The sequence below is a fragment of the Lissotriton helveticus genome, assembly GCF_964261635.1.
Source record: "Lissotriton helveticus chromosome 1_1 unlocalized genomic scaffold, aLisHel1.1 SUPER_1_unloc_4, whole genome shotgun sequence".
Classification (NCBI taxonomy): Eukaryota; Metazoa; Chordata; class Amphibia; order Caudata; family Salamandridae; genus Lissotriton; species Lissotriton helveticus.
The window spans coordinates 160,059-304,237 of record NW_027611681.1 but is presented as its reverse complement, the minus strand read 5'-3'; positions in this window follow the sequence as shown (position 1 = coordinate 304,237).

Below are 144,179 nucleotides of genomic sequence, written 5' to 3'. Positions count from 1 at the left end.
GCCAGTAGCCAGCTGTCAGATCAAATGTGCTCAGAAACTTGGCAGAAGCCAATCTGTCAATGAGCTCATCTGCTCTTGGAATGGGGTGAGCATCTGTCCTAGTGACAGCATTGAGACCCCTGTAATCCACGCAAAACCTCATTTCTCTCTTACCATCTTGGGTATGAGGTTTTGGCACCAGGACTACTGGGCTGGCCCATGGGCTCTCTGATGGCTCAATCACTCCAAGCTCCAACATCTTTTGCACCTCAGCCTTGATGCAATCCCTGACATGATCAGGTTGCCTGTAGATCTTATTCTTGACAGGCAGACTGTCACCAGTGTCCACAACATGGGTACACCAGTCAGTTTGGCTGGGTGTGAGTGAAAACATTTGCCTGTGAGCCTGCAAAACTTGTCTGCAGTCCCTCTGTTGCTGGTCAGTGAGGCTGCCTGCCAAGGCTACTCCATCAACTGAACCATCATCAGGGTTCTGGGAAAGCAGGTCTGGGAGAGGGTCACTCTCTTCCTCCTGTTCCCCATCTGTGGCCATGAGCAAGCTCATGTCCTCCCTGTCTACAAATGCTTTCAAGCGATTCACATGGATTACCCTGTGAGGGCTCCTGGGTGTTCCAAAGTCTACCAAGTAGGTGACTTCCCCTTTCTTCTCAATAATAGGATAGGGTCCACTCCATTTGTCTTGGAGTGCTGCTGGAGCCACTGGCTCCAGTACCCATACCTTCTGTCCTGGTTGGAACTCTACCAGCACAGCCTTTTGGTCATGCCAAGCTTTCTGCAATTCTTGGCTGGCCTCCAGGTTTTTGGATGCTCTTTCCATGTACTCAGCCATCCTGGAGCGGAGACCAAGTACATAGTCCACTATGTCTAGTTTGGGCTTTTTGAGAGGTAACTCCCATCCTTCCTTCACCAAACACAATGGACCTCTCACAGGGTGGCCAAACAAAAGTTCAAAAGGGCTGTAGCCAACCCCCTTCTGTGGGACCTCTCTGTAAGCAAAGAGCAGGCAGGGTAAAAGAATGTCCCATTTCCGCCTGAGCTTCTCTGGTAATCCTTTTATCATGCCTTTAAGGGTCTTGTTAAATCTCTCCACAAGCCCATTGCATTGTGGATGATATGGGGTGGTAAACTTATAGTTTACTCCACATTCCTTCCACATTGCTTTTAGATAGCTGGACATAAAATTTGTCCCTCTATCTGATAGTACCTCCTTAGGAAAGCCCACTCTTGAGAAAACTGCAATGAGGGCTTTTGCCACCACAGGTGCTGTGGTGGTCCTTAGGGGAATAGCCTCTGGGTACCTGGTGGCATGATCCACTACCACCAGTATGAATCTGTTCCCAGATGCTGTTTGGGGGTCCATTGGACCCACAATATCAATTCCAACTCTCTCAAAGGGGACCCCCACCACAGGTAGTGGTATTAGGGGGGCCTTTGTTGTGCCACCTGACTTACCACTGGCTTGGCAAGTGACACAGGAGCGACAAAACTCCTTGACATCCTCTGACATGTGAGGCCAGTGAAAGTGTGGAACAAGCCTGTCCCACGTCTTGTTCTGGCCTAAGTGTCCTGCAAGGGGAATATCATGGGCCAAGGTAAGGAGGAATCCCCTAAACTGCAGAGGTATCACCAACCTCCTGGTCATGCCAGGCTTGGGGGCTCTAGCCTCTGAGTAAAGGAGTCCCTCATCCCAATACACAGTATGGGTACCTTGGGCATCCCCAGCAGCCTCAGCAGCAGCCTGCTGTCTGAGGGGTTCAAGGGAAGGGCAATCTAATTGAGCCTGCCTCAGGTCTGCCCTTGAGGGTCCCCCTGTCCCCAGAAACTCAACCTGGTCAGGTTCAAGCTCCTCAGAGACAGTCTCCTCTTGGACTGCAGAATCAGTTTCCTCTGAAACTTGATCCTCAACCTGGGGCAAGGTGGAAGGCGAGGCCTTTCCTCTCTTGCTCCTTCTCTTGGGTTGTGGCTGGTCTATTGTCTCAAGATCCACCACTGGTTCAGGAAGGCACTTCTTAGCCTGAGCCCTTGTCATGGCAAGGACATGCTCTGAAATCCCTAGCATTTCTGCATGAGTCCTGTACTCCACTTCTGACCATGCTGAGCTTTCAAGGTCATTGCCTAACAGACAGTCTACTGGTAGGTCTGCACTCACCACAACTTTCTTTAGGCCATCAACCCCTCCCCAGGAGAAGTTCACAACTGCCACACTATGGGAGGTAGTGGAGTTGCTTGCATTGGTTACTAGGTAGCTCTCTCCTAGTACAATCTGCCCAGGGTCCACAAAGCCAGGGGTCACCATGGTGACACTAGCACATGTGTCCCTGTAAGCTTGAGCCAGTTTCTCATTTATTAAGGGAGTCTGCCTGTATTTGCCCAGGTTAGTGGGGCTTACTGCAGTGGGCAACTCAATGTCCACATCATACAGGAGAACTGCCTGTGTAGGGACTCTGACTAGGCCAGATCCTACTTCAATACCCAGGGTCAACCCAGCTACACCCTTGGATTGTGTTCCACCACTGCTTACTGTACTTGGGGTTGCAGTTGCTTTAGGAGCTGTAGTGGTGGGAACTGGATTTGCCTTGGTGCACTCACTGCCCCAGTGTGAAACTGATTTGCAGGTATTGCACCAAGGTGTCTTTGGACCTTTGTTCTTCTTCTTCTTGTTACCGGTTTGGGAACCACCCTCCTTACTATTAGTTTGGGGGCCTGAAGACTTCTGGTCTTTTTCTTTATCTTTCTGATTCTGATTACCACCCTTCTGGTCTGTTTTCTTCTGATCACCACCTTGGTTCTGGGGTTTCTGCTTAATCCTTGTTCTGACCCATTTGTCTGCCTTCTTTCCCAATTCTTGGGGAGAGGTCAGATCAGAGTCAATAAGGTATTGATGCAACAGCTGGTTTGTACAGTTATTAAGGATCTGTTCTCTCATCATAAGATTGTACAATCCTGTATAGTCTGAAACTTTACTTCCCTGCAACCAACCCTCCAAAGCCTTAGTGGCACACTCCACAAAATCAGTCCAGTCTTGAGTCTGTGCTTTCTGGGTGTCTCTGAACAACAACCTGTATTGCTCAGTGGTTAGGCCATACCCTTCAATGAGAGCACTCTTCAAAACAGAGTAGTTTTTGGCATCCTCAGGTCTAACTGTGAGGAGCCTGTCCCTCCCTTTCTCAGAAAAGGAGTACCACAAAATTGCAGCCCACTGATTCTCAGGAACCTGCTGTACCATGCAGGCTCTCTCAAGAGCAGTCATCCATTTGTGGATGTCATCCCCTTCTTTAAAGGGGGGCACAATTTTGGTCAGGTTTCTATTATCATAGGCCCTGTCTTTTTCTCTTGGAAAATTGCTGCCACCAGTGACATCTAAGCCACTTAATTTCTGCTCTCTTGCCAAGGCAAGTCTAGCTTGAGCCAAGGCTACCTCCTCCCTCTCTATCTGGGGTTTGACAGCCCTCATTCTGGCCCTATGCTCTAACTTTTGAGAAGCATTCATGCCTCTCTGTGATTCTCTGGAGGCACTAGAAAGATGAGAGTCCCCTGAGGGAGATCTCACTCTTCTGTTGCCTGGGGGAATCATATGTTGGGTTCTGGGGAGGTGCTGGCCCTCTCCATTCCCCAGTAGGTCCAAGTTGGCCTGGCTAAGCCTACCAACTGGAACCTGGCTACCCTGATCCTGTACTCCTAAGTCCTCAACATCTGAGTCCTCATCCAAGTCATCATCATCCTCCTCTTCAAGGGGATCAACTGCAGGGGGGTTCCCTCCAGTTCCTGTATCTAGGGAAGCTGCTTTTGCCTTCTCTAAGTCATCCTGTTCTAGGATTTCTACCAGGATTAGGCAGGTGGGGCTTCTGCCCCTTTTTAACCCTCTTGCTTTGCACAAGGCAATCAAGTCTCTGCGGGTTAGTTTGTCATATCCAAAAGTTGCCTGGGTAGGGTCAACTGTCACAGGACTAGACCCTGAGGCCTTTCCTGTGTCAGACATGGTTACTAGTGAGGTGTAAGTGGTGCACTTACCTACACTAAGTGTTTTCCTACTGGACCTTGCTAGTGAGTTGTAGTCAGGGGTGTGCTACTCCCTTCAACCTACAACTACTAAGTTCAGTAGAACTTAATATGCTAAGCTTTTGATTTTATATGTACCTAGAGGTACTTGATGTGATCTTTCAATTTGATATAAAGATTGCAATGGTAAAACAACAGCAAGCTCAAATCCCACCGCTGCCACCAATGTGAGAAGTTGGCCTGGTAGGGGATGTTTCCAAATCTGGAACCACCTACTACCTGACCAAACAATCCCCTTATGGTGTCTGGTTGTAAGTCAACCTTATTAGACAAGCTATCCTAGGGGTAGCATGGACTAAGCAGCCTAAAGGCTTAACTTAAGAGGTCGTGTTAAGCGAGCTGTTTTACCACATACAATCCTGTAATACCAAATGAAAGGACACCACACAAGTATATATTATAAAAATATATGTGTTTATTACTAAAAACAATCCCCAGTATTCTTTATGAATAAAGGGGCACAAGCGTTAAATCAAAAATCACTGTTTAAACATACAAGTTGCACAATTATGGATGAGGGCGGGTGGCCACTCAAACCATATACTAAACAAGTGGTATAAGAAAGGCCACTCGAGCAGTGGTTAGGCCTAGGGCCTAGGGAATCGCTGGGAGCAGTCAGGACAAGCAATGCTGAAGTCGGGAATGGCCCTCGGGATTCGGGAGATGTGCGGAAAGCGCACGCATGCACCAATGTTAACCAATGGTGCGTAAAAGTCAAAGAGTTAAAGTTTAAGGACACTTCCGCTGAACCTAGAGGAACAAAACTTAACACACAGACCCTAGAGGTGTGCACCAGTGTGGGAACACCGGCGGAGCAAAGTTACCTCACCCACAGGAAGTGGGTGCACAGGGTCGAAGTGGCGTCGGGTTTTGACACGCAGGCTCTTGGTGCTTGAAGCTGAAAGGGCTGCAGGCAGGGTGAAGACGAAGTGTCCGGTGGAGTCCAAGGGTGGACTCAAGTTGTAGGGTACCTGAAAGCAGAGGGGACAGAGTCTGGGTCACTCAGCAGTGACCAGGGTGGAACCAGGACGGAACCAGGCAATGTCGGGCGCAATCAGGTGGTCGTCGAGGAGCTTCTCTCCGCTGTCACGTGGGCTATGGGGCATCTGCGACGTCCAGGAGCAGGTCACGATCTGTCCCACGCAGGCTCTCACCGTCGGTGCAGTCGGCTTCAAGTTTGGAGCAAACAAGCCTTGGTAAGAGCAATCCACGCAGGATCGGAAGATTGCTTCTCACTCGGACCAAAAAGGTCAGAGTCGGGGCTCCTTTTCAGGGGAGCTGGGGTGGATCTGGAGCAACCAGAATCACAAGTCTTTTTAGGTAGTTCATCGGCACAGGGACCACAAGCCAGCTGGCAAGTGACCGGGCCAACGCGTTGAGCCAAATCGTGCCAAAGGGCCCCACGCAGCACTCGTCGAGTGTGGAGGGCTGAACTTCGGCTCAGGAGTAGCTCAGGGTGGGGGCTTCTCAAACCCCGGTGTACAGCTTCGAGGGTCACTCATGGGCTGCACGGTCAGCGTCTCGTGGTCACTTCAAGATGGCGTGCCCCACGCTTCCGGTCGCCTCCACGGGTCTCAGCTTTGCAGGGACTGTGGATCGGGCTGTTAGAAGCTGGGCAGGCTTGATCTCGTCGATCTCAGTCGCTCGAGTTCCGGCGGGAACTGCAACTGAGTAGACGTCGAGGGCTGGATGGTGCCTGCTGCTGCAGGGTGGTCACTCCTTGACCACAAGGGAGATTCTTCGGGCTTCCACGTTGAGATGGAGGGCGAAGGGTCCAGAATATCGTTTCAAATGTTTCTTCCAGGAAATCTGATGTGCATTGGCACTGCTCCCACTCTTATTCGAATCTGGTGGGCGTGATTACCTGCTAGGTCCCCTCCTATGGGTGGGACCCAGGAAGTGGGTGGATACACCCCCTTCCTTTGATCCAGGCCGCCCTGGCACGAGGGCTGGAGTGCCCCAGAACCGGTTTGGCCGGATTATGCAAGGGGCAGCCTTGTGCGCCCCAGGCAGTGTCTGGTTTCTTTCAAACCTCCCTGCTACAATACACTATCTCCTGTCTGGAGGGCGGTGACACCCTCCTGTGACAGGAAACCCTTTGTCCAGGACCCCCTTGACTGAGTTTCGGTCAGCTCCAGGGGTCCAGACATTTGTCTGTGGCAGAGGCATCCATTTTGTGGATCTTAAGGCCTTTGGAGAAATCAACCGCATTAAAGTGAAGTAACATGTCTTACCCCTCTAGAGGGGTGGAATGCCATCCCCGTCGCCAGAACTGGCGAGGGGATGGTATTCCAAAGCGTATGACACCTTACACGACATGTTTTGATAAAGCCAAACCAAAGTTGCTAAATAACCGCGAGGATTATAAGGCACTTAATAGTATATGGTATGGCATTATCCTGAAGCAGCTTAGGGATTTGTTCCCGACGGCTGCAGACAGGCTCAGCTCATGCTAGAGCTCCATCTCACATAAAAACCATGCACCCAGCCTCCAGGATTGGTGAGGCCTGTCTATAGGAGTGGCTCACAGGTTTACATGTGTCCAGATATAGGTTTAGACATAGGTATACTATATCTAAGCAAGGGGTGTGTACACCACCTTACCCCGGCTGAGTGATCAGCCAGTTGTGTCAATTTAAGAACCAGCCAGGGGTGGCAAAAGATATGCTGCAGCCCCTGGTAGGCCTTAGTGGCTCCTGTGCCCTGTGCACCTATAGTGCATTCTACAGGGGCTGACAAGGAGTCCATTTCCAATTGGTATGTGCCTATAGCACATGTGTCATTAATTTAGTGAGAGAACAGCAGGCTGGGGGTCTGATCAGCAGGCCCACAGCCTCAGTAGTCGAAAACCAGTGAAGCAAAAAGCAAAAATTTGGGGTGACCATAGGATAGCAGACCCTACTCTCCTACAAGGGGGATCAACTGCAGGGGGGTTCCCTCCAGTTCCTGTATCTAGGGAAGCTGCTTTTGCCTTCTCTAAGCCATCCTGTTCTAGGATTTCTACCAGGATTAGGCAGGTGGGGCTTCTGCCCCTTTTTAACCCTCTTGCTTTGCACAAGGCAATCAAGTCTCTGCGGGTTAGTTTGTCATATCCAAAAGTTGCCTGGGTAGGGTCAACTGTCACAGGACTAGACCCTGAGGCCTTTCCTGTGTCAGACATGGTTACTAGTGAGGTGTAAGTGGTGCACTTACCTACACTAAGTGTTTTCCTACTGGACTGTAGGAAGGTGGCTACCTGACTATGGTTACCCCAGATTTTTTGCCTGTGTTTAGCTGGTTTTTTGACTTAGTTGACCTGGTTCCCTGCTAATCAGGGCCCCAGGCCATCTGCTCTCTCTGTAAAATGGATTCCATGTACCCTAGGTACATACCAATTGGAAATGGACTCCTTGTCAGCCCCTGTAGAATGCACTATAGGTGCACAGGGCACAGGAGCCACTAAGGCCTACCAGGGGCTGCAGCATATCTTTTGCCACCCCTGGCTGGTTCTTAAATTGACACAACTGGCTGATCACTCAGCTGGGGTAAGGTGGTGTACACACCCCTTGCTTAGATATAGTATACCTATGTCTAAACCTATATCTGGACACATGTAAACCTGTGAGCCACTCCTATAGAAAGGCCTCATCAATCCTGGAGGCAGGGTGCGTGGTTTTATGTGAGATGGAGCTCTAGCATGAGCTGAGCCTGTCTGCAGCCGTCGGGAACAAACCCCTAAGCTGTTTCAGGATAATGCCATACCATATACTATTAAGTGCCTTATAATCCTCGCGGTTATTTAGCAACTTTGGTTTGGCTTTATCAAAACATGTCGTGTAAGGTGTCATACGCTTTGGAATACCATCCCCTCGCCAGTTCTGGCGACGGGGATGGCATTCCACCCCTCTAGAGGGGTAAGACATGTTACTTCACTTTAATGCGGTTGATTTCTCCAAAGGCCTTAAGATCCACAAAATGGATGCCTCTGCCACAGACAAATGTCTGGACCCCTGGAGCTGACCGAAACTCAGTCAAGGGGGTCCTGGACAAAGGGTTTCTGTCACAGGAGGGTGTCACCGCCCTCCAGACAGGAGATAGTGTATTGTAGCAGGGAGGTTTGAAAGAAACCAGACACTGCCTGGGGCGCACAAGGCTGCCCCTTGCATAATCCGGCCAAACCGGTTCTGGGGCACTCCAGCCCTCGTGCCAGGGCGGCCTGGATCAAAGGAAGGGGGTGTATCCACCCACTTCCTGGGTCCCACCCATAGGAGGGGACCTAGCAGGTAATCACGCCCACCAGATTCGAATAAGAGTGGGAGCAGTGCCAATGCACATCAGATTTCCTGGAAGAAACATTTGAAATGATATTCTGGACCCTTCGCCCTCCATCTCAACGTGGAAGCCCGAAGAATCTCCCTTGTGGTCAAGGAGTGACCACCCTGCAGCAGCAGGCACCATCCAGCCCTCGACGTCTACTTAGTTGCAGTTCCCGCCGGAACTCGAGCGACTGAGATCGACGAGATCAAGCCTGCCCAGCTTCTAACAGCCCGATCCACAGTCCCTGCAAAGCTGAGACCCGTGGAGGCGACCGGAAGCGTGGGGCACGCCATCTTGAAGTGACCACGAGACGCTGACCGTGCAGCCCACGAGTGACCCTCGAAGCTGTACACCGGGGTTTGAGAAGCCCCCACCCTGACCTACTCCTGAGCCGAAGTTCAGCCCTCCACACTCGACGAGTGCTGCGTGGGGCCCTTTGGCACGATTTGGCTCAACGCGTTGGCCCGGTCACTTGCCAGCTGGCTTGTGGTCCCTGTGCCGACGAACTACCTAAAAAGACTTGTGATTCTGGTTGCTCCAGATCCACACCAGCTCCCCTAAAAAGGAGCCCCGACTCTGACCTTCCTGGTCCGAGTGAGAAGCAATCTTCTGATCCTGCGTGGATTGCTCTTACCAAGGCTTGTTTGCTCCAAACTTGAAGCCGACTGCACCGACGGTGAGAGCCTGCGTGGGACATATCGTGACCTGCTCCTGGACGTTGCAGATGCCCCAGAGCCCACGTGACAGCGGAGAGAAGCTCCTCAACGACCACCTGATTGCGCCCAACATTGCCTGGTTCCGTCCTGGTTCCACCCTGGTCACTGATGAGTGACCCAGACTCTGTCCCCTCTGCTTTCAGGTACCCTACAACTTGAGTCCACCCTTGGACTCCACCGGACACTTCGTCTTCACCCTGCCTGCAGCCCTTTCAGCTTCAAGCACCAAGAGCCTGCGTGTCAAAACCCGACGCCACTTTGACCCTGTGCACCCACTTCCTGTGGGTGAGGTAACTTTGCTCCGCCGGTGTTCCCACACTGGTGCACACCTCTAGGGTCTGTGTGTTAAGTTTTGTTCCTCTAGGTTCAGCGGAAGTGTCCTTAAACTTTAACTCTTTGACTTTTACGCACCATTGGTTAACATTGGTGCATGCGTGCGCTTTCCGCACATCTCCCGAATCCCGAGGGCCATTCCCGACTTCAGCATTGCTTGTCCTGACTGCTCCCAGCGATTCCCTAGGCCCTAGGCCTAACCACTGCTCGAGTGGCCTCTCTTATACCACTTGTTTAGTATATGGTTTGAGTGGCCACCCGCCCTCATCCATAATTGTGCAACTTGTATGTTTAAACAGTGCTTTTTGATTTAACGCTTGTGCCCCTTTATTCATAAAGAATACTGGGGATTGTTTTTAGTAATAAACACATATATTTTTATAATATATACTTGTGTGGTGTCCTTTCATTTGGTATTACAGGATTGGATGTGGTAAAACAGCTCGCTTAACACGACCTCTTAAGTTAAGCCTTTAGGCTGCTTAGTCCATGCTACCCCTAGGATAGCTTGTCTAATAAGGTTGACTTACAACCAGACACCATAAGGGGATTGTTTGGTCAGGTAGCAGGTGGTTCCAGAATTGGAAACATCCCCTACCAGGCCAACTTCTCACATGGACCTTGCTAGTGAGTTGTAGTCAGGGGTGTGCTACTCCCTTCAACCTACAACTACTAAGTTCAGTAGAACTTAATATGCTAAGCTTTTGATTTTATATGTACCTAGAGGTACTTGATGTGATCTTTCAATTTGATATAAAGATTGCAATGGTAAAACAACAGCAAGCTCAAATCCGCACCGCTGCTCACCAATGTGAGAAGTTGGCCTGGTAGGGGATGTTTCCAATTCTGGAACCACCTACTACCTGACCAAACAATCCCTTATGGTGTCTGGTTGTAAGTCAACCTTATTAGACAAGCTATCCTAGGGGTAGCATGGACTAAGCAGCCTAAAGGCTTAACTTAAGAGGTCGTGTTAAGCGAGCTGTTTTACCACATACAATCCTGTAATATCAAATGAAAGGACACCACACAAGTATATATTATAAAAATATATGTGTTTATTACTAAAAACAATCCCCAGTATTCTTTATGAATAAAGGGGCACAAGCGTTAAATCAAAAAGCACTGTTTAAACATACAAGTTGCACAATTATGGATGAGGGCGGGTGGCCACTCAAACCATATACTAAACAAGTGGTATAAGAGAGGCCACTCGAACAGTGGTTAGGCCTAGGGCCTAGGGAATCGCTGGGAGCAGTCAGGACAAGCAATGCTGAAGTCGGGAATGGCCCTCGGGATTCGGGAGATGTGCGGAAAGCGCACGCATGCACCAATGTTAACCAATGGTGCGTAAAAGTCACAGAGTTAAAGTTTAAGGACACTTCCGCTGAACCTAGAGGAACAAAACTTAACACACAGACCCTAGAGGTGTGCACCAGTGTGGGAACACCGGCGGACCAAAGTTACCTCACCCACAGGAAGTGGGTGCACAGGGTCGAAGAGGCGTCGGGTTTTGACACGCAGGTTCTTGGCGCTTGAAGCTGAAGACGCTGCAGGCGATGTGAAGGAGAAGTGTCCGGTGGATCCAAGGGTGGATCTGAAGTGGTGAAGACCTGAAAGCAGAGGGGACAGTGTTCAAAGTCACTGGCCAGTGACCACCGTGGAACCAGATTGGAACCAGGCAAAGTCGGGTGCAAACAGGTGATGAGGTGTTGCTTCTCTCTGCAGCCACGTGGACACGAAGAGGTCAAGGACGTCCAGGAGTCGATCACGAGCTGTCCCTCAAAGGCTCTAGCTGATGGCGGTGTCGGCAACTCGATTGAAGCAAACAAGCCTTGGCTAATGCAAGCCACGGGGAAAGTGAAAAAGGCTTATTACTCGTACCAGCAAGGTCAGAGCGGGTACTCCTTTCTACAGGAGCGAGGGCAGGTCTGGAGCAACCAGACCCACAGTAAAAATTGTAGGTTTCGTCGCCAAGATGGCCGCTGACCACGTGACAAGCGGCCGGGATGGCAAGTCGAGTGGCACAAAGCAAAAGGGCCCCACGCAGATCGTGGAGATGCTGGAGGGCTGATCCTTGGTGCAAATGCTGTTCGATTGTGGGGCTTCTTAAACCCCAAAGCACAGAGTCAAGGATGTCTCGGGTGCTGCACAGTCAGCGTCTCGGGGGTCTTTCAAGATGTCCGCTCCCACGTCTCTCGGTGCCTCCACGGGTCCCTTCTTTGCAGGGACTGTGGATCGGGCTGGGAGAAGTCTGGGAAGCTGGGTCTTGTCAGGCTCTGCACTCGGGCTCCGGCGGGAGGCGGCGGCAAAGCAGACGTCGAGGTGCTGGGTGGTGCCTGTGTTCACAGGGTGGCCCCTCCTAGGCCACAAGGGAGATTCTCTTCAGTCTTCTATCATCAGAATGTCGAAGTCCAGTCGTCTTCTTAGTTTAAAGGTGATTTCAGGATGATATGATGTGCATTGGCACTGCTACCACTCTTATTCGAATCTGGTGGGCGTGATTACCTGCTAGGTCCCCTCCTATGGGTGGGACCCAGGAAGTGGGTGGATACACCCCCTTCCTTTGATCCAGGCCGCCCTGGCACGAGGGCTGGAGTGCCCCAGAACCGGTTTGGCCGGATTATGCAAGGGGCAGCCTTGTGCGCCCCAGGCAGTGTCTGGTTTCTTTCAAACCTCCCTGCTACAATACACTATCTCCTGTCTGGAGGGCGGTGACACCCTCCTGTGACAGGAAACCCTTTGTCCAGGACCCCCTTGACTGAGTTTCGGTCAGCTCCAGGGGTCCAGACATTTGTCTGTGGCAGAGGCATCCATTTTGTGGATCTTAAGGCCTTTGGAGAAATCAACCGCATTAAAGTGAAGTAACATGTCTTACCCCTCTAGAGGGGTGGAATGCCATCCCCGTCGCCAGAACTGGCGAGGGGATGGTATTCCAAAGCGTATGACACCTTACACGACATGTTTTGATAAAGCCAAACCAAAGTTGCTAAATAACCAGGAGGATTATAAGGCACTTAATAGTATATGGTATGGCATTATCCTGAAACAGCTTAGGGATTTGTTCCCGACGGCTGCAGACAGGCTCAGCTCATGCTAGAGCTCCATCTCACATAAAACCATGCACCCAGCCTCCAGGATTGGTGAGGCCTGACTATAGGAGTGGCTCACAGGTTTACATGTGTCCAGATATAGGTTTAGACATAGGTATACTATATCTAAGCAAGGGGTGTGTACACCACCTTACCCCAGCTGAGTGATCAGCCAGTTGTGTCAATTTAAGAACCAGCCAGGGGTGGCAAAAGATATGCTGCAGCCCCTGGTAGGCCTTAGTGGCCCCTATGCCCTGTGCACCTATAGTGCATTCTACAGGGGCTGACAAGGAGTCCATTTCCAATTGGTATGTACCTAGGGTACATGGAATCCATTTTACAGAGAGAGCAGATGGCCTGGGGCCCTGATTAGCAGGGAACCAGGTCAACTAAGTCAAAAAAACAGCTAAACACAGGCAAAAAATCTGGGGTAACCATAGTCAGGTAGCCACCTTCCTACACCCAAGTACAGTAAGCAGTGGTGGAACACAGTCCAAGGGTGTAGCTGGGTTGACCCTGGGTATTGAAGTAGGATCTGGCCTAGTCAGAATCCCTACACAGGCAGTTCTCCTGTATGATGTGGACATTGAGTTGCCCACTGCAGTAAGCCCCAGTAACCTGGGCAAATACAGACAGACTCCCTTAATTAATGAGAAACTGGCTCAAGCTTACAGGGACACATGTGCCAGTGTCACAATGGTGACACCTGACTTTGTGGACCCTGGACAGATTGTACTAGGTGAGAGCTACCTAGTAACCAATGCAAGCAACTCCACTACTTCCCATAGTGTGGCAGTTGTGAACTTCTCCTGGGGAGGGGTTGATGGCCTAAAGAAGGTTGTGGTGAGTGCAGACCTACCAGTAGACTGTCTGTTAGGAAATGACCTTGAAAGCTCAGCATGGTCAGAAGTGGAGTACAGGACTCATGCAGAAATGCTAGGGTTTTCAGAGCATGTCCTTGCCATGACAAGGGCTCAGGCTAAGAAGTGCCTTCCTGAACCAGTGGTGGATCTTGAAACAATAGACCAGCCACAACCCAAGAGAAGGAGCAAGAGAGGAAAGGCTCAGCCTTCCACCTTGCCCCAGGTTGAGGATCAGGTTTCAGAGGAAACTGATTCTGCAGTCCAAGAGGAGACTGTCTCTGAGGAGCTTGAACCTGACCAGGTTGAGTTTCTGGGGACAGGGGGACCCTCAAGGGCAGACCTGAGGCAGGCTCAATTAGATTGCCCTTCCCTTGAACCCCTCAGACAGCAGGCTGCTGCTGAGGCTGCTGGGGATGCCCAAGGTACCCATACTGTGTATTGGGATGATGGACTCCTTTACTCAGAGGCTAGAGCCCCCAAGCCTGGCATGACCAGGAGGTTGGTTATACCTCTGCAGTTTAGGGGGTTCCTCCTTACCTTGGCCCATGATATTCCCCTTGCAGGACACTTAGGCCAGAACAAGACGTGGGACAGGCTTGTTTCACACTTTCACTGGCCTCACATGTCAGAGGATGTCAAGGAGTTTTGTCGCTCCTGTGTCACTTGCCAAGCCAGTGGTAAGTCAGGTGGCACAACAAAGGCCCCCCTAATACCACTACCTGTGGTGGGAGTTCCCTTTGAAAGAGTTGGAATTGATATTGTGGGTCCAATGGACCCCCAAACAGCATCTGGGAACAGATTCATACTGGTGGTAGTGGATCATGCCACCAGGTATCCAGAGGCTATTCCCCTAAGGACCACCACAGCCCCTGTGGTGGCAAAGGCCCTCATTGCAGTTTTCTCAAGAGTGGGCTTTCCTAAGGAGGTACTATCAGATAGAGGCACGAATTTTATGTCTAGCTATCTGAAAGCAATGTGGAAGGAATGTGGAGTAAACTATAAGTTTACCACCCCATATCATCCACAATGCAATGGGCTTGTGGAGAGATTTAACAAGACCCTAAAAGGCATGATAAAAGGATTACCAGAGAAGCTCAGGCGGAAATGGGACATTCTTTTACCCTGCCTGCTCTTTGCTTACAGAGAGGTCCCACAGAAGGGGGTTGGCTACAGCCCTTTTGAACTTGTTGAACCTGTTTACAGACATGACAATAAGGCTTTTTCTCTGTTGAAGAAGTGTCTTGGGACCCACCCCCATTCTTGGAGTTTTGGGGCCCTGTGGAAGTCTTTTCTTTATTTTTATCCCCACCCTTATCTTGAGGCTTGGTAGACTCCTTCTTCTGGTTACTGTCCTGATTCTTATGCCTAATCCTGGTTCTGACCCACTTGTCTGCCTTCTTTCCCAATTCTTGGGGAGAGGTCAGATCAGAGTCCACCAGGTGCTGGTGTAAGAGCTGGTTCTGACAATTACTTAGGATCTGCTCCCTCATAATCAAATTATACAATCCTGTAAAGTCATGTTCTTTGCTGCCATGTAGCCAACCCTCCAGAGCCTTAGTTGCACAATCAACAAAATCAGTCCAGTCCTGAGTCTGTGTCTTCTGGGTGTCTCTGAACTTCAACCTGTACTGTTCAGTGGTTAAGCCAAACCCATCTATTAGGACACTCTTCAGGACTGTGAGAAGTTGGCCTGATAGGTGATGTTTCCAATTCTGGAACCACCGGTTATCAGACCAAACAATCCCTTATGGTGTCTGGTTGCAAGTCAACCTTATTAGACAAGCTATCCTAGGGGTAGCATGGACTAAGCAGCCTAAAGGCTTAACTTAAGAGGTCGTGTTAAGTGAGCTGTTTTACCACATACAATCCTGTAATATCAAATGAAAGGACACCACACAAGTATATATTATAAAAATATATGTATTTATTACTAAAAACAATCCCCAGTATTCTTTATGAATAAAGGGGCACAAGCGTTAAATCAAAAGCACAGTTTAAACATACAAAGTTGACAATTATGGATGAGGGCGGGGGGCCACTCAAACCATATACTAAACAAGTGGTATAAGAGATACCAATCGAACAGTGGTTAGGCCTAGGGCCTAGGGAATCGCTGGGAGCAGTCGGGACAAGCAGTGCTGAAGTCGGGAAAAGCCCGCGGGATTCGGGTGCAGTGCGGAAAGCGCACGCATGCACCAATGTTAACCAATGGTGCGTAAAAGTTGTAGAGTTAAAGTTTAAGGACACTTCCGCTGAACCTAGAGGAACAAAACTTAAGACACAGACCCTAGAGATGTGTACCAGTGTGGGAACACTGGCGGAGCAAAGTTACCTCACCCACAGGAAGCGGGTGCACAGGGTCGAAGTTGAGTCGGGTTTCGTCACGCAGGCTCTTGGTGCTTGAAGCTGAAAGGGCTGCAGGCGGGGTGAAAGAGAAGTGTCCGGTGGAGTCCAAGGGTGGACTCGAGTCGAAAAGTACCTGAAAGCAGAGGGGACAGAGTCTGGGTCACTCAGCAGTGACCAGGGTGGAACCAGGACGGAACCAGGCAATGTTGGGCGCAATCAGGTGGTCGTCGAGGAGCTTCTCTCCGCTGTCACGTGGGCTCTGGGGCATCTGCGACGTCCAGGAGCGGGTCACGATCTGTCCCACGAGGGCTCTCACCGTCGGCGCAGTCAGCTTCAAGTTTGGAGCAAACAACACTTGGCAAGAGCAATCCACGCGGAACCGGGAGATTGCTTCTCACTCGAACCAGGAGGGTCAGAGTGGGGGCTCCTTTTCAGGGGAGCTGGTGCAGATCTGGAGCAACCAGAGTTGCAGGTCGAATTTCAAAGTTCGTCGGTACAGGGGCCACTAGCCGGCTGGCAAGTGACCGGGCCAACGTGTTGAGCCAAATGGAGCAGAAGGGCCCCACGCAGCACTCGTCGAGTGTGGAGGGCTGAACTTCGGTGCAAGAGTGGCTCAGGGTTGGGGCTTCTCAAACCCTGGTGTACAGCTTCGAGGGTCACTCGTGGGCTGCACGGTCAGCGTCTTGTGGTCAATTCAAGATGGCATGCCCCACGCTTCTGGTCGCCTCCACGGGTCTCAGCTCTGCAGGGACTGTGGATCGGGCTGTTGGAAGGCAGGCAAGCTTGATCTCGTCGATCTCTGTCGCTTGAGTTCCGGCAGCAACTGCGACAAAGCAGACGTTGATGGCTGGATGGTGCCTGTTTGCACAGGGTGGTCACTCCTTGACCACAAGGGAGATTCTTCAGTCTTCTACGTTGAGTAGGATGTCGAAGGGTCCAGAGTTTCGTTTCTTATGTTTCATCAGGAAATCTGAAGTGCATTGGCACTGCTCCCAGTCTTATACTAATTTTGGGGGCTGGATTACCTGCTAGGTCCCCTCCTATGGGTGGGACCCAGGAAGTGGGTGGATACACCCCCTTCCTTTGATCCAGGCCGCCCTGGCATGAGGGCTGGAGTGCCCCAGAACCGGTTTGGCCTGATTATACAAGGGGCAGCCTTGTGCGCCCCAGGCAGTGTCTGGTTTCTTTCAGACCTCCCTGCTACAATCCACTATCTCCTGTCTGGAGGGTGGTAACACCCCCCTGCGACAGGAAACCCTTTGTCCAGGCCCCATTTGGCTGAGTTTCGGTCAGCTTCAGGGGGTCAGACTCTTGTCTGTGGCAGAGGCATCCATTTTGTGGATCTAAGGTCCTTTTAGAAATTAACCGCATTTAAGTAAAGTAACATGTCTTACCCCTCTAGAGGGGTGGAATGCTATCCCCATCGCCAGAACTGGCGAGGGGATAGTATTCCAAATCGTATTACACCTTACACAACATGTTTTGATAAAGCCAAACCAGAGTTGCTATATAACCGCAAGGATTATAATGCACTTAAGAGTATATGGTATGGCATTATCCTGAAACAGCTTAGGGAGTTGTTCCCGACAGCTGCAGACAGGCTCAGCTCATGCTAGAGCTCCATCTCACATTAAACCACGCACTCTGCCTCCAGGATTGATGAGGCCTTCCATAGGAGTGGCTCACAGGTTTATATGTGTCCAGATATAGGTTTAGATATAGGTATACTATATCTAAGTAAGGGGTGATTACACCACCTTACCCCAGCTGAGTGATCAGCCAGTTGTGTCAATTTAAGAACCAGCCAGGGGTGGCAAAATATATGCTGCAGCCCCTGGTAGGCCTTGGTGGCCCCTATGCCCTGGGCACCTATAGTGCATTATACAGGGGCTGACAAGGAGTCCATTTCCAATTGTGGTATGTACCTAGGGTACATGGAATCCATTTTACAGAGAGAGCAGATGGCCTGGGGCCCTGATTAGCAGGGAACCAGGTCAACTAAGTCAAAAAACCAGCTAAACACAGGCAAAAAATCTGGGGTAACCATAGTCAGGTAGCCACCTTCCTACAAGGACTTTGTAATTGTTTGCATCCTCATGTCTAACAGTGAGGAGCTTATCTCTCCCTTTCTCTGAAAAGGAGTACCATAAGATTGCTGCCCACTGTTCCTCAGGAACCTGCTGTACCATGCAGGCTCTCTCAAGAGCAGTTATCCACTTGTGGATGTCATCCCCTTCCTTGTAGGGGGGCACAATCTTTGTCAGGTTTCTACTATCATAGGACCTGGGTTTCTCTTTAGGAATATTGCTGCCACCAGTGGCATCTAAGCCACACAATTTTTGCTCTCTTGCCAAGGCAAGTCTAGCTTGAGCCAAGGCTACCTCCTCCCTCTCTATTTGGAGTTTGACAGCCCTCATTCTGGACCTATGCTCTATCTTCTGAGAGGCAGTCATACCTCTCTGAGATTCTCTTGAGGCACTAGAAATATGAGAGTCCCCTGAGGGAGATCTCACTCTTCTGTTGCCTGGGAGAATGATATGGTGGGATCTGGGGAGGTGCTGGCCCTCTCCATTTCCCAGTAGGTCTAAGTTGGCCTGGTTAAGCCTGGCAACTAGGACCTGGCTACCCCTCTGATCCTGATCTTCTGGGTCCTCTACATCTGAGTCCTCCTCCTCCTCTTCTTCCTCCTCTTCTCCTTCCTCTGGAGGGGTATCAGTTACAGGGGGGTTCACTCCATCTCCTGACTCTAAGGGAACTTCATTCGCCTTCTCTAAGTCATCCTGTTCTAGAATGGCTATCAGGATAGGACATGTGGGACTTCTGCCCCTTTTTAACCCTCTTGATATGCACAAGGCAATCAAGTCCTTTCGGGTTAATTTGTCATAGCTGGAAGTTGCCTTGGTAAGGTCAACTGTCACAGGAGCAGACCCTGAGGCTTTTCCTGTGTCAGACATGACTACTAGTGAGGTGTAAGTGGTGCACTTACCTACACTAAGTGTTTTCCTACTGTACCTTGCTAGTGAGTTGTAGTCAGGGTGTGCTAATCCCTTTAATCTACAACTACTAAGTTCAGTAGAACTTAAATATGCTAAGCTTTTGATTTATATGTACCTTGAGGTACTTGATGTGATCTTTCAATTTGATAAAAGATTGCAATGGTAAAACAACAGCAAGCTCAAATCCCACCGCTGCCACCAATGTGAGAAGTTGGCCTGATAGGTGATGTTTCCAATTCTGGAACCACCGGTTATCAGACCAAACAATCCCTTATGGTGTCTGGTTGTAAGTCAACCTTGTTAGACAAGCTATCCTAGGGGTAGCATGGACTAAGCAGCCTAAAGGCTTAACTTAAGAGGTCGTGTTAAGCGAGCTGTTTTACCACATACAATCCTGTAATATCAAATGAAAGGACACCACACAAGTATATATTATAAAAATATATGTATTTATTACTAAAAACAATCCCCAGTATTCTTTATGAATAAAGGGGCACAAGCGTTAAATCAAAAGCACAGTTTAAACATACAAAGTTGCACAATTATGGATGAGGGCGGGGGGCCACTCTAACCATATACTAAACAAGTGGTATAAGAGATACCAATCGAACAGTGGTTAGGCCTAGGGCCTAGGGAATCGCTGGGAGCAGTCGAGACAAGCAATGCTGAAGTCGGGAGAGGCCCACGGGATTCGGGAGCAGTGCGGAAAGCGCACGCGTGCACCAATGTTAACCAATGGTGCGTAAAAGTTGTAAAGTTAAAGTTTAAGGACACTTCCGCTGAACCTAGAGGAACAAAACTTAAGACACAGACCCTAGAGATGTGTACCAGTGTGGGAACACCGGCGGAGCAAAGTTACCTCACCCACAGGAAGCGGGTGCACAGGGTCGAAGTTGAGTCGGGTTTCGTCACGCAGGCTCTTGGTGCTTGGAGCTGAAAGGGCTGCAGGCGGGGTGAAAGAGAAGTGTCCGGTGGAGTCCAAGGGTGGACTCGAGTCGAAAAGTACCTGAAAGCAGAGGGGACAGAGTCTGGGTCACTCAGCAGTGACCAGGGTGGAACCAGGACGGAACCAGGCAATGTCGGGCGCAATCAGGTGGTCGTCGAGGAGCTTCTCTCCGCTGTCACGTGGGCTCTGGGGCATCTGCGACGTCCAGGAGCGGGTCACGATCTGTCCCACAAGGGCTCTCACCGTCGGCGCAGTCGGCTTCAAGTTTGGAGCAAACAACACTTGGCAAGAGCAATCCATGCAGAACCGGGAGATTGCTTCTCACTCGAACCAGGAGGGTCAGAGTGAGGGCTCCTTTTCAGGGGAGCTGGTGCAGATCTGGAGCAACCAGATTTGCAGGTCGAATTTCAAAGTTCGTTGGTACAGGGGCCACTAGCCGGCTGGCAAGTGACCGGGCCAACGCGTTGAGCCAAATGGAGCAGAAGGGCCCCACGCAGCACTCGTCGAGTGTGGAGGGCTGAACTTCAGTGCAAGAGTGGCTCAGGGTTGGGGCTTCTCAAACCCCGGTGTACAGCTTCGAGGGTCACTCACGGGCTGCACGGTCAGCGTCTCGTGGTCAATTAAAGATGGCGTGCCCCACGCTTCCGGTCGCCTCCACGGGTCTCTGCTCTGCAGGGACTGTGGATCGGGCTGTTGGAAGGCAGGCAAGCTTGATCTCGTCGATCTCTGTCGCTCGGGTTCCGGCGGGAACTGCGACAAAGCAGATGTCGATGGCTGGATGGTGCCTGTTTGCACAGGGTGGTCACTCCTTGACCACAAGGGATATTCTTCAGTCTTCTACGTTGAGTAGGATGTCGAAGGGTCCAGAGTTTCGTTTCTTATGTTTCATCAGGAAATCTAAAGTGCATTGGCACTGCTCCCAGTCTTATACTAATTTGGGGGGCTGGATTACCTGCTAGGTCCCCTCCTATGGGTGGGACCCAGGAAGTGGGTGGATACACCCCCTTCCTTTGATCCAGGCCGCCCTGGCACGAGGGCTGGAGTGCCCCAGAACTGGTTTGACCGGATTATGCAAGGGGCAGCCTTGTGCGCCCCAAGCAGTGTCTGGTTTCTTTCAAACCTCCCTGCTACAATCCACTATCTCCTGTCTGGAGGGTGGTAACACCCCCCTGCGACAGGAAACCCTTTGTCCAGGCCCCATTTGGCTGAGTTTCGGTCAGCTGCAGGGGGTCAGACTCTTGTCTGTGGCAGAGGCATCCATTTTGTGGATCTAAGGTCCTTTTAGAAATTAACCGCATTTAAGTAAAGTAACATGTCTTACCCCTCTAGAGGGGTGGAATGCTATCCCCGTCGCCAGAACACCTTACACAACATGTTTTGATAAAGCCAAACCAGAGTTGCTATATAACCGCGAGGATTATAAGGCACTTAAGAGTATATGGTATGGCATTATCCTGAAACAGCTTAGGGAGTTGTTCCCGACAGCTGCAGACAGGCTCAGCTCATGCTAGAGCTCCATCTCACATTAAACCATGCACTCTGCCTCCAGGATTGATGAGGCCTTCCATAGGAGTGGCTCACATGTTTATATGTGTCCAGATATAGGTTTAGATATAGGTATACTATATCTAAGTAAGGGGTGATTACACCACCTTACCCCAGCTGAGTGATCAGCCAGTTGTGTAAATTTAAGAACCAGCCAGGGGTGGCAAAAGATATGCTGCAGCCCCTGGTAGGCCTTGGTGGCTCCTATGCCCTGGGCACCTATAGTGCATTATACAGGGGCTGACAAGGAGTCCATTTTCAATTGTGGTATGTACCTAGGGTACATGGAATCCATTTTACAGAGAGAGCAGATGGCCTGGGGCCCTGATTAGCAGGGAACCAGGTCAACTAAGTCAAAAAACCAGCTAAACACAGGCAACAAATCTGGGGTAACCATAGTCAGGTAGCCACCTTCCTACAGTGTCTAGTGGGGAAGTACCACTTCTAGACATGGCTGTACGTGTGCTGTTATGTTATGTTATGTTGTTATGTTAAGTAGCTTTTATATAGCGTACGGCTACATCCAGCAATTTGGCCGCAACAGGGTCGTCCGCCGTGTCAAGGTGGAAGTTGAAATCACCGGCCACAACACAATGCTGTGTGGTCAGCGCCAGCTCAGAGACGGCTGTCTGCAGATCCTCCAAAAAGGAACCCACCGGGCCTGGTGGTCTATAAACCAACAACCCCTTCAAGGCCTGACCTGGGGACAGTCTGAGCGTGAAGGCGAGCGACTCGGCATTCCCAATGGAGTTCAGGGGAAGCACCGAGCAGGAGACGCTCTTTTTCACCACAACCGCCACTCCCCCTCCCCTGCCCTTAACTCTGTCCTGCCGGAAGATATTGTACGCAGGAGGAATGGCTGAGAAGACATCCGGATTGGAAGCCTCTCCCAGCCAAGTTTCGGTCAGTAGCAAGCACAGGGGATTTTCCCTGACCAGAAGATCGTAAATGTGCAGGGCGTGGCGCCCTACCGACCTCGTGTTCAGCAGCAGGCAAAGATGCTTCACGCCAGCTGTTGCCGGGTGAGGAACCGTAGCACAAATCCAGGAAGGCGTCCAACCACAGCCTGGACAGCGTCGTTTGCCCCTAAACCGCCCCGGGAAAATGGAGCGGCAAGAGCTAGAATGGCCCCGCATGTCCCGCAATGACGCAGAGGAATAGCAAATCATCTCAGCCAGAGTATTGCCGGACCGGGGTCCCCCGCCGCCCCGACGCCTCCGGGACGCTGACGGGCGCAGACGGGCAGGACTCCGGCACGACTCAGGCTAAGCGAGGGCGTCCACCTGCGCGTCACGCTGCGCGTGAGGGAGCGACTTTAAGTAGGCGCTCCAATCAAGCCTGAGCGTGCGAGTCCGCTCCAAGATGGCGGCCGCCGCTGGCTGAAGTAGCCCAAACAAAGATGGCGCCCAAAATGACCCCCAGGACCCGGACCCACCAAAGTGGTGGTGCTTAACAGGCAGAAAATGCCGTTTTTAAGGTGCAGGTAAGGGGAGAAGGGGGCGCTGGCAGCAAGCAGGCAGGCTAAAATCAGGGAAGAATGAAACAGAAAAACGAACCCAAAAGCAAAACAGGAAGTTTTAAAAAGTACTCGGCGCTAGTAGCAGCGCGAGCGCGGCGAAGTGGTAGATGGTCTAACCAGCACCACGCTAGAGCCCGCCTTAAGTAGGCGCTCCAATCACGCCTGAGCGTGCGAGTCCGCTCCAAGATGGCGGCCGCCGCTGGCTGAAGTAGCCCAAACAAATATGGCGCCCAAAATGACCCCCAGGACCCGGACCCACCAAAGTGGTGGTGCTTGGCAGGCAGAAAATGCCGTTTTTAAGGTGCAGGTAAGGGGAGAAGGGGGCGCTGGCAGCAAGCAGGCAGGCTAAAATCAGGGAAGAATGAAACAGAAAAACGAACCCAAATGCAAAACAGGAAGTTTTAAAAAGTACTCGGCGCTAGTAGCAGCGCGAGCGCGGCGAAGTGGTAGATGGTCTAACCAGCACCATGCTAGAGCCCGCCTTCAGTAGGCGCTCCAATCAAGCCTGAGCGTGCGAGTCCGCTCCAAGATGGCGGCCGCCGCTGGCTGAAGTAGCCCAAACAAAGATGGCGCCCAAAATGACCCCCAGGACCCGGACCCACCAAAGTGGTGGTGCTTGGCAGGCAGAAAATGCCGTTTTTAAGGTGCAGGTAAGGGGAGAAGGGGGCGCTGGCAGCAAGCAGGCAGGCTAAAATCAGGGAAGAATGAAACAGAAAAACGAACCCAAATGCAAAACAGGAAGTTTTAAAAAGTACTCGGCGCTAGTAGCAGCGCTAGTAGCAGCGCCAGCGCGGCGAAGTGGTAGATGGCTGTGAGGGTGCTGGTGTGTGATTGGCTGGAGTTGGCTGGGATACCAGGATCCAGGATGTCTGGATGGGTCTGCCCAGTGGTGAGTGCTCAGATCAGCATGCTGATGTGAGGGGAGGGCTGCACCTGGTTCCTGATGGGGCTGGGCTTTCCCCACACATTGCTGGCCCCACCCCCTGTGGTGCGTCTAACGACCCTAGCCCTGCCAGTGAATAGAGTGAGGTGATGAGCACATCAAGGGTGCTCCAAAACCAGCTGTGACTGTTTTCTCCCCCTACAGACAAAGGAATGTGGTGCATAAAAATGGGGCTGTGTCGCCACACAAACTGTTCTCTGCCAGGATCCTGCCTGAGGGGGCTGCTGCTGTTGCTGGGGCCAGGAAGACCGCCACTTGGATTATCTCCCTGCCTGGAGACCCAGTGAGCTGGCTCTGGGCCCAGCCTTGCCCCCTGCCTGCTTTAAGGAACTATGCTGTGCCCCTAGCGCTTGGGAGCGCTGTGCCTGCACCCCTAGCGCTGAGAGCGCTGCGAATCGTCTTTGACCGCTGGGAGCGCTTTACTTTCCCTTTTCGTGGCTGCCCACGCCACTTTTTGCCGATTTGACAGTCCCCTGGCAGGTGTCCACCCTGCCAAGGACCTTGTGCTTTACCCTGTCACGAGCGCTTTGGGAGCGCTTTATTGAGCTTAAGGCCGGTGCCCACCCGGCATTGCCCTGTGAAGTTTTCCCCGTCGCCGCCCGGCCGTACAGGAAGTCAGGCAGGCCGTGACCTCATTCCCCAGGCCGCGCTCTGATTGGCTGCCAGCCCGGGACAGGAAGGAGGGAGCCGGAAGCTACCGGGAGCCGACCCTGGGATCCGGTGCACTCACCCAGGAGAGAGAGAAGCCTTCTGTCCAGCAGCGGGGCAACCGTGGTGTGGGGAGAGCCCCGCAGCTGCCGAGGAAGAGAAGGAGCCTGGAGACCCTGGGAGCGCCCACCAGAAACCGGGTAAGTGGGGCTCGGTGTTCCCGACTAGGGAGGAGGGCGTCGGGGCACATTGCCGGCGCCCGCCCTCCCCTCCAGTACCAGGGCTTTGTTGTCAAAGAGCCTGAGAGGCCCCGGGGGGGCCTCCCTGCAGATTTGAGCCCCGGGCGGGCTCCTACGTTACTGGGGCATTTCTTCAGGGCCGCGAGAGGCTCTGGGTGGCATCATTTCCTTTCGAGTCCCCCGAAGAGGGACTCCAACGCCCAGAGCCATTTGTTCTCTTGAGTCCCGGAGGGACTCCAACGGCCGTATTTTGTGTATGAGCCTGAAAGGCTCAAGGGGGCATTTTGATTTACTGAGAGCCCACGAGGGGCTCAGGCGCCACAACTATCTTTGAGAGCCCAGAGATTCTCAGGGGCCATTTGTTTATTCAGAGCCCAGCGAGGCTCCAAAAAGGGGACAGTCATTTCTACAGAGCCTGTGACACTCAGTAACACCAGCAAGTAGCAAACACAGTAAAACATTTTGGCCTGTATCTTTCCGCCGTCTTTGTAAGCCTGTGACACTGTGAGTTTCAGGAATTCCACAAGCAGCACTATAGGTGGACTCACTACTAGTACATACATAGTCAGATAGTACTAAAAAATGCCTTTTTACTTTTTTCTCTTGTTTTGCAAAAGAAATTACTGGTACGTGAACTTGTGGTAGCCGCCATAATGGCAGCTCACTCAGCTTTAACCCAAGAAATACAGACACAGGCCATGATGATGCAGACTCGCAGTACTTTAAGCAGTACATGCAGGTGGGAATAGGAATGTCTTACTTTTCTATAGGGGTGGCACTGCCACTGGCCATACTTCATCCACTCAGCGTCTGCGCTACTACATCATACACCTCTGCTATCGACGAGGAGGATAAAGAAGATAACATCCAGGCTTACAAAGTACGTCTATGATTCTTCTTAATGTCTCAAATGTACCAAAATTTATTTTTGTTAACAACCAACTTACACCCTTTTCATTATATTTTGGAAACCGCTGTATTCTTTCTTATGTTGAATTGCATTCAACAAAACCATTTTTTACAGTCATAAATAAATATTAAGACTCGCTCGTCCTTCGTTTCACTCTTCTTTAGCTTTTCGTTCTTCACATCCCTAAACTACATCTGATCTGATATGACTTGGCTTTAAAATAAAAATTGGCCAGCTGAGTTCAAGTGAAATAGAGGGGACCATTGGTTACCAGAGAAGTACAGCCACTAATGCTATTACAAGTCAAGGTTGACTGTCTTCTCCGTGATAGCCCAAAAAGTAGTTATAAATTAGTAAATGTTCTTGACAGTACAGTGTACTTATACTAGTGTACTGTGTACTACTGTACAGTACATCATACACTCCTTTACGAGCCTACTCAAAAAAAATATAATAAGTAAGTAGTATAATAACTTACCACCATCCGCCGCCGCTGAGCCTTCCCCCCCAGCTCCTCCTGTTGGCACCGCCGCATCCAGAGTGGACCCCTCCGCACTGCTGGCCCCAGCACGGATGGTCATCTGTGCCGCATCAGATGTTGTGACGTCTAGGAAAAACATGTCATATTTTCAGATGCCATACACAACCCCCTATTTTGTCTCGTAATGGAAGGAAATGTTACATAACACATTTTGTATTACTGGGATTGAAAAAATGTTACGGTTTTGGGGAGGGTGTTAACCTTTTAGATGCTTATTCCATTAAATGCTACACTTCTTCTTTTGACAACTGATTAATGCTTGCTTAACGTGCATCATTTTTCTCATTACAGAAAGAAGATTCCATTGCCCTTCAGCCAGACGATTCACCAACTACTACTGAGTCACCACCAGCAGTACTTAAGTACTTTAAAGAAGGTGGGGGCTCACACACACTTATTCTACTAATTTCCTGTGTCTGTTAGTGTTAACTATTTTTAAGTTTGAGTCATACTAATTTCATTCATGGGAATGTTGTTTAAAGTAAACTTTAACGTCATCTTCATCCATAAGAATACTACGCTATTAAAAATAAAGAAATAATGTTTTCATTTCTCAATTGAAAATAAAAATTAAAAACTAACAAACACTGTGTGGTTTTTGTTCACGAGTGAGTGAGCGGAATGGTTTGAACTACTGCACTTGGCAGTCATGTTTCAGTAACTCAGATAGGCCAGGACTCGGAGGTAGTCTCTCTTCTTCTGTTCTTCTGGGTCGTAAAATCATTGGTCAGACATTCTAGATAGTCGGTCAGGGGAATGGGGGTTCAACTTCTGTTCGGACTGAGGTATGTCGAAAGTCGAACTGCACCTATCATCAACAATGTCCTATTTATCTTGTTCATACTTCTTTGTGTGAAGAATAGTCCCTGAAACAGTAGCGGTATGGGATGTGCTCCTCTCAAATCAAAAAGGCAACTGCTACCTTTTACTTGGTGTAAACAATGACATTTTGTTGTTGGAAATTGTCAAAGCACTTACATTAAGAAGACTGGAATAGACAGCAAGGGCAACCCAGAGGACTGCACTCAGTGCCTAGAGCTATTGCTGTATCAGAGTTTTGTTTCACACCGTTTGCCGAATGGACAAGCTTAGCTACCTACACAGACCGACTCATAATTGTAAATAGTAGTAGCACAGAGAGTGATGGTAGAGGCAGGATAAGAATGTAGAAAGTAGTCCACATTAGAAGAAGATCAAAGACTATTTTGTAAAACATAGAATTATTAGGAACCAGTTTGTAATGAATAGGAGCTGTAAAAGTTAGGGAAGTATAAGTATTAATATAACAATAGAACAACTTACTGGGGCCAGCAGAAGAGCCTGCAAGGGACTGCTCCTGTTCACCTTCTGCCACCGGAGTCTCTGTCGCCGTCGCCTTGCCCCTGGGAGGTCCTGGTGATCATGAAATAATGAAACACAACATGGATGATTGTTTTTTGGGAAATATTTGATTTCTTTGTACTCAATCTAAAATTATGTCAGGGAAACAAATTGCATCTGATCTGGTCAAGTCCCCCATTCACACCTTCATTCATACTACCGTGCTTCCCATTAGACTCACAGACATTCCGCACCCCGCTCCAGATAGGGGCGGTGCCAGAGTTCTTGGAGCGAAAGGCAAAATTCAATTTGCCTGCAAAGAGAACCCCAGGAATTGCTATTAAAAGTTGTTTACTGCAACTACACAGAACCTCATAAGGCCTTCCCACACCTTATGGAAAGCTCCGTCCCCCCCCACCTCAAAGTGCATCTCTCTGGTGGTCTGCGAGGTGCTGCCTGTTTTCTCCCACTGAACAACCAAACAACACATGGCAGAGGCCTTGAGAGGCAGAACTGCCGCGGCCATCCTGTGAGTCTGATGTTAGCTCAGTGCCCCCAAGTCCCCCATTCACACCTTCATTCATACTACCGTGCTTCCCATTAGACCCACAGACATTCCGCACCCAGCTCCAGATAGGGGCGGTGCCAAAGTTCCTGGCGCTCAAGGCAAAATTCAATTCACCTGCAAAGAGAACCCCAGGAATTGCTATTAAAAGCTGTTTACTGCAACGACAAGGAACCTCATAAGCCCTTACCACACCTTATGGAAGGCTCCGCCCCCACCTCAAAGTGCATCTCTCTGGCGGTCTGCGAGGTGCTGCCTGTTTTCTCCCACTGAACGACCAAACAACACATGGCAGAGGCCACGAGAAGCAAAACTGCCGCGGCCATCCTGTGAGTCTGATGTTAGCTCGGTGCCCCCAAGTCCCCCATTCACCCCTCTTTCACACCATTCATAGCCCAGTCCACAGACTGCACACACACTGCAGGCATCCCCGACTATGCCTCTATATATAGCAAAGAGGTGAATGATGTCATAAAGCCTGCGAGACCCAGGGGTGTGATGTAGTACATGATGTCACAAACCAACCAGGGTCAGGGGTGTGGTGTAGGAGATGACATCACAACCGATTGATGGGAAATGCTGATAACACTCAAGGCTGCCTTTGGGGACCAGTGATACATTATGTTGGTAGATATAGGTCCATCTTTCGCATAACATCACGGAAGCAGAAGATTGAGCGAAGGAAGTCAGTTACAATAATCTTATTATTAAGGTTTCCTGTTTTCTCTTTATTGCATACATGTTAACAGAATCTGTAAAATCGATGGTGAGATGGGCCTAGTGTACTGCACAGGAATGCACAGCTTGTCATTCTGTTTCTTCCTATCTGCTCTGCCCATTTCACAGGTGTGATTCAGGTATTCAAATGGCAGGGTGGCATCTAAGGGTTAGAAGACACCTTACATCAGTCTTCTGCACTGACTAGCAGAGCCTGGCAGCGGTCTTATGGCTGGGCTCTGAGTCTTCGTCTGTGTTAACCTGTCTGCTGGCCTGGCCTCCCATAGACTCCTTCTTGTGTAACTATGCACGGCTTCAAGAGCATTGCACACACACATGCATTCAATAGAAGGTAGTTCTGGATACCCTGGGGGTCAAGGTGCACAAGGAATATGTAGTCTTGGGATGTACTGTTTTCTACTCCCAAAATCAAGATACCACACAAAGCTGCTGGCTGCTTCAACCTTAAAAAAATGAATGTTTTGTGCAAGAGGCATTCCAAATGTAGAATTTGCATTCCATACATAGTTCGAACGTTCCAAATTAGAAGCGCTGTTCCAATCTACATTCTAAAGGAATTCTTTCAATTCCAAATTAGAACTCTCATTCCAAACTTAGAACATCCTTTACAAAATAGAACTGTCAATCTTAGAACTCAAATGTTATTTGAGCAAAAAGCCTGGACATTACATCATGCCTTCATTGTGACACCAAAAACACCTTCATTAACTCTATATATACCAAAGAGGTGAATGATGTCATAAAGCCTGCCAGACCCAGGGGTGTGATGTAGTACATGATGTCACAAACCTGCCAGGGTCAGGGGTGTGGTGTAGGAGATGACATCACAACCGATTGATGGGAAATGCTGATAACACTCAAGGCTGCCTTTGGGGACCAGTGATACATTATGTTGGTAGATATAGGTCCATCTTTCGCATAACATCACGGAAGCAGAAGATTGAGCGAAGGAAGTCAGTTACAATAATCGTATTATTAAGGTTTCCTGTTTTCTCTTTATTGCATACATGTTAACAGAATCTGTAAAGGCGATGGTGAGATGGGCCTAGTGTACTGCATAGGAATGCACAGCTTGTCATTCTGTTTCTTCCTATCTGCTCTGCCCATTTCACAGGTGTGATTCAGGTATTCAAATGGCAGGGTGGGATCTAAGGGTTAGAAGACACCTTACATCAGTCTTCTGCACAGACTAGCAGAGCCTGGCAGCGGTCTTATGGCTGGGCTCTGAGTCTTCGTCTGTGTTAGCCTTTCTGCTGGCCTGGCCTCCCATAGACTCCTTCTTGTGTAACTACACACGGCTTCAAGAGCATTGCACACACACATCCATTCAATAGAAGGTAGTTCTGGGTACCCTGGGGGGTCATGGTGCCCAAGGAATATGTAGTCTTGGGATGTACTGTTTCCTACTCCCAAAATTAAGATATCACACATAGCTGCTGGCTGCTTCAACCTTAAAAAAACATGTATGTTTTGTGCAAGAGGCATTCCAAATGTAGAATTTGCATTCCATACATAGTTCGAACGTTCCAAATTAGAAGCGGTGTTCCAATCTACATTCTAAAGGAATTCTTTCAATTCTAAATTAGAACTCTCATTCCAAACTTAGAACATCCTTTACAAAATAGAACTGTCAATCTTAGAACTCAAATGTTATTTGAGCAAAAAGCCTTGACATTACATCATGCCTTCATTGTGACACCAAAAACACCTTCATTACAAGTTTGTAAATTCGATTTTGCGCAGAAACTGGAGTTTCTGATCTAAGGGGTGTTGCAAAAAGAGTAACAGTACTGCACTTTGTGGGTTTCTCATGGACACATTTGGTCAGGTAAAACCTTATGAAACTTGTCCATGGAAAACAGCTCTGTGCTTGGGAAAAACCCAACAAAATCTGGGCAGAAAGGTGGACATCAGCTATAATTCTCCCGTGCTGAGAGGTAATTGCCTAGCAGTGCAATATTCTGCAACGTTGAATGTTTAAACAATACAGTATCGTCGATTGAAGTTATGACATTTCTGATGAGCTGGGCCTTCCTGCGTGCTGTCTGGGCAAGACTGGTCTAGAGCCAGGCATGAGCACCAACATCATATTTAACCTTGACAGCCTCCATGCTCAATAATGGACCCCATAATATATCTCAGATTATATAAGAAGAGTGGCTAGGGCTCATTTCCAGCCTCCAGGTACATGTCTGACTCCTATTTGTGACATTTTGAGGTGTTTGGTGTCAAATTCTTTTTTTTCCATTATAGCTTCTAGATATCAGAGTCACATCAGATTTCTAGTTCTGGACCCAAGAAGACCATAGTATACCTCAGATGACATACCAAGAGTGTCTAAGACCCATTTCTGGCCTCCAGGGGTGACTTTTTGAAGTTTTTGGGTTTAAGGGGGCAAAGTGACTTTTTCCACCCAGCCCAATGTTCTCAAAATCGGGTACGATATCAGGTGTTTCCCTTGGCTGGTAGCGGAAAAAAAACGTTATATAATATCAAAGTTATATATATCACATGAAAGCATCAGAGCTGACCTTTCTAACAAGTGTATTCGTATCTTGCGCACTCAAACAGTGTCTTTGATATCCATTCTGAGCTATTTGGAAAATTAGCAAATCTTGTCAAAAAAATGTTTTGGACGATTTTTGCTAATTTTCAGTATCAACCCACCTGACTGTTTTTGGGTCCCTGTGGCCACCAGGACCCTATATTATATCTCAGGTGATATAGCAAGAGTGTCTAGGGCTCATTTCCAGCCTCCAGGTACATGTCTGAGTCCTATTTCAGACATTTTGAGGTGTTTGGTGTCAAATTCATTTTTTCCATTATAGGCCTTAGATATCAGAGTCACATCACATTTCTAGTTCTGGACCCAAGAACACCATAGTATACCTCAGATGACATACCAAGAGTGTCTAAGACCCATTTCTGGCCTCCAGGGGTGACTTTTTGAAGTTTTTGGGTTTAAGGGGGCAAAGTCACTTTTTCCACCCGAGGTCGTGGAACTCGGAGCTGGGTAAAAGTTTAGCTTGAGTGCCCTCCCCATGGAGGTCAAAAATGTTATTGCATCAAAATCATTTAAAAACTATATAGGTGTAATTGTAGTGCCCTGAATTCTATATGGCTGCATTTGCACCGTTCTAGGTATTTACAAAATGAATTTCTAACACTTTTGAAGTCTCCATGAAGTGAAAAATGACCAAGTCCTAAAACTTCACTGGTGCATCAAAGTGGTCAAAAAAGGTCAACATTGGGTTAAAATTAACAAAACATAGTGCTGCAGTGGTCCAATAGCAGGCTAAAGACATAACGAATGACACAGAATGAACAGTTTTACTAAAAACTTTGAAAATTCGATTTTCAATTTCAGGGGGACAAGGTCATGGAAGTCATAGAACTCCGAGCTGGGTAAAAGTTCAGCTTAAGGGCCCTCCCCATGGAGGTCAAAAATGTTATTACATCAAAATCTTTTAAAAACTATATAGGTGTAATTGCAGTGTCCTGAATGCTATGTAACTGCATTTGCACTGTTCTGTGTGCCTCCAAAATGAATTTCTAACACTTTTGAAGTCTCCATGAAGTGAAAAATGACGAAGTACAAAGACATCATTGGTGCATGAAAGTGTTTAAAAACGGTCACAAATGCATAAAAATGAAAAAAACAAAGTGCTACACTGGCCCAATAGCAAGCTAAACACACAATGAATGACCCAGAATGAATATATTTACAAATTACTTGGAAAATGCTATTTTAAATTTCAGAGGGACGAGGTCACAGAAGTCATGGAACTCCGAGCGGGGTAAAAGTTCAAACTTTCCACCCCTCATGGAGGTCAACATTTTTAATCCATCAAAATCATTTAAAAACTATATAGGTGTGATTGGAGTGTCCTGATTGCTATATAGGTGCATTTGCACTGTCCTGTGTGCCTCCAAAGTGACTTTCTAACACTTTTGAAGTCTCCATGAAGCAAAAAGTGACTAAGTCCAAAGACCATTTGGAGCATCAAAGTGTTCAAAAACGGTCAAAAATGCATAAAAACGAAAAAAAAACAAGTGCTACAGTGGCCCAATAGCATGCTAAACACACAATGAATGACACAGAATGAATAGTTGTACACATTACTTTGAAAATGCAATTTTAAATTTCAGGGGGACAAGGTCACGAAAGTCATGGAACTCCGAGCGGGGTAAAAGTTCAACCTTTCCCCCCTTAAGGAGGTCAAAATTTTAATACATCAAAATCATTTAAAAACTATATAGGTGTGATTGCAGTGTCTTGGATACATCCCACATGAATTTTAAACACATTAGGAGCATCTCTGATCAAAATAACCATAAAAATCCCAAAGCTGCATCAGTGCTTCAAAGTGCTCCAAAACGGTCAAAAATGGACGAAAATGAAAAATATTCTCCATATCTGAGTTTTTATAACATTCCTTAGATAATGTATATCTTGAATTAGTTTTAAATCCTTTTATTAAAAAGTTTCTTTTCTATGCTGCACTGGTGCAACGCCTCAAGTCTGAGAAGCTGCACCAGTGCAGCCGAAGCAGCACTGGTGCAGCCGAAGCAGCACTGGTGCAACAAGAGTCAAGCCTCCCTGACCTGACCTTTGACCAATCCGAGAAAAAAAAAGGTGTTTTTTTCCCTGGGCCCCTCCCCCAAACGAAAACACATTGACCTGAAGCCTAAGTGTATTCTGAGTCATAAAAAGTTTATTAGATGAAAAAATATTGTACGGGCACTTTTTTGCACAAAAAGTCACTTTTTGGCACTTTTTTGAGAGAAATAAAATAGTTTGCAGATTTTTGTTAAATCGACCGAATAAAAAAAAAATGCTCTTGTTGGATGGCTTTGGACATAAGGCCGCATAAACAAAAGGAATTTTTCAAATATCTGTTTTTCTCACTTTTTTATTGCTGTTTGAAATTTCTGACTTGACGTTTTGCATCATTGGTGATGCATGTGTTTAACATTGAGCTTGGGAAAATTGAAAAAAAAATAGACTTTGGGGATTGTTTACTAGGGCAAGTGATACATCAAATTAAGACTCATATTAAACTGAACCTCAAGCTGAAAAAAAAACCAAAATAGCATTTACGATCACTTTTTTATAAGCGACTTTAACAATTGTTTTTTAGCTATATTAAAAAACAAGGTAACGCCGTAAATTTTAGAAAAGAGATTTTTTCAAAGTAAAACATAGGTGTGACCTGCCTTCACATTAGGCTTCATAAACAAAAGAAAAAACATCTCTATGTGTTATATTCACTTTTTAATAACACATTTTCGTTTTAGGCACAAGCAAAAAGCAGCATTGGTGATGCATGTGTTTTTCAATGGGGTTTTTTAAAGTCTACCAAAATACGGTTTACCAATACATTTTCATTATTTTCTCTTTGGTATCTCATTATGCACATGTTAATAAACAGGTTCATGCATTATTAGCTAAATAGCATAAAAACACACTGAATTATTAACAATAATCTTTGAGATTCGGGTGACCAGATGGCCGGAAATCGAAAATCGCCTCGTATGGATTCAACTTCCATTTCGTGCACTTTCTATGTGGGCCACATGCATAAGAATTGGTACAATAATGCATACGAATCTTAGCTAGAATCTGCAATTGAAATTAAGTCTTTAACTTATATGCTTCAAGAATTATAGGGCACATTCTGCTATGTATAATATCCTATCCATTTCAATGGGACGACCAGATGGCCGCAAATTGAAAATCGCGTCGTATGGAAAGAAAATTTAGCTTGAAACAACCTGGAAAGAAAGGAATGGGAAACGAAATCAGTAAGCCACTGATGAACACAAACTTTTAATTAACATAACAAGCAAGGAACAATAACGCTAGAAACAAGAACGGTAAACTGTAGAAAATGAAAGTCAACAGAACATTCCTCCCCCCCCCCCACCCCCCCCCCCACATTCTGGAACCTTCCAAAGTAGGGCAGGGTTACGGCTATGCCCAACTGGCGGCAACCCATATAAGGCGGGCCCTGCTGCCAACACTTGGTCAGGAAATCTTAACATATGGGGGAGCCGGAGGAGAGGCAGGGGCCAGCGGAGTCCAGCCGCAGTGGCCCTGGGTAGTTGCAGGTAGTCCCGCCACATGTCCACCCGGTCCGACCACCCATGGCCAGGGACCGACGGGGGGCCAACTGAGGCCGGCTGCAGCCGATAACCTAAGGAAGCCCGGTCCAGAGAAGAACGAGACACCTCTTCCTTTTCCCCTCCGTGACAGCCGCAGCAGCTCTGGGCGGCGGGATGTCCTGTCCATACCTCTGCAGAAATTTGTCCAAGTTGGGCTGGGAGGGAGAGGCGACGCGGACGAGCCTCTCCCACCTCCACGGATAGGAGGTCTCCCAGCCCCCGGCCCAACGCCGAACTCCCCCAGCCAGGCGGTGGTGCCATATTTTCGTAGCACCGAACATACCATGGTGGTGCCCCAGTACTTGCGCAGCACCGAACGTGCAACGGTGCCCATATTTTCGGAGCACCGAATATGCAATGACTGCACCGATACTTGCGCAGCACCGAACGTGCGCCGCAGGTGGCCATACCTCCGTAGCACTGGGCATGGGCCTTGTGGAGCACAGGGTGTGGAGAGACCATCGTGCATGCCCATGAAAGAGAACGGCCTAGAGTGCACCGGGAGAAGGAGACGGCGCGAACGAGTCTCCCTTGCCCCCCCCAGGCGGGGGCATCACAGCCGCACCCCAGCCGAATGTCCCGCTTCCACAACACAGAGTTCCACTCCCTATTTTGTCCTCAGAAAGGTCTCTTCCACTCTTGCAGACTCGATGAGAGGGGACTGCTGCAGGGCCTCAAAATGGCGTCTGGGTCCGCTGGAAGGCGGGTCTCGGCCGCTAGAGTAACTTTGAACAGCAATGTAACTCGGTCGCTTGCCCACCGGGACACGAGCCCCCACCTCCGACAACATCTCCACAGCCTTGAAGAGTCTGCAAAGGTACCCGGCGGAGCCCTCGGCCCCTGCAGGCTTCCGGTAAGGGACAACTGCCTTGATCGCCAACAAAATAAACATGATATTGCCACTCCTTCTGTTAGCATGAATTCTTGAACTGCCGAAAAGACTCTGGTCCAACTGCCGGTTGTAGGAAACTTTTTCCTGATGCTACTTCCGGACTGACCCGGCCCCGCCCAAAATGGCGCCGGTATCAATAGGAACTTACGAACACCTCGTGGTGTTTCTTTTTGCTAAATAAAAAAAAACTTGATGTTCTGAGACATGTATATGATCCTTTGTACACTTGACAAGAAGAAAGGAGAGCTCACTCGACGAACATGTAAAAAGGATCCCGTTAAAAATGATGATTACAAATGTACAATGTATTATATTTTTTATATATATATAGCTGATGTATAACCTCGCTTATGACGCACGCACACGGTATGCATATAGGAAATCTGATTGCAACTAGTCTGACTATGCTTCTAAATTATGAAATAAATGCCCCCGAACCCCCCCAGCCAGTTGATAGACGTTTTAGTTTGCTACAAATGAATTAATAAAACTTTCTAATGTTTTTTATTGCTGCAAAACAACACCCCCCACTGTACGCACTTTAGCCATTGCCGTGTCCGGCCAAATACGACTGCACCCTCATAAATCCACGTACTATGATTTTGCAAAAATAAAGGTTTTCGAAATTATGAACGGGTATTGCATGCTTTATTTGAAATATGGGATCGGCGGGAGAGTTCTTTTCTGTGCACCCTACCCTGCTCTCTCTTTAAGGTTATTAGAAGATGGTTGCCCAGCCCCGGAGGAAGGATCGGATCTACGACACGATACTCTGCCTTCAAGGTACGCGACTGACTCATGAACTCTCGCGTGGAGAAAAGACCTCGACTTCTGAGGATGGGTAAAACGAAACGGTATAAATAATGGAATGTAAAAGAAGGGTAAAATAAAACGATGTAAATGTTATAAAGTACGACGCTCAAAGGTATTAGGGAACAGAGCTGACCAAAGAACTGAAGAACCTTAGAACGTCACAGCATTGAAGGAGATTTAAGGATCCCGATAGTGAGATACATCTACTAACTAGATACCTCGCACTAGGTACCTCTGGTTTCCTTTTTACGTTTCCCTGCACACGACCTATAAGGACACACTGCCCCCCCCGACTCCAGAAACCATACCCCAGGGATTCTACCCCGAGGAGGAAAGACGAGTATGAGGTAAGTAAAGGACTCTCGAATCCATGTATTTGATATGCGCGAATGTTGTCCCCCTCCCTTCCCCTCTTTTCCCTCCCTCTACAGGTTACATCAGGGGCCGCAACCGAGGTATGGCGAAGATCTGAAGCCTTGCCCCGTCTGATACGCGAAGCGGACCAACGCTGCAAGGTGGCGCCTAAGCACGCCCACAAACTACTCACGTAGCAAACGAGCCCATAAATTTAGTATGATCTGATGAAAAATGATCACCCTTAACCCATGCTGCACGAATGAACCCATGTCACGTATGATTCGAAACTATGAGAGAATGTGTGTGTGTGACTGAAGCGTTGACTCAACTGGTCGAAGGACCAAGAATGCAAGAAAGTGCGACACAGTGGTACCCGTTTTCCTTTTTCTCAAAGCATGTCCCCTCTACCCTGTCTAATGCTCGTCCACCTCAAACTGCATGCTTTCAAGATTCTAACGCAGACCCGTAAATGTCCTTTGCTGTGTAATGCACTAAATAGCCTTTCTTAAATACACTGCCACTCTCCATGTCGCACGTGTACTATTTAGCCTGCTGTTGCACTCTCTCTCTCTCTCTCTCTCTCTCTCTCTCTCTCTCTCTCTCTCTCTCTCTCTCTCTCTCCTTCACACTCCCACTCTTCCGAGCGATTAGCTCCGAAATTGGCAGACTGCCACCCCTAGCGCACCACCCAATTGGCTCCAAATACCGCCAGTATTTGCACAAAACTTGTCTTTAATAAAATCACCATGAGACCGTGTCACTACCTCTCCTTTCTGCTAAATTGACGAAACCGAGAATTGGCCATAAGGGAAAGGACAGGTAAGACGACTGAGGTTCCCTAATCTGACCCGTAATGAGGGAACTACATGTCAGCGGCTCCTATTATGAGATAAAATGCCTCAGATGACGCGACCTTCCCCGTTCCGAATTGTCGCAATACCCAAACCGTAAAGGTAATCGAAACCTCCCCATCTTCCCAGGACGCACCCAGTATTGCGTTCAGTTGCCCCCGATAAGAGTTTTTAACTATCCTTCACCCCCCGATCGTAAGAGATGGGTCGACTTGCGACTAACGCAGGCCAGCTGTGGTCCCTAGAAATGATTTTTTCGATAGGCAAATTTCAGAGTTTGGAATTCGAGAAATGCCACTGAACGCTCACCAACTGAACTGTGGCCTTCTGCCGATAGTACCCTTATAACCCAAAGTAAGATGATGCCCCCCCATCACAGTTTTCTATGTCCCTAGTTATTTTCCCATGAGACCCCTGTCTTTTCTAATTTAGTAATCAGGCCGCGAGAGGCTGCATAGGAACCAGAATGATGTTTTACAAAGTTAAAGATTAGACCGAAGCGAAGAAAACCATTACAATGAACCTTGTCGAAAGCGAAAATGTTTAGTTAAAAGGCAGGATGCATTGATAAAATGAAAGATGTTTAGCCTATGTTCGTCCCTCAGCGAGATACCTATTAGTACCATGTTGATAGCTCACAACACCCTTTTGTAAATATAAACCCCTAGAGAACGGTATAGCTTTGTCAGGCTTGTATTACGAAGGTGGGTCTCCATCAGATGAACTGTCGTGACTATAGTAAACAGTTGTGAAGGAAAGTCATAGTAAATCCAGCAGGCCCACCATCGATCATTTATATGTCAGTTGTGAACCCTAATATAACGGACGTTTCTATTGTCATTTACCTGGAGCTGGGAGAGAAATAGACTTGTGTGATTACCTTCCTCTGCCCATTCTCTAAAGACTGTCTTTTCAAACTCCTTCAAGGGTACAGCTGTCGGAGGAAAGAAGGACCGGATGTGGGAGCACGTGGCCTGACTACAGACTATGGAACGTCTGCGGCATGGGCCAAGGCGAGACCGCGACAGAACGGAGCTGCAGGACGAGGCACTATTTCCGACAAAACAAGAGGAGAGGGCTGACCTGATGCCCCTGTCCAATGTTCAAATGTGTGCCGAAAGGTCCCCGCTCCCTAAACTCGGTCATAAGCCCGCCTACCTGAAATCTCTCGTTCCCCTAGTTTGTTCCCGACCTGGCCATTGCTCCACCCCCCTTTTTCTCCGACCTACCCTATGGACTATTTGTACACTCTTCTTCCACCTGAACTTTTTGACTATCGACTCCGAAAGACACAGGGCGAAAAAGACCTTTTCGACCAGAAACGCGAGGAAAAGGTCGTGCCCTGCAACACGGGACCTAGAATAGAGCTGGACCCTTAGCTCCACCGCCGGTGCTCCACAGCGCCAACAAAGGACTGAGAACTCAGTAACTTCGAACATTGACACCCTCAATCATCGTTTCTGCTACGTCTCGTTTCTCTCCCAGCCACCATTGTATTGATTATGCTCCAACCAAATATATACGGAGCCTGTATATAATAACCTGTATGCAATGTACTGACTGCTCGCTACAGAATCATTTTTTGTATTACCTTACTATGACTTTCCTGCTAACAAGTTTATCAAAGTTTATCAATAGGCCCGCCTCCTAAAACTAGAGATCTTAAATGTAGTGTTTACGACTCCTTCACCTGGGGTCCTACTGCTTTTTCTTATGCCCACCATAATAGACTTGAATAGGAAATAGATCAGCAAGATGTCTTGAATATGTTAAAGGGAGGACTGTGGAAAATTAGTACGGTTTGGTAAACATTATCTGCGCCATCTTGCCTTTTCCCCTGATGCCACACTTTTGTCGTGCGCGCCCGCCATTTTTTTAGGTGCCTCGATCAGGACCATCCCTTTTGCACGCCACTGGCCCCCAACATAGCCCTTCGCCCTCGCCAAGCCTGCACGCTGACCAACCCCCCCTCGCTCGCACATGCTTTGAGTCATAAACCCCTCTTCAGCGCAGTTCTGCCTCAAAGCCCCATCCTGTTCCCAGCGCGACCCCTCCCTTCATTCTTTTCATAGTCCCCGGCCCTTTGATACAAAAAAAACCCCTTTTCCTGTGCCCGTTTGTCTTCCTTGTTCCCAGGCCGACACCTAGCTCTGCCGATACTATTCGTTGCCCCTCCCCGTACAGTTGAAAGCTTCCCTCATCAAAGGACCCCCGAGTTGATCAGAGCCCCCACCCCACGAGATCCGATCGAACCCCCCACACTCCATGAATCGGCGGAATATCCAGCTGCGCGATAACCATCACCTGTTGTGACCGGGGTGGGGACTTCTACTGTAAATGTGTGTGGGAACGGGCCCGAAGGGGAGATTCCGGGAATGTCTTTCCGTACATCAAAGCATTGCCATGAATATGTAAACTGTAATAAAGCCACAAAAACCTGTATATAAGGGGCCAGGCCTCAGAAATAAGTTAGAGCACCTCATGACGATACCTGCTGTCTGATTTGTCGTGTTCTCCTCCGGAGAGAATAAACCTTGTTTCCTGCCTTCCAGTCTCCAGCGCCTGCCTCTTCATTGATTAATGTTTCGTGGGTTAAAGAGGCGATACCGCCGGGCAAATACCGATTGTCCCCGACCTTAGTTTCTACACTAGCACCATTGGTTTTGCAAATGCTTGCTTGATCTTGTTATTAGCTACTGTTGGTAAGAACTCCTGCAGCAAGCTAGAGCCTCGAAGGGCGGCATGAATCGAGGGATTTGTTATTTGTAGACGTGCAATGAAGTCTGTGCTGGCCAGCCTGTGGCATGTTTATGCAGACTCGAGGTGGCGCTTTTCCTATAGTCCCCACTTTGTTTCTGGAACTCAGAGTTTGTTGCTTCGGCCTGCATGGGGGGGCTCTCAGGGGGCACTGTGGATGGTAATCCCCACCCCAGGTGACCCCTAAATGTACATCATTCAAGGTGATCAGTAAAAGGCGATGTTGATGAGATGATGTCTGAAGGGTGTGATCGTAACCTTGGCTTCCCCACTTGACCACGATTGCATGAACCTGTGACACGAATGTCTCGTCCTGCACCTCTCGCTCTCTACCTGGCGAGCACCGGCAGCAGACTGAACCTCAACATCAAGAGTATCTGTTTGGGACCAGCCATGCCTAGAAGTGTCTCCCTTGCCTTATATTGTACTAGTCTCACTATTCACCATCTGGTGAAGTGAGACCACGAGAGCTGTCTCGTCTGCTACAATAATAACCTTTATGAAGTGCTACGCCGGCGTCTAGGCGCTGTTCATCGGGTGAGGTGCATGCTATGTGGAGGCCACGATCATGAAAGGCTTCTGCTGTGTCTTAAGAGGTTGGCGAGATGCTGCTTGCTTGCGCTGCAGCAGTCCACAGGTGACCGGTCACTTCGACATGTACAGTGGAGTTGTAGTCCGTGTGTGCTGTGCGGTGCATCCTGCTTTTTCCTTCCACACCGGCTGTTTTTGAGTGGAGTTGGAGTTGTAGTCCGTGTTTGCTGTGCGGTGCATCCTGCTTTTTCCTTCCACACCGGCTGTTTTTGAAAGGAGTGGGAGTTGTAGTCCATGTGTGCTGTGCGGTGCATCCTGCTTTTTCCTTTCACACTGGCTGTTTTTGAAAGGAGTGGGAGTTGTAGGCCGTGCGTGCTGTACGGTGCATCCTGCTTTTTCCTTCCCCACCGGCTGTTTTTGAGTGGAGTGGGAGTTGTAGGCCGTGTGTGCTGTGCGGTGCATCCTGCTTTTTCCTTCCCCACTGGCTGTTTTGAGTGGAGTGGGAGTTGTAGGCCGTGTGTGCTGTGCAGTGCATCCTGCTTTTTCCTTCCACACCGGCTCTTTTTGAGTGGATTGGGAGTTGTAGTCTGTGTGTATTGTACGGTGCATCCTGCTTTGTCCTTCCACACCCGCTGCTTTTCAGTGGAGTGGGAGTTGTAGTCCGTGTGTGCTGTGCAGTGCATCCTGCTTTTTCCTTCCACACCGGCTGTTTTTGAGTGGAGTGGGAGTTGTAGTCCGTGTGTGCTGTGCAGTGCATCCTGCTTTTTCCTTCCACACCGGCTGCTTTTGAGTAGAGGGGGAGTTGTAGTCCGTGTGTACTGTGCAGTGCATCCTGCTTTTTCCTTCCACACCGGCTGCTTTTGAGTGGAGTGGGAGTTGTAGTCCGTGTGTGCTGTGCGGTGCATCCTGCTTTTTCCTTCACACCGGCTGCTTTTGAGTGGAGTGGGAGTTGTAGTCCGTGTGTGCTGTGCGGTGCATCCTGCTTTTTCCTTCCACACCGGCTGTTTTTGAGTGGAGTGGGTGTTGAAGGCCTTGTAGCTACCTGCTGGTGTCCCTTCTATCCACCTGGCCCACCCCCTCCCATGCATACTGTTTGCACTACGCGCCTGCACCACTGAAATCCTTGCACTGCCCCTACCTGCCCGCCACTGCCAGGGCGTTGAGCTCTGGTGTCTGTTGAATGGCAGAAAGGCAAATTCCTCTTCTTGCCATTACATCTTCGCTGGATGGGGCTTGGAATAAAGCAGATCCTTCTCTGCACCCCTCTTCCAAGTCAGTCATCTATTAAACTTTACTCCTCCCAGAGCAGGGTCTGCTATCCACCCCTGCTAGGGGAGCTCCTGTTGCTCCGGGGTGGACCTTACAAAGCATGTTAACAAATTGCTGTATTTTGTGCATGCCTTCGGGTCCCTCACCTCTGTCCTGAGTAGACTCGGCCTTGGATGCTGTATCCTGTCCTTGCCGTTGGGTGGACAGAGTAGAGAATTTACCGTCTGTAGCCTGTCCCTGTAGAGGGTGCTTCACCGTCACGCCGGTGTGGCCCCGGTACAGCTTTACTGGCTGTCTGTAGTTAGTGTATGACATGGGTTAGTGGAGTTGTTGTTTTTTCTTTACTCCTGGGTGGAGTAAACCGGAGCAATGAAATTCTGACATTCCCATTTCACTTATAATTGGTGATCATAACTAACTCACTCTCAATAACTCACTCGCTAACTCTCTCACTCTCACTAACTAAATCTCACTCACTCTCACTAACTCAATAACTCTCTCTCACTAACTAACTCACTCGCTAACTCTCTCACTCTCACTAACTCTCTCACTAATTTCATCACTCTTACTAACTCTCTCAATCTCTCACTAACTATCTCCCACTAATTAACTCACTAAATCTATCACTCTCAATAACAAAGTAAGTAACCTTCACTCTCCTGTTATTTATACCCACCCCTTTGTGGAAAAGTAAATTTTGCCATGTTGTATGTGCCTACGTGTTCCCTATGTTATGTTATATGTGCATGATCGATATGCATGTATTCCCCTATGATCGATTAAAGACGCAATTATAGTTGTGTCCATCTCTAGTATGCCAGTTTCCAGTTTTCGTGAATACAACGAATATTGGGCCTATGTAAAGCTACGTTGCCACGTTTTACAGTGTGCACGTTAATTCATTGAATTATCCCCGTTTCTAGGCCTCAAAAGGGCCCGGACTTAGATTCAGCGCCTGTTTTCTGAACCCTCTCCAAGGAGCGATACAGCCCCCACCTGTATCCCTGACTCTTAGCTTACTTTCATGCCTCGCAGTGCCCGGCTCGGCCTGGCTCTGCCTCCCAGTCTGCCAAGAATATGTTATGTTTCTAGTTATCAGTCCAGCCCTCCTTCTCTGCATTCCTAAGCTACTGAATCGCATCAATAGTTTCCGTCATGGTCTAGCCTTTATGTCTCCATGTAAGAGAAATACTGTATTAATATTTATAGAATATTCCCCGCACACGCACTACATGTAGAATTATGCATGCACCAGTCTTAATGTCTGTTAGCCTTTACTCTGATAACTTTTGGATTCTATCAACATGTACTCTAAACACCAGATACTAGATATGCCTGGGTACATGTCGCTCTGACACTCCAGACTTTAGTCTCCTCTTCTAGCGCAGAAGTCATAGCCCCCCAGTTCTCCCTGGTAACACGTCATTGTCAGTTTGCGCGCACCACTAGGTTAGAGGTCCCAGCTGCTCAGGTAGCCCCCTCCATGTTTCCGCCCCGTTTATGACATATTCTGTTACGTTTACATCACATGTCTGTGTATACGCCCTGTACACGCCTTCTTGTTACCTCATTTTGCCCTTATCTTTCGCGACTGCTACAAACTCCGCCTACTGCTACGCCTACTGTATTGAATGCAATGTATTTTGTTTAACTATATATACTAATGTTCTGTTATTAAAAGTTATGCGCATCATTCCCAGATCCTGCCCCCGGCAGCTGTCGGGCCCTGCCATCCCATTCCCATGCAGGCTGTCCTGTTCCTGTCCTTTTATGCCTGATTAAAGCCTGTACACTCTAGCTACCTCGAATCTTGACTCTTATTTATTGAGCTATCTGTTTGTATGAGTATCCCGAAAAATAGAACCGGTAATTAATTATTTATTTACCACATAATGGCGCCCGAATAGGGACTTGCCCTTTCCCCACGCGCCGGAGAAGCCACGCAGGCCCCCTGATCCTCTGCAGCCGTGACGGAACCATACCGTGCACGTGCAGATATTTCTGCTTCAAGTATCCCTCAGGCCCACGGAGGAGACGGAGGTTGCGGTCCAGCGTCCAGACGAGGTGGTGGAGGAACGCGGCGAGTCCCGACCAGAGCCCAAGCCGAGAGTCCAAGGTCCGAGGTATCCGGAGGCCCACCTGTAACTAAAGTCCGAGGTTCGTCCGTCCGTCGTCGTAGCAGTCCAGTCCAGTCCGAGGCCTTCCGTTCTTGCTGCCCGGTGAGTACCATTGCTGGGGTAGTATCTAGACAGGGTCAATTGATTTGTCTCTGGTCCGTGGGTTTGGGTACACAGATCCAACACGAAGTGTCCACTTAGGTGGATGCGGGTCCTGACGTGTCTCTTTATGGGACCGGTAAGTTTCGTACTGTTTTAGCAGTGCATCTAGTCATTCTAGTAAGTTTCTGTTCCAGTAAGTTCTGTTTTTGAGAAATTCATGTATTCTGTTTTCAGTATTTCAGGTAATATTCTGTCCAAAATGTTATTTCATGTGTTTTCAATGTCGTGGTATGAATGATTCGTTTTTCAGTTATTATTGTGTTTATCGTGTATTGTATTGTGTCCAGACTCCAGCCTAGTTATGCCTCTGTTCTCAAAGTTACGTCAGTTAAAAACTAGAAAAGGTCTGCTCGAGGAAGCAGTTCCTGTCCCGCCTAGGGACAGTCCAGGTCATTTTATGTATCAAAAGCATGGCATAAGTGCCATATTATATCTAGATTTATGGGTGGAGTACACCAAGGAATTAGAGGAAAAGTATAGATGGCCCGTATCAGGTACGTGGGATGCCGAGTGCATCATGCGAGTAGAAGAAGCATTATGGAAAAAGAAAGCCAGACAGTCCCAGAGAGACGCCATCGAGTTATGGCGCAAAGAATCTCATAAAAGAACAGAAAAAGAAATCATAAAGTCTGAATTAAGTAGAGAATCCTCAGAAAGAGCCCAAGAAAGGGAATTAATTGAAGTAGGTGAACGAGTTAAAGCCGAACAGTCAGACAGACAGAGAAATGCCCTCATTAAGGGTATGTATCCTCTTCTTGCCGAGGGTTTGCCAAAAGCAACCCCGGAAGCACCATGTAATTTTCCGCCGCCATTAGTTCCGATTAAGCTACGTCACAAACCGACCGCAGCTGATATTTTTCTCTCGTCCTATTTGGACGACACAGTCCCAGAATATGCGAATCCTGCTCCGCCAGCTCCGGTAAATAATGTAATTCCTGTTCCTCCAGCCACCGGGGCACCTGTTACAGCACCTGTTACGGTACCCCCGGTCCAGTCCATAGTACAAGTTCCCGCTACATCGGTCACTCTGCCAGCACGAAGAGTATCAGTCGACGATTCCAGTTTAGGGGCCGCGGGAGGAGGTCCTCCGGGTACCCCGCCGCCACACAAACGTATAACGTTAGTCGAGTTACATGAACGTGCGTTACAGCGTACGCCCAAACATCAGTCCGTTGCAGATATCAGGCGAGCTCTCACCGAATGCCGTTATGATCCAGTCCCAGGCGATGATAATATGGTTATATATTCATTGCGCGCAAGACGGGTGACCGAGTATTTGGACACCCTACCGAATATGAAAGAAGATCTAGACAGAATATATCGTTTCATCCGTACAGGAGAAGATCCAGAAAGTATTGGCGAAATCATGTCTCTAAGGAAAGCTGAGACTCAGCTCATGCTATTAAAGTTTCTAATCAATTGTTTAATAAGGGAACAAGATTATCCAGACAAAGATCCAATCGAAATGAAAGTCCTGACAAAGTGGAGTGATCATATAGCCGAGGGAAGACACAAGACACTCAGTAGTATAGACAGTATGTACAAGAAAATTCGTAAGGAAATAATAAGGTTACACGAGAAACGCAAAACAGCACAAGTAAGCGAGAAAGAAGATAACTCTGATACTGAAGAAGTAGAAGACGAGAATACCGCCAGAATAGCGTATGTAGGTAAATCTAGATTTCCAGACCGACATTCACGCCTAGAACACAAGAAAGTCTTTCATCTTCCAGCACCAGAACAATATTCTCTAGAACAAGTATTTCAAGCTACCGATCACATTCTGAAATCACGAATCGGTTATAGTGAACTTAGTACCATGCATGAACAAGAACTAGCCCGATCAGCAGTCCGATGGATTACTGATTCTACCACTTTTCCAGACGAAATAGTGGCACAAATGTTTCTGAAACTGCCCCCAGCCGAGCAACGACTGGTGGGTATGTATATGATCCAGCACCTCATTACACTATATGAAGGACAACATTCTGATCCAGATCCGTTACATGATATTCTGAACGAGTTACTCCAGTATAAATGGAAAGGTTTAGGTACCGATTTAAGTAGTGTCATTCTAGAACAGCGCCACAAATATAGAACGTTTCTGAACCCGCATTTTGTTCACGTCTCACCTCCAGAAAGTAAACCATTTTACATAGATAGACAGCATCCGTTACGAGAAGTACACCCAGTTAGGACACCGGGTGGTGAAATGCAACGAGTATTTGTTTACACCCCTATCACATAGATGGAACTCTTAGAGATGAAGAAATTAATTCCCTGTCACGACAAAGATCCAGCAGGGTTCCATCGAGAATTAAAAGACATGCTCCGTATGGGAGAATACACGTATCCAGATATCATTAAAATGTTAAAGGTCCTGTTGCCCGCAGGGGTATATGAAAAACTCAAGGAAAAGGAATGGGAGGTGGGAGAGAAAAAGATTGATTGGACAGCTCTAGAAGCTGAAGATAAAATACGAGTACCAGGTACCGGTCTTGGGGACAAATGTAAAGAATTGCCCGAGTTATTGATACAAGTTTTGCCAAGGTTATTAGCCACGAAAAAGGAAGATTGGGATGCAATCTCAGCATGTAAACAGAAACAGGATGAAGATACTAGTGATTTTTATTCTAGATTTGAAAAATGTTTTATTATTAACAGTGGTTTGAAGACAGGTAGCGAGTCACACCCTCATCTTTTTATTACTAAACTAGTCGAGAATTCAAGCCCACAAGTTAAAAATCGAGTTTTGAAAGTCGAAAGTACCTGGCAAGCTAGTACCCCGTCACAAATGTTACAGATGCTCCAGTATCACCAGAATAGAATCAGGGAAGAGCAAGAACACGAAAGGAGACGTATGAAAGACACGAAAATGAAAGTACTAGTTGCACAATCTGTTCCACAAGACAGTCAGAAGAGGGGTCCGAATCAAGCCAGTCATCCTGCAGCTCCCGTTAAAGGGACATGCAATTATTGTAAACAACCAGGTCATTTTATAAACGAGTGTGCAGTTCTGAAACACAACATAGCAACTGGTAAGACTAAAGAAAGACCACGTCCGCCTAGACAAGAACAAGTTTCACAGACTTCCCAGACACCACAGAATGCACAACAGACAGTTCCAGCACCGCAGCCTATTGCTGCAACACAGCATGTTACACAGCAGATGTACCAGTATGCCCAGACAGAGTATCCAGAGTATCAACCGTATTCATGAAACAGCCTAGAGAGGGAGGTAGGCTTGCCTCTCATCGAGATACCTGTAGATCAAGAGGGTCCCTATGTACATAGTCAAGTATTGGGGAAAGACAGAAAGTTTTTGATTGATACAGGGGCAAGTAGGACTACTATCAGTCATGACGAGGTTCCAGGGGCTCCGCTCTCAGGCTCTAGAAATGTTTCCCTTGGATTTTCAGGAAAGCCTATTGTTAACGAGATTTCAAAGCCAGTTACTCTAGAAGTTGGTCCATTGTCCCGAACTACTGATTTGTTACTTACGAAGTCATGTCCAGAAAATTTGTTAGGCATTAAAACATTAAAAGAATTAGGTGCAGTTATTTGCTGCTCTCCAGAAGGAATACGATTGTTTTTAAGAGACTTTAAAGGTCATTATGTATTACGTGATTTTGATCCAAGATTGTCCAATGTTCCACAGCATTTATGGGCGCAAGGTCCAACTGATGTAGGTTTTATGCGAATCACACCCCATCGTGTGACCCTCAAGCAAGGTATAGTCTTGCCACGGATCAGACAGTACAGATTGCCACCTGAGGCTGTAGCAGCCTTATCCAAAATTATTGACAAGCTCATTGCTCAAGGAGTAGTCGTAGAAACTGACTCCAATGTATGTAATTATCCTATCATTCCAGTCATGAAACGTACTGATCCAAATGCACCTCCAGTATATCGATTAGTGATTGACCTTCGAGAACTTAATAAATGTATCATACCCCAGTATCCAGTAGTCCCAGATATTTCATCTCTATTGACAGCTATTGATTCTGAAGCTACATTTTTTACTGTTATAGACCTCAAGAATGCATTTTTCAGTGTCCCGATTCATCCAGACAGCCAGTACCTTTTCGGTTTTTGTTTAAATGGAAGGAGCTATAAATTCACACGAGCTCCTCAAGGTTTCACAGAAAGCCCTAGTATTTACAGTCAAGCACTTAAAAGACAACTAGACAATATTCACATGCCAACTGACACTGCCCTGCTCCAGTATGTAGATGATCTACTGATCACAGCCCGTTCTGAACGTGACTGCGAGCGAGCGTCACTTACAGTTCTGTATTTCCTAGCCGAGATGGGGCACAAGGTGTCCCCTTCGAAGCTTCAATTCTGTGTCCAGCAAGTGATCTACTTAGGCCACTTACTGTCCAAGTGGGGTAGGCAGTTGACACCAGACCGTATCCAGTTAATAGCGAGTCTTCCACAGCCCAAGACACAGAAGGAGGTACGTGCTTTTATTGGCCTCACTTCTTATTGCAGACAATGGATTCCTCAGTATGCATTTCTAGCAAAGCCACTGATACAGTTAACGACACAGGAGGCAGCCATATCGACTGTCCTCCCTTGGACATCTGAACATACACTTAGTTTTAATGAGTTAAAGAAAGCTTTATGCCAAGCACCTGTTCTAGCTACACCGAACTACAGTAAGCCTTTTACACTTTTTGTCACAGAACGTGATGGTACTGCATTATCTGTTCTCACACAAGATCAAGCCGGACAGTACAAGCCTTGTGCTTTTTTTTCGAGCACATTAGATCCAGTAGCCCAGACTTTGCCTGCGTGCCTCAAGTCAGTTGCATCCACAGCTCTAGCAATCAGACAAAGTGATTCCATAGTATTAGGACACTCCCTGACAGTACAAGTTCCACACTCCGTGGAAGTTCTTTTAAACCGAACACAGACTCAGCACTTGACCATTGCACGTTTAACAGGTTATGAACTGACACTGTTCCAGCCACACATAGAAATCAGACGCTGCAACGTTCTAAATCCTGCTACTCTGTTACCGTCAGTTACTTAAAATCCTGCCACACATGACTGTGTGGAAGTCATTAACACTATGACTAAGCCAAGACAAGACCTGACAGACATTGCATTACCTGATCCCGACCTGACACTTTATGTGGATGGTTCATGTATGAGAACGAGTACAGGAGAACTAGTAGCCGCGTATGCAGTGACTACTGACACTGAAGTTATTGAAACACACCGTATTGACACACTGTCTGCTCAAGCAGCAGAGCTAGTTGCTCTGACCCAAGCCTGCATACGTGCCAAGAACCTGAAAGTAAACATATATACAGATTCACGTTACGCATTCGGAGTTGTACACGACTTCGGAGTGCTCTGGCAGGAGAGAGGTTTCATGACTTCTCATGGAACCAAGATTCAGCATGGTCTCCTCATTCAAGCTCTGTTAGATGCAATACATTTACCGACAGCTATCGCTATCATGAAGTGCAAGGCACATACGAAAGTTACTGACATCATTTCCCAAGGTAATGATCTAGCAGACCGAACAGCCAAGCTTACAGCTCAGACACCAGACATTCCAGTTAACAAGACACAGACATCCACTCCAGAACAGATTACTTGTATGACAGTTAAGAACCCTACACAAGATGTCATAGACATACAGTTACATGCTACTCCTGAAGAAATCAAGAAATGGTCCGAACAAGGAGGGGTCCAGACAGATCAGGGATGGTTGACGAAGGGAAAAGCCACATGGTTTCTCCCCGACTCTATGGTTCAAGTCATTATCAATACCGCACATAGTCCAGCACACCTAGGAGAAAAAGCCATGTTAGACAGTATTCAGAACCTTTGGTTTAACAAGCACTTACGAGCTGCAGCCAAGCAGAAAGTCCGTACTTGTATGATATGTTGTCAATTCAATCCAGGTAAAAGTGTCCCGGTGGAACAAGGTGGATTCCAACCTCCTACCACCCTTTCGAAGTCCTCCAGATGGATTATATTCAGATGGAGCGATGTCGAGGTTTCAAGTATGTCCTTGTAGTTGTATGCGCTTTGTCCAGGTGGACAGAAGCATATCCAGTTCCAGATTACACAGCAGCGACCACTGCCAAGCAGTTGGTTCGTGAATTCTTCCCCCGTTATGGACTCCCTAGGGTCGTGTATTCTGATAACGGCCAGCCATTCTCATCCGAGTTAATGAAACATGTTTCCCTCTTGTTAGGGTACCAGTGGAAGTTCCATTGTGTGCGCCATCCTGAAGCAGCCGGTCTCGTAGAGAGACATAATCAGACCCTGAAAATCCGTATTGCCAAGACATGTAAAGAGAAAGGTGTAGACTGGCTAGTTGCCCTGCCAGTTGCTTTATTCTTTATGCGAATGGTCGCACACTCCAGATCAGGTCTGTCCCCTTATGAGGTCGTATTCGGCCGCCCCCCAAACATGTGGGGTACACCTAGACCCCGCAGTATTACAGATGTTTCCAGTAATATGTTGACAGATTACCTAGCTTCCTTGATGTCTGCCCTACACTCTTGTCGTTCACAGGTTGCCGCTACATTCCCAGACAATACTGAAGTGAAACCGCATGAGGTCATTCCAGGCGACCTCGTCCTTGTAAGGAATTTTGATCGTTCAAGTCCGCTGGAGCCTCGTTGGAAGGAGCCACGACTTGTCCTTCTGACCACCCGTACGGCCGTGAAGTTGGAGGGCCGCAAGGGTTGGGTCCATCTGTCCCATATCAAGAAGTTCCATGGAGTCCGGAAAAAGACATTTTTAAAGGACATTTCTAAAGACTGTCTGAAAGACTGCCTGAAACCAGACATTGATCTGAATCCTGAACTGAAAGTTCCTCTGTTAGAGAAAACTCCGCAACAGGAGTATAAGTTAAAGCTCCGGTCTAGTAAAATAAGTCAGCCAGTTTAATTGTCTAAGTCCCTCTCGGGTGAAACGGTTAGACAGGTATCTGACATGTATGAGATAGACCCCCATAGTGAGAGAGTTAGTCAAAACTCTATCCGATGTATCGTTTTTCTAAGTTTTCTATTGTTTCTAAGTTTGATGGTTACCTGCACAAGTTATGCATTGCATTTATGTTTTCCAATTTCTCATGTAAATAAGTTTTCTAATGCTACAGTAGAGCACACATTTAGTGATCTGCCTCCTCACGAGTTATCCTATCGTCTTGCTATGAGAAATAACACATTTGTAAGAATGTTGCACTATTCACACCAGACCAGCAATGCTACTAATTGTTGGGTGTGTGGTCGACTCCCCCCTTTCCAGACACCGAAGGGAGTTCTGCCACTCTTTCCTTATCCGTTTTCACATAATGGTTCGTGTGGAGCATGGTCCATGTTAACGTCATCTTCAAATGATGTGTCCCTTCTGAATAGAACATGTTTTCCAGACAAGCAAGGTCTCCCCCATAGAACAGGGTTAGATCTAGAAAATGAAGTTTACAATTTAGGTAATTATTCTTCGAATTTTATGGTCCTGAATGTTCAGTCTGATACTACTCCAGACTTACCTGCTATTTCAGTACTACCAGTCAAAGGCGAATTATGTGTCCGAAAGAATGGTTCCGCACATGTAGGACATAGTGATTGTACTACTACTGTCGAGTATAGTGACAGTGGGAAATCTATTTTCAAAGCTTCACGTCATTCTTATTTTGTTTGTGGTCAGACCGCATATGTTCGTCTGCCCCTCGATTGGGATGGAACATGTTATATTGCCTTCCTACTGCCACCAGTTTTTCTAGCCCCATCTGATTATCACAGAAACACACATCTAGTACGCGTCAGAAATAGACGGGAGATTGAGTCCCCAATTGTCGATCAAACTGAAACTGCTCTAGAACAGTATACAGATTTCAATAGAGGTTTCTTTTTCTTTATAGGACCTGTCCAGAATAGTAAGTCAATCCGTAGGTTAACCAGAACCCTTGAAGCAGTAGTGAATGAGACTACTTCTGCTCTAGGTAACTTAACCGAAGAGCAATCTGCTATGAGATTTGTCGTGCTCCAAAATCGTCTCGTTCTTGACGTCATACTGGCCGATAGAGGAGGAGCATGTAGAGTCATCGGATCTAGTTGCTGCATTTTCATTCCTAATAACGCGCCGTCTGTTTATTCAGCTATAACCAGACTTCATAAAAGTGCCCATCAGTTACACCAGAATCCAGGCTCCTGGACATGGTCCGGTTGGCTCTGGAGTATCATATCTGCCTGGGGATGGAAAGTATTGTCATTCCTAGGTATTGCAGTAATGATCATATTCAGTTGCTGCCTCTGTATACAATGTGGCCCTGCGATTTGCGGCATTTGTGCTACCTCTTGTATTCCTAGTCCTAAGTCCCGTTCCAGGACAATTCGAGACGAGCAAATGATGCTGTATGAAATGATAGATGGTATCATGAATATAGATGTTTCCTGATGGAAACGTAGGGCACAAGGAGGGAATGTGGAAAAGTAAATTTTGCCATGTTGTATGTGCCTACGTGTTCCCTATGTTATGTTATATGTGCATGATCGATATGCATGTATTCCCCTATGATCGATTAAAGACGCAATTATAGTTGTGTCCATCTCTAGTATGCCAGTTTCCAGTTTTCGTGAATACAACGAATATCGGGCCTATGTAAAGCTACGTTGCCACGTTTTACAGTGTGCACGTTAATTCATTGAATTATCCCCGTTTCTAGGCCTCAAAAGGGCCCGGACTTAGATTCAGCTCCTGTTTTCTGAACCCTCTCCAAGGAGCGATACAGCCCCCACCTGTATCCCTGACTCTTAGCTTACTTTCATGCCTCGCAGTGCCCGGCTCGGCCTGGCTCTGCCTCCCAGTCTGCCAAGAATATGTTATGTTTCTAGTTATCAGTCCAGCCCTCCTTCTCTGCATTCCTAAGCTACTGAATCGCATCAATAGTTTCCGTCATGGTCTAGCCTTTATGTCTCCATGTAAGAGAAATACTGTATTAATATTTATAGAATATTCCCCGCACACGCACTACATGTAGAATTATGCATGCACCAGTCTTAATGTCTGTTAGCCTTTACTCTGATAACTTTTGGATTCTATCAACATGTACTCTAAACACCAGATACTAGATATGCCTGGGTACATGTCGCTCTGACACTCCAGACTTTAGTCTCCTCTTCTAGCGCAGAAGTCATAGCCCCCCAGTTCTCCCTGGTAACACGTCATTGTCAGTTTGCGCGCACCACTAGGTTAGAGGTCCCAGCTGCTCAGGTAGCCCCCTCCATGTTTCCGCCCCGTTTATGACATATTCTGTTACGTTTACATCACATGTCTGTGTATACGCCCTGTACACGCCTTCTTGTTACCTCATTTTGCCCTTATCTTTCGCGACTGCTACAAACTCCGCCTACTGCTACGCCTACTGTATTGAATGCAATGTATTTTGTTTAACTATATATACTAATGTTCTGTTATTAAAAGTTATGCGCATCATTCCCAGATCCTGCCCCCGGCAGCTGTCGGGCCCTGCCATCCCATTCCCATGCAGGCTGTCCTGTTCCTGTCCTTTTATGCCTGATTAAAGCCTGTACACTCTAGCTACCTCGAATCTTGACTCTTATTTATTGAGCTATCTGTTTGTATGAGTATCCCGAAAAATAGAACCGGTAATTAATTATTTATTTACCACACCTTTAACAATAAACACCATAAAAAGGCAACGATTAGAACAGGCAGATACAAGGTGCCAGCATTCAAACATAAAAAAACACAAATCATTACTTCTAATTAATAGTTTTTTATCATCGTCATTTTGTTGTACATTATACATCATAAGTAACAAAAATGCTTCTCACACTTCTTTATTATAACATTTCAGCATACTGCAGACTTCTGCACAACACAGCTTAAAAACAAACACAAACTCAATATCTCTGCCTTAACACTTATTAGTTCCCAAAGGCAAGACCTATTGGCTATGCCAATGCTTGTTTTGTTTATTTCAGCAGGATTACTTTTTGTCACTATTAAATTAGCTTCACACATTCCCTTTATTGCTGGATTTTGAGACCCTTCACCAGGGCTCAAGTCCTAAAAAAAGAAGTGGGGGGACTCATCCGAAAAAGAGGTGCTACAGAGTATGTGACTACGGGCCAGCGATGCAGTAACACTGGCAGTAAAAACTGCTTGCAGTTTGATACCAGTGTTGATTTATATCATCTTGTTTACATACTAATAGGTTAGTTCACAAAATGCTAATTTGGAGTAGGTCCAATCCTGCCTACCTCATTAATATTTATGAGATTAGTTTCACATTGTGACGCACTCTGACTGGCCACAATCATGGGGCTGGTGGCCTGTGCAAGATTCTTCCTACTTGCTGAAATAAAGCTTGAATTCCGCGGACAGGAGATGTGCACGTGTACGGACAGGAGATGTGCACTCTGTACGCATGCACATCTCCTGTTCCCTCCCCCTGTCGGCTCCACGGAGCCAGCTTGTTCATTTTTGCAATTGTGCAACAATCTTGCTGTAGCATGGACTGAAACAAAAAAATATGTTTGCTCCATTTCATTATTACACAAAAAGCAAAACGATGCTAATGTATTTCACAAGCCAAGTGGAGTTTGCTACCACCAGCAGTAACTGTTCCAGCACGAAGTGTTCTGCACACCACAGACTTTCAGAAATGGGGGCCTAAGTTTTTAAAGGGAAGACTTCTTTACAAAACACGCACAGGTCAAACCTTCAAAGGGACAATACGATGAAGGGAATGATATTATTAATTCCAGTTTCTTGCCTTTGCTTAGACTGCATTCCAGGTCATTGTTTTTCACACACTATGCCATTCCAGACAGAGACCACACATATGCAAAGCAGTCTTGCCAAACACATGTTAGAGGCTAGAATGTTTGACAAAATAATATGTTCAATGAACCTGTCCAGAAGCGACTAAAGCAGAGAGAATATCTAAGATTTTATTTGGGGGCATTGGTGATTAAACTGGTCAGCAGATGTAACTGATCACCGGAAGTCAAGGATGTAAAAATATATTAATATATTTTTTGGGATTTTAGACATCTTGCCAACGGATATAATGGAATTCAATCCAAACTTTTGTAAAATATGTTCCTGTGTTGCATGGTCTAAGTCTTCCTCAAAAGCAAACATACAAGTTTATACTTTGCGAAGTCTAACGTCATTAAACCTGCAAGCTTTAATGACATAAGGAAAGATGGAAGCTTCCTCTTCAGGCAGAGAGACTGTGAAACACAGGGACAGTACTGCACACGTGGGATTTCGGATAAGGGGTAGGGAAAGGGTTGCATGATACTCCCTCCATCAGAACTCCTCACCTGATTGAATAAGACATTATTTGTGAACGAGTCAATTAACGCAATCAATTGTAATATTTTATAAACTTGCACTGTGTATGTATAATTTGCTTTTGAATGTCTGTGGTTGAAGTCTTAGAAATAAACAGTGTTCAAGTTTGTCACTTTATCAGCTGAGGGCACAGCTACGCAGTCCCCGTCTTTTGTGATATAGACATATTAATACAAAATAATAAGGAACGCGTAATGTTTCACACAGTCGTGTTGTGTTTTAGTCTTAGCGATCCTCGCTCAAAAGGGTATGTGGTAATCTGGATGAGAAGGCTGACTTCAAAGAAGTTGTTTTATTATTCAAAGATGCTCCTGGCAAGTACTGTTCTCGAAGATCTTAAAATTGGTCTGGCCAAAGGTTTCAGCTCACTTGACTCCACGAGAAGGCAAGTACTTGGGGTCTCATTTATAAGGCTATGCCTCACTTTTACGCCACCGATGCGTCACTTTTTGTGATGCAACAGTGGCATAAAAAATGCGCCTTGTTGAGTCATATTTACAAAGAGACGCATCTAGGTAGAATCGTCTCTTTGTAAACCCCTGCGCCACATTATACCTGCGCCAGGTATATGTATGCAAGGGTGGTGTATTGACGCAAGGAAGGGTCGTAAAAGTGACGCAGTGAAATTATGAGATTTCACTGCGTCACTTTTAGGACACCGTTGCGTCAAATTCTTGAGCCTGCCTCACAGCAGGCGTAAGACTGACTGTGAGAAGTTGGCCTGGTAGGGGATGTTTCCAATTCTGGAACCACCTACTACCTGACCAAACAATCCCCTTATGGTGTCTGGTTGTAAGTCAACCTTATTAGACAAGCTATCCTAGGGGTAGCATGGACTAAGCAGCCTAAAGGCTTAACTTAAGAGGTCGTGTTAAGCGAGCTGTTTTACCACATACAATCCTGTAATACCAAATGAAAGGACACCACACAAGTATATATTATAAAAATATATGTGTTTATTACTAAAAACAATCCCCAGTATTCTTTATGAATAAAGGGGCACAAGCGTTAAATCAAAAGCACTGTTTAAACATACAAAGTTGCACAATTATGGATGAGGGCAGGGGGCCACTCAAACCATATACTAAACAAGTGGTATAAGAGAGGCCACTCGAACAGTGGTTAGGCCTAGGGCCTAGGGAATCGCTGGGAGCAGTCAGGACAAGCAATGCTGAAGTCGGGAATGGCCCTCGGGATTCGGGAGATGTGCGGAAAGCGCACGCATGCACCAATGTTAACCAATGGTGCGTAAAAGTCAAATAGTTAAAGTTTAAGGACACTTCCGCTGAACCTAGAGGAACAAAACTTAACACACAGACCCTAGAGGTGTGCACCAGTGTGGGAACACCGGCGGAGCAAAGTTACCTCACCCACAGGAAGTGGGTGCACAGGGTCGAAGTGGCGTCGGGTTTTGACACGCAGGCTCTTGGTGCTTGAAGCTGAAAGGGCTGCAGGCAGGGTGAAGACGAAGTGTCCGGTGGAGTCCAAGGGTGGACTCAAGTTGTAGAGTACCTGAAAGCAGAGGGGACAGAGTCTGGGTCACTCAGCAGTGACCAGGGTGGAACCAGGACGGAACCAGGCAATGTCGGGCGCAATCAGGTGGTCGTCGAGGCGCTTCTCTTCGCTGTCACGTGGGCTCTGGGGCATCTGCGACGTCCAGGAGCAGGTCACGATCTGTCCCACGCAGGCTCTCACCGTCGGTGCAGTCGGCTTCCGGTTTGGAGCAAACAAGCCTTGGTAAGAGCAATCCACGCGGGATTGGAAGATGGCGTCTCACTCGGACCAGGAAGGTCAGAGTCGGGGCTCCCTTTCAGGGGAGCTGGTGTGGATCTGGAGCAACCAGAATCACGAGTCTTCTTTTGTAGTTCGTCGGCACAGGGACCACAAGCCAGCTGGCAAGTGACCGGGCCAACGCGTTGAGCCAAATCGTGCCAAAGGGCCCCACGCAGCACTCGTCGAGTGTGGAGGGCTGAACTTCGGCTCAGGAGTAGCTCAGGGTGGGGGCTTCTCAAACCCCGGTGTACAGCTTCGAGGGTCACTCGTGGGCTGCACGGTCAGCGTCTCGTGGTCACTTCAAGATGGCGTGCCCCACGCTTCCGGTCGCCTCCACGGGTCTCAGCTTTGCAGGGACTGTGGATCGGGCTGTTAGAAGCTGGGCAGGCTTGATCTCGTCGATCTCAGTCGCTCGAGTTCCGGCGGGAACTGCAACTAAGTAGACGTCGAGGGCTGGATGGTGCCTGCTGCTGCAGGGTGGTCACTCCTTGACCACAAGGGAGATTCTTCGGGCTTCCACGTTGAGATGGAGGGCGAAGGGTCCAGAATATCGTTTCAAATGTTTCTTCCAGGAAATCTGATGTGCATTGGCACTGCTCCCACTCTTATTCGAATCTGGTGGGCGTGATTACCTGCTAGGTCCCCTCCTATGGGTGGGACCCAGGAAGTGGGTGGATACACCCCCTTCCTTTGATCCAGGCCGCCCTGGCACGAGGGCTGGAGTGCCCCAGAACCGGTTTGGCCGGATTATGCAAGGGGCAGCCTTGTGCGCCCCAGGCAGTGTCTGGTTTCTTTCAAACCTCCCTGCTACAATACACTATCTCCTGTCTGGAGGGCGGTGACACCCTCCTGTGACAGGAAACCCTTTGTCCAGGACCCCCTTGACTGGGTTTCGGTCAGCTCCAGGGGTCCAGACATTTGTCTGTGGCAGAGGCATCCATTTTGTGGATCTTAAGGCCTTTGGAGAAATCAACCGCATTAAAGTGAAGTAACATGTCTTACCCCTCTAGAGGGGTGGAATGCCATCCCCGTCACCAGAACTGGCGAGGGGATGGTATTCCAAAGCGTATGACACCTTACACGACATGTTTTGATAAAGCCAAACCAGAGTTGCTAAATAACCGCGAGGATTATAAGGCACTTAATAGTATATGGTATGGCATTATCCTGAAACAGCTTAGGGATTTGTTCCCGACGGCTGCAGACAGGCTCAGCTCATGCTAGAGCTCCATCTCACATAAAAACCAAGCACCCAGCCTCCAGGATTGGTGAGGCCTGTCTATAGGAGTGGCTCACAGGTTTACATGTGTCCAGATATAGGTTTAGACATAGGTATACTATATCTAAGCAAGGGGTGTGTACACCACCTTACCCCAGCTGAGTGATCAGCCAGTTGTGTCAATTTAAGAACCAGCCAGGGGTGGCAAAAGATATGCTGCAGCCCCTGGTAGGCCTTAGTGGCTCCTGTGCCCTGTGCACCTATAGTGCATTCTACAGGGGCTGACAAGGAGTCCATTTCCAATTGGTATGTGCCTATAGCACATGTGTCATTAATTTAGTGAGAGAACAGCAGGCTGGGGGTCTGATCAGCAGGCCCACAGCCTCAGTAGTCGAAAACCAGTGAAGCAAAAAGCAAAAATTTGGGGTGACCATAGGATAGCAGACCCTACTCTCCTACACAACCCCCCCCCAAACGCAGGGACATTAAACTAACCTTGACCAGATAAGTCTTCATGTTCTAAGTGGAAGTACCTGGAGAGACCATCTGCATTACCATGGTCAGTCCCTGGGCGGTGCTCCACTGTAAAGTCCATCCCCTGTAGGGAAATGGACCACCTGAGCAGTTTGGGATTTTCACCCTTCATCTGATTAAGCCATAAGAGGGGCTTATGGTCTGTTTGCACCAGGAAGTGAGTTCCAAACAAGTAGGACCTCAACTTCTTTAATGCCCAAACCACAGCAAAGGCCTCCCTCTCAATGGCTGACCAACGTTTTTCTCTTGGGGTTAGCCTCCTGCTAATGAAAGCAATTGGCTGGTCTTGACCATCTTGATTAAGTTGTGAGAGTACAGCTCCCACCCCCAACTCAGAAGCATCTGTCTGAACAATGAACTGTTTGGAGTAGTCAGGACTCTTTAGGATAGGTGCAGAGCACATGGCCTTCTTCAGGTCTTCAAATGCCTTCTGACAGCTAACTGTCCACTGAACCTTTTTTGGCATCTTCTTGGATGTCAAGTCATTTAATGGTGTCACTATAGACCCATAGTTTTTCACAAACTTTCTGTAATACCCAGTCAGGCCCAAGAAGGCTCTGACTTGTGTCTGGGTAACTGGAGGAGCCCAGTCCTGTATGGCCTGGATTTTGCTTTCCAGTGGCTGAACCTGGCCTCCACCTACTAGGTGGCCCAGGTATACAACCTTACTCTGCCCTATCTGGCACTTTGTGGCCTTGATAGTTAGGCCTGCCTTTTGCAGGGCCTCCAAAACTTTCTTCAGGTGGATCAGGTGATCCTCCCAGGTGGAGCTAAAGACAGCAATATCATCCAGATAAGCTGCACAAAAGTCATCCAACCCAGTAAGGACTTGGTTCACCAACCTTTGAAAAGTGGCAGGTGCATTCTTCAAACCAAAGGGCATTACCACAAACTGATAATGCCCACTAGGGGTAGAGAATGCTGTTTTGGCCTTTGACTCCTCAGCTAGTCTGATTTGCCAGTAGCCAGCTGTCAGATCAAATGTGCTCAGAAACTTGGCAGAAGCCAATCTGTCAATGAGCTCATCTGCTCTTGGAATGGGGTGAGCATCTGTCCTAGTGACAGCATTGAGACCCCTGTAATCCACGCAAAACCTCATTTCTCTCTTACCATCTTGGGTATGAGGTTTTGGCACCAGGACTACTGGGCTGGCCCATGGGCTCTCTGATGGCTCAATCACTCCAAGCTCCAACATCTTTTGCACCTCAGCCTTGATGCAATCCCTGACATGATCAGGTTGCCTGTAGATCTTATTCTTGACAGGCAGACTGTCACCAGTGTCCACAACATGGGTACACCAGTCAGTTTGGCTGGGTGTGAGTGAAAACATTTGCCTGTGAGCCTGCAAAACTTGTCTGCAGTCCCTCTGTTGCTGGTCAGTGAGGCTGCCTGCCAAGGCTACTCCATCAACTGAACCATCATCAGGGTTCTGGGAAAGCAGGTCTGGGAGAGGGTCACTCTCTTCCTCCTGTTCCCCATCTGTGGCCATGAGCAAGCTCATGTCCTCCCTGTCTACAAATGCTTTCAAGCGATTCACATGGATTACCCTGTGAGGGCTCCTGGGTGTTCCAAAGTCTACCAAGTAGGTGACTTCCCCTTTCTTCTCAATAATAGGATAGGGTCCACTCCATTTGTCTTGGAGTGCTGCTGGAGCCACTGGCTCCAGTACCCATACCTTCTGTCCTGGTTGGAACTCTACCAGTACAGCCTTTTGGTCATGCCAAGCTTTCTGCAATTCTTGGCTGGCCTCCAGGTTTTTGGATGCTCTTTCCATGTACTCAGCCATCCTGGAGCGGAGACCAAGTACATAGTCCACTATGTCTAGTTTGGGCTTTTTGAGAGGTAACTCCCATCCTTCCTTCACCAAACACAATGGACCTCTCACAGGGTGGCCAAACAAAAGTTCAAAAGGGCTGTAGCCAACCCCCTTCTGTGGGACCTCTCTGTAAGCAAAGAGCAGGCAGGGTAAAAGAATGTCCCATTTCCGCCTGAGCTTCTCTGGTAATCCTTTTATCATGCCTTTAAGGGTCTTGTTAAATCTCTCCACAAGCCCATTGCATTGTGGATGATATGGGGTGGTAAACTTATAGTTTACTCCACATTCCTTCCACATTGCTTTTAGATAGCTGGACATAAAATTTGTCCCTCTATCTGATAGTACCTCCTTAGGAAAGCCCACTCTTGAGAAAACTGCAATGAGGGCTTTTGCCACCACAGGTGCTGTGGTGGTCCTTAGGGGAATAGCCTCTGGGTACCTGGTGGCATGATCCACTACCACCAGTATGAATCTGTTCCCAGATGCTGTTTGGGGGTCCATTGGACCCACAATATCAATTCCAACTCTCTCAAAGGGGACCCCCACCACAGGTAGTGGTATTAGGGGGGCCTTTGTTGTGCCACCTGACTTACCACTGGCTTGGCAAGTGACACAGGAGCGACAAAACTCCTTGACATCCTCTGACATGTGAGGCCAGTGAAAGTGTGGAACAAGCCTGTCCCACGTCTTGTTCTGGCCTAAGTGTCCTGCAAGGGGAATATCATGGGCCAAGGTAAGGAGGAATCCCCTAAACTGCAGAGGTATCACCAACCTCCTGGTCATGCCAGGCTTGGGGGCTCTAGCCTCTGAGTAAAGGAGTCCCTCATCCCAATACACAGTATGGGTACCTTGGGCATCCCCAGCAGCCTCAGCAGCAGCCTGCTGTCTGAGGGGTTCAAGGGAAGGGCAATCTAATTGAGCCTGCCTCAGGTCTGCCCTTGAGGGTCCCCCTGTCCCCAGAAACTCAACCTGGTCAGGTTCAAGCTCCTCAGAGACAGTCTCCTCTTGGACTGCAGAATCAGTTTCCTCTGAAACCTGATCCTCAACCTGGGGCAAGGTGGAAGGCGAGGCCTTTCCTCTCTTGCTCCTTCTCTTGGGTTGTGGCTGGTCTATTGTCTCAAGATCCACCACTGGTTCAGGAAGGCACTTCTTAGCCTGAGCCCTTGTCATGGCAAGGACATGCTCTGAAATCCCTAGCATTTCTGCATGAGTCCTGTACTCCACTTCTGACCATGCTGAGCTTTCAAGGTCATTGCCTAACAGACAGTCTACTGGTAGGTCTGCACTCACCACAACTTTCTTTAGGCCATCAACCCCTCCCCAGGAGAAGTTCACAACTGCCACACTATGGGAGGTAGTGGAGTTGCTTGCATTGGTTACTAGGTAGCTCTCTCCTAGTACAATCTGTCCAGGGTCCACAAAGCCAGGGGTCACCATGGTGACACTAGCACATGTGTCCCTGTAAGCTTGAGCCAGTTTCTCATTTATTAAGGGAGTCTGCCTGTATTTGCCCAGGTTAGTGGGGCTTACTGCAGTGGGCAACTCAATGTCCACATCATACAGGAGAACTGCCTGTGTAGGGACTCTGACTAGGCCAGATCCTACTTCAATACCCAGGGTCAACCCAGCTACACCCTTGGACTGTGTTCCACCACTGCTTACTGTACTTGGGGTTGCAGTTGCTTTAGGAGCTGTAGTGGTGGGAACTGGATTTGCCTTGGTGCACTCACTGCCCCAGTGTGAAACTGATTTGCAGGTATTACACCAAGGTGTCTTTGGACCTTTGTTCTTCTTCTTCTTGTTACCATTTTGGGAACCACCCTCCTTACTATTAGTTTGGGGGCCTGAAGACTTCTGGTCTTTTTCTTTATCTTTCTGATTCTGATTACCACCCTTCTGGTCTGTTTTCTTCTGGTCACCACCTTGGTTCTGGGGTTTCTGCTTAATCCTTGTTCTGACCCATTTGTCTGCCTTCTTTCCCAATTCTTGGGGAGAGGTCAGATCAGAGTCAATAAGGTATTGATGCAACAGCTGGTTTGTACAGTTATTAAGGATCTGTTCTCTCATCATAAGATTGTACAATCCTGTATAGTCTGAAACTTTACTTCCCTGTAACCAACCCTCCAAAGCCTTAGTGGCACACTCCACAAAATCAGTCCAGTCTTGAGTCTGTGCTTTCTGGGTGTCTCTGAACAACAACCTGTATTGCTCAGTGGTTAGGCCATACCCTTCAATGAGAGCACTCTTCAAAACAGAGTAGTTTTTGGCATCCTCAGGTCTAACTGTGAGGAGCCTGTCCCTCCCTTTCTCAGAAAAGGAGTACCACAAAATTGCAGCCCACTGATTCTCAGGAACCTGCTGTACCATGCAGGCTCTCTCAAGAGCAGTCATCCATTTGTGGATGTCATCCCCTTCTTTAAAGGGGGGCACAATTTTGGTCAGGTTTCTATTATCATAGGCCCTGTCTTTTTCTCTTGGAAAATTGCTGCCACCAGTGACATCTAAGCCACTTAATTTCTGCTCTCTTGCCAAGGCAAGTTTAGCTTGAGCTAAGGTAAGCTTAGCTTGACTCAGGGCTACCTCCTCTCTCTCTATCTGGAGTCTGACAGCCCTCATTCTAGCCCTATGCTCAGCTTTCTGAGAAGCACTCATGCCTCTCTCTGATTCTCTGGAGGCACTAGAAAGATGAGAGTCCCCTGAGGGAGATCTCACTCTTCTGTTGCCTGGGAGAATCACATGTTGGGTTCTGGGGAGGTGCTGGCCCTCTCCATTCCCCAGTAGGTCCAAGTTGGCCTGGCTAAGCCTACCAACTGGAACCTGGCTACCCTGATCCTGTACTTCTAAGTCCCCAACATCTGAGTCCTCATCCAAGTCATCATCATCCTCCTCTTCAGGGGGATCAACTACAGGGGGGTTCTCTCCATTTCCTGTGTCTAGGGAAGCTGTTTTAGCCTTCTCTAAGTCATCCTGTTCTAGGATTTCTACCAGGGTTAGGCAGGTGGGGCTTCTGCCCCTTTTTAACCCTCTTGCTTTGCACAAGGCAATCAAGTCTCTGCGGGTTAGTTTGTCATATCCAAAAGTTGCCTGGGTAGGGTCAACTGTCACAGGACTAGACCCTGAGGCCTTTCCTGTGTCAGACATGGTTACTAGTGAGGTGTAAGTGGTGCACTTACCTACACTAAGTGTTTTCCTACTGGACCTTGCTAGTGAGTTGTAGTCAGGGGTGTGCTACTCCCTTCAACCTACAACTACTAAGTTCAGTAGAACTTAATATGCTAAGCTTTTGATTTTATATGTACCTAGAGGTACTTGATGTGATCTTTCAATTTGATATAAAGATTGCAATGGTAAAACAACAGCAAGCTCAAATCCGCACCGCTGCTCACCAATGTGAGAAGTTGGCCTGGTAGGGGATGTTTCCAATTCTGGAACCACCTACTACCTGACCAAACAATCCCCTTATGGTGTCTGGTTGTAAGTCAACCTTATTAGACAAGCTATCCTAGGGGTAGCATGGACTAAGCAGCCTAAAGGCTTAACTTAAGAGGTCGTGTTAAGCGAGCTGTTTTACCACATACAATCCTGTAATACCAAATGAAAGGACACCACACAAGTATATATTATAAAAATATATGTGTTTATTACTAAAAACAATCCCCAGTATTCTTTATGAATAAAGGGGCACAAGCGTTAAATCAAAAGCACTGTTTAAACATACAAAGTTGCACAATTATGGATGAGGGCAGGGGGCCACTCAAACCATATACTAAACAAGTGGTATAAGAGAGGCCACTCGAACAGTGGTTAGGCCTAGGGCCTAGGGAATCGCTGGGAGCAGTCAGGACAAGCAATGCTGAAGTCGGGAATGGCCCTCGGGATTCGGGAGATGTGCGGAAAGCGCACGCATGCACCAATGTTAACCAATGGTGCGTAAAAGTCAAATAGTTAAAGTTTAAGGACACTTCCGCTGAACCTAGAGGAACAAAACTTAACACACAGACCCTAGAGGTGTGCACCAGTGTGGGAACACCGGCGGAGCAAAGTTACCTCACCCACAGGAAGTGGGTGCACAGGGTCGAAGTGGCGTCGGGTTTTGACACGCAGGCTCTTGGTGCTTGAAGCTGAAAGGGCTGCAGGCAGGGTGAAGACGAAGTGTCCGGTGGAGTCCAAGGGTGGACTCAAGTTGTAGAGTACCTGAAAGCAGAGGGGACAGAGTCTGGGTCACTCAGCAGTGACCAGGGTGGAACCAGGACGGAACCAGGCAATGTCGGGCGCAATCAGGTGGTCGTCGAGGCGCTTCTCTTCGCTGTCACGTGGGCTCTGGGGCATCTGCGACGTCCAGGAGCAGGTCACGATCTGTCCCACGCAGGCTCTCACCGTCGGTGCAGTCGGCTTCCGGTTTGGAGCAAACAAGCCTTGGTAAGAGCAATCCACGTGGGATTGGAAGATGGCGTCTCACTCGGACCAGGAAGGTCAGAGTCGGGGCTCCCTTTCAGGGGAGCTGGTGTGGATCTGGAGCAACCAGAATCACGAGTCTTCTTTTGTAGTTCGTCGGCACAGGGACCACAAGCCAGCTGGCAAGTGACCGGGCCAACGCGTTGAGCCAAATCGTGCCAAAGGGCCCCACGCAGCACTCGTCGAGTGTGGAGGGCTGAACTTCGGCTCAGGAGTAGCTCAGGGTGGGGGCTTCTCAAACCCCGGTGTACAGCTTCGAGGGTCACTCGTGGGCTGCACGGTCAGCGTCTCGTGGTCACTTCAAGATGGCGTGCCCCACGCTTCCGGTCGCCTCCACGGGTCTCAGCTTTGCAGGGACTGTGGATCGCGCTGTTAGAAGCTGGGCAGGCTTGATCTCGTCGATCTCAGTCGCTCGAGTTCCGGCGGGAACTGCAACTAAGTAGACGTCGAGGGCTGGATGGTGCCTGCTGCTGCAGGGTGGTCACTCCTTGACCACAAGGGAGATTCTTCGGGCTTCCACGTTGAGATGGAGGGCGAAGGGTCCAGAATATCGTTTCAAATGTTTCTTCCAGGAAATCTGATGTGCATTGGCACTGCTCCCACTCTTATTCGAATCTGGTGGGCGTGATTACCTGCTAGGTCCCCTCCTATGGGTGGGACCCAGGAAGTGGGTGGATACACCCCCTTCCTTTGATCCAGGCCGCCCTGGCACGAGGGCTGGAGTGCCCCAGAACCGGTTTGGCCGGATTATGCAAGGGGCAGCCTTGTGCGCCCCAGGCAGTGTCTGGTTTCTTTCAAACCTCCCTGCTACAATACACTATCTCCTGTCTGGAGGGCGGTGACACCCTCCTGTGACAGGAAACCCTTTGTCCAGGACCCCCTTGACTGGGTTTCGGTCAGCTCCAGGGGTCCAGACATTTGTCTGTGGCAGAGGCATCCATTTTGTGGATCTTAAGGCCTTTGGAGAAATCAACCGCATTAAAGTGAAGTAACATGTCTTACCCCTCTAGAGGGGTGGAATGCCATCCCCGTCGCCAGAACTGGCGAGGGGATGGTATTCCAAAGCGTATGACACCTTACACGACATGTTTTGATAAAGCCAAACCAGAGTTGCTAAATAACCGCGAGGATTATAAGGCACTTAATAGTATATGGTATGGCATTATCCTGAAACAGCTTAGGGATTTGTTCCCGACGGCTGCAGACAGGCTCAGCTCATGCTAGAGCTCCATCTCACATAAAAACCAAGCACCCAGCCTCCAGGATTGGTGAGGCCTGTCTATAGGAGTGGCTCACAGGTTTACATGTGTCCAGATATAGGTTTAGACATAGGTATACTATATCTAAGCAAGGGGTGTGTACACCACCTTACCCCAGCTGAGTGATCAGCCAGTTGTGTCAATTTAAGAACCAGCCAGGGGTGGCAAAAGATATGCTGCAGCCCCTGGTAGGCCTTAGTGGCTCCTGTGCCCTGTGCACCTATAGTGCATTCTACAGGGGCTGACAAGGAGTCCATTTCCAATTGGTATGTGCCTATAGCACATGTGTCATTAATTTAGTGAGAGAACAGCAGGCTGGGGGTCTGATCAGCAGGCCCACAGCCTCAGTAGTCGAAAACCAGTGAAGCAAAAAGCAAAAATTTGGGGTGACCATAGGATAGCAGACCCTACTCTCCTACACTGACGCAGGCCCTTTCACATGGGGTTTGCCCCATGTGAAAGGACGCATTGCTGGAGTTGCGTCACTTTTGTGACACACTCTAGCAATGCTTCACTTTTGCGCTTACAGATACGTCAGAAATACTGACGTATCTGTAACTCCTTGCGACATGATGCATCATACATTAAATATGACGCATCAGGAATGTCGCAAGGAGTGCGCACTGAAAAGTGACGCATCGCTGCTTTCACGCAGCGTTGCGTCATTTCTCATAAATGAGGCCCCTGCAATGGAACTCAGAATGTACGCAAGACAACAGCAGTATTTCATAGACCCTAAACCTTATCTGCAGATGAACGGGACCCCTCACTGAGTGGTACTGTTCATCTGCAGATAAGGTTTAGGGTCTATGCAACATCCATTGGGCTCACGGGGCTTCAGCCCCCCCCGTCGTGTCTGTCAGCCCGGGCAGAGACAGCTTCGGGGGCTGGTGACCATCTCGTTGCAGCCGCACCCGAGGACTTAACAGGTCTTTAAAAGACCATTTACTTGTAAATGAGGCTTTTGTTGTGTTTTCGCCCCTTCTTTCAGTCACTCTGTCTATGGTTGGAAGAATTAGCCCCCCCCCTGAAATGTAGCTCTAGTTGCCTGCCTGCCGCTCAGTATCAAGAATATAATTAGGGCTCCTGGTTTATGGTTTTGATATTTTTTAAAGGTAGTAAAAACGAGGTTTGACCAATCCGAGAAAAAAAAGGTGTTTTTTTCCCTGGGCCCCTCCCCCAAACGAAAACACATTGACCTGAAGCCTAAGTGTATTCTGAGTCATAAAAAGTTTATTAGATGAAAAAATATTGTACGGGCACTTTTTTGCACAAAAAGTCACTTTTTGGCACTTTTTTGAGAGAAATAAAATAGTTCGCAGATTTTTTTTAAATCGACCGAATTAAAAAAAAAATGCTCTTGTTGGATGGCTTTGGACATAAGGCCGCAGTCCAGGGATGACTTCTGGCCTCCTGGGATGACTTTTTGAAGTTTTGGGGTTTAAGGGGGCATAGTCACTTCTTCCATCCAGGCTACGTTGCTCAAAATCGGGTACGATGTCAGGTTCTTCCCTTGGCTGGAAGCTGAAAAAAAAACTTCAGATAATAGCAAAGGTAGATAGATCAAATGAAAGCATCAGATCTGAGCTTTCTAACAAGTATATTTAGGTCATGGGTACTCACGAAGTGACTGTGATATCCATTCTGAGCTATTTGTTAAATTAGCAAATCTTGTCAAAAAACACTTTTTTTGACGATTTTTGCTAATTTTCGGTATCAACCCTCATGACTGTTTTCGGGTCCCTGTAGCCACCAGGACCCCATAATATATCTCAGATGATATAACAAGAGTGGCTAGGGCTCATTTCCAGCCTCCAGGTACATGTCTGACTCCTATTTGTGACATTTCGAGGTGTTTGGGGTCAAACTCATTTTTTCCATTATAGGCCATATAGCTCAGAGTCACATCACATTGAGCTCAGAGTCACATCAAATTTTTAGTTCTGGACCTAAGGACCCCTTAGTATACCTCAGATGACATACCAGGAGTGTCTAAGACCCATTTCTGGCATCCAGGGATGACTTTTTGAAGTTTTGGGGTTTAAGGGGGCAAAGTCACTTCTTCCATCCAGCCTAAGGTGCTCAAAATCGGGTACAATGTCAGGTTTTTCCCATGGCTGGAAGCTGAAAAAAAAACTTCAGATAATAGCAAAGGTAGATAGATCAAATGAAAGCATCAGATCTGAGCTTTCTAACAAGTATATTTAGGTCCTGGGTACTCACAAAGTGACTGTGATATCCATTCTGAGCTATTTGGAAAATTAGCAAATCTTGTCAAAAAAACTTTTTTTGACGATTTTTGCTAATTTTCGGTATCAACCCTCATGACTGTTTTCAGGTCCCTGTAGCCACCAGGACCCCATAATATATCTCAGATTATATAACAAGAGTGGCTAGGGCTCATTTCCAGCCTCCAGGTACATGTCTGACTCCTATTTGTGACATTTTGAGGTGTTTGGTGTCAAATTCATTTTTTTCCATTATAGCTCCTAGATATCAGAGTCACATCAGATTTCTAGTTCTGGACCCAAGAAGACCATAGTATACCTCAGATGACATACCAAGAGTGTCTAAGACCCATTTCTGGCCTCCAGGGGTGACTTTTTGAAGTTTTTGGGTTTAAGGGGGCAAAGTGACTTTTTCCACCCAGCCCAATGTTCTCAAAATCAATCAATCAATCAATCAATCAGGTCATTTATAGAGCGCACTACTCACCCGTAGGGTCTCAAGGCGCTGGGTGGGGGGGGGGTGCCGCCACTGCTCGAACAGCCAGGTCTTGAGCTTCTTCCTGAAGGAGAGGTGGTCCTGGGTCAGGCGCAGGTTGGTCGGGAGTGAGTTCCAGGTCTTGGCGGCCAGGTAGGAGAAGGATCTTCCTCCTTCTCCTACCTGGGTACGATATCAGGTGTTTCCCTTGGTTGGTAGCGGAAAAAAAACGTTATATAATATCAAAGTTATATATATCACATGAAAGCATCAGAGCTGACCTTTCTAACAAGTGTATTCATATCTTGCGCACTCAGTGTCTCTGATATCCATTCTGAGCTATTTGGAAAATTAGCAAATCTTGTCAAAAAAATTTTTGGGACGATTTTTGCTAATTTTCAGTATCAACCCACCTGACTGTTTTTGGGTCCCTGTGGCCACCAGGACCCTATATTATATCTCAGGTGATATAGCAAGAGTGTCTAGGGCTCATTTCCAGCCTCCAGGTACATGTCTGAGTCCTATTTCAGACATTTTGAGGTGTTTGGTGTCAAATTCATTTTTTCCATTATAGGCCCTAGATATCAGAGTCACATCACATTTCTAGTTCTGGACCCAAGAACACCATAGTATACCTCAGATGACATACCAAGAGTGTCTAAGACCCGTTTCTGGCCTCCAGGGGTGACTTTTTGAAGTTTTTGGGTTTAAGGGGGCAAAGTCACTTTTTCCACCCGAGGTCGTGGAACTCGGAGCTGGGTAAAAGTTTAGCTTGAGTGCCCTCCCCATGGAGGTCAAAAATGTTATTGCATCAAAATCATTTAAAAACTATATAGGTGTAATTGTAGTGCCCTGAATGCTATATGGCTGCATTTGCACCGTTCTAGGTATTTACAAAATGAATTTCTAACACTTTTGAAGTCTCCATGAAGTGAAAAATGACTAAGTCCAAAAACTTCACTGGTGCATCAAAGTGGTCAAAAAAGGTCAACATTGGGTTAAAATTAACAAAACATAGTGCTGCAGTGGTCCAATAGCAGGCTAAAGACATAATGAATGACACAGAATGAACAGTTTTACTAAACACTTTGAAAATTCGATTTTCAATTTCAGGGGGACAAGGTCATGGAACTCCGAGCTGGGTAAAAGTTCAGCTTAAGGGCCCTCCCCATGGAGGTCAAAAATGTTATTACATCAAAATCTTTTAAAAACTATATAGGTGTAATTGCAGTCTCCTGAATGCTATGTAACTGCATTTGCACTGTTCTGTGTGCCTCCAAAATGAATTTCTAACACTTTTGAAGTCCACATGAAGTGAAAAATGACGAAGTACAAAGACATCATTGGTGCATGAAAGTGTTTAAAAACGGTCACAAATGCATAAAAATGAAAAAAACAAAGTGCTACACTGGCCCAATAGCAAGCTAAACACACAATGAATGACCCAGAATGAATATATTTACAAATTACTTGGAAAATGCTATTTTAAATTTCAGGGGGACGAGGTCACAGAAGTCATGGAACTCCGAGCGGGGTAAAAGTTCAAACTTTCCACCCCTCATGGAGGTCAAAATGTTTAATTCATCAAAATCATTTAAAAACTATATAGGTGTGATTGGAGTGTCCTGATTGCTATATAGGTGCATTTGCACTGTCCTGTGTGCCTCCAAAGTGACTTTTTAACACTTTTGAAATCTCCATGAAGCAAAAAGTGACTAAGTCCAAAGACCATTTGGAGCATCAAAGTGTTCAAAAACGGTCAAAAATGCATAAAAACGAAAAAAAAACAAGTGCTACAGTGGCCCAATAGCATGCTAAACACACAATGAATGACACAGAATGAATAGTTGTACACATTACTTTGAAAATGCAATTTTAAATTTCAGGGGGACAAGGTCACGAAAGTCATGGAACTCCGAGCGGGGTAAAAGTTCAACCTTTCCCCCCTTATGGAGGTCAAAATTTTAATACATCAAAATCATTTAAAAACTATATAGGTGTGATGGCAGTGTCTTGGATACATCCCACATGAATTTTAAACACATTAGGAGCATCTCTGATCAAAATAACCATAAAAATCCCAAAGCTGCATCAGTGCTTCAAAGTGCTCCAAAACGGTCAAAAATGGACGAAAATGAAAAATATTCTCCATATCTGAGTTTTTATAACATTCCTTAGATAATGTATATCTTGAATTAGTTTTAAATCCTTTTATTAAAAAGTTTCTTTTCTATGCTGCACTGGTGCAACGCCTCAAGTCTGAGAAGCTGCACCAGTGCAGCCGAAGCAGCACTGGTGCAGCCGAAGCAGACCTTTGACCAATCCGAGAAAAAAAGGTGTTTTTTTCCCTGGGCCCCACCCCCAAACGAAAACACATTGACCTGAAGCCTAAGTGTATTCTGAGTCATAAAAAGTTTATTAGATGAAAAAATATTGTACGGGCACTTTTTTGCACAAAAAGTCACTTTTTGGCACTTTTTTGAGAGAAATAAAATAGTTCGCAGATTTTTTTTAAATCGACCGAATAAAAAAAAAATGCTCTTGTTGGATGGCTTTGGACATAAGGCCGCATAAACAAAAGGAATTTTTCAAATATCTGTTTTTCTCACTTTTTTATTGCTGTTTGAAATTTCTGACTTCACTTTTTGCATCATTGGTGATGCATGTGTTTAACATTGAGCTTGGGAAAATTGAAAAAAAATAGACTTTGGGGATTGTTTACTAGGGCAAGTGATACATCAAATTAAGACTCATATTAAACTGAACCTCAAGCTGAAAAAAAAAACAAAATAGCATTTACGATCACTTTTTTATAAGCGACTTTAACAATTGTTTTTTTAGCTGTATTAAAAAACAAGGTAACGCCGTAAATTTTAGAAAAGAGATTTTTTCAAAGTAAAACATAGGTGTGACCTGCCTTCACATTAGGCTTCATAAACAAAAGAAAAAACATCTCTATGTGTTATATTCACTTTTTAATAACACATTTTCGTTTTAGGCACAAGCAAAAAGCAGCATTGGTGATGCATGTGTTTTTCAATGGGGTTTTTTAAAGTCTACCAAAATACGGTTTACCAATACATTTTCATTATTTTCTCTTTGGTATCTCATTATGCACATGTTAATAAACAGGTTCATGCATTATTAGCTAAATAGCATAAAAACACACTGAATTATTAACAATAATCTTTGAGATTTGGGTGACCAGATGGCCGGAAATCGAAAATCGCCTCGTATGGATTCAACTTCCATTTCGTGCACTTTCTATGTGGGCCACATGCATAAGAATTGGAACAATAATGCATACGAATCTTAGCTAGAATCTGCAATTGAAATTAAGTCTTTAACTTATATGCTTCAAGAATTATAGGGCACATTCTGCTATGTATAATATCCTATCCATTTCAATGGGACGACCAGATGGCCGCAAATTGAAAATCGCGTCGTATGGATTCATATTGCGTTGTATGTACCTTACGTGTAAGCCACATGCATTTAAAATGACACAATGTAGTAGGGTATGCTATAGAATGTGTTGCAGTTGGAAATCAAGCTCTATCTAGTATGGATCGTGACTGATGACACAATATACGTGACTCATTTTGCAAAAAATGGAGGCAAATTTTATAAAACATGCGTTTAATCACTGAATGATTCTCACCACTTCTAAGCATGGCACAGGCATGACAATGACCACAGGGCAGTGGCATGATGGTAACTGTATGCTGCACTCAGAATTATGGATCCAGATTGTATGGTTTTAGAATTATGGGCCACAACGTAAGGCATATTTTTTCACACATGTGACGTTATTGAAAAACATCATACATTCAACTTCACATTTTGTAGCCAAAAGCATAAAGTGTTCTTCAACACACATGAAAGTGAAAAATAAAAACTTTTCCTGAAGATTACACTTGATTTGTACCTTGTCCCTATAAGCCACAAATATGAGAGTTACCACTATAAAGTGTAGATGTCTTAGCTACATACTGTGATTGAAATTAGGTCAGTACCTCATATGGTTCAAGATTTATAGTGCACCACATACTATGTAATATATCCTATCCATTTCAATGGGTGACCAGATGGCCGCAAATTAAAAATCGCCTCGTATGGATTCAAATTGCTTTGTATGCACCTTGTGTGTGAGCCACATGCATATAAAATGGCACACTGTAGTAGGCTATGTTATAGAATGTGTTGCAGTTGGAAATCAAGCTCTATCTAATATGGATCTTGACTGATGACATAACATACGTGACACATTTTGCAAAAGCTGGAGGAATTTTTTAAAAAATATGTGTTTAATCGCTGAAAGATTCACACCACTTTGAAGCTTTCCACATGCATGAAAATGAACACAGGACAGTGGCATCATGTTAGCTTAATGCTGCACTTCCAATTATGGATCCAGATTGTATGGTTTTAGAAGTATGGGACAAAATGTAAGGCATACTTTTTCGTACATGCGACGGTATTGAAAAACGTCATACATTCTGTGAGAAGTTGGCCTGGTAGGGGATGTTTCCAATTCTGGAACCACCTACTACCTGACCAAACAATCCCCTTATGGTGTCTGGTTGTAAGTCAACCTTATTAGACAAGCTATCCTAGTGGTAGCATGGACTAAGCAGCCTAAAGGCTTAACTTAAGAGGTCGTGTTAAGCGAGCTGTTTTACCACATACAATCCTGTAATACCAAATGAAAGGACACCACACAAGTATATATTATAAAAATATATGTGTTTATTACTAAAAACAATCCCCAGTATTCTTTATGAATAAAGGGGCACAAGCGTTAAATCAAAAGCACTGTTTAAACATACAAAGTTGCACAATTATGGATGAGGGCAGGGGGCCACTCAAACCATATACTAAACAAGTGGTATAAGAGAGGCCACTCGAACAGTGGTTAGGCCTAGGGCCTAGGGAATCGCTGGGAGCAGTCAGGACAAGCAATGCTGAAGTCGGGAATGGCCCTCGGGATTCGGGAGATGTGCGGAAAGCGCACGCATGCACCAATGTTAACCAATGGTGCGTAAAAGTCAAATAGTTAAAGTTTAAGGACACTTCCGCTGAACCTAGAGGAACAAAACTTAACACACAGACCCTAGAGGTGTGCACCAGTGTGGGAACACCGGCGGAGCAAAGTTACCTCACCCACAGGAAGTGGGTGCACAGGGTCGAAGTGGCGTCGGGTTTTGACACGCAGGCTCTTGGTGCTTGAAGCTGAAAGGGCTGCAGGCAGGGTGAAGACGAAGTGTCCGGTGGAGTCCAAGGGTGGACTCAAGTTGTAGAGTACCTGAAAGCAGAGGGGACAGAGTCTGGGTCACTCAGCAGTGACCAGGGTGGAACCAGGACGGAACCAGGCAATGTCGGGCGCAATCAGGTGGTCGTCGAGGCGCTTCTCTTCGCTGTCACGTGGGCTCTGGGGCATCTGCGACGTCCAGGAGCAGGTCACGATCTGTCCCACGCAGGCTCTCACCGTCGGTGCAGTCGGCTTCCGGTTTGGAGCAAACAAGCCTTGGTAAGAGCAATCCACGCGGGGTTGGAAGATGGCGTCTCACTCGGACCAGGAAGGTCAGAGTCGGGGCTCCCTTTCAGGGGAGCTGGTGTGGATCTGGAGCAACCAGAATCACGAGTCTTCTTTTATAGTTCGTCGGCACAGGGACCACAAGCCAGCTGGCAAGTGACCGGGCCAACGCGTTGAGCCAAATCGTGCCAAAGGGCCCCACGCAGCACTCGTCGAGTGTGGAGGGCTGAACTTCGGCTCAGGAGTAGCTCAGGGTGGGGGCTTCTCAAACCCCGGTGTACAGCTTCGAGGGTCACTCGTGGGCTGCACGGTCAGCGTCTCGTGGTCACTTCAAGATGGCGTGCCCCACGCTTCCGGTCACCTCCACGGGTCTCAGCTTTGCATGGACTGTGGATCGGGCTGTTAGAAGCTGGGCAGGCTTGATCTCGTCGATCTCAGTCGCTCGAGTTCCGGCGGGAACTGCAACTAAGTAGACGTCGAGGGCTGGATGGTGCCTGCTGCTGCAGGGTGGTCACTCCTTGACCACAAGGGAGATTCTTCGGGCTTCCACGTTGAGATGGAGGGCGAAGGGTCCAGAATATCGTTTCAAATGTTTCTTCCAGGAAATCTGATGTGCATTGGCACTGCTCCCACTCTTATTCGAATCTGGTGGGCGTGATTACCTGCTAGGTCCCCTCCTATGGGTGGGACCCAGGAAGTGGGTGGATACACCCCCTTCCTTTGATCCAGGCCGCCCTGGCACGAGGGCTGGAGTGCCCCAGAACCGGTTTGGCCGGATTATGCAAGGGGCAGCCTTGTGCGCCCCAGGCAGTGTCTGGTTTCTTTCAAACCTCCCTGCTACAATACACTATCTCCTGTCTGGAGGGCGGTGACACCCTCCTGTGACAGGAAACCCTTTGTCCAGGACCCCCTTGACTGGGTTTCGGTCAGCTCCAGGGGTCCAGACATTTGTCTGTGGCAGAGGCATCCATTTTGTGGATCTTAAGGCCTTTGGAGAAATCAACCGCATTAAGTGAAGTAACATGTCTTACCCCTCTAGAGGGGTGGAATGCCATCCCCGTCGCCAGAACTGGCGAGGGGATGGTATTCCAAAGCGTATGACACCTTACACGACATGTTTTGATAAAGCCAAACCAGAGTTGCTAAATAACCGCGAGGATTATAAGGCACTTAATAGTATATGGTATGGCATTATCCTGAAACAGCTTAGGGATTTGTTCCCGACGGCTGCAGACAGGCTCAGCTCATGCTAGAGCTCCATCTCACATAAAAACCATGCACCCAGCCTCCAGGATTGGTGAGGCCTGTCTATAGGAGTGGCTCACAGGTTTACATGTGTCCAGATATAGGTTTAGACATAGGTATACTATATCTAAGCAAGGGGTGTGTACACCACCTTACCCCAGCTGAGTGATCAGCCAGTTGTGTCAATTTAAGAACCAGCCAGGGGTGGCAAAAGATATGCTGCAGCCCCTGGTAGGCCTTAGTGGCTCCTGTGCCCTGTGCACCTATAGTGCATTCTACAGGGGCTGACAAGGAGTCCATTTCCAATTGGTATGTGCCTATAGCACATGTGTCATTAATTTAGTGAGAGAACAGCAGGCTGGGGGTCTGATCAGCAGGCCCACAGCCTCAGTAGTCGAAAACCAGTGAAGCAAAAAGCAAAAATTTGGGGTGACCATAGGATAGCAGACCCTACTCTCCTACACAACCCCCCCCCAAACGCAGGGACATTAAACTAACCTTGACCAGATAAGTCTTCATGTTCTAAGTGGAAGTACCTGGAGAGACCATCTGCATTACCATGGTCAGTCCCTGGGCGGTGCTCCACTGTAAAGTCCATCCCCTGTAGGGAAATGGACCACCTGAGCAGTTTGGGATTTTCACCCTTCATCTGATTAAGCCATAAGAGGGGCTTATGGTCTGTTTGCACCAGGAAGTGAGTTCCAAACAAGTAGGACCTCAACTTCTTTAATGCCCAAACCACAGCAAAGGCCTCCCTCTCAATGGCTGACCAACGTTTTTCTCTTGGGGTTAGCCTCCTGCTAATGAAAGCAATTGGCTGGTCTTGACCATCTTGATTAAGTTGTGAGAGTACAGCTCCCACCCCCAACTCAGAAGCATCTGTCTGAACAATGAACTGTTTGGAGTAGTCAGGACTCTTTAGGATAGGTGCAGAGCACATGGCCTTCTTCAGGTCTTCAAATGCCTTCTGACAGCTAACTGTCCACTGAACCTTTTTTGGCATCTTCTTGGATGTCAAGTCATTTAATGGTGTCACTATAGACCCATAGTTTTTCACAAACTTTCTGTAATACCCAGTCAGGCCCAAGAAGGCTCTGACTTGTGTCTGGGTAACTGGAGGAGCCCAGTCCTGTATGGCCTGGATTTTGCTTTCCAGTGGCTGAACCTGGCCTCCACCTACTAGGTGGCCCAGGTATACAACCTTACTCTGCCCTATCTGGCACTTTGTGGCCTTGATAGTTAGGCCTGCCTTTTGCAGGGCCTCCAAAACTTTCTTCAGGTGGATCAGGTGATCCTCCCAGGTGGAGCTAAAGACAGCAATATCATCCAGATAAGCTGCACAAAAGTCATCCAACCCAGTAAGGACTTGGTTCACCAACCTCTGGAAAGTGGCAGGTGCATTCTTCAAACCAAAGGGCATTACCACAAACTGATAATGTCCACTAGGGGTAGAGAATGCTGTTTTGGCTTTTGACTCCTCAGCTAGTCTGATTTGCCAGTAGCCAGCTGTCAGATCAAATGTGCTCAGAAACTTGGCAGAAGCCAATCTGTCAATGAGCTCATCTGCTCTTGGAATGGGGTGAGCATCTGTCCTAGTGACAGCATTGAGACCCCTGTAATCCACGCAAAACCTCATTTCTCTCTTACCATCTTGGGTATGAGGTTTTGGCACCAGGACTACTGGGCTGGCCCATGGGCTCTCTGATGGCTCAATCACTCCAAGCTCCAACATCTTTTGCACCTCAGCCTTGATGCAATCCCTGACATGATCAGGTTGCCTGTAGATCTTATTCTTGACAGGCAGACTGTCACCAGTGTCCACAACATGGGTACACCAGTCAGTTTGGCTGGGTGTGAGTGAAAACATTTGCCTGTGAGCCTGCAAAACTTGTCTGCAGTCCCTCTGTTGCTGGTCAGTGAGGCTGCCTGCCAAGGCTACTCCATCAACTGAACCATCATCAGGGTTCTGGGAAAGCAGGTCTGGGAGAGGGTCACTCTCTTCCTCCTGTTCCCCATCTGTGGCCATGAGCAAGCTCATGTCCTCCCTGTCTACAAATGCTTTCAAGCGATTCACATGGATTACCCTGTGAGGGCTCCTGGGTGTTCCAAAGTCTACCAAGTAGGTGACTTCCCCTTTCTTCTCAATAATAGGATAGGGTCCACTCCATTTGTCTTGGAGTGCTGCTGGAGCCACTGGCTCCAGTACCCATACCTTCTGTCCTGGTTGGAACTCTACCAGCACAGCCTTTTGGTCATGCCAAGCTTTCTGCAATTCTTGGCTGGCCTCCAGGTTTTTGGATGCTCTTTCCATGTACTCAGCCATCCTGGAGCGGAGACCAAGTACATAGTCCACTATGTCTAGTTTGGGCTTTTTGAGAGGTAACTCCCATCCTTCCTTCACCAAACACAATGGACCTCTCACAGGGTGGCCAAACAAAAGTTCAAAAGGGCTGTAGCCAACCCCCTTCTGTGGGACCTCTCTGTAAGCAAAGAGCAGGCAGGGTAAAAGAATGTCCCATTTCCGCCTGAGCTTCTCTGGTAATCCTTTTATCATGCCTTTAAGGGTCTTGTTAAATCTCTCCACAAGCCCATTGCATTGTGGATGATATGGGGTGGTAAACTTATAGTTTACTCCACATTCCTTCCACATTGCTTTTAGATAGCTGGACATAAAATTTGTCCCTCTATCTGATAGTACCTCCTTAGGAAAGCCCACTCTTGAGAAAACTGCAATGAGGGCTTTTGCCACCACAGGTGCTGTGGTGGTCCTTAGGGGAATAGCCTCTGGGTACCTGGTGGCATGATCCACTACCACCAGTATGAATCTGTTCCCAGATGCTGTTTGGGGGTCCATTGGACCCACAATATCAATTCCAACTCTCTCAAAGGGGACCCCCACCACAGGTAGTGGTATTAGGGGGGCCTTTGTTGTGCCACCTGACTTACCACTGGCTTGGCAAGTGACACAGGAGCGACAAAACTCCTTGACATCCTCTGACATGTGAGGCCAGTGAAAGTGTGGAACAAGCCTGTCCCACGTCTTGTTCTGGCCTAAGTGTCCTGCAAGGGGAATATCATGGGCCAAGGTAAGGAGGAATCCCCTAAACTGCAGAGGTATCACCAACCTCCTGGTCATGCCAGGCTTGGGGGCTCTAGCCTCTGAGTAAAGGAGTCCCTCATCCCAATACACAGTATGGGTACCTTGGGCATCCCCAGCAGCCTCAGCAGCAGCCTGCTGTCTGAGGGGTTCAAGGGAAGGGCAATCTAATTGAGCCTGCCTCAGGTCTGCCCTTGAGGGTCCCCCTGTCCCCAGAAACTCAACCTGGTCGGGTTCAAGCTCCTCAGAGACAGTCTCCTCTTGGACTGCAGAATCAGTTTCCTCTGAAACCTGATCCTCAACCTGGGGCAAGGTGGAAGGCGAGGCCTTTCCTCTCTTGCTCCTTCTCTTGGGTTGTGGCTGGTCTATTGTCTCAAGATCCACCACTGGTTCAGGAAGGCACTTCTTAGCCTGAGCCCTTGTCATGGCAAGGACATGCTCTGAAATCCCTAGCATTTCTGCATGAGTCCTGTACTCCACTTCTGACCATGCTGAGCTTTCAAGGTCATTGCCTAACAGACAGTCTACTGGTAGGTCTGCACTCACCACAACTTTCTTTAGGCCATCAACCCCTCCCCAGGAGAAGTTCACAACTGCCACACTATGGGAGGTAGTGGAGTTGCTTGCATTGGTTACTAGGTAGCTCTCTCCTAGTACAATCTGTCCAGGGTCCACAAAGCCAGGGGTCACCATGGTGACACTAGCACATGTGTCCCTGTAAGCTTGAGCCAGTTTCTCATTTATTAAGGGAGTCTGCCTGTATTTGCCCAGGTTAGTGGGGCTTACTGCAGTGGGCAACTCAATGTCCACATCATACAGGAGAACTGCCTGTGTAGGGACTCTGACTAGGCCAGATCCTACTTCAATACCCAGGGTCAACCCAGCTACACCCTTGGACTGTGTTCCACCACTGCTTACTGTACTTGGGGTTGCAGTTGCTTTAGGAGCTGTAGTGGTGGGAACTGGATTTGCCTTGGTGCACTCACTGCCCCAGTGTGAAACTGATTTGCAGGTATTACACCAAGGTGTCTTTGGACCTTTGTTCTTCTTCTTCTTGTTACCATTTTGGGAACCACCCTCCTTACTATTAGTTTGGGGGCCTGAAGACTTCTGGTCTTTTTCTTTATCTTTCTGATTCTGATTACCACCCTTCTGGTCTGTTTTCTTCTGGTCACCACCTTGGTTCTGGGGTTTCTGCTTAATCCTTGTTCTGACCCATTTGTCTGCCTTCTTTCCCAATTCTTGGGGAGAGGTCAGATCAGAGTCAATAAGGTATTGATGCAACAGCTGGTTTGTACAGTTATTAAGGATCTGTTCTCTCATCATAAGATTGTACAATCCTGTATAGTCTGAAACTTTACTTCCCTGTAACCAACCCTCCAAAGCCTTAGTGGCACACTCCACAAAATCAGTCCAGTCTTGAGTCTGTGCTTTCTGGGTGTCTCTGAACAACAACCTGTATTGCTCAGTGGTTAGGCCATACCCTTCAATGAGAGCACTCTTCAAAACAGAGTAGTTTTTGGCATCCTCAGGTCTAACTGTGAGGAGCCTGTCCCTCCCTTTCTCAGAAAAGGAGTACCACAAAATTGCAGCCCACTGATTCTCAGGAACCTGCTGTACCATGCAGGCTCTCTCAAGAGCAGTCATCCATTTGTGGATGTCATCCCCTTCTTTAAAGGGGGGCACAATTTTGGTCAGGTTTCTATTATCATAGGCCCTGTCTTTTTCTCTTGGAAAATTGCTGCCACCAGTGACATCTAAGCCACTTAATTTCTGCTCTCTTGCCAAGGCAAGTTTAGCTTGAGCTAAGGTAAGCTTAGCTTGACTCAGGGCTACCTCCTCTCTCTCTATCTGGAGTCTGACAGCCCTCATTCTAGCCCTATGCTCAGCTTTCTGAGAAGCACTCATGCCTCTCTCTGATTCTCTGGAGGCACTAGAAAGATGAGAGTCCCCTGAGGGAGATCTCACTCTTCTGTTGCCTGGGAGAATCACATGTTGGGTTCTGGGGAGGTGCTGGCCCTCTCCATTCCCCAGTAGGTCCAAGTTGGCCTGGCTAAGCCTACCAACTGGAACCTGGCTACCCTGATCCTGTACTTGTGAGTCCCCACCATCTGAGTCCTCATCCAAGTCATCATCATCCTCCTCCTCTTCAGGGGGATCAACTACAGGGGGGTTCCCTCCAGTTCCTGTATCTAGGGAAGCTGCTTTTGCCTTCTCTAAGTCATCCTGTTCTAGGATTTCTACCAGGATTAGGCAGGTGGGGCTTCTGCCCCTTTTTAACCCTCTTGCTTTGCACAAGGCAATCAAGTCTCTGCGGGTTAGTTTGTCATATCCAAAAGTTGCCTGGGTAGGGTCAACTGTCACAGGACTAGACCCTGAGGCCTTTCCTGTGTCAGACATGGTTACTAGTGAGGTGTAAGTGGTGCACTTACCTACACTAAGTGTTTTCCTACTGGACCTTGCTAGTGAGTTGTAGTCAGGGGTGTGCTACTCCCTTCAACCTACAACTACTAAGTTCAGTAGAACTTAATATGCTAAGCTTTTGATTTTATATGTACCTAGAGGTACTTGATGTGATCTTTCAATTTGATATAAAGATTGCAATGGTAAAACAACAGCAAGCTCAAATCCGCACCGCTGCTCACCAATGTGAGAAGTTGGCCTGGTAGGGGATGTTTCCAATTCTGGAACCACCTACTACCTGACCAAACAATCCCCTTATGGTGTCTGGTTGTAAGTCAACCTTATTAGACAAGCTATCCTAGTGGTAGCATGGACTAAGCAGCCTAAAGGCTTAACTTAAGAGGTCGTGTTAAGCGAGCTGTTTTACCACATACAATCCTGTAATACCAAATGAAAGGACACCACACAAGTATATATTATAAAAATATATGTGTTTATTACTAAAAACAATCCCCAGTATTCTTTATGAATAAAGGGGCACAAGCGTTAAATCAAAAGCACTGTTTAAACATACAAAGTTGCACAATTATGGATGAGGGCAGGGGGCCACTCAAACCATATACTAAACAAGTGGTATAAGAGAGGCCACTCGAACAGTGGTTAGGCCTAGGGCCTAGGGAATCGCTGGGAGCAGTCAGGACAAGCAATGCTGAAGTCGGGAATGGCCCTCGGGATTCGGGAGATGTGCGGAAAGCGCACGCATGCACCAATGTTAACCAATGGTGCGTAAAAGTCAAATAGTTAAAGTTTAAGGACACTTCCGCTGAACCTAGAGGAACAAAACTTAACACACAGACCCTAGAGGTGTGCACCAGTGTGGGAACACCGGCGGAGCAAAGTTACCTCACCCACAGGAAGTGGGTGCACAGGGTCGAAGTGGCGTCGGGTTTTGACACGCAGGCTCTTGGTGCTTGAAGCTGAAAGGGCTGCAGGCAGGGTGAAGACGAAGTGTCCGGTGGAGTCCAAGGGTGGACTCAAGTTGTAGAGTACCTGAAAGCAGAGGGGACAGAGTCTGGGTCACTCAGCAGTGACCAGGGTGGAACCAGGACGGAACCAGGCAATGTCGGGCGCAATCAGGTGGTCGTCGAGGCGCTTCTCTTCGCTGTCACGTGGGCTCTGGGGCATCTGCGACGTCCAGGAGCAGGTCACGATCTGTCCCACGCAGGCTCTCACCGTCGGTGCAGTCGGCTTCCGGTTTGGAGCAAACAAGCCTTGGTAAGAGCAATCCACGCGGGGTTGGAAGATGGCGTCTCACTCGGACCAGGAAGGTCAGAGTCGGGGCTCCCTTTCAGGGGAGCTGGTGTGGATCTGGAGCAACCAGAATCACGAGTCTTCTTTTATAGTTCATCGGCACAGGGACCACAAGCCAGCTGGCAAGTGACCGGGCCAACGCGTTGAGCCAAATCGTGCCAAAGGGCCCCACGCAGCACTCGTCGAGTGTGGAGGGCTGAACTTCGGCTCAGGAGTAGCTCAGGGTGGGGGCTTCTCAAACCCCGGTGTACAGCTTCGAGGGTCACTCGTGGGCTGCACGGTCAGCGTCTCGTGGTCACTTCAAGATGGCGTGCCCCACGCTTCCGGTCGCCTCCACGGGTCTCAGCTTTGCATGGACTGTGGATCGGGCTGTTAGAAGCTGGGCAGGCTTGATCTCGTCGATCTCAGTCGCTCGAGTTCCGGCGGGAACTGCAACTAAGTAGACGTCGAGGGCTGGATGGTGCCTGCTGCTGCAGGGTGGTCACTCCTTGACCACAAGGGAGATTCTTCGGGCTTCCACGTTGAGATGGAGGGCGAAGGGTCCAGAATATCGTTTCAAATGTTTCTTCCAGGAAATCTGATGTGCATTGGCACTGTGTAGGAGAGTAGGGTCTGCTATCCTATGGTCACCCCAAATTTTTGCTTTTTGCTTCACTGGTTTTCGACTACTGAGGCTGTGGGCCTGCTGATCAGACCCCCAGCCTGCTGTTCTCTCACTAAATTAATGACACATGTGCTATAGGCACATACCAATTGGAAATGGACTCCTTGTCAGCCCCTGTAGAATGCACTATAGGTGCACAGGGCACAGGAGCCACTAAGGCCTACCAGGGGCTGCAGCATACCTTTTGCCACCCCTGGCTGGTTCTTAAATTGACACAACTGGCTGATCACTCAGCTGGGGTAAGGTGGTGTACACACCCCTTGCTTAGATATAGTATACCTATGTCTAAACCTATATCTGGACACATGTAAACCTGTGAGCCACTCCTATAGACAGGCCTCACCAATCCTGGAGGCTGGGTGCTTGGTTTTTATGTGAGATGGAGCTCTAGCATGAGCTGAGCCTGTCTGCAGCCGTCGGGAACAAATCCCTAAGCTGTTTCAGGATAATGCCATACCATATACTATTAAGTGCCTTATAATCCTCGCGGTTATTTAGCAACTCTGGTTTGGCTTTATCAAAACATGTCGTGTAAGGTGTCATACGCTTTGGAATACCATCCCCTCGCCAGTTCTGGCGACGGGGATGGCATTCCACCCCTCTAGAGGGGTAAGACATGTTACTTTACTTTAATGCGGTTGATTTCTCCAAAGACCTTAAGATCCCCAAAATGGATGCCTCTGCCACAGACAAATGTCTGGACCCCTGGAGCTGACCGAAACCCAGTCAAGGGGGTCCTGGACAAAGGGTTTCCTGTCACAGGAGGGTGTCACCGCCCTCCAGACAGGAGATAGTGTATTGTAGCAGGGAGGTTTGAAAGAAACCAGACACTGCCTGGGGCGCACAAGGCTGCCCCTTGCATAATCCGGCCAAACCGGTTCTGGGGCACTCCAGCCCTCGTGCCAGGGCGGCCTGGATCAAAGGAAGGGGGTGTATCCACCCACTTCCTGGGTCCCACCCATAGGAGGGGACCTAGCAGGTAATCACGCCCACCAGATTCGAATAAGAGTGGGAGCAGTGCCAATGCACAACAGATTTCCTGGAAGAAACATTTGAAACGATATTCTGGACCCTTCGCCCTCCATCTCAACGTGGAAGCCCGAAGAATCTCCCTTGTGGTCAAGGAGTGACCACCCTGCAGCAGCAGGCACCATCCAGCCCTCGACGTCTACTTAGTTGCAGTTCCCGCCGGAACTCGAGCGACTGAGATCGACGAGATCAAGCCTGCCCAGCTTCTAACAGCCCGATCCACAGTCCATGCAAAGCTGAGACCCGTGGAGGCGACCGGAAGCGTGGGGCACGCCATCTTGAAGTGACCACGAGACGCTGACCGTGCAGCCCACGAGTGACCCTCGAAGCTGTACACCGGGGTTTGAGAAGCCCCCACCCTGAGCTACTCCTGAGCCGAAGTTCAGCCCTCCACACTCGACGAGTGCTGCGTGGGGCCCTTTGGCACGATTTGGCTCAACGCGTTGGCCCGGTCACTTGCCAGCTGGCTTGTGGTCCCTGTGCCGACGAACTACAAAAGAAGACTCGTGATTCTGGTTGCTCCAGATCCACACCAGCTCCTCTGAAAGGGAGCCCTGACTCTGACCTTCCTGGTCCGAGTGAGACGCCATCTTCCAATCCCGCGTGGATTGCTCTTACCAAGGCTTGTTTGCTCCAAACCGGAACGCAGGGACATTAAACTTATGGCTTAATCAGATGAAGGGTGAAAATCCCAAACTGCTCAGGTGGTCCATTTCCCTACAGGGGATGGACTTTACAGTGGAGCACCGCCCAGGGACTGACCATGGTAATGCAGATGGTCTCTCCAGGTACTTCCACTTAGAACATGAAGACTTATCTGGTCAAGGTTAGTTTAATGTCCCTGCGTTTGGGGGGGGGTTGTGTAGGAGAGTAGGGTCTGCTATCCTATGGTCACCCCAAATTTTTGCTTTTTGCTTCACTGGTTTTCGACTACTGAGGCTGTGGGCCTGCTGATCAGACCCCCAGCCTGCTGTTCTCTCACTAAATTAATGACACATGTGCTATAGGCACATACCAATTGGAAATGGACTCCTTGTCAGCCCCTGTAGAATGCACTATAGGTGCACAGGGCACAGGAGCCACTAAGGCCTACCAGGGGCTGCAGCATACCTTTTGCCACCCCTGGCTGGTTCTTAAATTGACACAACTGGCTGATCACTCAGCTGGGGTAAGGTGGTGTACACACCCCTTGCTTAGATATAGTATACCTATGTCTAAACCTATATCTGGACACATGTAAACCTGTGAGCCACTCCTATAGACAGGCCTCACCAATCCTGGAGGCTGGGTGCTTGGTTTTTATGTGAGATGGAGCTCTAGCATGAGCTGAGCCTGTCTGCAGCCGTCGGGAACAAATCCCTAAGCTGTTTCAGGATAATGCCATACCATATACTATTAAGTGCCTTATAATCCTCGCGGTTATTTAGCAACTCTGGTTTGGCTTTATCAAAACATGTCGTGTAAGGTGTCATACGCTTTGGAATACCATCCCCTCGCCAGTTCTGGCGACGGGGATGGCATTCCACCCCTCTAGAGGGGTAAGACATGTTACTTTACTTTAATGCGGTTGATTTCTCCAAAGACCTTAAGATCCCCAAAATGGATGCCTCTGCCACAGACAAATGTCTGGACCCCTGGAGCTGACCGAAACCCAGTCAAGGGGGTCCTGGACAAAGGGTTTCCTGTCACAGGAGGGTGTCACCGCCCTCCAGACAGGAGATAGTGTATTGTAGCAGGGAGGTTTGAAAGAAACCAGACACTGCCTGGGGCGCACAAGGCTGCCCCTTGCATAATCCGGCCAAACCGGTTCTGGGGCACTCCAGCCCTCGTGCCAGGGCGGCCTGGATCAAAGGAAGGGGGTGTATCCACCCACTTCCTGGGTCCCACCCATAGGAGGGGACCTAGCAGGTAATCACGCCCACCAGATTCGAATAAGAGTGGGAGCAGTGCCAATGCACAACAGATTTCCTGGAAGAAACATTTGAAACGATATTCTGGACCCTTCGCCCTCCATCTCAACGTGGAAGCCCGAAGAATCTCCCTTGTGGTCAAGGAGTGACCACCCTGCAGCAGCAGGCACCATCCAGCCCTCGACGTCTACTTAGTTGCAGTTCCCGCCGGAACTCGAGCGACTGAGATCGACGAGATCAAGCCTGCCCAGCTTCTAACAGCCCGATCCACAGTCCATGCAAAGCTGAGACCCGTGGAGGCGACCGGAAGCGTGGGGCACGCCATCTTGAAGTGACCACGAGACGCTGACCGTGCAGCCCACGAGTGACCCTCGAAGCTGTACACCGGGGTTTGAGAAGCCCCCACCCTGAGCTACTCCTGAGCCGAAGTTCAGCCCTCCACACTCGACGAGTGCTGCGTGGGGCCCTTTGGCACGATTTGGCTCAACGCGTTGGCCCGGTCACTTGCCAGCTGGCTTGTGGTCCCTGTGCCGACGAACTACAAAAGAAGACTCGTGATTCTGGTTGCTCCAGATCCACACCAGCTCCTCTGAAAGGGAGCCCTGACTCTGACCTTCCTGGTCCGAGTGAGACGCCATCTTCCAATCCCGCGTGGATTGCTCTTACCAAGGCTTGTTTGCTCCAAACCGGAAGCCGACTGCACCGACGGTGAGAGCCTGCGTGGGACAGATCGTGACCTGCTCCTGGACGTCGCAGATGCCCCAGAGCCCACGTGACAGCGAAGAGAAGCGCCTCGACGACCACCTGATTGCGCCCGACATTGCCTGGTTCCGTCCTGGTTCCACCCTGGTCACTGCTGAGTGACCCAGACTCTGTCCCCTCTGCTTTCAGGTACTCTACAACTTGAGTCCATCCTTGGACTCCACCGGACACTTCGTCTTCACCCTGCCTGCAGCCCTTTCAGCTTCAAGCACCAAGAGCCTGCGTGTCAAAACCCGACGCCACTTCGACCCTGTGCACCCACTTCCTGTGGGTGAGGTAACTTTGCTCCGCCGGTGTTCCCACACTGGTGCACACCTCTAGGGTCTGTGTGTTAAGTTTTGTTCCTCTAGGTTCAGCGGAAGTGTCCTTAAACTTTAACTATTTGACTTTTACGCACCATTGGTTAACATTGGTGCATGCGTGCGCTTTCCGCACATCTCCCGAATCCCGAGGGCCATTCCCGACTTCAGCATTGCTTGTCCTGACTGCTCCCAGCGATTCCCTAGGCCCTAGGCCTAACCACTGTTCGAGTGGCCTCTCTTATACCACTTGTTTAGTATATGGTTTGAGTGGCCCCCTGTCCTCATCCATAATTGTGCAACTTTGTATGTTTAAACAGTGCTTTTGATTTAACGCTTGTGCCCCTTTATTCATAAAGAATACTGGGGATTGTTTTTAGTAATAAACACATATATTTTTATAATATATACTTGTGTGGTGTCCTTTCATTTGGTATTACAGGATTGTATGTGGTAAAACAGCTCGCTTAACACGACCTCTTAAGTTAAGCCTTTAGGCTGCTTAGTCCATGCTACCCCTAGGATAGCTTGTCTAATAAGGTTGACTTACAACCAGACACCATAAGGGGATTGTTTGGTCAGGTAGTAGGTGGTTCCAGAATTGGAAACATCCCCTACCAGGCCAACTTCTCACACACTGCTCCCACTCTTATTCGAATCTGGTGGGCGTGATTACCTGCTAGGTCCCCTCCTATGGGTGGGACCCAGGAAGTGGGTGGATACACCCCCTTCCTTTGATCCAGGCCGCCCTGGCACGAGGGCTGGAGTGCCCCAGAACCGGTTTGGCCGGATTATGCAAGGGGCAGCCTTGTGCGCCCCAGGCAGTGTCTGGTTTCTTTCAAACCTCCCTGCTACAATACACTATCTCCTGTCTGGAGGGCGGTGACACCCTCCTGTGACAGGAAACCCTTTGTCCAGGACCCCCTTGACTGGGTTTCGGTCAGCTCCAGGGGTCCAGACATTTGTCTGTGGCAGAGGCATCCATTTTGTGGATCTTAAGGCCTTTGGAGAAATCAACCGCATTAAGTGAAGTAACATGTCTTACCCCTCTAGAGGGGTGGAATGCCATCCCCGTCGCCAGAACTGGCGAGGGGATGGTATTCCAAAGCGTATGACACCTTACACGACATGTTTTGATAAAGCCAAACCAGAGTTGCTAAATAACCGCGAGGATTATAAGGCACTTAATAGTATATGGTATGGCATTATCCTGAAACAGCTTAGGGATTTGTTCCCGACGGCTGCAGACAGGCTCAGCTCATGCTAGAGCTCCATCTCACATAAAAACCATGCACCCAGCCTCCAGGATTGGTGAGGCCTGTCTATAGGAGTGGCTCACAGGTTTACATGTGTCCAGATATAGGTTTAGACATAGGTATACTATATCTAAGCAAGGGGTGTGTACACCACCTTACCCCAGCTGAGTGATCAGCCAGTTGTGTCAATTTAAGAACCAGCCAGGGGTGGCAAAAGATATGCTGCAGCCCCTGGTAGGCCTTAGTGGCTCCTGTGCCCTGTGCACCTATAGTGCATTCTACAGGGGCTGACAAGGAGTCCATTTCCAATTGGTATGTGCCTATAGCACATGTGTCATTAATTTAGTGAGAGAACAGCAGGCTGGGGGTCTGATCAGCAGGCCCACAGCCTCAGTAGTCGAAAACCAGTGAAGCAAAAAGCAAAAATTTGGGGTGACCATAGGATAGCAGACCCTACTCTCCTACACATTCAACCTCAAATTTTGACAATTTTACAATACGCCACACACATAATAATTCACATGGGTAAGATGCACATCACTAGGAACAAAGTGCTGTTTAAATTATGTCTCTATAATGTACAGACTATGAATTATAGCCAAAAGTATAAAGTGTTCTACAACACACATGAAAGTGAAAAATAAAAACTTACCTGAAGGTTACACTTGATTTGTACCTTGTCCCTATAAGCCACAACCATGAGAGTTACCACTATGAATTGTAAATGTCTTAGCTACATACTGCAATTGAAATTAAGTCAGTACATCATATGCTTCAAGAAATAGAGTGCACTACATCCTCTGTAGTATATCCTATCCATTTCAAAGGGTGACCAGATGGCCGCAAATTAAAAATTGCCTCGTATGGATTCAAATTGCTTTGTATGACTGTTTTCAGGTCCCTGTAGCCACCAGGACCCCATAATATATCTCAGATGATGTGAGAAGTTGGCCTGGTAGGGGATGTTTCCAATTCTGGAACCACCTACTACCTGACCAAACAATCCCCTTATGGTGTCTGGTTGTAAGTCAACCTTATTAGACAAGCTATCCTAGTGGTAGCATGGACTAAGCAGCCTAAAGGCTTAACTTAAGAGGTCGTGTTAAGCGAGCTGTTTTACCACATACAATCCTGTAATACCAAATGAAAGGACACCACACAAGTATATATTATAAAAATATATGTGTTTATTACTAAAAACAATCCCCAGTATTCTTTATGAATAAAGGGGCACAAGCGTTAAATCAAAAGCACTGTTTAAACATACAAAGTTGCACAATTATGGATGAGGGCAGGGGGCCACTCAAACCATATACTAAACAAGTGGTATAAGAAAGGCCACTCGAGCAGTGGTTAGGCCTAGGGCCTAGGGAATCGCTGGGAGCAGTCAGGACAAGCAATGCTGAAGTCGGGAATGGCCCTCGGGATTCGGGAGATGTGCGGAAAGCGCACGCATGCACCAATGTTAACCAATGGTGCGTAAAAGTCAAATAGTTAAAGTTTAAGGACACTTCCGCTGAACCTAGAGGAACAAAACTTAACACACAGACCCTAGAGGTGTGCACCAGTGTGGGAACACCGGCGGAGCAAAGTTACCTCACCCACAGGAAGTGGGTGCACAGGGTCGAAGTGGCGTCGGGTTTTGACACGCAGGCTCTTGGTGCTTGGAGCTGAAAGGGCTGCAGGCAGGGTGAAGACGAAGTGTCCGGTGGAGTCCAAGGGTGGACTCAAGTTGTAGAGTACCTGAAAGCAGAGGGGACAGAGTCTGGGTCACTCAGCAGTGACCAGGGTGGAACCAGGACGGAACCAGGCAATGTCGGGCGCAATCAGGTGGTCGTCGAGGCGCTTCTCTTCGCTGTCACGTGGGCTCTGGGGCATCTGCGACGTCCAGGAGCAGGTCACGATCTGTCCCACGCAGGCTCTCACCGTCGGTGCAGTCGGCTTCCGGTTTGGAGCAAACAAGCCTTGGTAAGAGCAATCCACGCGGGATTGGAAGATGGCGTCTTACTCGGACCAGGAAGGTCAGAGTCGGGGCTCCCTTTCAGGGGAGCTGGTGTGGATCTGGAGCAACCAGAATCACGAGTCTTCTTTTGTAGTTCGTCGGCACAGGGACCACAAGCCAGCTGGCAAGTGACCGGGCCAACGCGTTGAGCCAAATCGTGCCAAAGGGCCCCACGCAGCACTCGTCGAGTGTGGAGGGCTGAACTTCGGCTCAGGAGTAGCTCAGGGTGGGGGCTTCTCAAACCCCGGTGTACAGCTTCGAGGGTCACTCGTGGGCTGCACGGTCAGCGTCTCGTGGTCACTTCAAGATGGCGTGCCCCACGCTTCCGGTCGCCTCCACGGGTCTCAGCTTTGCAGGGACTGTGGATCGGGCTGTTAGAAGCTGGGCAGGCTTGATCTCGTCGATCTCAGTCGCTCGAGTTCCGGCGGGAACTGCAACCAAGTAGACGTCGAGGGCTGGATGGTGCCTGCTGCTGCAGGGTGGTCACTCCTTGACCACAAGGGAGATTCTTCGGGCTTCCACGTTGAGATGGAGGGCGAAGGGTCCAGAATATCGTTTCAAATGTTTCTTCCAGGAAATCTGATGTGCATTGGCACTGCTCCCACTCTTATTCGAATCTGGTGGGCGTGATTACCTGCTAGGTCCCCTCCTATGGGTGGGACCCAGGAAGTGGGTGGATACACCCCCTTCCTTTGATCCAGGCCGCCCTGGCACGAGGGCTGGAGTGCCCCAGAACCGGTTTGGCCGGATTATGCAAGGGGCAGCCTTGTGCGCCCCAGGCAGTGTCTGGTTTCTTTCAAACCTCCCTGCTACAATACACTATCTCCTGTCTGGAGGGCGGTGACACCCTCCTGTGACAGGAAACCCTTTGTCCAGGACCCCCTTGACTGGGTTTCGGTCAGCTCCAGGGGTCCAGACATTTGTCTGTGGCAGAGGCATCCATTTTGGGGATCTTAAGGCCTTTGGAGAAATCAACCGCATTAAAGTGAAGTAACATGTCTTACCCCTCTAGAGGGGTGGAATGCCATCCCCGTCGCCAGAACTGGCGAGGGGATGGTATTCCAAAGCGTATGACACCTTACACGACATGTTTTGATAAAGCCAAACCAGAGTTGCTAAATAACCGCGAGGATTATAAGGCACTTAATAGTATATGGTATGGCATTATCCTGAAACAGCTTAGGGATTTGTTCCCGACGGCTGCAGACAGGCTCAGCTCATGCTAGAGCTCCATCTCACATAAAAACCATGCACCCAGCCTCCAGGATTGGTGAGGCCTGTCTATAGGAGTGGCTCACAGGTTTACATGTGTCCAGATATAGGTTTAGACATAGGTATACTATATCTAAGCAAGGGGTGTGTACACCACCTTACCCCAGCTGAGTGATCAGCCAGTTGTGTCAATTTAAGAACCAGCCAGGGGTGGCAAAAGATATGCTGCAGCCCCTGGTAGGCCTTAGTGGCTCCTGTGCCCTGTGCACCTATAGTGCATTCTGCAGGGGCTGACAAGGAGTCCAGTTCCAATTGGTATGTGCCTATAGCACATGTGTCATTAATTTAGTGAGAGAACAGCAGGCTGGGGGTCTGATCAGCAGGCCCACAGCCTCAGTAGTCGAAAACCAGTGAAGCAAAAAGCAAAAATTTGGGGTGACCATAGGATAGCAGACCCTACTCTCCTACACAACCCCCCCCCAAACGCAGGGACATTAAACTAACCTTGACCAGATAAGTCTTCATGTTCTAAGTGGAAGTACCTGGAGAGACCATCTGCATTACCATGGTCAGTCCCTGGGCGGTGCTCCACTGTAAAGTCCATCCCCTGTAGGGAAATGGACCACCTGAGCAGTTTGGGATTTTCACCCTTCATCTGATTAAGCCATAAGAGGGGCTTATGGTCTGTTTGCACCAGGAAGTGAGTTCCAAACAAGTAGGACCTCAACTTCTTTAATGCCCAAACCACAGCAAAGGCCTCCCTCTCAATGGCTGACCAACGTTTTTCTCTTGGGGTTAGCCTCCTGCTAATGAAAGCAATTGGCTGGTCTTGACCATCTTGATTAAGTTGTGAGAGTACAGCTCCCACCCCCAACTCAGAAGCATCTGTCTGAACAATGAACTGTTTGGAGTAGTCAGGACTCTTTAGGATAGGTGCAGAGCACATGGCCTTCTTCAGGTCTTCAAATGCCTTCTGACAGCTAACTGTCCACTGAACCTTTTTTGGCATCTTCTTGGATGTCAAGTCATTTAATGGTGTCACTATAGACCCATAGTTTTTCACAAACTTTCTGTAATACCCAGTCAGGCCCAAGAAGGCTCTGACTTGTGTCTGGGTAACTGGAGGAGCCCAGTCCTGTATGGCCTGGATTTTGCTTTCCAGTGGCTGAACCTGGCCTCCACCTACTAGGTGGCCCAGGTATACAACCTTACTCTGCCCTATCTGGCACTTTGTGGCCTTGATAGTTAGGCCTGCCTTTTGCAGGGCCTCCAAAACTTTCTTCAGGTGGATCAGGTGATCCTCCCAGGTGGAGCTAAAGACAGCAATATCATCCAGATAAGCTGCACAAAAGTCATCCAACCCAGTAAGGACTTGGTTCACCAACCTTTGAAAAGTGGCAGGTGCATTCTTCAAACCAAAGGGCATTACCACAAACTGATAATGTCCACTAGGGGTAGAGAATGCTGTTTTGGCTTTTGACTCCTCAGCTAGTCTGATTTGCCAGTAGCCAGCTGTCAGATCAAATGTGCTCAGAAACTTGGCAGAAGCCAATCTGTCAATGAGCTCATCTGCTCTTGGAATGGGGTGAGCATCTGTCCTAGTGACAGCATTGAGACCCCTGTAATCCACGCAAAACCTCATTTCTCTCTTACCATCTTGGGTATGAGGTTTTGGCACCAGGACTACTGGGCTGGCCCATGGGCTCTCTGATGGCTCAATCACTCCAAGCTCCAACATCTTTTGCACCTCAGCCTTGATGCAATCCCTGACATGATCAGGTTGCCTGTAGATCTTATTCTTGACAGGCAGACTGTCACCAGTGTCCACAACATGGGTACACCAGTCAGTTTGGCTGGGTGTGAGTGAAAACATTTGCCTGTGAGCCTGCAAAACTTGTCTGCAGTCCCTCTGTTGCTGGTCAGTGAGGCTGCCTGCCAAGGCTACTCCATCAACTGAACCATCATCAGGGTTCTGGGAAAGCAGGTCTGGGAGAGGGTCACTCTCTTCCTCCTGTTCCCCATCTGTGGCCATGAGCAAGCTCATGTCCTCCCTGTCTACAAATGCTTTCAAGCGATTCACATGGATTACCCTGTGGGGGCTCCTGGGTGTTCCAAAGTCTACCAAGTAGGTGACTTCCCCTTTCTTCTCAATAATAGGATAGGGTCCACTCCATTTGTCTTGGAGTGCTGCTGGAGCCACTGGCTCCAGTACCCATACCTTCTGTCCTGGTTGGAACTCTACCAGCACAGCCTTTTGGTCATGCCAAGCTTTCTGCAATTCTTGGCTGGCCTCCAGGTTTTTGGATGCTCTTTCCATGTACTCAGCCATCCTGGAGCGGAGACCAAGTACATAGTCCACTATGTCTAGTTTGGGCTTTTTGAGAGGTAACTCCCATCCTTCCTTCACCAAACACAATGGACCTCTCACAGGGTGGCCAAACAAAAGTTCAAAAGGGCTGTAGCCAACCCCCTTCTGTGGGACCTCTCTGTAAGCAAAGAGCAGGCAGGGTAAAAGAATGTCCCATTTCCGCCTGAGCTTCTCTGGTAATCCTTTTATCATGCCTTTAAGGGTCTTGTTAAATCTCTCCACAAGCCCATTGCATTGTGGATGATATGGGGTGGTAAACTTGTAGTTTACTCCACATTCCTTCCACATTGCTTTTAGATAGCTGGACATAAAATTTGTCCCTCTATCTGATAGTACCTCCTTAGGAAAGCCCACTCTTGAGAAAACTGCAATGAGGGCTTTTGCCACCACAGGTGCTGTGGTGGTCCTTAGGGGAATAGCCTCTGGGTACCTGGTGGCATGATCCACTACCACCAGTATGAATCTGTTCCCAGATGCTGTTTGGGGGTCCATTGGACCCACAATATCAATTCCAACTCTCTCAAAGGGGACCCCCACCACAGGTAGTGGTATTAGGGGGGCCTTTGTTGTGCCACCTGACTTACCACTGGCTTGGCAAGTGACACAGGAGCGACAAAACTCCTTGACATCCTCTGACATGTGAGGCCAGTGAAAGTGTGGAACAAGCCTGTCCCACGTCTTGTTCTGGCCTAAGTGTCCTGCAAGGGGAATATCATGGGCCAAGGTAAGGAGGAATCCCCTAAACTGCAGAGGTATCACCAACCTCCTGGTCATGCCAGGCTTGGGGGCTCTAGCCTCTGAGTAAAGGAGTCCCTCATCCCAATACACAGTATGGGTACCTTGGGCATCCCCAGCAGCCTCAGCAGCAGCCTGCTGTCTGAGGGGTTCAAGGGAAGGGCAATCTAATTGAGCCTGCCTCAGGTCTGCCCTTGAGGGTCCCCCTGTCCCCAGAAACTCAACCTGGTCAGGTTCAAGCTCCTCAGAGACAGTCTCCTCTTGGACTGCAGAATCAGTTTCCTCTGAAACCTGATCCTCAACCTGGGGCAAGGTGGAAGGCGAGGCCTTTCCTCTCTTGCTCCTTCTCTTGGGTTGTGGCTGGTCTATTGTCTCAAGATCCACCACTGGTTCAGGAAGGCACTTCTTAGCCTGAGCCCTTGTCATGGCAAGGACATGCTCTGAAATCCCTAGCATTTCTGCATGAGTCCTGTACTCCACTTCTGACCATGCTGAGCTTTCAAGGTCATTGCCTAACAGACAGTCTACTGGTAGGTCTGCACTCACCACAACTTTCTTTAGGCCATCAACCCCTCCCCAGGAGAAGTTCACAACTGCCACACTATGGGAGGTAGTGGAGTTGCTTGCATTGGTTACTAGGTAGCTCTCTCCTAGTACAATCTGTCCAGGGTCCACAAAGCCAGGGGTCACCATGGTGACACTAGCACATGTGTCCCTGTAAGCTTGAGCCAGTTTCTCATTTATTAAGGGAGTCTGCCTGTATTTGCCCAGGTTAGTGGGGCTTACTGCAGTGGGCAACTCAATGTCCACATCATACAGGAGAACTGCCTGTGTAGGGACTCTGACTAGGCCAGATCCTACTTCAATACCCAGGGTCAACCCAGCTACACCCTTGGACTGTGTTCCACCACTGCTTACTGTACTTGGGGTTGCAGTTGCTTTAGGAGCTGTAGTGGTGGGAACTGGATTTGCCTTGGTGCACTCACTGCCCCAGTGTGAAACTGATTTGCAGGTATTACACCAAGGTGTCTTTGGACCTTTGTTCTTCTTCTTCTTGTTACCATTTTGGGAACCACCCTCCTTACTATTAGTTTGGGGGCCTGAAGACTTCTGGTCTTTTTCTTTATCTTTCTGATTCTGATTACCACCCTTCTGGTCTGTTTTCTTCTGGTCACCACCTTGGTTCTGGGGTTTCTGCTTAATCCTTGTTCTGACCCATTTGTCTGCCTTCTTTCCCAATTCTTGGGGAGAGGTCAGATCAGAGTCAATAAGGTATTGATGCAACAGCTGGTTTGTACAGTTATTAAGGATCTGTTCTCTCATCATAAGATTGTACAATCCTGTATAGTCTGAAACTTTACTTCCCTGTAACCAACCCTCCAAAGCCTTAGTGGCACACTCCACAAAATCAGTCCAGTCTTGAGTCTGTGCTTTCTGGGTGTCTCTGAACAACAACCTGTATTGCTCAGTGGTTAGGCCATACCCTTCAATGAGAGCACTCTTCAAAACAGAGTAGTTTTTGGCATCCTCAGGTCTAACTGTGAGGAGCCTGTCTCTCCCTTTCTCAGAAAAGGAGTACCACAAAATTGCAGCCCACTGATTCTCAGGAACCTGCTGTACCATGCAGGCTCTCTCAAGAGCAGTCATCCATTTGTGGATGTCATCCCCTTCTTTAAAGGGGGGCACAATTTTGGTCAGGTTTCTATTATCATAGGCCCTGTCTTTTTCTCTTGGAAAATTGCTGCCACCAGTGACATCTAAGCCACTTAATTTCTGCTCTCTTGCCAAGGCAAGTTTAGCTTGAGCTAAGGTAAGCTTAGCTTGACTCAGGGCTACCTCCTCTCTCTCTATCTGGAGTCTGACAGCCCTCATTCTAGCCCTATGCTCAGCTTTCTGAGAAGCACTCATGCCTCTCTCTGATTCTCTGGAGGCACTAGAAAGATGAGAGTCCCCTGAGGGAGATCTCACTCTTCTGTTGCCTGGGAGAATCATTTGTTGGGATCTGGGGAGGTGCTGGCCCTCTCCATTTCCCAGTAGGTCCAAGTTGGCCTGGCTAAGCCTACCAACTGGAACCTGGCTACCCTGATCCTGTACTTCTAAGTCCCCAGCATCTGAGTCCTCATCCAAGTCATCATCATCCTCCTCTTCAGGGGGATCAACTGCAGGGGGGTTCCCTCCAGTTCCTGTATCTAGGGAAGCTGCTTTTGCCTTCTCTAAGTCATCCTGTTCTAGGAGTTCTACCAGAATTAGGCAGGTGGGGCTTCTGCCCCTTTTTAACCCTCTTGCTTTGCACAAGACAATCAAGTCTCTGCGGGTTAGTTTGTCATATCCAGAAGTTGCCTGGGTAGGGTCAACTGTCACAGGACTAGACCCTGAGGCCTTTCCTGTGTCGGACATGGTTACTAGTGAGGTGTAAGTGGTGCACTTACCTACACTAAGTGTTTTCCTACTGGACCTTGCTAGTGAGTTGTAGTCAGGGGTGTGCTACTCCCTTCAACCTACAACTACTAAGTTCAGTAGAACTTAATATGCTAAGCTTTTGATTTTATATGTACCTAGAGGTACTTGATGTGATCTTTCAATTTGATATAAAGATTGCAATGGTAAAACAACAGCAAGCTCAAATCCGCACCGCTGCTCACCAATGTGAGAAGTTGGCCTGGTAGGGGATGTTTCCAATTCTGGAACCACCTACTACCTGACCAAACAATCCCCTTATGGTGTCTGGTTGTAAGTCAACCTTATTAGACAAGCTATCCTAGTGGTAGCATGGACTAAGCAGCCTAAAGGCTTAACTTAAGAGGTCGTGTTAAGCGAGCTGTTTTACCACATACAATCCTGTAATACCAAATGAAAGGACACCACACAAGTATATATTATAAAAATATATGTGTTTATTACTAAAAACAATCCCCAGTATTCTTTATGAATAAAGGGGCACAAGCGTTAAATCAAAAGCACTGTTTAAACATACAAAGTTGCACAATTATGGATGAGGGCAGGGGGCCACTCAAACCATATACTAAACAAGTGGTATAAGAAAGGCCACTCGAGCAGTGGTTAGGCCTAGGGCCTAGGGAATCGCTGGGAGCAGTCAGGACAAGCAATGCTGAAGTCGGGAATGGCCCTCGGGATTCGGGAGATGTGCGGAAAGCGCACGCATGCACCAATGTTAACCAATGGTGCGTAAAAGTCAAATAGTTAAAGTTTAAGGACACTTCCGCTGAACCTAGAGGAACAAAACTTAACACACAGACCCTAGAGGTGTGCACCAGTGTGGGAACACCGGCGGAGCAAAGTTACCTCACCCACAGGAAGTGGGTGCACAGGGTCGAAGTGGCGTCGGGTTTTGACACGCAGGCTCTTGGTGCTTGGAGCTGAAAGGGCTGCAGGCAGGGTGAAGACGAAGTGTCCGGTGGAGTCCAAGGGTGGACTCAAGTTGTAGAGTACCTGAAAGCAGAGGGGACAGAGTCTGGGTCACTCAGCAGTGACCAGGGTGGAACCAGGACGGAACCAGGCAATGTCGGGCGCAATCAGGTGGTCGTCGAGGCGCTTCTCTTCGCTGTCACGTGGGCTCTGGGGCATCTGCGACGTCCAGGAGCAGGTCACGATCTGTCCCACGCAGGCTCTCACCGTCGGTGCAGTCGGCTTCCGGTTTGGAGCAAACAAGCCTTGGTAAGAGCAATCCACGCGGGATTGGAAGATGGCGTCTTACTCGGACCAGGAAGGTCAGAGTCGGGGCTCCCTTTCAGGGGAGCTGGTGTGGATCTGGAGCAACCAGAATCACGAGTCTTCTTTTGTAGTTCGTCGGCACAGGGACCACAAGCCAGCTGGCAAGTGACCGGGCCAACGCGTTGAGCCAAATCGTGCCAAAGGGCCCCACGCAGCACTCGTCGAGTGTGGAGGGCTGAACTTCGGCTCAGGAGTAGCTCAGGGTGGGGGCTTCTCAAACCCCGGTGTACAGCTTCGAGGGTCACTCGTGGGCTGCACGGTCAGCGTCTCGTGGTCACTTCAAGATGGCGTGCCCCACGCTTCCGGTCGCCTCCACGGGTCTCAGCTTTGCAGGGACTGTGGATCGGGCTGTTAGAAGCTGGGCAGGCTTGATCTCGTCGATCTCAGTCGCTCGAGTTCCGGCGGGAACTGCAACCAAGTAGACGTCGAGGGCTGGATGGTGCCTGCTGCTGCAGGGTGGTCACTCCTTGACCACAAGGGAGATTCTTCGGGCTTCCACGTTGAGATGGAGGGCGAAGGGTCCAGAATATCGTTTCAAATGTTTCTTCCAGGAAATCTGATGTGCATTGGCACTGCTCCCACTCTTATTCGAATCTGGTGGGCGTGATTACCTGCTAGGTCCCCTCCTATGGGTGGGACCCAGGAAGTGGGTGGATACACCCCCTTCCTTTGATCCAGGCCGCCCTGGCACGAGGGCTGGAGTGCCCCAGAACCGGTTTGGCCGGATTATGCAAGGGGCAGCCTTGTGCGCCCCAGGCAGTGTCTGGTTTCTTTCAAACCTCCCTGCTACAATACACTATCTCCTGTCTGGAGGGCGGTGACACCCTCCTGTGACAGGAAACCCTTTGTCCAGGACCCCCTTGACTGGGTTTCGGTCAGCTCCAGGGGTCCAGACATTTGTCTGTGGCAGAGGCATCCATTTTGGGGATCTTAAGGCCTTTGGAGAAATCAACCGCATTAAAGTGAAGTAACATGTCTTACCCCTCTAGAGGGGTGGAATGCCATCCCCGTCGCCAGAACTGGCGAGGGGATGGTATTCCAAAGCGTATGACACCTTACACGACATGTTTTGATAAAGCCAAACCAGAGTTGCTAAATAACCGCGAGGATTATAAGGCACTTAATAGTATATGGTATGGCATTATCCTGAAACAGCTTAGGGATTTGTTCCCGACGGCTGCAGACAGGCTCAGCTCATGCTAGAGCTCCATCTCACATAAAAACCATGCACCCAGCCTCCAGGATTGGTGAGGCCTGTCTATAGGAGTGGCTCACAGGTTTACATGTGTCCAGATATAGGTTTAGACATAGGTATACTATATCTAAGCAAGGGGTGTGTACACCACCTTACCCCAGCTGAGTGATCAGCCAGTTGTGTCAATTTAAGAACCAGCCAGGGGTGGCAAAAGATATGCTGCAGCCCCTGGTAGGCCTTAGTGGCTCCTGTGCCCTGTGCACCTATAGTGCATTCTGCAGGGGCTGACAAGGAGTCCAGTTCCAATTGGTATGTGCCTATAGCACATGTGTCATTAATTTAGTGAGAGAACAGCAGGCTGGGGGTCTGATCAGCAGGCCCACAGCCTCAGTAGTCGAAAACCAGTGAAGCAAAAAGCAAAAATTTGGGGTGACCATAGGATAGCAGACCCTACTCTCCTACAGATGATATAACAAGAGTGGCTAGGGCTCATTTCCAGCCTCCAGGTACATGTCTGACTCCTATTTGTGACATTTCGAGGTGTTTGGGATCAAACTCATTTTTCCCAATATAGGCCATAGAGCTCAGAGTCACATCACATTGAGCTCAGAGTCACATCAAATTTCTAGTTCTGGACCTAAGGACCCCTTAGTATACCTCAGATGACATACCAGGAGTGTCTAAGACCCATTTCTGGCCTCCAGGGATGACTTTTTGAAGTTTTGGGGTTTAAGGGGGCATAGTCACTTCTTCCATCCAGGCTACGTTGCTCAAAATCGGGTACGATGTCAGGTTCTTCCCTTGGCTGGAAGCTGAAAAAAAACCTTCAGATAATAGCAAAGGTAGATAGATCAAATGAAAGCATCAGATCTGAGCTTTCTAACAAGTATATTTAGGTCATGGGTACTCACAAAGTGACTGTGATATCCATTCTGAGCTATTTGGAAAATTAGCAAATCTTGTCAAAAAAACTTTTTTTGACGATTTTTGCTAATTTTCGGTATCAACCCTCATGACTGTTTTCGGGTCCCTGTAGCCACCAGGACCCCATAATATATCTCAGATGATATAACAAGAGTGGCTAGGGCTCATTTCCAGCCTCCAGGTACATGTCTGACTCCTATTTGTGACATTTCGAGGTGTTTGGGGTCAAACTCATTTTTTCCATTATAGGCCATATAGCTCAGAGTCATATCACATTGAGCTCAGAGTCACATCAAATTTCTAGTTCTGGACCTAAGGACCCCTTAGTATACCTCAGATGACATACCAGGAGTGTCTAAGACCCATTTCTGGCCTCCAGGGATGACTTTTTGAAGTTTTGGGGTTTAAGGGGGCAAAGTCACTTCTTCCATCCAGCCTAAGGTGCTCAAAATCGGGTACAATGTCAGGTTTTTCCCATGGCTGGAAGCTGAAAAAAAAACTTCAGATAATAGCAAAGGTAGATAGATCAAATGAAAGCATCAGATCTGAGCTTTCTAACAAGTATATTTAGGTCCTGGGTACTCACAAAGTGACTGTGATATCCATTCTGAGCTATTTGGAAAATTAGCAAATCTTGTCAAAAAAACTTTTTTTGACGATTTTTGCTAATTTTCGGTATCAACCCTCATGACTGTTTTCAGGTCCCTGTAGCCACCAGGACCCCATAATATATCTCAGATTATATAACAAGAGTGGCTAGGGCTCATTTCCAGCCTCCAGGTACATGTCTGACTCCTATTTGTGACATTTTGAGGTGTTTGGTGTCAAATTCATTTTTTTCCATTATAGCTCCTAGATATCAGAGTCACATCAGATTTCTAGTTCTGGACCCAAGAAGACCATAGTATACCTCAGATGACATACCAAGAGTGTCTAAGACCCATTTCTGGCCTCCAGGGGTGACCTTTTGAAGTTTTTGGGTTTAAGGGGGTAAAGTGACTTTTTCCACCCAGCCCAATGTTCTCAAAATCGGGTACGATATCAGGTGTTTCCCTTGGTTGGTAGCGGAAAAAAAACTTTATATAATATCAAAGTTATATATATCACATGAAAGCATCAGAGCTGACCTTTCTGACAAGTGTATTCATATCTTGCGCACTCAGACAGTGTCTCTGATATCCATTCTGAGCTATTTGGAAAATTAGCAAATCTTGTCAAAAAAAATTTTGGGACGATTTTTGCTAATTTTCAGTATCAACCCACCTGACTGTTTTTGGGTCCCTGTGGCCACCAGGACCCTATATTATATCTCAGGTGATATAGCAAGAGTGTCTAGGGCTCATTTCCAGCCTCCAGGTACATGTCTGAGTCCTATTTCAGACATTTTGAGGTGTTTGGTGTCAAATTCATTTTTTCCATTATAGGCCCTAGATATCAGAGTCACATCACATTTCTAGTTCTGGACCCAAGAACACCATAGTATACCTCAGATGACATACCAAGAGTGTCTAAGACCCATTTCTGGCCTCCAGGGGTGACTTTTTGAAGTTTTTGGGTTTAAGGGGGCAAAGTCACTTTTTCCACCCGAGGTCGTGGAACTCGGAGCTAGGTAAAAGTTTAGCTTGAGTGCCCTCCCCATGGAGGTCAAAAATGTTATTGCATCAAAATCATTTAAAAACTATATAGGTGTAATTGTTGTGCCCTGAATGCTATATGGCTGCATTTGCACCGTTCTAGGTATTTACAAAATGAATTTCTAACACTTTTGAAGTCTCCATGAAGTGAAAAATGACTAAGTCCAAAAACTTCACTGGTGCATCAAAGTGGTCAAAAAAGGTCAACATTGGGTTAAAATTAACAAAACATAGTGCTGCAGTGGTCCAATAGCAGGCTAAAGACATAATGAATGACACAGAATGAACAGTTTTACTAAACACTTTGAAAATTCGATTTTCAATTTCAGGGGGACAAGGTCATGGAACTCCGAGCTGGGTAAAAGTTCAGCTTAAGGGCCCTCCCCATGGAGGTCAAAAATGTTATTACATCAAAATCTTTTAAAAACTATATAGGTGTAATTGCAGTCTCCTGAATGCTATGTAACTGCATTTGCACTGTTCTGTGTGCCTCCAAAATGAATTTCTAACACTTTTGAAGTCCCCATGAAGTGAAAAATGACGAAGTACAAAGACATCATTGGTGCATGAAAGTGTTTAAAAACGGTCACAAATGCATAAAAATGAAAAAAACAAAGTGCTACACTGGCCCAATAGCAAGCTAAACACACAATGAATGACCCAGAATGAATATATTTACAAATTACTTGGAAAATGCTATTTTAAATTTCAGGGGGACAAGGTCACGAAAGTCATGGAACTCCGAGCGGGGTAAAAGTTCAACCTTTCCCCCCTTATGGAGGTCAAAATTGTAATACATCAAAATCATTTAAAAACTATATAGGTGTGATGGCAGTGTCTTGGATACATCCCACATGAATTTTAAACACATTAGGAGCATCTCTGATCAAAATAACCATAAAAATCCCAAAGCTGCATCAGTGCTTCAAAGTGCTCCAAAACGGTCAAAAATGGACGAAAATGAAAAATATTCTCCATATCTGAGTTTTTATAACATTCCTTAGATAATGTATATCTTGAATTAGTTTTAAATCCTTTTATTAAAAAGTTTCTTTTCTATGCTGCACTGGTGCAACGCCTCAAGTCTGAGAAGCTGCACCAGTGCAGCCGAAGCAGCACTGGTGCAGCCGAAGCCCGAGGGCCATTCCCGACTTCAGCATTGCTTGTTCTGACTGCTCCCAGCGATTCCCTAGGCCCTAGGCCTAACCACTGCTCGAGTGGCATCTCTTATACCACTTGTTTAGTATATGGTTTGAGTGGCCACCCGCCCTCATCCATAATTGTGCAACTTGTATGTTTAAACAGTGCTTTTGATTTAACGCTTGTGCCCCTTTATTCATAAAGAATACTGGGGATTGTCTTTAGTAATAAACACATATATTTTTATAATATATACTTGTGTGGTGTCCTTTCATTTGATATTACAGGATTGTATGTGGTAAAACAGCTCGCTTAACACGACCTCTTAAGTTAAGCCTTTAGGCTGCTTAGTCCATGCTAACCCTAGGATAGCTTGTCTAATAAGGTTGACTTACAACCAGACACCATAAGGGATTGTTTGGTCTTATAATAGGTGGTTCCAGAATTGGAAACATCACCTATCAGGCCAACTTCTCACATTAGGCCTTCCATAGGAGTGGCTCACAGGTTGATATGTGTCCAGATATAGGTTTAGATATAGGTATACTATATCTAAGTAAGGGGTGGTTACACCACCTTACCCCAGCTGAGTGATCAGCCAGTTGTGTCAATTTAAGAACCAGCCAGGGGTGGCAAAAGATATGCTGCAGCCCCTGGTAGGCCTTGGTGGCTCCTATGCCCTTGGCACCTATAGTGCATTATACAGGGGCTGACAAGGAGTCCATTTCCAATTGTGGTATGTACCTAGGGTACATGGAATCCATTTTACAGAGAGAGCAGATGGCCTGGGGCCCTGATTAGCAGGGAACCAGGTCAACTAAGTCAAAAAACCAGCTAAACACAGGCAAAAAATCTGGGGTAACCATAGTCAGGTAGCCACCTTCCTACAGTCCCCCAGGCTGTGCTTGGTCCCCCAGGCTGTGCTTGGTCCCCCTGGTTGCTCTTGGTCCCCCAGGCTGTGCTTGGTCCCCCAGGCTGTGCTTGGTCCCCCTGGTTGCTCTTGGTCCCCCTGGCTGTGCTTGGTACCCCTGGCTGTGCTTGGTCCCCCAGGCTGCTTGGTCCCCCAGGCTGTGCTTGGTCCCCCTGGTTGCTCTTGGTCCCCAAGCTGTGCTTGGTCCCCCAGGCTGTGCTTGCTCCCCCTGGTTGCTCTTGGTCCCCCAGGCTGTGTTTGGTCCCCCAGGCTGTGCTTGGTCCCCCTGGTTGCTCTTGGTCCCCCAGGCTGTGCTTGGTCCCCCAGGCTGTGCTTGGTCCACCTGGTTGCTCTTGGTCCCCCAGGCTGTGCTTGGTACCCCTGGCTGTGCTTGGTCCCCCTGGTTGCTCTTGGTCCCCCAGGCTGTGCTTGGTCCCCCAGCTGTGCTTGGTCCCCCTGGATGCTCTTGGTCCCCCTGGCTATGCTTGGTCTCCCTGGTTCCTCTTGGTCCCCCTGGCTGTGCTTGGTCCCCCAGGCTGTGCTTGGTCTCCCTGGTTGCTCTTGGTCCCCCTGGCTGTGCTTGGTACACCTGGCTGTGCTTGGTCCCCTGGCTGTGCTTGGTCCCCCAGGCTGTGCTTGGTCCCCCTGGTTGCTCTTGGTCCCCCAGGCTGTGCTTGGTCCCCCTGGTGCTCTTGGTCCCCCTGGCTGTGCTTGGTCCCCCTGGTTGCTCTTGGTCCCCCTGGCTGTGCTTGGTCCCCCTGGTTGCTCTTGGTCCCCCAGGCTGTGCTTGGTCCCCCAGGCTGTGCTTGGTCCCCCTGGTTGCTCTTGGTCCCCCAGGCTGTGCTTGGTCCCCCAGGCTGTGCTTGGTCCCCCTGGTTGCTCTTGGTCCCCCAGGCTGTGCTTGGTCCCCCAGGCTGTGCTTGGACCCCCTGGTTGCTCTTGGTCCTCCAGGCTGTGCTTGGTCCCCCAGGCTGTGCTTGGTCCCCCAGGCTGTGCTTGGTCCCCCTGGTTGCTCTTGGTCCCCCTGGCTGTGCTTGGTACCCCTGGCTGTGCTTGGTCCCCCTGGTTGCTCTTGGTCCCCCAGGCTGTGCTTGGTCCCTCTGGTTGCTCTTGGTCCCCCAGGCTGTGCTTGGTCCCCCAGGCTGTGCTTGTTCCCCCTGGTTGCTCTTGGTCCCCCAGGCTGTGCTTGGTCCCCCAGGCTGTGCTTGGCCCCCCTGGTTGCTCTTGGTCCCCCAGGCTGTGCTTGGTCCCCCAGGCTGTGCTTGGTCCCCCAGGCTGTGCTTGGTCCCCCTGGTTGCTCTTGGTCCCCCAGGCTGTGCTTGGTCCCCCAGGCTGTGCTTGGACTCCCTGGTTGCTCTTGGTCCCCCCAGGCTGTGCTTGGTCCCCCAGGCTGTGCTTGGTCCCCCAGGCTGTGCTTGGTCCCCCTGGTTGCTCCTGGTCCCCCTGGCTGTGCTTGGTCCCCCTGGCTGTGCTTGATCCCCCTGGTTGCTCTTGGTCCCCCAGGCTGTGCTTGGTCCCCCAGGCTGTGCTTGGTCCCCCTGGTTGCTCTTGGTCCCCCAGGCTGTGCTTGGTCCCCCAGGCTGTGCTTGGTCCCCCTGGTTGCTCTTGGTCCCCCAGGCTGTGCTTGGTCCCCCAGGCTGTGCTTGGTCCCCCAGGCTGTGCTTGGTCCCCCTGGTTGCTCTTGGTCCCCCAGGCTGTGCTTGGTCCCCCAGGCTGTGCTTGGTCCCCCTGGTTGCTCTTGGTCCCCAAGGCTGTGCTTGGTCCCCCAGGCTGTGCTTGGTCCCCAGGCTGTGCTTGGTCCCCCTGGTTGCTCTTGGTCCCCCTGGCTGTGCTTGGTACCCCTGGCTGTGCTTGGCCCCCCTGGTTGCTTTTGGTCCCCAAGGCTGTGCTTGGTCCCCCAGGCTGTGCTTGGTCCCCCTAGTTGCTCTTAGTCCCCCAGGCTGTGCTTGGTACCCCAGGCTGTGCTTGGTCCCCCAGGCTCTGCTTGGTCCCCCTGGTTGCTCTTGGTCCCCCAGGCTGTGCTTGGTCCCCCAGACTGTACTTGGTCCCCCAGGCTGTGCTTGGTCCCCCTGGTTGCTCTTGGTCCCCCAGGCTGTGCTTGGTCCCCCAGGCTGTGCTTGGTCCCCCTGGTTGCTCTTGGTCCCCCTGGCTGTGCGTGATACACCTGGCTGTGCTTGGTCCCCCTGGTTGCTCTTGGTCCCCCAGGCTGTGCTTGGTCCCCCAGGCTGTGCTTGGTCCCCCTGGTTGCTCTTGGTCCCCCAGGCTGTGCTTGGTCCCCCAGGCTGTGCTTGGTCCCCCTGGTTGCTCTTGGTCCCCCTGGCTGTGCTTGGTCCCCCTGGTTGCTCTTGGTCCCCCAGGCTGTGCTTGGTCCCCCAGGCTGTGCTTGGTCCCCCAGGCTGTGCTTGGTCCCCCAGGCTCTGCTTGGTCCCCCAGGCTCTGCTTGGTCCCCCTGGTTGCTCTTGGTCCTTCAGGCTGTGCTTGGTCCCCCAGGCTCTGCTTGGTCCCCCTGGTTGCTCTTGGTCCCCCAGGCTGTGCTTTGTCCCCCAGGCTGTGCTTGGTCCCCCTGGTTGCTCTTGGTCCCCCAGGCTGTGCTTGGTCCCCCAGGCTGTGCTTGGTCCCCCAGGCTGTGCTTGGTCCCCCTGGTTGCTCTTGGTCCCCCAGGCTGTGCTTGGTCCCCCATGCTGTGCTTGGTCCCCCAGGCTGTGCTTGGTCCCCCAGGCTGTGCTTGGTCCCCCAGGCTGTGCTTGGTCCCCCTGGTTGCTCTTGGTCCCCCAGGCTGTGCTTGGTCCCCCAGGCTGTGCTTGGTACCCCAGGCTGTGCTTGGTCCTCCTGGTTGCTCTTGGTCCCCCAGGCTGTGCTTGGTCCCCCAGGCTGTTCTTGGTCCCCCAGGCTGTGCTTGGTCCCCCAGGCTGTGCTTGGTCCCCCAGGCTGTGCTTGGTCCCTCCGGTTGCTCTTGGTCCCCCAGGCTGTGCTTGGTCCCCCAGGCTGTGCTTGGTCCCCCTGGTTGCTCTTGGTCCCCCAGGCTGTGCTTTGTCCCCCAGGCTGTGCTTGGTCCCCCAGGCTGTGCTTGGTCCCCAGGCTGTGCTTGGTCCCCCTGGTTGCTCTTGGTCCCCCTGGCTGTGCTTGGTACCCCTGGCTGTGCTTGGTCCCCCTGGTTGCTCTTGGTCCCCCAGGCTGTGCTTGGTCCCCTGGCTGTGCTTGGTCCCCCTAGTTGCTCTTAGTCCCCCAGGCTGTGCTTGGTACCCCAGGCTGTGCTTGGTCCCCCAGGCTCTGCTTGGTCCCCCTGGTTGCTCTTGGTCCCCCAGGCTGTGCTTGGTCCCCCAGACTGTGCTTGGTCCCCCAGGCTGTGCTTGGTCCCCCTTGTTGCTCTTGGTCCCCCAGGCTGTGCTTGATCCCCCAGGCTGTGCTTGGTCCCCCTGGTTGCTCTTGGTCCCCCTGGCTGTGCGTGATACCCCTGGCTGTGCTTGGTCCCCCTGGTTGCTCTTGGTCCCCCAGGCTGTGCTTGGTCCCCCAGGCTGTGCTTGGTCCCCCTGGTTGCTCTTGGTCCCCCAGGCTGTGCTTGGTCCCCCAGGCTGTGCTTGGTCCCCCAGGCTGTGCTTGGTCCCACTGGTTGCTCTTGGTCCCCCAGGCTGTGCTTGGTACCCCGGCAGTGCTTGGTCCCCCTGGTTGCTCTTGGTCCCCCAGCCTGTGCTTGGTCCCCCAGGCTGTGCTTGGTCCCCCTGGTTGCTCTTGGTCCCCCTGGCTGTGCTTGGTCCCCCTGGTTGCTCTTGGTCCCCCAGGCTGTGCTTGGTCCCCCAGGCTGTGCTTGGTCCCCCTGGTTGCTCTTGGTCCCCCAGGCTGTGCTAGGTCCCCCAGGCTGTGCTTGGACCCCCAGGCTCTGCTTGGTCCCCCAGGCTCTGCTTGGTCCCCCTGGTTGCTCTTGGTCCTTCAGGCTGTGCTTGGTCCCCCCGGCAGTGCTTGGTCCCCCTGGTTGCTCTTGGTCCCCCAGCCTGTGCTTGGTCCCCCAGGCTGTGCTTGGTCCCCCTGGTTGCTCTTGGTCCCCCTGGCTGTGCTTGGTCCCCCTGGTTGCTCTTGGTCCCCCAGGCTGTGCTTGGTCCCCCAGGCTGTGCTTGGTCCCCCTGGTTGCTCTTGGTCCCCCAGGCTGTGCTAGGTCCCCCAGGCTGTGCTTGGACCCCCAGGCTCTGCTTGGTCCCCCAGGCTCTGCTTGGTCCCCCTGGTTGCTCTTGGTCCTTCAGGCTGTGCTTGGTCCCCCAGGCTGTGCTTGGTCCCCCTGGTTGCTCTTGGTCCCCCAGGCTGTGCTTGGTCCCCCAGGCTGTGCTTGGTCCCCCTGGTTGCTCTTGGTCCCCCAGGCTGTGCTTGGTCCCCCTGGCTGTGCTTGGTCCCCCAGGCTGTGCTTGGTCCCCCTGGTTGCTTTTGGTCCCCCAGGCTGTGCTTGGTCCCCCATGCTGTGCTTGGTCCCCCAGGCTGTGCTTGGTCCCCCTGGTTGCTCTTGGCCCCCCAGGCTGTGCTTGGTTGTGAGAAGTTGGCCTGGTAGGGGATTTTTCCAATTCTGGAACCACCTACTACCTGACCAAACAATCCCTTATGGTGTCTGGTTGTAAGTCAACCTTATTAGACAAGCTATCCTAGGGGTAGCATGGACTAAGCAGCCTAAAGGCTTAACTTAAGAGGTCGTGTTAAGCGAGCTGTTTTACCACATACAATCCTGTAATACCAAATGAAAGGACACCACACAAGTATATATTATAAAAATATATGTGTTTATTACTAAAAACAATCCCCAGTATTCTTTATGAATAAAGGGGCACAAGCGTTAAATCAAAAGCACTGTTTAAACATACAAAGTTGCACAATTATGGATGAGGGCAGGGGGCCACTCAAACCATATACTAAACAAGTGGTATAAGAAAGGCCACTCGAGCAGTGGTTAGGCCTAGGGCCTAGGGAATCGCTGGGAGCAGTCAGGACAAGCAATGCTGAAGTCGGGAATGGCCCTCGGGATTCGGGAGATGTGCGGAAAGCGCACGCACGCACCAATGTTAACCAATGGTGCGTAAAAGTTGTAAAGTTAAAGTTAAAGGACACTTCCGCTGAACCTAGAGGAACAAAACTTAACACACAGACCCTAGAGATGTGCACCAGTGTGGGAACACCGGCGGAGCAAAGTTACCTCACCCACAGGAAGCGGGTGCACAGGGTCGAAGTGGCGTCGGGTTTTGACACGCAGGTTCTTGGCGCTTGAAGCTGAAGACGCTGCAGGCGATGTGAAGGAGAAGTGTCCGGTGGATCCAAGGGTGGATCTGAAGTGGTGAAGACCTGAAAGCAGAGGGGACAGTGTTCAAAGTCACTGGCCAGTGACCACCGTGGAACCAGATTGGAACCAGGTAAAGTCGGGTGCAAACAGGTGATGAGGTGTTGCTTCTCTCTGCAGCCACGTGGACACGAAGAGGTCAAGGACGTCCAGGAGTCGATCACGAGCTGGCCCTCGAAGGCTCTAGCTGATGGCGGTGTCGGCAACTCGATTGAAGCAAACAAGCCTTGGCTAATGCAAGCCATGGGGAAAGTGAAAAAGGCTTATTACTCGGACCAGCAAGGTCAGAGCGGGTACTCCTTTCTACAGGAGCGAGGGCAGGTCTGGAGCAACCAGACTCACAGTGTAAATCGTAGGTTTCGTCACCAAGATGGCCGCTGACCACGTGACAAGCGGCTGGGATGGCGAGTCGAGTGGCACAAAGCAAAAGGGCCCCACGCAGATCGTGGAGATGCTGGAGGGCTGATCTTTGGTGCAAATGCTGCTCGATTGTGGGGCTTCTCAAACCCCAAAGCACAGAGTCGAGGGTGCCTCGGGTGCTGCGCAGTCAGCGTCTCGGGGGTCTTTCAAGATGTCCGCTCCCACGTCTCTCGGGGCCTCCACGGGTCCCTTCTTTGTAGGGACTGTGGATCGGGCTGGGAAAAGTCTGGGAAGCTGGGTCTCGTCAGGTTCTGCACTCGGACTCCGGCGGGAGGCGGCGGCAAAGCAGACGTCGAGGTGCTGGGTGGTGCCTGTGTTCACAGGGTGGCCCCTCCTAGGCCACAAGGGAGATTCTCTTCAGTCTTCTATCATTAGAATGTCGAAGTCCAGTCGTCTTCTTAGTTTAAAGGTGATTTCAGGATGATCTGCTGTGCTAGGGCACTGCTCCCACTCTTATTCCAATCTGAGGGGTGGATCTCCTGCTAGGTCCCTCCCTATGGGTGGGACCAGGAAGGGGGGTGGTTACACCCCCTTTCCTTTGTCCAGGTCTCACTGGAGCTGGGGCTGGGCTGCCCCAGAACCGGTTTGACCGGATTATGCAAGGGGAAGCCTTGTGCTCCCCAGGCACTGTCTGGTTTCTTTCAAACCTCCCTGCTACAATACACTATCTCCTGTCTGGAGGGCGGTGACACCCTCCTGTGACAGGAAACCCTTTGTCCAGGACCCATTTGGTCGAGTTTCAGTCAACTGCAGGGGTCCAGACATTTGTCTGTGGCAGAGGCATCCATTTTGTGGATCTTAAGGTCTTTGGAGAAATCAACCGCATTAAAGCAAAGTAACATGTCTTACCCCTCTAGAGGGGTGGAATGCCATCCCCGTCGCCAGAACTGGCGAGGGGATGGTATTCCAAAGCGTATGACACCTTACACGACATGTTTTGATAAAGCCAAACCAAAGTTGCTAAATAACCGCGAGGATTATAAGGCACTTAATAGTATATGGTATGGCATTATCCTGAAACAGCTTAGGGATTTGTTCCCGATGGCTGCAGACAGGCTCAGCTCATGCCTGAGCTCCATCTCACATAAACCACGCACTCAGCCTCCAGGATTGATGAGGCCTGACTATAGGAGTGGCTCACAGGTTTACATGTGTCCAGATATAGGTTTAGACATAGGTATACTATATCTAAGCAAGGGGTGTGTACACCTGTAGGAGAGTAGGGTCTGCTATCCTATGGTCACCCCAAATTTTTGCTTTTTGCTTCACTGGTTTTCGACTACTGAGGCTGTGGGCCTGCTGATCAGACCCCCAGCCTGCTGTTCTCTCACTAAATTAATGACACATGTGCTATAGGCACATACCAATTGGAAATGGACTCCTTGTCAGCCCCTGTAGAATGCACTATAGGTGCACAGGGCACAGGAGCCACTAAGGCCTACCAGGGGCTGCAGCATATCTTTTGCCACCCCTGGCTGGTTCTTAAATTGACACAACTGGCTGATCACTCAGCTGGGGTAAGGTGGTGTACACACCCCTTGCTTAGATATAGTATACCTATGTCTAAACCTATATCTGGACACATGTAAACCTGTGAGCCACTCCTATAGACAGGCCTCACCAATCCTGGAGGCTGGGTGCATGGTTTTTATGTGAGATGGAGCTCTAGCATGAGCTGAGCCTGTCTGCAGCCGTCGGGAACAAATCCCTAAGCTGTTTCAGGATAATGCCATACCATATACTATTAAGTGCCTTATAATCCTCGCGGTTATTTAGCAACTCTGGTTTGGCTTTATCAAAACATGTCGTGTAAGGTGTCATACGCTTTGGAATACCATCCCCTCGCCAGTTCTGGCGACGGGGATGGCATTCCACCCCTCTAGAGGGGTAAGACATGTTACTTCACTTTAATGCGGTTGATTTCTCCAAAGGCCTTAAGATCCACAAAATGGATGCCTCTGCCGCAGACAAATGTCTGGACCCCTGGAGCTGACCGAAACCCAGTCAAGGGGGTCCTGGACAAAGGGTTTCCTGTCACAGGAGGGTGTCACCGCCCTCCAGACAGGAGATAGTGTATTGTAGCAGGGAGGTTTGAAAGAAACCAGACACTGCCTGGGGCGCACAAGGCTGCCCCTTGCATAATCCGGCCAAACCGGTTCTGGGGCACTCCAGCCCTCGTGCCAGGGCGGCCTGGATCAAAGGAAGGGGGTGTATCCACCCACTTCCTGGGTCCCACCCATAGGAGGGGACCTAGCAGGTAATCACGCCCACCAGATTCGAATAAGAGTGGGAGCAGTGCCAATGCAGATCAGATTTCCTGGAAGAAACATTTGAAACGATATTCTGGACCCTTCGCCCTCCATCTCAACGTGGAAGCCCGAAGAATCTCCCTTGTGGTCAAGGAGTGACCACCCTGCAGCAGCAGGCACCATCCAGCCCTCGACGTCTACTTGGTTGCAGTTCCCGCCGGAACTCGAGCGACTGAGATCGACGAGATCAAGCCTGCCCAGCTTCTAACAGCCCGATCCACAGTCCATGCAAAGCTGAGACCCGTGGAGGCGACCGGAAGCGTGGGGCACGCCATCTTGAAGTGACCACGAGACGCTGACCGTGCAGCCCACGAGTGACTCTCGAAGCTGTACACCGGGGTTTGAGAAGCCCCCACCCTGAGCTACTCCTGAGCCGAAGTTCAGCCCTCCACACTCGACGAGTGCTGCGTGGGGCCCTTTGGCACGATTTGGCTCAACGCGTTGGCCCGGTCACTTGCCAGCTGGCTTGTGGTCCCTGTGCCGACGAACTACAAAAGAAGACTCGTGATTCTGGTTGCTCCAGATCCACACCAGCTCCCCTGAAAGGGAGCCCCGACTCTGACCTTCCTGGTCCGAGTGAGACGCCATCTTCCAATCCCGCGTGGATTGCTCTTACCAAGGCTTGTTTGCTCCAAACCGGAAGCCGACTGCACCGACGGTGAGAGCCTGCGTGGGACAGATCGTGACCTGCTCCTGGACGTCGCAGATGCCCCAGAGCCCACGTGACAGCGAAGAGAAGCGCCTCGACGACCACCTGATTGCGCCCGACATTGCCTGGTTCCGTCCTGGTTCCACCCTGGTCACTGCTGAGTGACCCAGACTCTGTCCCCTCTGCTTTCAGGTACTCTACAACTTGAGTCCACCCTTGGACTCCACCGGACACTTCGTCTTCACCCTGCCTGCAGCCCTTTCAGCTCCAAGCACCAAGAGCCTGCGTGTCAAAACCCGACGCCACTTCGACCCTGTGCACCCACTTCCTGTGGGTGAGGTAACTTTGCTCCGCCGGTGTTCCCACACTGGTGCACACCTCTAGGGTCTGTGTGTTAAGTTTTGTTCCTCTAGGTTCAGCGGAAGTGTCCTTAAACTTTAACTATTTGACTTTTACGCACCATTGGTTAACATTGGTGCATGCGTGCGCTTTCCGCACATCTCCCGAATCCCGAGGGCCATTCCCGACTTCAGCATTGCTTGTCCTGACTGCTCCCAGCGATTCCCTAGGCCCTAGGCCTAACCACTGTTCGAGTGGCCTCTCTTATACCACTTGTTTAGTATATGGTTTGAGTGGCCCCCCGCCCTCATCCATAATTGTGCAACTTTGTATGTTTAAACAGTGCTTTTGATTTAACGCTTGTGCCCCTTTATTCATAAAGAATACTGGGGATTGTTTTTAGTAATAAACACATATATTTTTATAATATATACTTGTGTGGTGTCCTTTCATTTGGTATTACAGGATTGTATGTGGTAAAACAGCTCGCTTAACACGACCTCTTAAGTTAAGCCTTTAGGCTGCTTAGTCCATGCTACCACTAGGATAGCTTGTCTAATAAGGTTGACTTACAACCAGACACCATAAGGGGATTGTTTGGTCAGGTAGTAGGTGGTTCCAGAATTGGAAACATCCCCTACCAGGCCAACTTCTCACATTGGTGAGCAGCGGTGCGGATTTGAGCTTGCTGTTGTTTTACCATTGCAATCTTTATATCAAATTGAAAGATCACATCAAGTACCTCTAGGTACATATAAAATCAAAAGCTTAGCATATTAAGTTCTACTGAACTTAGTAGTTGTAGGTTGAAGGGAGTAGCACACCCCTGACTACAACTCACTAGCAAGGTCCAGTAGGAAAACACTTAGTGTAGGTAAGTGCACCACTTACACCTCACTAGTAACCATGTCTGACACAGGAAAGGCCTCAGGGTCTAGTCCTGTGACAGTTGACCCTACCCAGGCAACTTTTGGATATGACAAACTAACCCGCAGAGACTTGATTGCCTTGTGCAAAGCAAGAGGGTTAAAAAGGGGCAGAAGCCCCACCTGCCTAACCCTGGTAGAAATCCTAGAACAGGATGACTTAGAGAAGGCAAAAGCAGCTTCCCTAGATACAGGAACTGGAGGGAACCCCCCTGCAGTTGATCCCCCTGAAGAGGAGGATGATGATGACTTGGATGAGGACTCAGATGTTGGGGACTTAGAAGTACAGGATCAGGGTAGCCAGGTTCCAGTTGGTAGGCTTAGCCAGGCCAACTTGGACCTACTGGGGAATGGAGAGGGCCAGCACCTCCCCAGAACCCAACAGATGATTCTCCCAGGCAACAGAAGAGTGAGATCTCCCTCAGGGGACTCTCATCTTTCTAGTGCCTCCAGAGAATCAGAGAGAGGCATGAGTGCTTCTCAGAAAGCTGAGCATAGGGCTAGAATGAGGGCTGTCAGACTCCAGATAGAGAGAGAGGAGGTAGCCCTGAGTCAAGCTAAGCTTACCTTAGCTCAAGCTAAACTTGCCTTGGCAAGAGAGCAGAAATTAAGTGGCTTAGATGTCACTGGTGGCAGCAATTTTCCAAGAGAAAAAGACAGGGCCTATGACAATAGAAACCTGACCAAGATTGTGCCCCCCTTTAAAGAAGGGGATGACATCCACAAATGGATGACTGCTCTTGAGAGAGCCTGCATGGTACAGCAGGTTCCTGAGAATCAGTGGGCTGCAATTTTGTGGTACTCCTTTTCTGAGAAAGGGAGGGACAGGCTCCTCACAGTTAGACCTGAGGATGCCAAAAACTACTCTGTTTTGAAGAGTGCTCTCATTGAAGGGTATGGCCTAACCACTGAGCAATACAGGTTGTTGTTCAGAGACACCCAGAAAGCACAGACTCAAGACTGGACTGATTTTGTGGAGTGTGCCACTAAGGCTTTGGAGGGTTGGTTGCAGGGAAGTAAAGTTTCAGACTATACAGGATTGTACAATCTTATGATGAGAGAACAGATCCTTAATAACTGTACAAACCAGCTGTTGCATCAATACCTTATTGACTCTGATCTGACCTCTCCCCAAGAATTGGGAAAGAAGGCAGACAAATGGGTCAGAACAAGGATTAAGCAGAAACCCCAGAACCAAGGTGGTGACCAGAAGAAAACAGACCAGAAGGGTGGTAATCAGAATCAGAAAGATAAAGAAAAAGACCAGAAGTCTTCAGGCCCCCAAACTAATAGTAAGGAGGGTGGTTCCCAAAATGGTAACAAGAAGAAGAAGAACAAAGGTCCAAAGACACCTTGGTGTAATACCTGCAAATCAGTTTCACACTGGGGCAGTGAGTGCACCAAGGCAAATCCAGTTCCCACCACTACAGCTCCTAAAGCAACTGCAACCCCAAGTACAGTAAGCAGTGGTGGAACACAGTCCAAGGGTGTAGCTGGGTTGACCCTGGGTATTGAAGTAGGATCTGGCCTAGTCAGAGTCCCTACACAGGCAGTTCTCCTGTATGATGTGGACATTGAGTTGCCCACTGCAGTAAGCCCCACTAACCTGGGCAAATACAGGCAGACTCCCTTAATAAATGAGAAACTGGCTCAAGCTTACAGGGACACATGTGCTAGTGTCACCATGGTGACCCCTGGCTTTGTGGACCCTGGACAGATTGTACTAGGAGAGAGCTACCTAGTAACCAATGCAAGCAACTCCACTACCTCCCATAGTGTGGCAGTTGTGAACTTCTCCTGGGGAGGGGTTGATGGCCTAAAGAAAGTTGTGGTGAGTGCAGACCTACCAGTAGACTGTCTGTTAGGCAATGACCTTGAAAGCTCAGCATGGTCAGAAGTGGAGTACAGGACTCATGCAGAAATGCTAGGGATTTCAGAGCATGTCCTTGCCATGACAAGGGCTCAGGCTAAGAAGTGCCTTCCTGAACCAGTGGTGGATCTTGAGACAATAGACCAGCCACAACCCAAGAGAAGGAGCAAGAGAGGAAAGGCCTCGCCTTCCACCTTGCCCCAGGTTGAGGATCAGGTTTCAGAGGAAACTGATTCTGCAGTCCAAGAGGAGACTGTCTCTGAGGAGCTTGAACCTGACCAGGTTGAGTTTCTGGGGACAGGGGGACCCTCAAGGGCAGACCTGAGGCAGGCTCAATTAGATTGCCCTTCCCTTGAACCCCTCAGACAGCAGGCTGCTGCTGAGGCTGCTGGGGATGCCCAAGGTACCCATACTGTGTATTGGGATGAGGGACTCCTTTACTCAGAGGCTAGAGCCCCCAAGCCTGGCATGACCAGGAGGTTGGTGATACCTCTGCAGTTTAGGGGATTCCTCCTTACCTTGGCCCATGATATTCCCCTTGCAGGACACTTAGGCCAGAACAAGACGTGGGACAGGCTTGTTCCACACTTTCACTGGCCTCACATGTCAGAGGATGTCAAGGAGTTTTGTCGCTCCTGTGTCACTTGCCAAGCCAGTGGTAAGTCAGGTGGCACAACAAAGGCCCCCCTAATACCACTACCTGTGGTGGGGGTCCCCTTTGAGAGAGTTGGAATTGATATTGTGGGTCCAATGGACCCCCAAACAGCATCTGGGAACAGATTCATACTGGTGGTAGTGGATCATGCCACCAGGTACCCAGAGGCTATTCCCCTAAGGACCACCACAGCACCTGTGGTGGCAAAAGCCCTCATTGCAGTTTTCTCAAGAGTGGGCTTTCCTAAGGAGGTACTATCAGATAGAGGGACAAATTTTATGTCCAGCTATCTAAAAGCAATGTGGAAGGAATGTGGAGTAAACTATAAGTTTACCACCCCATATCATCCACAATGCAATGGGCTTGTGGAGAGATTTAACAAGACCCTTAAAGGCATGATAAAAGGATTACCAGAGAAGCTCAGGCGGAAATGGGACATTCTTTTACCCTGCCTGCTCTTTGCTTACAGAGAGGTCCCACAGAAGGGGGTTGGCTACAGCCCTTTTGAACTTTTGTTTGGCCACCCTGTGAGAGGTCCATTGTGTTTGGTGAAGGAAGGATGGGAGTTACCTCTCAAAAAGCCCAAACTAGACATAGTGGACTATGTACTTGGTCTCCGCTCCAGGATGGCTGAGTACATGGAAAGAGCATCCAAAAACCTGGAGGCCAGCCAAGAATTGCAGAAAGCTTGGCATGACCAAAAGGCTGTGCTGGTAGAGTTCCAACCAGGACAGAAGGTATGGGTACTGGAGCCAGTGGCTCCAGCAGCACTCCAAGACAAATGGAGTGGACCCTATCCTATTATTGAGAAGAAAGGGGAAGTCACCTACTTGGTAGACTTTGGAACACCCAGGAGCCCTCACAGGGTAATCCATGTGAATCGCTTGAAAGCATTTGTAGACAGGGAGGACATGAGCTTGCTCATGGCCACAGATGGGGAACAGGAGGAAGAGAGTGACCCTCTCCCAGACCTGCTTTCCCAGAACCCTGATGATGGTTCAGTTGATGGAGTAGCCTTGGCAGGCAGCCTCACTGACCAGCAACAGAGGGACTGCAGACAAGTTTTGCAGGCTCACAGGCAAATGTTTTCACTCACACCCAGCCAAACTGACTGGTGTACCCATGTCGTGGACACTGGTGACAGTCTGCCTGTCAAGAATAAGATCTACAGGCAACCTGATCATGTCAGGGATTGCATCAAGGCTGAGGTGCAAAAGATGTTGGAGCTTGGAGTGATTGAGCCATCAGAGAGCCCATGGGCCAGCCCAGTAGTCCTGGTGCCAAAACCTCATACCCAAGATGGTAAGAGAGAAATGAGGTTTTGCGTGGATTACAGGGGTCTCAATGCTGTCACTAGGACAGATGCTCACCCCATTCCAAGAGCAGATGAGCTCATTGACAGATTGGCTTCTGCCAAGTTTCTGAGCACATTTGATCTGACAGCTGGCTACTGGCAAATCAGACTAGCTGAGGAGTCAAAAGCCAAAACAGCATTCTCTACCCCTAGTGGACATTATCAGTTTGTGGTAATGCCCTTTGGTTTGAAGAATGCACCTGCCACTTTCCAAAGGTTGGTGAACCAAGTCCTTACTGGGTTGGATGACTTTTGTGCAGCTTATCTAGATGATATTGCTGTCTTTAGCTCCACCTGGGAGGATCACCTGATCCACCTGAAGAAAGTTTTGGAGGCCCTGCAAAAGGCAGGCCTAACTATCAAGGCCACAAAGTGCCAGATAGGGCAGAGTAAGGTTGTATACCTGGGCCACCTAGTAGGTGGAGGCCAGGTTCAGCCACTGGAAAGCAAAATCCAGGCCATACAGGACTGGGCTCCTCCAGTTACCCAGACACAAGTCAGAGCCTTCTTGGGCCTGACTGGGTATTACAGAAAGTTTGTGAAAAACTATGGGTCTATAGTGACACCATTAAATGACTTGACATCCAAGAAGATGCCAAAAAAGGTTCAGTGGACAGTTAGCTGTCAGAAGGCATTTGAAGACCTGAAGAAGGCCATGTGCTCTGCACCTATCCTAAAGAGTCCTGACTACTCCAAACAGTTCATTGTTCAGACAGATGCTTCTGAGTTGGGGGTGGGAGCTGTACTCTCACAACTTAATCAAGATGGTCAAGACCAGCCAATTGCTTTCATTAGCAGGAGGCTAACCCCAAGAGAAAAACGTTGGTCAGCCATTGAGAGGGAGGCCTTTGCTGTGGTTTGGGCATTAAAGAAGTTGAGGTCCTACTTGTTTGGAACTCACTTCCTGGTGCAAACAGACCATAAGCCCCTCTTATGGCTTAATCAGATGAAGGGTGAAAATCCCAAACTGCTCAGGTGGTCCATTTCCCTACAGGGGATGGACTTTACAGTGGAGCACCGCCCAGGGACTGACCATGGTAATGCAGATGGTCTCTCCAGGTACTTCCACTTAGAACATGAAGACTTATCTGGTCAAGGTTAGTTTAATGTCCCTGCGTTTGGGGGGGGGTTGTGTAGGAGAGTAGGGTCTGCTATCCTATGGTCACCCCAAATTTTTGCTTTTTGCTTCACTGGTTTTCGACTACTGAGGCTGTGGGCCTGCTGATCAGACCCCCAGCCTGCTGTTCTCTCACTAAATTAATGACACATGTGCTATAGGCACATACCAATTGGAAATGGACTCCTTGTCAGCCCCTGTAGAATGCACTATAGGTGCACAGGGCACAGGAGCCACTAAGGCCTACCAGGGGCTGCAGCATATCTTTTGCCACCCCTGGCTGGTTCTTAAATTGACACAACTGGCTGATCACTCAGCTGGGGTAAGGTGGTGTACACACCCCTTGCTTAGATATAGTATACCTATGTCTAAACCTATATCTGGACACATGTAAACCTGTGAGCCACTCCTATAGACAGGCCTCACCAATCCTGGAGGCTGGGTGCATGGTTTTTATGTGAGATGGAGCTCTAGCATGAGCTGAGCCTGTCTGCAGCCGTCGGGAACAAATCCCTAAGCTGTTTCAGGATAATGCCATACCATATACTATTAAGTGCCTTATAATCCTCGCGGTTATTTAGCAACTCTGGTTTGGCTTTATCAAAACATGTCGTGTAAGGTGTCATACGCTTTGGAATACCATCCCCTCGCCAGTTCTGGCGACGGGGATGGCATTCCACCCCTCTAGAGGGGTAAGACATGTTACTTCACTTTAATGCGGTTGATTTCTCCAAAGGCCTTAAGATCCACAAAATGGATGCCTCTGCCGCAGACAAATGTCTGGACCCCTGGAGCTGACCGAAACCCAGTCAAGGGGGTCCTGGACAAAGGGTTTCCTGTCACAGGAGGGTGTCACCGCCCTCCAGACAGGAGATAGTGTATTGTAGCAGGGAGGTTTGAAAGAAACCAGACACTGCCTGGGGCGCACAAGGCTGCCCCTTGCATAATCCGGCCAAACCGGTTCTGGGGCACTCCAGCCCTCGTGCCAGGGCGGCCTGGATCAAAGGAAGGGGGTGTATCCACCCACTTCCTGGGTCCCACCCATAGGAGGGGACCTAGCAGGTAATCACGCCCACCAGATTCGAATAAGAGTGGGAGCAGTGCCAATGCAGATCAGATTTCCTGGAAGAAACATTTGAAACGATATTCTGGACCCTTCGCCCTCCATCTCAACGTGGAAGCCCGAAGAATCTCCCTTGTGGTCAAGGAGTGACCACCCTGCAGCAGCAGGCACCATCCAGCCCTCGACGTCTACTTGGTTGCAGTTCCTGCCGGAACTCGAGCGACTGAGATCGACGAGATCAAGCCTGCCCAGCTTCTAACAGCCCGATCCACAGTCCATGCAAAGCTGAGACCCGTGGAGGCGACCGGAAGCGTGGGGCACGCCATCTTGAAGTGACCACGAGACGCTGACCGTGCAGCCCACGAGTGACCCTCGAAGCTGTACACCGGGGTTTGAGAAGCCCCCACCCTGAGCTACTCCTGAGCCGAAGTTCAGCCCTCCACACTCGACGAGTGCTGCGTGGGGCCCTTTGGCACGATTTGGCTCAACGCGTTGGCCCGGTCACTTGCCAGCTGGCTTGTGGTCCCTGTGCCGACGAACTACAAAAGAAGACTCGTGATTCTGGTTGCTCCAGATCCACACCAGCTCCCCTGAAAGGGAGCCCCGACTCTGACCTTCCTGGTCCGAGTGAGACGCCATCTTCCAATCCCGCGTGGATTGCTCTTACCAAGGCTTGTTTGCTCCAAACCGGAAGCCGACTGCACCGACGGTGAGAGCCTGCGTGGGACAGATCGTGACCTGCTCCTGGACGTCGCAGATGCCCCAGAGCCCACGTGACAGCGAAGAGAAGCGCCTCGACGACCACCTGATTGCGCCCGACATTGCCTGGTTCCGTCCTGGTTCCACCCTGGTCACTGCTGAGTGACCCAGACTCTGTCCCCTCTGCTTTCAGGTACTCTACAACTTGAGTCCACCCTTGGACTCCACCGGACACTTCGTCTTCACCCTGCCTGCAGCCCTTTCAGCTCCAAGCACCAAGAGCCTGCGTGTCAAAACCCGACGCCACTTCGACCCTGTGCACCCACTTCCTGTGGGTGAGGTAACTTTGCTCCGCCGGTGTTCCCACACTGGTGCACACCTCTAGGGTCTGTGTGTTAAGTTTTGTTCCTCTAGGTTCAGCGGAAGTGTCCTTAAACTTTAACTATTTGACTTTTACGCACCATTGGTTAACATTGGTGCATGCGTGCGCTTTCCGCACATCTCCCGAATCCCGAGGGCCATTCCCGACTTCAGCATTGCTTGTCCTGACTGCTCCCAGCGATTCCCTAGGCCCTAGGCCTAACCACTGTTCGAGTGGCCTCTCTTATACCACTTGTTTAGTATATGGTTTGAGTGGCCCCCCGCCCTCATCCATAATTGTGCAACTTTGTATGTTTAAACAGTGCTTTTGATTTAACGCTTGTGCCCCTTTATTCATAAAGAATACTGGGGATTGTTTTTAGTAATAAACACATATATTTTTATAATATATACTTGTGTGGTGTCCTTTCATTAGGTATTACAGGATTGTATGTGGTAAAACAGCTCGCTTAACACGACCTCTTAAGTTAAGCCTTTAGGCTGCTTAGTCCATGCTACCACTAGGATAGCTTGTCTAATAAGGTTGACTTACAACCAGACACCATAAGGGGATTGTTTGGTCAGGTAGTAGGTGGTTCCAGAATTGGAAACATCCCCTACCAGGCCAACTTCTCACAACACCACCTTACCCCAGCTGAGTGATCAGCCAGTTGTGTCAATTTAAGAACTAGCCAGGGGTGGCAAAAGATATGCTGCAGCCCCTGGTAGGCCTTAGTGGCACCTATGCCCTGTGCACCTATAGTGCATTCTACAGGGGCTGACAAGGAGTCCATTTCCAATTGTGGTATGTACCTAGGGTACATGGAATCCATTTTACAGAGAGAGCAGATGGCCTGGGGCCCTGATTAGCAGGGAACCAGGTCAACTAAGTCAAAAAACCAGCTAAACACAGGCAAAAAATCTGGGGTAACCATAGTCAGGTAGCCACCTTCCTACATAACCCCCCCCAAACGAAAGGAGATAAGGCTATCCTTGGCCAGGTAAGCCTATATTGCCTGAGTGGCCATATAAGGAAGTACCTGCACTAGCATGGGTACCCCCTGTCTCATGGTCCACTAAGCAGTCCCTCACCCTTTGGGTATTAGAGGGTCTCCACCATAGGGAATCCCTACCTTGGGTGTGTTTATGCAAAGTTAAAGGCTGGTTTGGATATGGAGTTTTGAAGTGAGGCTCTACTAAGTTAGGGCTTGGCTTCCTCCAATTATCTTCCACCATGTGTGCCTTTCTTTCTTTAACTGAGTTGCACTGTGCTCTCAGGGTCAACCTCTGTGTAGGAGAGTAGGGTCTGCTATCCTATGGTCACCCCAAATTTTTGCTTTTTGCTTCACTGGTTTTCGACTACTGAGGCTATGGGCCTGCTGATCAGACCCCCAGCCTGCTGTTCTCTCACTAAATTAATGACACATGTGCTATAGGCACATACCAATTGTGAGAAGTTGGCCTGGTAGGGGATGTTTCCAATTCTGGAACCACCTACTACCTGACCAAACAATCCCCTTATGGTGTCTGGTTGTAAGTCAACCTTATTAGACAAGCTATCCTAGTGGTAGCATGGACTAAGCAGCCTAAAGGCTTAACTTAAGAGGTCGTGTTAAGCGAGCTGTTTTACCACATACAATCCTGTAATACCAAATGAAAGGACACCACACAAGTATATATTATAAAAATATATGTGTTTATTACTAAAAACAATCCCCAGTATTCTTTATGAATAAAGGGGCACAAGCGTTAAATCAAAAGCACTGTTTAAACATACAAAGTTGCACAATTATGGATGAGGGCAGGGGGCCACTCAAACCATATACTAAACAAGTGGTATAAGAGAGGCCACTCGAACAGTGGTTAGGCCTAGGGCCTAGGGAATCGCTGGGAGCAGTCAGGACAAGCAATGCTGAAGTCGGGAATGGCCCTCGGGATTCGGGAGATGTGCGGAAAGCGCACGCATGCACCAATGTTAACCAATGGTGCGTAAAAGTCAAATAGTTAAAGTTTAAGGACACTTCCGCTGAACCTAGAGGAACAAAACTTAACACACAGACCCTAGAGGTGTGCACCAGTGTGGGAACACCGGCGGAGCAAAGTTACCTCACCCACAGGAAGTGGGTGCACAGGGTCGAAGTGGCGTCGGGTTTTGACACGCAGGCTCTTGGTGCTTGAAGCTGAAAGGGCTGCAGGCAGGGTGAAGACGAAGTGTCCGGTGGAGTCCAAGGGTGGACTCAAGTTGTAGAGTACCTGAAAGCAGAGGGGACAGAGTCTGGGTCACTCAGCAGTGACCAGGGTGGAACCAGGACGGAACCAGGCAATGTCGGGCGCAATCAGGTGGTCGTCGAGGCGCTTCTCTTCGCTGTCACGTGGGCTCTGGGGCATCTGCGACGTCCAGGAGCAGGTCACGATCTGTCCCACGCAGGCTCTCACCGTCGGTGCAGTCGGCTTCCGGTTTGGAGCAAACAAGCCTTGGTAAGAGCAATCCACGCGGGATTGGAAGATGGCGTCTCACTCGGACCAGGAAGGTCAGAGTCGGGGCTCCCTTTCAGGGGAGCTGGTGTGGATCTGGAGCAACCAGAATCACGAGTCTTTCTTTGTAGTTCGTCGGCACAGGGACCACAAGCCAGCTGGCAAGTGACCGGGCCAACGCGTTGAGCCAAATCGTGCCAAAGGGCCCCACGCAGCACTCGTCGAGTGTGGAGGGCTGAACTTCGGCTCAGGAGTAGCTCAGGGTGGGGGCTTCTCAAACCCCGGTGTACAGCTTCGAGGGTCACTCGTGGGCTGCACGGTCAGCGTCTCGTGGTCACTTCAAGATGGCGTGCCCCACGCTTCCGGTCGCCTCCACGGGTCTCAGCTTTGCAGGGACTGTGGATCGGGCTGTTAGAAGCTGGGCAGGCTTGATCTCGTCGATCTCAGTCGCTCGAGTTCCGGCGGGAACTGCAACTAAGTAGACGTCGAGGGCTGGATGGTGCCTGCTGCTGCAGGGTGGTCACTCCTTGACCACAAGGGAGATTCTTCGGGCTTCCACGTTGAGATGGAGGGCGAAGGGTCCAGAATATCGTTTCAAAATGTTTCTTCCAGGAAATCTGATGTGCATTGGCACTGCTCCCACTCTTATTCGAATCTGGTGGGCGTGATTACCTGCTAGGTCCCCTCCTATGGGTGGGACCCAGGAAGTGGGTGGATACACCCCCTTCCTTTGATCCAGGCCGCCCTGGCACGAGGGCTGGAGTGCCCCAGAACCGGTTTGGCCGGATTATGCAAGGGGCAGCCTTGTGCGCCCCAGGCAGTGTCTGGTTTCTTTCAAACCTCCCTGCTACAATACACTATCTCCTGTCTGGAGGGCGGTGACACCCTCCTGTGACAGGAAACCCTTTGTCCAGGACCCCCTTGACTGGGTTTCGGTCAGCTCCAGGGGTCCAGACATTTGTCTGTGGCAGAGGCATCCATTTTGGGGATCTTAAGGCCTTTGGAGAAATCAACCGCATTAAAGTGAAGTAACATGTCTTACCCCTCTAGAGGGGTGGAATGCCATCCCCGTCGCCAGAACTGGCGAGGGGATGGTATTCCAAAGCGTATGACACCTTACACGACATGTTTTGATAAAGCCAAACCAGAGTTGCTAAATAACCGCGAGGATTATAAGGCACTTAATAGTATATGGTATGGCATTATCCTGAAACAGCTTAGGGATTTGTTCCCGACGGCTGCAGACAGGCTCAGCTCATGCTAGAGCTCCATCTCACATAAAAACCATGCACCCAGCCTCCAGGATTGGTGAGGCCTGTCTATAGGAGTGGCTCACAGGTTTACATGTGTCCAGATATAGGTTTAGACATAGGTATACTATATCTAAGCAAGGGGTGTGTACACCACCTTACCCCAGCTGAGTGATCAGCCAGTTGTGTCAATTTAAGAACCAGCCAGGGGTGGCAAAAGATATGCTGCAGCCCCGGGTAGGCCTTAGTGGCTCCTGTGCCCTGTGCACCTATAGTGCATTCTACAGGGGCTGACAAGGAGTCCAGTTCCAATTGGTATGTGCCTATAGCACATGTGTCATTAATTTAGTGAGAGAACAGCAGGCTGGGGGTCTGATCAGCAGGCCCACAGCCTCAGTAGTCGAAAACCAGTGAAGCAAAAAGCAAAAATTTGGGGTGACCATAGGATAGCAGACCCTACTCTCCTACACAACCCCCCCCCAAACGCAGGGACATTAAACTAACCTTGACCAGATAAGTCTTCATGTTCTAAGTGGAAGTACCTGGAGAGACCATCTGCATTACCATGGTCAGTCCCTGGGCGGTGCTCCACTGTAAAGTCCATCCCCTGTAGGGAAATGGACCACCTGAGCAGTTTGGGATTTGCACCCTTCATCTGATTAAGCCATAAGAGGGGCTTATGGTCTGTTTGCACCAGGAAGTGAGTTCCAAACAAGTAGGACCTCAACTTCTTTAATGCCCAAACCACAGCAAAGGCCTCCCTCTCAATGGCTGACCAACGTTTTTCTCTTGGGGTTAGCCTCCTGCTAATGAAAGCAATTGGCTGGTCTTGACCATCTTGATTAAGTTGTGAGAGTACAGCTCCCACCCCCAACTCAGAAGCATCTGTCTGAACAATGAACTGTTTGGAGTAGTCAGGACTCTTTAGGATAGGTGCAGAGCACATGGCCTTCTTCAGGTCTTCAAATGCCTTCTGACAGCTAACTGTCCACTGAACCTTTTTTGGCATCTTCTTGGATGTCAAGTCATTTAATGGTGTCACTATAGACCCATAGTTTTTCACAAACTTTCTGTAATACCCAGTCAGGCCCAAGAAGGCTCTGACTTGTGTCTGGGTAACTGGAGGAGCCCAGTCCTGTATGGCCTGGATTTTGCTTTCCAGTGGCTGAACCTGGCCTCCACCTACTAGGTGGCCCAGGTATACAACCTTACTCTGCCCTATCTGGCACTTTGTGGCCTTGATAGTTAGGCCTGCCTTTTGCAGGGCCTCCAAAACTTTCTTCAGGTGGATCAGGTGATCCTCCCAGGTGGAGCTAAAGACAGCAATATCATCCAGATAAGCTGCACAAAAGTCATCCAACCCAGTAAGGACTTGGTTCACCAACCTTTGAAAAGTGGCAGGTGCATTCTTCAAACCAAAGGGCATTACCACAAACTGATAATGTCCACTAGGGGTAGAGAATGCTGTTTTGGCTTTTGACTCCTCAGCTAGTCTGATTTGCCAGTAGCCAGCTGTCAGATCAAATGTGCTCAGAAACTTGGCAGAAGCCAATCTGTCAATGAGCTCATCTGCTCTTGGAATGGGGTGAGCATCTGTCCTAGTGACAGCATTGAGACCCCTGTAATCCACGCAAAACCTCATTTCTCTCTTACCATCTTGGGTATGAGGTTTTGGCACCAGGACTACTGGGCTGGCCCATGGGCTCTCTGATGGCTCAATCACTCCAAGCTCCAACATCTTTTGCACCTCAGCCTTGATGCAATCCCTGACATGATCAGGTTGCCTGTAGATCTTATTCTTGACAGGCAGACTGTCACCAGTGTCCACAACATGGGTACACCAGTCAGTTTGGCTGGGTGTGAGTGAAAACATTTGCCTGTGAGCCTGCAAAACTTGTCTGCAGTCCCTCTGTTGCTGGTCAGTGAGGCTGCCTGCCAAGGCTACTCCATCAACTGAACCATCATCAGGGTTCTGGGAAAGCAGGTCTGGGAGAGGGTCACTCTCTTCCTCCTGTTCCCCATCTGTGGCCATGAGCAAGCTCATGTCCTCCCTGTCTACAAATGCTTTCAAGCGATTCACATGGATTACCCTGTGGGGGCTCCTGGGTGTTCCAAAGTCTACCAAGTAGGTGACTTCCCCTTTCTTCTCAATAATAGGATAGGGTCCACTCCATTTGTCTTGGAGTGCTGCTGGAGCCACTGGCTCCAGTACCCATACCTTCTGTCCTGGTTGGAACTCTACCAGCACAGCCTTTTGGTCATGCCAAGCTTTCTGCAATTCTTGGCTGGCCTCCAGGTTTTTGGATGCTCTTTCCATGTACTCAGCCATCCTGGAGCGGAGACCAAGTACATAGTCCACTATGTCTAGTTTGGGCTTTTTGAGAGGTAACTCCCATCCTTCCTTCACCAAACACAATGGACCTCTCACAGGGTGGCCAAACAAAAGTTCAAAAGGGCTGTAGCCAACCCCCTTCTGTGGGACCTCTCTGTAAGCAAAGAGCAGGCAGGGTAAAAGAATGTCCCATTTCCGCCTGAGCTTCTCTGGTAATCCTTTTATCATGCCTTTAAGGGTCTTGTTAAATCTCTCCACAAGCCCATTGCATTGTGGATGATATGGGGTGGTAAACTTGTAGTTTACTCCACATTCCTTCCACATTGCTTTTAGATAGCTGGACATAAAATTTGTCCCTCTATCTGATAGTACCTCCTTAGGAAAGCCCACTCTTGAGAAAACTGCAATGAGGGCTTTTGCCACCACAGGTGCTGTGGTGGTCCTTAGGGGAATAGCCTCTGGGTACCTGGTGGCATGATCCACTACCACCAGTATGAATCTGTTCCCAGATGCTGTTTGGGGGTCCATTGGACCCACAATATCAATTCCAACTCTCTCAAAGGGGACCCCCACCACAGGTAGTGGTATTAGGGGGGCCTTTGTTGTGCCACCTGACTTACCACTGGCTTGGCAAGTGACACAGGAGCGACAAAACTCCTTGACATCCTCTGACATGTGAGGCCAGTGAAAGTGTGGAACAAGCCTGTCCCACGTCTTGTTCTGGCCTAAGTGTCCTGCAAGGGGAATATCATGGGCCAAGGTAAGGAGGAATCCCCTAAACTGCAGAGGTATCACCAACCTCCTGGTCATGCCAGGCTTGGGGGCTCTAGCCTCTGAGTAAAGGAGTCCCTCATCCCAATACACAGTATGGGTACCTTGGGCATCCCCAGCAGCCTCAGCAGCAGCCTGCTGTCTGAGGGGTTCAAGGGAAGGGCAATCTAATTGAGCCTGCCTCAGGTCTGCCCTTGAGGGTCCCCCTGTCCCCAGAAACTCAACCTGGTCAGGTTCAAGCTCCTCAGAGACAGTCTCCTCTTGGACTGCAGAATCAGTTTCCTCTGAAACCTGATCCTCAACCTGGGGCAAGGTGGAAGGCGAGGCCTTTCCTCTCTTGCTCCTTCTCTTGGGTTGTGGCTGGTCTATTGTCTCAAGATCCACCACTGGTTCAGGAAGGCACTTCTTAGCCTGAGCCCTTGTCATGGCAAGGACATGCTCTGAAATCCCTAGCATTTCTGCATGAGTCCTGTACTCCACTTCTGACCATGCTGAGCTTTCAAGGTCATTGCCTAACAGACAGTCTACTGGTAGGTCTGCACTCACCACAACTTTCTTTAGGCCATCAACCCCTCCCCAGGAGAAGTTCACAACTGCCACACTATGGGAGGTAGTGGAGTTGCTTGCATTGGTTACTAGGTAGCTCTCTCCTAGTACAATCTGTCCAGGGTCCACAAAGCCAGGGGTCACCATGGTGACACTAGCACATGTGTCCCTGTAAGCTTGAGCCAGTTTCTCATTTATTAAGGGAGTCTGCCTGTATTTGCCCAGGTTAGTGGGGCTTACTGCAGTGGGCAACTCAATGTCCACATCATACAGGAGAACTGCCTGTGTAGGGACTCTGACTAGGCCAGATCCTACTTCAATACCCAGGGTCAACCCAGCTACACCCTTGGACTGTGTTCCACCACTGCTTACTGTACTTGGGGTTGCAGTTGCTTTAGGAGCTGTAGTGGTGGGAACTGGATTTGCCTTGGTGCACTCACTGCCCCAGTGTGAAACTGATTTGCAGGTATTACACCAAGGTGTCTTTGGACCTTTGTTCTTCTTCTTCTTGTTACCATTTTGGGAACCACCCTCCTTACTATTAGTTTGGGGGCCTGAAGACTTCTGGTCCTTTTCTTTATCTTTCTGATTCTGATTACCACCCTTCTGGTCTGTTTTCTTCTGGTCACCACCTTGGTTCTGGGGTTTCTGCTTAATCCTTGTTCTGACCCATTTGTCTGCCTTCTTTCCCAATTCTTGGGGAGAGGTCAGATCAGAGTCAATAAGGTATTGATGCAACAGCTGGTTTGTACAGTTATTAAGGATCTGTTCTCTCATCATAAGATTGTACAATCCTGTATAGTCTGAAACTTTACTTCCCTGTAACCAACCCTCCAAAGCCTTAGTGGCACACTCCACAAAATCAGTCCAGTCTTGAGTCTGTGCTTTCTGGGTGTCTCTGAACAACAACCTGTATTGCTCAGTGGTTAGGCCATACCCTTCAATGAGAGCACTCTTCAAAACAGAGTAGTTTTTGGCATCCTCAGGTCTAACTGTGAGGAGCCTGTCTCTCCCTTTCTCAGAAAAGGAGTACCACAAAATTGCAGCCCACTGATTCTCAGGAACCTGCTGTACCATGCAGGCTCTCTCAAGAGCAGTCATCCATTTGTGGATGTCATCCCCTTCTTTAAAGGGGGGCACAATTTTGGTCAGGTTTCTATTATCATAGGCCCTGTCTTTTTCTCTTGGAAAATTGCTGCCACCAGTGACATCTAAGCCACTTAATTTCTGCTCTCTTGCCAAGGCAAGTTTAGCTTGAGCTAAGGTAAGCTTAGCTTGACTCAGGGCTACCTCCTCTCTCTCTATCTGGAGTCTGACAGCCCTCATTCTAGCCCTATGCTCAGCTTTCTGAGAAGCACTCATGCCTCTCTCTGATTCTCTGGAGGCACTAGAAAGATGAGAGTCCCCTGAGGGAGATCTCACTCTTCTGTTGCCTGGGAGAATCATTTGTTGGGATCTGGGGAGGTGCTGGCCCTCTCCATTTCCCAGTAGGTCCAAGTTGGCCTGGCTAAGCCTACCAACTGGAACCTGGCTACCCTGATCCTGTACTTCTAAGTCCCCAGCATCTGAGTCCTCATCCAAGTCATCATCATCCTCCTCTTCAGGGGGATCAACTGCAGGGGGGTTCCCTCCAGTTCCTGTATCTAGGGAAGCTGCTTTTGCCTTCTCTAAGTCATCCTGTTCTAGGAGTTCTACCAGAATTAGGCAGGTGGGGCTTCTGCCCCTTTTTAACCCTCTTGCTTTGCACAAGACAATCAAGTCTCTGCGGGTTAGTTTGTCATATCCAGAAGTTGCCTGGGTAGGGTCAACTGTCACAGGACTAGACCCTGAGGCCTTTCCTGTGTCGGACATGGTTACTAGTGAGGTGTAAGTGGTGCACTTACCTACACTAAGTGTTTTCCTACTGGACCTTGCTAGTGAGTTGTAGTCAGGGGTGTGCTACTCCCTTCAACCTACAACTACTAAGTTCAGTAGAACTTAATATGCTAAGCTTTTGATTTTATATGTACCTAGAGGTACTTGATGTGATCTTTCAATTTGATATAAAGATTGCAATGGTAAAACAACAGCAAGCTCAAATCCGCACCGCTGCTCACCAATGTGAGAAGTTGGCCTGGTAGGGGATGTTTCCAATTCTGGAACCACCTACTACCTGACCAAACAATCCCCTTATGGTGTCTGGTTGTAAGTCAACCTTATTAGACAAGCTATCCTAGTGGTAGCATGGACTAAGCAGCCTAAAGGCTTAACTTAAGAGGTCGTGTTAAGCGAGCTGTTTTACCACATACAATCCTGTAATACCAAATGAAAGGACACCACACAAGTATATATTATAAAAATATATGTGTTTATTACTAAAAACAATCCCCAGTATTCTTTATGAATAAAGGGGCACAAGCGTTAAATCAAAAGCACTGTTTAAACATACAAAGTTGCACAATTATGGATGAGGGCAGGGGGCCACTCAAACCATATACTAAACAAGTGGTATAAGAGAGGCCACTCGAACAGTGGTTAGGCCTAGGGCCTAGGGAATCGCTGGGAGCAGTCAGGACAAGCAATGCTGAAGTCGGGAATGGCCCTCGGGATTCGGGAGATGTGCGGAAAGCGCACGCATGCACCAATGTTAACCAATGGTGCGTAAAAGTCAAATAGTTAAAGTTTAAGGACACTTCCGCTGAACCTAGAGGAACAAAACTTAACACACAGACCCTAGAGGTGTGCACCAGTGTGGGAACACCGGCGGAGCAAAGTTACCTCACCCACAGGAAGTGGGTGCACAGGGTCGAAGTGGCGTCGGGTTTTGACACGCAGGCTCTTGGTGCTTGAAGCTGAAAGGGCTGCAGGCAGGGTGAAGACGAAGTGTCCGGTGGAGTCCAAGGGTGGACTCAAGTTGTAGAGTACCTGAAAGCAGAGGGGACAGAGTCTGGGTCACTCAGCAGTGACCAGGGTGGAACCAGGACGGAACCAGGCAATGTCGGGCGCAATCAGGTGGTCGTCGAGGCGCTTCTCTTCGCTGTCACGTGGGCTCTGGGGCATCTGCGACGTCCAGGAGCAGGTCACGATCTGTCCCACGCAGGCTCTCACCGTCGGTGCAGTCGGCTTCCGGTTTGGAGCAAACAAGCCTTGGTAAGAGCAATCCACGCGGGATTGGAAGATGGCGTCTCACTCGGACCAGGAAGGTCAGAGTCGGGGCTCCCTTTCAGGGGAGCTGGTGTGGATCTGGAGCAACCAGAATCACGAGTCTTTCTTTGTAGTTCGTCGGCACAGGGACCACAAGCCAGCTGGCAAGTGACCGGGCCAACGCGTTGAGCCAAATCGTGCCAAAGGGCCCCACGCAGCACTCGTCGAGTGTGGAGGGCTGAACTTCGGCTCAGGAGTAGCTCAGGGTGGGGGCTTCTCAAACCCCGGTGTACAGCTTCGAGGGTCACTCGTGGGCTGCACGGTCAGCGTCTCGTGGTCACTTCAAGATGGCGTGCCCCACGCTTCCGGTCGCCTCCACGGGTCTCAGCTTTGCAGGGACTGTGGATCGGGCTGTTAGAAGCTGGGCAGGCTTGATCTCGTCGATCTCAGTCGCTCGAGTTCCGGCGGGAACTGCAACTAAGTAGACGTCGAGGGCTGGATGGTGCCTGCTGCTGCAGGGTGGTCACTCCTTGACCACAAGGGAGATTCTTCGGGCTTCCACGTTGAGATGGAGGGCGAAGGGTCCAGAATATCGTTTCAAAATGTTTCTTCCAGGAAATCTGATGTGCATTGGCACTGCTCCCACTCTTATTCGAATCTGGTGGGCGTGATTACCTGCTAGGTCCCCTCCTATGGGTGGGACCCAGGAAGTGGGTGGATACACCCCCTTCCTTTGATCCAGGCCGCCCTGGCACGAGGGCTGGAGTGCCCCAGAACCGGTTTGGCCGGATTATGCAAGGGGCAGCCTTGTGCGCCCCAGGCAGTGTCTGGTTTCTTTCAAACCTCCCTGCTACAATACACTATCTCCTGTCTGGAGGGCGGTGACACCCTCCTGTGACAGGAAACCCTTTGTCCAGGACCCCCTTGACTGGGTTTCGGTCAGCTCCAGGGGTCCAGACATTTGTCTGTGGCAGAGGCATCCATTTTGGGGATCTTAAGGCCTTTGGAGAAATCAACCGCATTAAAGTGAAGTAACATGTCTTACCCCTCTAGAGGGGTGGAATGCCATCCCCGTCGCCAGAACTGGCGAGGGGATGGTATTCCAAAGCGTATGACACCTTACACGACATGTTTTGATAAAGCCAAACCAGAGTTGCTAAATAACCGCGAGGATTATAAGGCACTTAATAGTATATGGTATGGCATTATCCTGAAACAGCTTAGGGATTTGTTCCCGACGGCTGCAGACAGGCTCAGCTCATGCTAGAGCTCCATCTCACATAAAAACCATGCACCCAGCCTCCAGGATTGGTGAGGCCTGTCTATAGGAGTGGCTCACAGGTTTACATGTGTCCAGATATAGGTTTAGACATAGGTATACTATATCTAAGCAAGGGGTGTGTACACCACCTTACCCCAGCTGAGTGATCAGCCAGTTGTGTCAATTTAAGAACCAGCCAGGGGTGGCAAAAGATATGCTGCAGCCCCGGGTAGGCCTTAGTGGCTCCTGTGCCCTGTGCACCTATAGTGCATTCTACAGGGGCTGACAAGGAGTCCAGTTCCAATTGGTATGTGCCTATAGCACATGTGTCATTAATTTAGTGAGAGAACAGCAGGCTGGGGGTCTGATCAGCAGGCCCACAGCCTCAGTAGTCGAAAACCAGTGAAGCAAAAAGCAAAAATTTGGGGTGACCATAGGATAGCAGACCCTACTCTCCTACACCAATTGGAAATGGACTCCTTGTCAGCCCCTGTAGAATGCACTATAGGTGCACAGGGCACAGTAGCCACTAAGGCCTACCAGGGGCTGCAGCATATCTTTTGCCACCCCTGGCTGGTTCTTAAATTGACACAACTGGCTGATCACTCAGCTGGGGTAAGGTGGTGTACACACCCCTTGCTTAGATATAGTATACCTATGTCTAAACCTATATCTGGACACATGTAAACCTGTGAGCCACTCCTATAGGCAGGCCTCCCCAATCCTGGAGGCTGGGTGCATGGTTTTTATGTGAGATGGAGCTCTAGCATGAGCTGAGCCTGTCTGCAGCCGTCGGGAACAAATCCCTAAGCTGTTTCAGGATAATGCCATACCATATACTATTAAGTGCCTTATAATCCTCGCGGTTATTTAGCAACTTTGGTTTGGCTTTATCAAAACATGTCGTGTAAGGTGTCATACGCTTTGGAATACCATCCCCTCGCCAGTTCTGGCGACGGGGATGGCATTCCACCCCTCTAGAGGGGTAAGACATGTTACTTCACTTTAATGCGGTTGATTTCTCCAAAGGCCTTAAGATCCACAAAATGGATGCCTCTGCCACAGACAAATGTCTGGACCCCTGGAGCTGACCGAAACTCAGTCAAGGGGGTCCTGGACAAAGGGTTTCCTGTCACAGGAGGGTGTCACCGCCCTCCAGACAGGAGATAGTGTATTGTAGCAGGGAGGTTTGAAAGAAACCAGACACTGCCTGGGGCGCACAAGGCTGCCCCTTGCATAATCCGGCCAAACCGGTTCTGGGGCACTCCAGCCCTCGTGCCAGGGCGGCCTGGATCAAAGGAAGGGGGTGTATCCACCCACTTCCTGGGTCCCACCCATAGGAGGGGACCTAGCAGGTAATCACGCCCACCAGATTCGAATAAGAGTGGGAGCAGTGCCAATGCACATCAGATTTCCTGGAAGAAACATTTGAAATGATATTCTGGACCCTTCGCCCTCCATCTCAACGTGGAAGCCCGAAGAATCTCCCTTGTGGTCAAGGAGTGACCACCCTGCAGCAGCAGGCACCATCCAGCCCTCGACGTCTACTTAGTTGCAGTTCCCGCCGGAACTCGAGCGACTGAGATCGACGAGATTAAGCCTGCCCAGCTTCTAACAGCCCGATCCACAGTCCCTGCAAAGCTGAGACCCGTGGAGGCGACCGGAAGCGTGGGGCACGCCATCTTGAAGTGACCACTAGACGCTGACCGTGCAGCCCACGAGTGACCCTCGAAGCTGTACACCGGGGTTTAAGAAGCCCCCACCCTGAGCTACTCCTGAGCCGAAGTTCAGCCCTCCACACTCGACGAGTGCTGCGTGGGGCCCTTTGGCACGATTTGGCTCAATGCGTTGGCCCGGTCACTTGCCAGCTGGCTTGTGGTCCCTGTGCCGACGAACTACCTAAGAAGACTCGTGAATCTGGTTGCTCCAGATCCACACCAGCTCCCCTGAAAAGGAGCCCCGACTCTGACCTTCCTGGTCCGAGTGAGAAGCAATCTTCCGATCCTGCGTGGATTGCTCTTACCAAGGCTTGTTTGCTCCAAACTTGAAGCCGACTGCACCGACGGTGAGAGCCTGCATGGGACAGATCGTGACCTGCTCCTGGACGTCGCAGATGCCCCAGAGCCCACGTGACAGCGGAGATAAGCTCCTCGACGACCACCTGATTGCGCCCGACATTGCCTGGTTCCGTCCTGGTTCCACCCTGGTCACTGCTGAGTGACCCAGACTCTGTCCCCTCTGCTTTCAGGTACTCTACAACTTGAGTCCACCCTTGGACTCCACCGGACACTTCGTCTTCACCCTGCCTGCAGCCCTTTCAGCTCCAAGCACCAAGAGCCTGCGTGTCAAAACCCGACGCCACTTCGACCCTGTGCACCCACTTCCTGTGGGTGAGGTAACTTTGCTCCGCCGGTGTTCCCACACTGGTGCACACCTCTAGGGTCTGTGTGTTAAGTTTTGTTCCTCTAGATTCAGCGGAAGTGTCCTTAAACTTTAACTCTTTGACTTTTACGCACCATTGGTTAACATTGGTGCATGCGTGCGCTTTCCGCATATCTCCCGAATCCCGAGGGCCATTCCCGACTTCAGCATTGCTTGTCCTGACTGCTCCCAGCGATTCCCTAGGCCCTAGGCCTAACCACTGCTCGAGTGGCATCTCTTATACCACTTGTTTAGTATATGGTTTGAGTGGCCACCCGCCCTCATCCATAATTGTGCAACTTGTATGTTTAAACAGTGCTTTTGATTTAACGCTTGTGCCCCTTTATTCATAAAGAATACTGGGGATTGTTTTTAGTAATAAACACATATATTTTTATAATATATTCTTGTGTGGTGTCCTTTCATTTGGTATTACAGGATTGTATGTGGTAAAACAGCTCGCTTAACACGACCTCTTAAGTTAAGCCTTTAGGCTGCTTAGTCCATGCTACCCCTAGGATAGCTTGTCTAATAAGGTTGACTTACAACCAGACACCATAAGGGGATTGTTTGGTCAGGTAGTAGGTGGTTCCAGAATTGGAAACATCCCCTACCAGGCCAACTTCTCACATTGGTGAGCAGCGGTGCGGATTTGAGCTTGCTGTTGTTTTACCATTGCAATCTTTATATCAAATTGAAAGATCACATCAAGTACCTCTAGGTACATATAAAATCAAAAGCTTAGCATATTAAGTTCTACTGAACTTAGTAGTTGTAGGTTGAAGGGAGTAGCACACCCCTGACAACAACTCACTAGCAAGGTCCAGTAGGAAAACACTTAGTGTAGGTAAGTGCACCACTTACACCTCACTAGTAACCATGTCTGACACAGGAAAGGCCTCAGGGTCTAGTCCTGTGACAGTTGACCCTACCCAGGCAACTTTTGGATATGACAAACTAACCCGCAGAGACTTGATTGCCTTGTGCAAAGCAAGAGGGTTAAAAAGGGGCAGAAGCCCCACCTGCCTAATCCTGGTAGAAATCCTAGAACAGGATGACTTAGAGAAGGCAAAAGCAGCTTCCCTAGATACAGGAACTGGAGGGAACCCCCCTGCAGTTGATCCCCTTGAAGAGGAGGATGATGATGACTTGGATGAGGACTCAGATGTTGAGGACTTAGGAGTACAGGATCAGGGTAGCCAGGTTCCAGTTGGTAGGCTTAGCCAGGCCAACTTGGACCTACTGGGGAATGGAGAGGGCCAGCACCTCCCCAGAACCCAACATATGATTCCCCCAGGCAACAGAAGAGTGAGATCTCCCTCAGGGGACTCTCATCTTTCTAGTGCCTCCAGAGAATCACAGAGAGGCATGAATGCTTCTCAAAAGTTAGAGCATAGGGCCAGAATGAGGGCTGTCAAACTCCAGATAGAGAGGGATGAGGTAGCCTTGGCTCAAGCTAGACTTGCCTTGGCAAGAGAGCAGAAATTAAGTGGCTTAGATGTCACTGGTGGCAGCAATTTTCCAAGAGAAAAAGACAGGGCCTATGACAATAGAAACCTGACCAAAATTGTGCCCCCCTTTAAAGAAGGGGATGACATCCACAAATGGATGACTGCTCTTGAGAGAGCCTGCATGGTACAGCAGGTTCCTGAGAATCAGTGGGCTGCAATTTTGTGGTACTCCTTTTCTGAGAAAGGGAGAGACAGGCTCCTCACAGTTAGACCTGAGGATGCCAAAAACTACTCTGTTTTGAAGAGTGCTCTCATTGAAGGGTATGGCCTAACCACTGAGCAATACAGGTTGTTGTTCAGAGACACCCAGAAAGCACAGACTCAAGACTGGACTGATTTTGTGGAGTGTGCCACTAAGGCTTTGTAGGGTTGGTTGCAGGGAAGTAAAGTTTCAGACTATACAGGATTGTACAATCTTATGATGAGAGAACAGATCCTTAATAACTGTACAAACCAGCTGTTGCATCAATACCTTATTGACTCTGATCTGACCTCTCCCCAAGAATTGGGAAAGAAGGCAGACAAATGGGTCAGAACAAGGATTAAGCAGAAACCCCAGAACCAAGGTGGTGACCAGAAGAAAACAGACCAGAAGGGTGGTAATCAGAATCAGAAAGATAAAGAAAAAGACCAGAAGTCTTCAGGCCCCCAAACTAATAGTAAGGAGGGTGGTTCCCAAACCGGTAACAAGAAGAAGAAGAACAAAGGTCCAAAGACACCTTGGTGCAATACCTGCAAATCAGTTTCACACTGGGGCAGTGAGTGTACCAAGGCAAATCCAGTTCCCACCACTACAGCTCCTAAAGCAACTGCAACCCCAAGTACAGTAAGCAGTGGTGGAACACAGTCCAAGGGTGTAGCTGGGTTGACCCTGGGTATTGAAGTAGGATCTGGCCTAGTCAGAGTCCCTACACAGGCAGTTCTCCTGTATGATGTGGACATTGAGTTGCCCACTGCAGTAAGCCCCACTAACCTGGGCAAATACAGGCAGACTCCCTTAATAAATGAGAAACTGGCTCAAGCTTACAGGGACACATGTGCTAGTGTCACCATGGTGACCCCTGGCTTTGTGGACCCTGGGCAGATTGTACTAGGAGAGAGCTACCTAGTAACCAATGCAAGCAACTCCACTACCTCCCATAGTGTGGCAGTTGTGAACTTCTCCTGGGGAGGGGTTGATGGCCTAAAGAAAGTTGTGGTGAGTGCAGACCTACCAGTAGACTGTCTGTTAGGCAATGACCTTGAAAGCTCAGCATGGTCAGAAGTGGAGTACAGGACTCATGCAGAAATGCTAGGGATTTCAGAGCATGTCCTTGCCATGACAAGGGCTCAGGCTAAGAAGTGCCTTCCTGAACCAGTGGTGGATCTTGAGACAATAGACCAGCCACAACCCAAGAGAAGGAGCAAGAGAGGAAAGGCCTCGCCTTCCACCTTGCCCCAGGTTGAGGATCAAGTTTCAGAGGAAACTGATTCTGCAGTCCAAGAGGAGACTGTCTCTGAGGAGCTTGAACCTGACCAGGTTGAGTTTCTGGGGACAGGGGGACCCTCAAGGGCAGACCCGAGGCAGGCTCAATTAGATTGCCCTTCCCTTGAACCCCTCAGACAGCAGGCTGCTGCTGAGGCTGCTGGGGATGCCCAAGGTACCCATACTGTGTATTGGGATGAGGGACTCCTTTACTCAGAGGCTAGAGCCCCCAAGCCTGGCATGACCAGGAGGTTGGTGATACCTCTGCAGTTTAGGGGATTCCTCCTTACCTTGGCCCATGATATTCCCCTTGCAGGACACTTAGGCCAGAACAAGACGTGGGACAGGCTTGTTCCACACTTTCACTGGCCTCACATGTCAGAGGATGTCAAGGAGTTTTGTCGCTCCTGTGTCACTTGCCAAGCCAGTGGTAAGTCAGGTGGCACAACAAAGGCCCCCCTAATACCACTACCTGTGGTGGGGGTCCCCTTTGAGAGAGTTGGAATTGATATTGTGGGTCCAATGGACCCCCAAACAGCATCTGGGAACAGATTCATACTGGTGGTAGTGGATCATGCCACCAGGTACCCAGAGGCTATTCCCCTAAGGACCACCACAGCACCTGTGGTGGCAAAAGCCCTCATTGCAGTTTTCTCAAGAGTGGGCTTTCCTAAGGAGGTACTATCAGATAGAGGGACAAATTTTATGTCCAGCTATCTAAAAGCAATGTGGAAGGAATGTGGAGTAAACTATAAGTTTACCACCCCATATCATCCACAATGCAATGGGCTTGTGGAGAGATTTAACAAGACCCTTAAAGGCATGACAAAAGGATTACCAGAGAAGCTCAGGCGGAAATGGGACATTCTTTTACCCTGCCTGCTCTTTGCTTACAGAGAGGTCCCACAGAAGGGGGTTGGCTACAGCCCTTTTGAACTTTTGTTTGGCCACCCTGTGAGAGGTCCATTGTGTTTGGTGAAGGAAGGATGGGAGTTACCTCTCAAAAAGCCCAAACTAGACATAGTGGACTATGTACTTGGTCTCCGCTCCAGGATGGCTGAGTACATGGAAAGAGCATCCAAAAACCTGGAGGCCAGCCAAGAATTGCAGAAAGCTTGGCATGACCAAAAGGCTGTGCTGGTAGAGTTCCAACCAGGACAGAAGGTATGGGTACTGGAGCCAGTGGCTCCAGCAGCACTCCAAGACAAATGGAGTGGACCCTATCCTATTATTGAGAAGAAAGGGGAAGTCACCTACTTGGTAGACTTTGGAACACCCAGGAGCCCTCACAGGGTAATCCATGTGAATCGCTTGAAAGCATTTGTAGACAGGGAGGACATGAGCTTGCTCATGGCCACAGATGGGGAACAGGAGGAAGAGAGTGACCCTCTCCCAGACCTGCTTTCTCAGAACCCTGATGATGGTTCAGTTGATGGAGTAGCCTTGGCAGGCAGCCTCACTGACCAGCAACAGAGGGACTGCAGACAAGTTTTGCAGGCTCACAGGCAAATGTTTTCACTCACACCCAGCCAAACTGACTGGTGTACCCATGTTGTGGACACTGGTGACAGTCTGCCTGTCAAGAATAAGATCTACAGGCAACCTGATCATGTCAGGGATTGCATCAGGGCTGAGGTGCAAAAGATGTTGGAGCTTGGAGTGATTGAGCCATCAGAGAGCCCATGGGCCAGCCCAGTAGTCCTGGTGCCAAAACCTCATACCCAAGATGGTAAGAGAGAAATGAGGTTTTGCGTGGATTACAGGGGTCTCAATGCTGTCACTAGGACAGATGCTCACCCCATTCCAAGAGCAGATGAGCTCATTGACAGATTGGCTTCTGCCAAGTTTCTGAGCACATTTGATCTGACAGCTGGCTACTGGCAAATCAGACTAGCTGAGGAGTCAAAAGCCAAGACAGCATTCTCTACCCCTAGTGGACATTATCAGTTTGTGGTAATGCCCTTTGGTTTAAAGAATGCACCTGCCACTTTCCAAAGGTTGGTGAATCAAGTCCCTACTGGGTTGGATGACTTTTGTGCAGCTTATCTGGATGATATTGCTGTCTTTAGCTCCACCTGGGAGGATCACCTGATCCACCTGAAGAAAGTTTTGGAGGCCCTGCAAAAGGCAGGCCTAACTATCAAGGCCACAAAGTGCCAGATAGGGCAGAGTAAGGTTGTATACCTGGGCCACCTAGTAGGTGGAGGCCAGGTTCAGCCACTGGAAAGCAAAATCCAGGCCATACAGGACTGGGCTCCTCCAGTTACCCAGACACAAGTCAGAGCCTTCTTGGGCCTGACTGGGTATTACAGAAAGTTTGTGAAAAACTATGGGTCTATAGTGACACCATTAAATGACTTGACATCCAAGAAGATGCCAAAAAAGGTTCAGTGGACAGTTAGCTGTCAGAAGGCATTTGAAGACCTGAAGAAGGCCATGTGCTCTGCACCTATCCTAAAGAGTCCTGACTACTCCAAACAGTTCATTGTTCAGACAGATGCTTCTGAGTTGGGGGTGGGAGCTGTACTCTCACAACTTAATCAAGATGGTCAAGACCAGCCAATTGCTTTCATTAGCAGGAGGCTAACCCCAAGAGAAAAACGTTGGTCAGCCATTGAGAGGGAGGCCTTTGCTGTGGTTTGGGCATTAAAGAAGTTGAGGTCCTACTTGTTTGGAACTCACTTCCTGGTGCAAACAGACCATAAGCCCCTCTTATGGCTTAATCAGATGAAGGGTGAAAATCCCAAACTGCTCAGGTGGTCCATTTCCCTACAGGGGATGGACTTTACAGTGGAGCACCGCCCAGGGACTGACCATGGTAATGCAGATGGTCTCTCCAGGTACTTCCACTTAGAACATGAAGACTTATCTGGTCAAGGTTAGTTTAATGTCCCTGCGTTTGGGGGGGGTTGTGTAGGAGAGTAGGGTCTGCTATCCTATGGTCACCCCAAATTTTTGCTTTTTGCTTCACTGGTTTTCGACTACTGAGGCTGTGGGCCTGCTGATCAGACCCCCAGCCTGCTGTTCTCTCACTAAATTAATGACACATGTGCTATAGGCACATACCAATTGGAAATGGACTCCTTGTCAGCCCCTGTAGAATGCACTATAGGTGCACAGGGCACAGGAGCCACTAAGGCCTACCAGGGGCTGCAGCATATCTTTTGCCACCCCTGGCTGGTTCTTAAATTGACACAACTGGCTGATCACTCAGCTGGGGTAAGGTGGTGTACACACCCCTTGCTTAGATATAGTATACTGTGAGAAGTTGGCCTGGTAGGGGATGTTTCCAATTCTGGAACCACCTACTACCTGACCAAACAATCCCTTATGGTGTCTGGTTGTAAGTCAACCTTATTAGACAAGCTATCCTAGGGGTAGCATGGACTAAGCAGCCTAAAGGCTTAACTTAAGAGGTCGTGTTAAGCGAGCTGTTTTACCACATACAATCCTGTAATACCAAATGAAAGGACACCACACAAGTATATATTATAAAAATATATGTGTTTATTACTAAAAACAATCCCCAGTATTCTTTATGAATAAAGGGGCACAAGCGTTAAATCAAAAGCACTGTTTAAACATACAAGTTGCACAATTATGGATGAGGGCGGGTGGCCACTCAAACCATATACTAAACAAGTGGTATAAGAAAGGCCACTCGAGCAGTGGTTAGGCCTAGGGCCTAGGGAATCGCTGGGAGCAGTCAGGACAAGCAATGCTGAAGTCGGGAATGGCCCTCGGGATTCGGGAGATGTGCGGAAAGCGCACGCATGCACCAATGTTAACCAATGGTGCGTAAAAGTCAAAGAGTTAAAGTTTAAGGACACTTCCGCTGAACCTAGAGGAACAAAACTTAACACACAGACCCTAGAGGTGTGCACCAGTGTGGGAACACCGGCGGAGCAAAGTTACCTCACCCACAGGAAGTGGGTGCACAGGGTCGAAGTGGCGTCGGGTTTTGACACGCAGGCTCTTGGTGCTTGAAGCTGAAAGGGCTGCAGGCAGGGTGAAGACGAAGTGTCCGGTGGAGTCCAAGGGTGGACTCAAGTTGTAGAGTACCTGAAAGCAGAGGGGACAGAGTCTGGGTCACTCAGCAGTGACCAGGGTGGAACCAGGACGGAACCAGGCAATGTCGGGCGCAATCAGGTGGTCGTCGAGGAGCTTCTCTCCGCTGTCACGTGGGCTCTGGGGCATCTGCGACGTCCAGGAGCAGGTCACGATCTGTCCCACGCAGGCTCTCACCGTCGGTGCAGTCGGCTTCAAGTTTGGAGCAAACAAGCCTTGGTAAGAGCAATCCACGCAGGATCGGAAGATTGCTTCTCACTCGGACCAGGAAGGTCAGAGACGGGGCTCCTTTTCAGGGGAGCTGGTGTGGATCTGGAGCAACCAGAATCACAAGTCTTCTTAGGTAGTTCGTCGGCACAGGGACCACAAGCCAGCTGGCAAGTGACCGGGCCAACGCGTTGAGCCAAATCGTGCCAAAGGGCCCCACGCAGCACTCGTCGAGTGTGGAGGGCTGAACTTCGGCTCAGGAGTAGCTCAGGGTGGGGGCTTCTCAAACCCCGGTGTACAGCTTCGAGGGTCACTCGTGGGCTGCACGGTCAGCGTCTCGTGGTCACTTCAAGATGGCGTGCCCCACGCTTCCGGTCGCCTCCACGGGTCTCAGCTTTGCAGGGACTGTGGATCGGGCTGTTAGAAGCTGGGCAGGCTTGATCTCGTCGATCTCAGTCGCTCGAGTTCCGGCGGGAACTGCAACTAAGTAGACGTCGAGGGCTGGATGGTGCCTGCTGCTGCAGGGTGGTCACTCCTTGACCACAAGGGAGATTCTTCGGGCTTCCACGTTGAGATGGAGGGCGAAGGGTCCAGAATATCATTTCAAATGTTTCTTCCAGGAAATCTGATGTGCATTGGCACTGCTCCCACTCTTATTCGAATC